General features: G+C 38.8%; 3 protein-coding genes across 7 annotated transcripts in view; 2 read left to right on the top strand and 1 right to left on the bottom strand.

The window, feature by feature from the left end:
- The first annotated feature begins 4946 nt into the window (after positions 1 to 4946).
- Positions 4947 to 36261, top strand: plekhh1 (pleckstrin homology domain containing, family H (with MyTH4 domain) member 1). Of its 2 annotated transcripts, none has more exons than XM_026934346.3 (30): positions 4947 to 5187; positions 12842 to 13000; positions 17134 to 17196; positions 17317 to 17466; positions 17581 to 17664; positions 17879 to 17960; positions 18060 to 18230; positions 18462 to 19225; positions 19331 to 19409; positions 20805 to 20896; positions 21051 to 21198; positions 21981 to 22117; positions 22332 to 22442; positions 23675 to 23761; positions 24064 to 24222; positions 25444 to 25524; positions 25626 to 25805; positions 26408 to 26519; positions 26759 to 26871; positions 28720 to 28896; positions 29029 to 29126; positions 29307 to 29484; positions 30084 to 30239; positions 30894 to 30991; positions 31119 to 31260; positions 31345 to 31484; positions 32969 to 33098; positions 33288 to 33371; positions 33859 to 34005; positions 34526 to 36261. In XM_026934346.3, the coding sequence occupies exons 2-30, from the start codon at positions 12857 to 12859 to the stop codon at positions 34700 to 34702; spliced, it is 4284 nt and encodes a 1427-aa protein (XP_026790147.1). In that variant the 5' UTR covers positions 4947 to 5187; positions 12842 to 12856; the 3' UTR covers positions 34703 to 36261. The 2 variants fall into 2 exon arrangements, with proteins under 2 accessions (XP_026790147.1, XP_026790146.1); XM_026934345.3 differs by having other exon boundaries at positions 22332 to 22454.
- Positions 36262 to 41576: 5315 nt separating this feature from the next.
- Positions 41577 to 118112, top strand: slc25a21 (solute carrier family 25 member 21). Of its 4 annotated transcripts, none has more exons than XM_026934101.3 (11): positions 41577 to 42237; positions 42442 to 42512; positions 90887 to 90935; positions 104239 to 104322; positions 111003 to 111069; positions 112544 to 112603; positions 114179 to 114286; positions 114389 to 114550; positions 116355 to 116536; positions 117867 to 117919; positions 118017 to 118112. In XM_026934101.3, exons 2-11 carry the CDS (start codon positions 42449 to 42451, stop codon positions 118076 to 118078), a joined length of 891 nt encoding a protein of 296 aa, XP_026789902.1. In that variant the 5' UTR covers positions 41577 to 42237; positions 42442 to 42448; the 3' UTR covers positions 118079 to 118112. The 4 variants fall into 4 exon arrangements, with proteins under 4 accessions (XP_026789902.1, XP_026789904.1, XP_026789899.1 ...); XM_026934098.3 differs by having other exon boundaries at positions 41774 to 42237; positions 114386 to 114550; XM_026934099.3 differs by having other exon boundaries at positions 41775 to 42237; positions 42322 to 42512; positions 114386 to 114550.
- A 4540-nt stretch (positions 118113 to 122652) lies between these two features.
- The window catches only part of pax9 (paired box 9), an 8478-nt gene continuing 4038 nt past the window's right edge, over positions 122653 to 127092 (bottom strand). The window contains exon 4 of the mRNA XM_026933675.3: positions 122653 to 123603. Within this exon, the coding sequence (XP_026789476.1) occupies positions 123349 to 123603 (255 nt within the window). The 3' untranslated portion in view covers positions 122653 to 123348. The remainder of the gene's footprint in view (positions 123604 to 127092) is intronic.

Below are 127092 nucleotides of genomic sequence, written 5' to 3'. Positions count from 1 at the left end.
ATCATATCCTGTATTTCCAAGATTATGTGTGAACAAATGAGTTCACTGGCAATAATGAGTTCACTGGCAATAATGGTAATTTTAACTTGGCAGTGTTCTGGGTTTTTATGTGTGAAAGAGGATTTAACAGGCACAATGATTGCCCCTGGACTTACACTTGTCACAGTAACACTCTTGGCTATTTCAAAGACAATGTCATCATTAACACCGAAGGCTGACCTTCACCCTTGAGTGTAGCCCTCACTTATCAGACCTCACAGAGAGACTGAGGTGACAAGGAAATGGGGATAAAAAAGACAAAAAAAAAATCAACCAACTGTGTTACCATTTCAGTCCATACTGAGTCTTGTGGTTCCATTAACTTGACACGCCACTGTGTGTTGTTGCTGTTACACTTGTTTTGCATTTTTCCTTTTGTTTAAAAAAAGGAGTTTCCAACACGCTCTGCCTCAGAAGTTCCAGAGAGGCTGGCCAAATGGCAATAAAATGCTCAGAGGATATCACAGAAAAAAAGGGCAGGGAAACACAGAAAGAGGACTTATTTGTAACAACTTTAACAAAATCTCTAGAGGTTAAGCAGAGCAGTAGCGCGTGAGTGAAGTCTCTGCTATGCCGTTGCTATGACCTCAACATGTGGCTGTGTTTTTCTGAGGCACTCGCCGAACCTTGACCTGCACCATGCCTCTACGAGCAGATTGGATCTGTGCAGGCGGCCTATCAGAAAACTGACTTACACCCACCCTCAGAGTTCCGCGCTACACATAGTGTAGTTTAATCTTCCCTTGCTTTCTGGCTGCACAGCAGTGGAGCAGGCATTGCACACCAAATGTGCAGGGCTGTCAAGAGTTGTTTTGACTGAGAGCAATGGAGCCCTCTCTCTCTTTCTTTCTCTTTCTTATGGAGCATTGATGCAGCACCCCGCTAGCAGTGGGAGGGCGGGGGGTGGGGCAGGAAGAACAACGTCACATCACTGCAGTGACCAAAGTAGTGCACAAAGTTTTTATTGCACATCCATCAAACCTACAGTGTTTGTACATTTTGCAAAAAAAAAAAAAGCATCAGCTTAATGGAATTACTGTTTTAATCTGTGCTCTTGACTGCAGTGCATGCGTTGTTCTGGGGAGGCATTCAATGAGATGACAGACCAGCCAACTTCCCCTGTACTGTATACAGGAGGGTGCGGCTTACAATGACTTCACCACTCCACACTTTATAAGTTATGAGACAAGCTTTTAAAAACCAGGACGAACAGCCATCTACTTAAGGGAGAGAGAAGCCCTACTTTCCATGGTAGGTTATCCAAACCTCTGTAGGCTTTACATGATTCAGATCTGTGAACTGCTTTATGTACTCGGTTGTTCCTCTGAGAAGCTACAGTGACTCATTAAGAAATACACAAAAGTGATTCTGGAAATGTAAAAGCTGATAACACTGTATGAGACAAAATAAGACAAAGTAGTGGCCTACTGTTGCTCAGAATACATGAAATGAACACCATGCAAGTGATCAGGTGGCACATGTACGTACATCCATTTCTATGATGCAATGGATTACAGTGTTTTGGAAACCTAAAACATAATAATCAGGGAATTCAATTTTGTAAGGTAATTCAAGGTAATAGCGCTTAACGGGAATGCACACTGCCCTCACAAAACTTGCTAATTACACCCACAAACATTTTTATGGCCTGGTAATGGTAACTTATAGTGATGAACTTTCACACCATCATTTAACTGGGTTGGCTAAGCATGTAAAAACCAATAAAGTAGCCCTGACCTGAAAAGTGTGATTTTTAAGTGGGTACTACTCTACCGCGCACATTATGATACTCTTGGGCGGAAAAATTATATTGCAATATTGCATTTTATTACTTAAAAATTAAAATGTTCTCTTTTTTTATATATATATAGTTTAGGGGGTATTTTGGGGGTACATTGCCATATGGAAACACTGTATAATAATGCAAATAGACCAGCTTGCATTTAACTATTTCACTGTCATTGTTAATTATTTTTTTGTCACTGTTGAAGGAGAGGTACATATTGTATTTGGAGTATTTAACTCCTTGTGTCCAGGGTTTTTGCACTTTTCTTTTGTTAAATAAAATTTTCTACTTTCAAAGTAGTCTGTGCTAACTTTCTTTCAAAATCAATCCTTCCCTCTTAATGAAATATGAGCCATATTATAATTAGGTGTAGGAATTCACACATCCTCTGAATATTTCTCAGAGCATATAGTACCTGTCTCCTGTGCCTGTATGTCAGCTAAAACTGACTCTTCCTTACTTGCTGCCTTATTGGTCCACGTCTACATATCCTCTCCTATTCTAAATTATCCTTACTATTATCTGGGAATAGCCAAAGCCACCATTTTTATACCATGGCCATAAAACATTTCCATATTCTTAACAAAAGATGTAAACCATTATTATTAAAGCTGCATAAAATAAAAATGGAACAATACATCAAATAAAAATGAATATTTACAAAAAAATTTACCATTCTTATTTACAAAAAAATGCTAGAAAATATAGTCAAATTACCTTCATGAAAAACAAATGAAAATTTTTCTGTTTCGAAAATGAAAAGAATTTCTAAATCTATGATTCATTCATTCATTCATTCATTCATTCATTCATTCATTCGCACCTATGGGCAATTTAGCATAGCCAATCCACCCACATGCATTTTTTTAAGTAGGAGGAAACTGGAGAACCCGGAGGAAACCCACACAGACATGGGAAGAACATGTAAACCAACTCATAAATCCTTTTTATTGCCGGGTAAGATAACTCATATAAAGACACCATCCTTTAACAGGGTTGGCTAAACACAAAAACCCTATAAAGTATCCCTGAACTCAAAAGTGTGATTTAATTAGTTAACTCTGCATGGATGGCTGATTGATTGTTATACAACAGTTAGTTCTGGTCCACTAATTTGATTGGTCAAGCAGAGTTCCAAGAGTGCTTATATTTACTATAACTGCACTGGGATGTCTTACTGCGTGTATCACTCCACTCACCTGTGTTTGCCACAGTGTTAGCAGCATCATCAGCAGACATACCAAATGATACTTTTCAGGAATATAACTTGTGACTTAAAATATGAAAGCTTGTCAGATGAAGGGAAGCCAATTTTACCGAAACCACCTTTAATGGGAATGTACAAATCAATGTGAGCTACCTAGCGAGCTAGCCAACATGCTATAAAGTGAGTGTGGCTTCTTCGGGATCTATTTCTGGTAGTGGAGCAAGAACAAACAAAACATTTGGCCATATTGTGTCCGACATGTCACTTACTCCTACCGATATTCATTTCTTGTTTATAGAACTGTTGTATAAAAGCAATATTGGGGGCAGTCGTGGCCTAATGGTTAGAGACTCAGACTTGTACCCCGAAGGTGAACCTGAAGGTGGGGGGAGTGAATGACCAGCGCTCTCTTCCACCCTCAATATCACGACTGAGGTGAGACCCTTGAGCAAGGCACCGAACCCCCAACTGCTCCCCGGGCGCTGCAGCAAAAAAGGCTGCCCACTGCTCCAGGTGTGTGTTCACTACTGTGTGTGTGCGCATTTGGATGGGTTGAATGCAGAGCACAAATTCCGAGTATGGGAATTTTTTGCTCCCATACTCCCATACTTGGCCACAAGTCACTTCACTTCATATTGCAATTGCAATCGCAATCGTGCTGTTGTACTGAATATCGGTAAGGCCGTGTGCAATATTGCTTAATTGATCTACCAAGCTGTTAAAACAGCTCGAAAGTATTTTCTTGCACAGTTTTGATTGTTATGGTATATTCTGACACTCTTGCCTACTGTTAAAATTCTATACTCTTGCCTACTGTTAAATAAATCAATAATAAAGGCAACAATTATAAATAGATTATTATAGATTATAACTGATTATAAATAGATTATAATTGAAAAACTGCAGACAACTGGTGTGTAAATAATAATTAATATTTTTAAACAGATGTATAAACAGGCAATCAAGGTGATTTGCCTGTAACTTCAATACTTGAAATAGTCCTTTTTTTTTTTTTTTTACATCATCATCATTCAACAATTAATGGTAGGCCTACCCAGGATTCTGAACAAAGCTGGTCACATATTGATTGGGGACTGCTAAATCGAATCATATTGTATCATATCATAACAGATTGAGTGGTATAATCAAATATCAAATCATTGCCTTATGAATAATAATCGTATCGTATTGTAACAGATTAAGTGGTACTGTCAAACATTGAATCGATGCTTTAAGAATCAAAATCATATCATATTGTATAGTGTGGAAGCCTGAGGTTTACACCCTTACAAATTATATTGGACACAATTAAGGGAGTATTTCCAAATGTATATCTTTAAATCTTGGTATTTTAAATAAGGAGAAAATGTGTACATATGATGATTTTGGGATTTAAAACCATTTCTACATAGAATAGTAATAATAGGATACTTAAACATACTCAAAAGCAGATTACATGTGCTCTTCCAGGGAAGACTTTCTCTCAAAATATGACAGGAATTGACATCACTACACCACTATTACACCATGACAATTTATTCCGATTATTTCTTCCAAGTGTATATCCAAAGATCTTGGTATATTTAAATAATGAGAAAATCTGTAGGTGATTTTCAGCAATTTGGGCTTTAAAACTATTTATTATTCTGCATAGAATAGTAATAATAAAATGGTCAGGGATACTTTAAGCACACTCAGAAGGAGATTATACTTGCTCTTCCACTGAAGACAGTGTGAAGCCTCTTTCTACTAAAAGTATGACACGAATTGACATCACTACACTACCCTACTACGAGACGTTTACAATTTCTTCAGATTATTTCTTGCTGTTGAAATGTGACGCAATTTCCTGTGAAAGCGGGGGGGGGTGGAGATGGTGGCCCAGGGGGCGTGGCTACGGAGTCATTTGAGCTTGCGTTCGGCTCTTTAAAGGAAAATGAAGTGAGCGAATGAGGTCTCGCGCTGAATGTGGAGGAGAGGAGAGTGAACCTGGTCTACAGAGCGAGAAAGACTGAAACCTATGGCGCAACGTGACTACAACGAATAAATGACTGCAGAGAACCTGCAGATGTGTGTGTGTGAGTGTGTGTGTGTGTGTGTGTGTGATGCTCCGGCTGTAGCGTTTGAACGTGGAAGCTTGGCGGTCTAGAGGAAGGTAAGCAGAAGCAGCTGTCTCTTTGCACATGCCTATAAGTTAGGAAAAGGTCGCTGGAGAAAGTGGAGAGTGTGTGTGCTCGTTTAGTGCGATGTGTTTAGTTAATAAGTTCTTTTGCATAATAAAAAGTCATGCATAATAGAATTTGCATTTGTTATGTATCAGACACCAGCTCTGTATCTTTGGTGAACTCTTAATGGATCGGAGTGTTTGCAGTAGTTTGGGCAGTGGGTGTGTGTGTGTGTGTGTGTGTGTGTGTGTATATGTGTGTGTGTGTGTGTGTGTGTGAGTGAGTGAGTGACTGACACACCTGTACGCGTGACCATTTTTGGAGAAAGTTTCACAGCAGCGCTCGAGACCCCGATGACGTTTTATTGTTTTATTGTGTTGTGTAAACACCTTCAGTGTTTGTAAAAGTCCAGAGACACACACTGTAGGTGTAAAGTCAGCACTGAGGATGCTGCTCCTACTCTACTGTTACACAGTGATAGACTCATCATGATGACAAGTGGGGAGCTTTGTGTGTGTGTATATGTGTGTGTGTGTTTCCTGATCATTGGTCTAGTATCTAGGTAATTAAGAGGTTATAAAATATTTATACATGGCTTATGCTGATATCTCATATACTGGAATGCTGGCTCAGTGGTTAAAGCGTTGGGCTACTGAGCAGAAACAACAAACCTGCACAAAGCTGCCATGGTTTGGTCTTCGAGCAAGGTCATTAAACCTCAACTGCTTAGTTGTTGCAGATCTCAACCTTAAATCACTTGGTCTAAAAGCGTCAATCAAAAGAGCAAGTGTAAATGTAGTTTCTGTTAGAGTGTTAGTGTTAAGCTTGTGTTTATGCTCTACCCAATACTTGATTCAAGTCAAGCAGAAGTCAAGCTATTATTGAATCCGTATACAAGTAAGTGTACAGTGAAATGTCATGTCAATTTGCTAGAATCATAATAATAAAGGAACCTGACAGTAAGTGATAGTAAGTGCATTGCCGTACCATAAATATGCAGGACATTACAGTACAAATAAATACCCTGCACAGTGCTTTTGATTATTCATCATGTGGATGAATTTGGAGCCTAAAATACCAAAAGCTGATGAAAACTACACAAACAGTATAGTTACTATAATGATTAGCAGGATGTTAACGTGCAAAAGGTAAGCATGTACAAAAATATCAATGTAAACAATGTAAACTGTCATCGTATAAACATCATATAAACACTGCTTCCATAAGGGCATGAGTAAAGTCAGGAAGATGATTTGTGTTGTAAAGTGTAGGTGTGAATCGGGTGTGTATGGGGATCGGTTTTTAATAGAATTGCGTTCAGTTTGATACTGATGTGTTTGGGTCTCTTACTTCTTACTCTTGATTCCTCAACTCAGTTGTAAGTTATCTGGTTATAAGAGTCTTCCAAATGAATAAATGTAAATGTTTAAGCAGGGAAACACCAAACTGTGCTGGACTTTGGCCCTCCAGGACGGTATGGGTAGGGCGCCCCTGCTTTCAACTTTACACACATGCAGATACGTTTTTTCATCAGACTTCCCAAAATGAGGCTCTCTAACCTTTCAGGAGTTGATTTCACATTAGCGAACAGACAGTATATTATTTAAAGCCAGAGTGGGGGTCCATGTCCCTAGCCGGAAACTAAGATGCGTGTGCGTGTTTGATAGCTCTGAAAATGTTTAGACCTCAGCTCCATGGTATGTCTTAGACCTGATTTATACTTATATGACCGCGTTTATGTAAGCCTGTCATGGTGTCGTGAGCAGACTCGCGCAAGTAACTTGCAAGTAACATATGCGTGTACACTAGGGGGCAGAGTTTACAGAATAGGGAAAGCGAAAAAAAAAAAAAAAAAAAGAACGGACTTAGTGCCAAAAACAAAGCAGAGATCTGTTTTTCACTGTAGTAATGATAAATAGAAGACAACACAAGCATAAATTTGTTTTGAAATATGCTGAGGGAAAAAATAAAACCTCGTGTGATCGATTGTAAGCCAAGTCAGTTCGCTTTCACTCATCTGTATCAAAGCAGTATGAAGCGGTTCATGTATTAACACACTTCAATTTAACTAGTGTGTAAATCTACAGTTTTAAAAATTGAATTGAGCAGTTTCCGTCACCACACTGTGTCTTTACTGAGAGTCTGTCGGAAGAAAATAGAAAATAAAGTGTGCGATTCTGCAGGCTGATTAAATTGGCCAATATAATGACATTTACAGCCAGTATAAAGCCTTGCACACTATATTTGTATATGCCACAATATCTTGACTGTAGTTTTCTGTAAATAAATGTGTGATATAATAATACGATCATATCAGTATTTGACACAAACATGAAATGCAGGAAAAACCTGATATGCATGATTGTGTTGTTAATTTATAGATGAGACCAAAGCTGGTATTTTAAGAAGCGTTTTTCATCCATTTCTGTGGCAAGCCGTTATGTTTAAGATATTTTTCAACAGACTACAATTTCAAAAAGTGTTTGTGGGTACATCCTCAGCGTTCTCAGCATATGGGACATGGAAAATACTGGATATTGTATTATTACTTTGAATAGTAATATTCAGGGCAGTATTACTCTGAAACCCTTGATAAAACTCATGGAAGAAGAATCACACCATCCCGTCACAACATTTCCAGTCATGCACCTCCAGAGGTAGCTGGTAGCTTTTGAGAAGACTGCACATATGTCAATCAGTGCGCCTCTTCACGCCACACTTACCCATAAACCCTTTCTTTGCATCGTGACGCAAATACGCTTTAACACAGAAGTATAAACCAGCCCTAAGTCTATATTTACTACATGGGCTGATAATGAGAGTGGCCAGTTTACAGCAGTCTGTTATTAGTCTTTGCATGGTGTTTCTTTGAGACCAGAGCAAAGGAAGAAAGAGAGAAACAGAATGAAGCAGACAAGATGCAGGGGAGACAAGCTGCATCTGCAGCTGTTCACTACATATATACACTATGATATACTGTATGGAGAATCTATTTATACCACCACTGACTCTCTACCCTGTAACAGATGTTCATACTTCAAAAATAAGAAGCTACCGAGGCTACTGCCATGCAGTAGTAGTCATTAAGGCTCTGTTCGTATAGCTGACCAAACAATTGAAATTAGAGACTATGGTAGAGTCTCGCGCCTTTGTTTTCAGGAACCGTTACACAGTTCCATGTGCTTTACAGTTAGACAACTCTCTAGTGCTAATGTCTGCAGTGACCATAAACTGTTACGCAGGCACTGAATGGAAACTTATCTTCTGACTGGAAAGCCAGGCTTAGTTTGTGCTGTGACTTCTTTCATGCTCTATCTGAAATATACATTATATACATATATATATATATATATATATATATATATATATATATATGTATATATATATATATATATGTATATATATATATAGAGCGAGAGAGAGAGAGAGAGATCATATATTACACGTTGCCTGTTATATTGTTGTTCATGTGGTAGAAAATGCACACATCCCATTCTCACATGCCTACACACACACCACAGGCTGACCCAGATCCACACACTTATTTCCTGCTGATTTTAGTAATTTGGACGAAAGGTCACATTCTTGAGGAATTGCTTGGATCTTGTCATGGATAATCAAAAAAAAAGCCTGTGGGGATTTCTAATGTCTGATAGGATGATATCACCTAACCACCTAACCACTTACATCACCACAGCTGCATGCTCAGCCATGGCTATTGGGTGATTTGTGTGTCTCTGTGTTTGCATACAAAGATGTGTGTGTGTGTGTTTCTGTATGAGTGAGAACATGAAATAATAGGAGAGGTTCTAGTTTAATAAATGATGCATCCAAAAATTCTGTGTTCCTTTTTTGACCCCCACACACCCACTCTCGATTTGCGTTGTCATATTCTCTGTGATTTATTTAGCAGCAAACTGTGAAGATATACCATAACACTCAAGATATTGTTCATCACTAACGTTAGCAAAGTTAGCTAGCTGGTATGCTAGTTAAGCACAGTTGTTTGGGGCTAATGGTTTTTGGGTTAATTTTATCCTCCGATCTTGAATGTGATTGGTTGCTCAGGCCTGTTTAGTGATGGCAGTCCAGAATCATTTCTTTACAGAAGTACTGAAAAAGATGTTGTAAAACAAATACTAATACGATACTATATACGATACTAACACAATCTTCAAGACTACTTTAAACTGAACTTTTAAATTGAAGCTCAGAATATTGCAGATTATTTCCTGAATCATTTATTCTGCATCAGTTATAAAGACTACATGTCTTTGATTAAATTATTATAATGCTTACAGTCATATAATTATAGCTAAGCAGTTTTGGTTTATTTCAAGTGATTATAGGACCTAAGCCTTGTGGATTTATGGACCTGCATCCTTATGTTTGAGGACTGACTGTCAGAGACAAGCGTGCTTTTTATAGTGCCTGTTTATAGTAGAGAGGTGAATGTCCAGATCTCTCTTTTCTTTTTGTTGTTTATAGAAGACGTTCCATGCGTTGAGTTGAGAAAGAGAGAGAGAGAGAGAGAGAGAGAGGATGAGTCACAGTCTTTGCCAGCTGTGCTCGTGGCTGTGTTGGAGGCCGAGTGGCCCCCATTGTGCAACTCTCAACGCAGCTCTGGCTGTTTTGATGGAAACTCTGTTTTGCAGCTTAGAGTCTGCCCCAGTATTGTCTTTCTGCCTATGGTTGCAAAAAAGCCATGCTGGAAAAAATATATGGAAATACCAACCTGGGGATAGAATGGGGAAATGATCTTTTTCATTGAGGGTGAAATTAAAATCAGTTGGATCAAGGATGATAGATTGTCACTGATTTGGAGAATCTTCCTTTCAAAACCACATTATCCCACATTCATAGAAAAGCTGTGTGTGCTCTGCAGTAAAATTTTGAAGCTTCTCTTCTCCCCATGTTAAACAATAGCTCAGGGTGCAAAAGCACTTGTCTTTAATCCATTAGTGAAGCTCTGTTGTACAAGCAAATGGCTTATTTGCACCCTGCTGTCATATTTGGCAACTAACACAAGCTTTGGCTTCATCTCACCCCTTTTCCTTATAACTCTACACGGCTGCAGATTCACAAACCTCAGGTCTCGGCATACGGGAGCCTGTATGAACTGAATGGAGAGTTTTGGTCATCGAATGGATCCTCCCGACGGAGGCCTTCTGTAATTTGCCGACAGGGCTATAGTTAGGAGGCTGCTAATTGCAGAGCGCCACATGGCACTGTTGTGGTGGTGTGCACTCGGAGCACTCTGGTGTCGTGCTCTGTCTGGGCCTGCTGCTCCATATCCAGCTTCTCTACAACAGCCTTCCTTTATTGTCTGGTAGGAGGAACCGTAATGAAACCATAAACGTTACTGCTTTGGAACTGGTAAAAAGCATTTATTACGGAGACATGAATACCACTGTGGACATTTTTGGTTGTTGCTGTTGTTGTTGTTGTTGTTTGTTAGTTTGGTCTTCATAGTTTCCCCTGTCAAGTATGAGTATTGTTATCTTTAATCATTTCAGGGAAAGAGCAATATTGTTGGTGCTGGACAGATTTTAGCTTCTGTAATGAGTTGATTCTTCCCTGCTGCTTTGATTGACTGCTCCCCGCCAGGCTCCCAGATGCCTTAGACAGACTATTTGTTAAAGTGCCAGACTTTTGAAATTTGGTTTACAGGCAGTTCCATACAGGTAAGAATAATTTTTAAGCTTTTCCCACCATTGGAAGTCGCATTCATTCAGAGAGAGAGAGAGAGAGAGAGAGAGAAAGACCCCCTCCTACATATCTGTAATGGGACTGTCATGCAGAAAGACGCCATTGTGTAGGCCTAGATCCTGTTTCTACCGGGGCCTGTAATTAAGAAGGGATTGCTTAGGCAGGGACATTTGGGTGCCTGCTTCAGGGGAAGGGATTGGCCTGGTCGGTAAACTGTCTACAAAAGTGCCTAGCTGCTCAACACCCACACACAACCACAGAGTGGACTCAGGGTCCAGCTGGGACTCAGCAGAACGTTGTACACACAGAGAGAAAAAGAGAGACAAGTCTCAGAAAAAGGAGGCCTTCATTTAAATGTGTTCCTTCATTTGAGTGCTGAGTGTGCTGTTTCGCTGTTACCAAGGTAACTTGAGAAGAGTTCTCTTTTTGATGGAGGGAAACAATAAAAGAAAGTGAGAAAGCTTGGAGCCTGGAGGGATTACTGCCAGATCTGTGATGTCAGCGGTGCACTCACCTTCTAGGAAATGTCAGTCTGAGAAAGATCAGAGCACAGCAGAGCACTGGCTTGGGTAATATGGCAAAAGATATAATCACAGTACTTTAAAAACATTTTGTGACAAATTATATACATCATGAGTTTTTTTTTTTTTTTAAGATTTGATAACATGTTGCAAAGGGTGCAAAACAGTTTTGGCACATTTTTAAAAACTCATGAGAAACCCGCAAGTTAAATTATGTTCCCAAAACTAGCCAGAAAAAAAGAAAACAGGAAAAATGAAAGCTGGTGCACCAAAGTTGGTGGTGGTAGATTTTAACTGTACAGTATGACACCATGGTTACAGGTCACCTATATTTTGGATTCAATGTGTCAGTGTTGAACTACTGTCAGTGCATATAATATGGTCAAAAATGTTTACCATGCAATTAATCCCAAAAAATTGTCATCATAACTAACTCTTAGATTCTTAGATATTTTGCCTATTGTTATACTACATTCTTTTTGCAATAATATCATACAAATTCATGCAATTTTTCTAATCAGCAAATCATGTGGCATCAGCGAAACGAATAAAATAGTGCAATACAGGTTAGGAGCTTCAGTTATTGCTCACATTAAACATCAAAATGTTTTTCCAGTCTTCAGCTAGGGTGAACCTGTGCCCACTGTAGACTCAGATTCCTGTTCTTGGCTAACAGGAGTGGAACTCAATGTGGTCTTGTGCTGTTACAGCTCATCTGCCTCAAGGTTTGATTTGATGTGAGTTCTGAGATGCTTTCCTGCTCAACACGATAGTAAAGAGTGGTTATTTGTATTACCATAGCCTTCCTCTCAGCTCAAACCAGTCTCTCCATTCTCCTCTGACCTTTCTTCCACAGAACTGCCACCTGCTGTTTTTTGTTTTCCACACTATTCTGTGTAAAGTCTAGAGACTGTTGTGTGTGAAAATCCCAGGAGATCAGCAGTCTTTGAAAAACTCAAACCAGCTGTGTGGCACCAACGACCATGCCACGTTCAAAGTCACCGAGATCACACTTTTCCCATGTTTCACATGTTTGATGTGAACATTGACTGAGGCTCTTGACCTGTATCTACATTATTTATGCCTGCTTGATTGATTGGATAATTGCACGAATGAGCAGGTGAACACGTGTTTCTATTAAAGATGCCAGTTAGTGTATAACAGTGTTGTGTAGTCTGCAGTTTCTCTGCATTTCTGTTGAGTGGCTTCTGAGAGATGTAGTAAAGAAGTATTAAAACCAGAGTCAAATTAGTGCAAGGCAGTTGCACTGGAAAGTTGTGGCAGGCAGTGATTCCCGATTAGTTTCACTTCACACTTTCAAAGTGCCATGTCCTGATAGTCTACCATTGTCATTTGGCTAATTTTGGCTGCTCTCTCTTACCCTTGTTCTTCTCTCTCTCTCTTTTTCTGGCAGGTTAGGGCAGTCTTGATGGCAGAGGTGATGGAGGGAAGTGCAGCAATGGCTGTCAGTAGTGCCAGCATGGACTGGCAGAAGAGATGCATTGCCCTCGAGATGCAGCTACTCCGCTTCCGACTGCAGGCAGGGAAAATCCGTCAGCTGCTGGCTGAAAAGGTATGGGGTGACAGCAATTAAGTCGCATTTAAAGTTGTTCAATTCATTCTTTGGCTCAAATCTCAAATCATAGCACTGCTATGATTTCAAACATGGAGGTCCTTAATACATAGTACATATCTAATGATATTTAAATCCAGATGCCAGTACATGACATTCACATAGGAGTTTTACAATGTTACATGTTGTTGTCCAGTTTGTCTTTATGTTACACATAAGGCTTGATTTAATACTTAACCTTAACTTACACATTCTGCTGCTTTTACCATGCTCTTCCTCCTCCTCGGGCAGTAGGTAAATCAATGCTTTCTCCTCTTTTTCCCTCTCTCCCCTGCACTCATTCATGCTCCGCTGACCTTGCTGTTGCAAGAAGCAGTTAATTGTCAGACTTGGCAGAAAGCCTTGCAAAAAGAGAGAGGAGGCACAACTGGCTAATGTGAACGTGTGCTTATTTGATTTTCAGGAGTGTGTGTGTGCGTGAGCAAGTGTGATTTTAAGTTTTTATTGGAAAGTGGAGCACGGTGCCGTAAATTTCCATCCTTCACCGTTTCATCGTGATTACAGCGGAATAGAATAAATTCTTTTTTTTAGAGACATGTGACTCAACAGCAAAAATGGGCACACGTTTGATCAAACACAAGCATCAGCTTGACTTTCTATTATCTGCCTAAATGGTAGAACAAAAGAAGGGCTTTATGTCTGCTTTTAAGTGAAGGAGCCTTTCTCTGAACAGTGTTGGACACATCTGGTCTTGAGAATGGTATAGATAAGCAAGACTAGTCTGTAAAGCATGAACACGTGCGTAATAATGGTCATGCTCGCACAAAAGAACAATGCAGAGAAGACATCAGACTTATGGTTTTTGCTTTTGTTTGTCTCATGTAGGAAGTGGGCCAGACTCTCTCATTAAGGGCCGTATTCAGAGTTATGTGCACATAGTGAGGGGTGAATGGAGAAATTGCGCACATTGGTATTCAGACCTTAAACGTAACTACATACTTACACACTACTCAGACAGTTAAATTGCTTCATTGCTTACCCTGCAATTTATATTTTGGGCTATAAATACATGCAAAAAACAATGGAAAGACATAAAAGGCCAATATTATTTACATAAATACGACAGTAATTAATTACTCATGTTGTCCCTGTAAAAATTCACAAAAGTTTTTTTTTTCTGCATGGAGGAGATCAGAGGAAACAGCATCTAATCTGAGACATTGCTTATCTAAAGGACCAAATTTCATATAAATAAAATTATTAACACTTCCTTAACGTGAGCTGTAAGTGTAGCAGGTGAGTGCTTGGTTAGATTATCCTTCAAAGTTTCCCTTACAGGAGAGCACACTGAATTACCCGTTATAAAATAATCTAAATCCTGTGCACACATTACAATCTCAATTTAGCATGTTATTGCCACATTAAACTGTGCACCTCAGTTGTCAATTCACTATCTATAAAAGAGCATTAGATACAACCTTCTAACCCCCTGTCAGAGCTTCAAGATTTCTGACAGTATGATAGCATATGTTGGATCAAGTGATACTTTATAAGCTGCCAAATAACAAGGATTCTTCCCCCTCGTAACTGTTATTGTTGAGTGAATACAGTCCTGTACTTAGGTGTTTAACTGTGTGTGTCCTTTCTTTTTCTCTGTCTATTTTTGCTTCTCTTTCTCTCTTCATACGCAGGATGTTTGCTGTCCAAACACAGTTAACAGACTGATGTCTTACATCAGACCTTGTCTCACCTCATGACATCTACCCTTCCACAACCCCTCCTAACCCCCCCATCTCTCTCTCTCCACTTAAGGATAGGATTAAATATCCTTCTTTTCTCTGTGTATGGTTGTTTTGTAAAAGGAGAGAGGGAGTGGAGAGAAGGGTGTTGACAGCTTGCAGCTCATGGTATTGCCGGAAGATTACTTCTGACACTACTCCACTGGCTCTCCAGGCTGTGTTAGGAGTGTTTCACACATTGACCCACTTTTGCTGGGGAATAGGACAATGTAGCATGTGATGAGGGTGTGATTGGAGTTTTGTAGAGTGAGACAGTTTTTTGTGTTATCTGCTCAAGTTGCAGCACATGCTTTTGTGCTCAAAAGAAAAAAAATCTCAGTACTAAAGAGAGAAGTCGGGGAAATCCGTGGCTGTACTGTATATAAAATACTGGAATAAGTATTGACAGTGAGTATATGCATATATTCTGCTCTCGTTGTGGAGATCAAATATCTCCACAATGATAGGAGTACATTATAAATTTGACCTTGCGGGGATATTGGGCTGGTACCTATGAAGAAAAAAGGCAACTTGTATTTGACAGTTGTAAAAAGCCAATATATTTCCTTTGGCTAGGAGGAGGCATGTCCTTATTTAGCCACACTAAAACACAAGTCAGTGTAAATACACACAAAGGCAGTATTACAGCAGTGTTTTTGCATGTGTGGATAATGTGAGAGCAGGGAGGGCTGGCGGAGGGGTAATCTCCATGGAGTTCTGCTTCATAACCAGGTATCAGACAGGAGGATTAGCCTGAAATAGCAAAATTCTGTCTCTTCCTCTGTTCTCTCTCTCTCACTCACACAGTCTGTATATCTCTACTGTCTTGTAGCCTTCACTTGAATGTTTTCTCTCTTAATAATTGAACTAGAGTTCATTGAAACCATGTCAGTAAGTGAGGTGGTTAATGATTGTGGTGCTCGGCTGCTGTTTCACTTTGGCGAGGACTGTGCTTTAATAGAGGACGGTAGTGGACAGTGAAATTCAGTAATATTCCTGGCACCACACCAGGTTCTCGTGTGCCTCATTTATTTCCCTAAGCAGTGCAGTGATTTCTCTCTGTTTAATGGCATGGCTGGATTTTGCTGAATTTGCACTAAGATTCAAATCAGACCAAAAGGAGACACCTGACCTCCTGTTCCAAAGAGCAACTGCATTTGCAATGAGACAGCTGGTAAATGTCTGACATGCTTATGCTTGTCCCTGTGCCCTCTGACCTTTCTGACTTGCAGTCTGGACACTCTGCTTTTTCTTTTTTCATCCATTTTATGTTTGCTGGGTCACAAAGAGAGGAACGAATGAATATAGGTTTATCTTTAGTCTTAGCTGTGGCTGGCGTTCAAAACATTGTTGGGTATGTTGTAGCCAGTCAGACATTCAGACATGTCATGCAAGATTCACTTAATGGGATCCATGTGCATAGGTTTGTTAGTACCAGTAGTGTGTGCTGTGTGCTGTGTGAGACGTATAGCAAGAAAAAAAGGAATGCGGTAGAGTTTTTTTTTTCTCTCTGAGCCTCTGCTATAAGCTCTACCTAAAGACACACTGGTTCCATGCATTTACTTTAGCATTCCTTGGACTGCACATTCCTCTTTAGATGTATGAAATAGCTGATCTCAGCACATTACATTCTTTAGAGTTCCTTTTCTCTCTTTTGTAGTCACTTTCTAATCTCTCTTCATGCTTCAGATTTTTTTTTCTTCCTACTCTAAAAAAGCTTTCAGAGACCTATCTACGAGTACATTTTGGTGTTACTAGGACAGCTCTTCATTCTCTTTTAAACCATGTCCTGCTTATCCGGGTTCTTTCCTTAAGACTAAAACTAGCAAATGCCAGTTCCTCTGTGGGGAGACTTACTTCTTAAACTACCACCAGTTGAACATCTGTGCTCTATATGTGTTCAAGTATGTGCACAACTGTTATGAGTAGTGGGTGGGAGGTAGGTTTACAAAGACGAGGTGCAGCAGACATGCCCTAACCACCTCTCTCCTGTCAGCTGGTCATGGTGGTCTGGCAGAGAACTGGAGCAGACTGTGGTAGGCACATACCCAGCCTTGCACTGATAAACCACAGGCTAAATGTAGCTTTTGGTGTCAGGAGCTGGTAAATTCCTCTCACTATTAAGCATTTTTGCATTATTTAGCATTCAGCCAGGTAAATCCCATCAGGCTAAATCCTTCTACTGTAAAGGTGCTGTGTGAAGATCCAGATTTCAGTTGTCAAGTGTAAAAGGCATGTATACTGTGTATACAATACACCATCAGGCATAGTGAACCATTTAGAAGATTCCATTTACAATTATTAATGCTTAATCAGTTCAAATGCATCTACTATTCTCTGCATGTCTTGCTGTAGATGCAAGAACTGGAGCAGAGAGTGACGGAGGCTGACCAGCGGGCTGAGAATGCAGAGAAACAAGTATGACCTCTTGTTCATTTCAGCCAGTGCTGACTGCTGCCTCTTACTGCTTTTTTAAGTTACTGATTCAGGAGCACTGATTAAAGATATTGGTATTTATTCTGGTATTCTGATTTCAAGGTACAGATAATGGAAGAGAAGCTTAAATCAGTGAATATGCATCCCAGTGAATCAGAAAGCTCCTTGTACAGGCGATATCAAGAACTGACCGGTCAGATACAGGAGAAAGATATGGTAGTAAAGAAACTCGAAGCACAGCTGGAAAAACAGGTATGTAGCGATACTAATCTGAGAGAGACACATAGCCATGTATGTCCATAAAACTCACAGACTGGGATGATCTGACCTTTTCACATGCCCATAACTGTTTTTCTTTATCTCCAGAATTTGGTTCGAGCACAAGAAGCCAAGATTATAGAGGAGAAAGCAGCCAAAATCAAAGACTGGGTTACATTTAAGTTACGGGAGGTGAGCTATGAGCTAGGAGAAAAAACATCCAGCCTAGGACATTTAAAGGTTCCTTATTTTGTCCCTTTTGTTATGTAATGCTTCAATAAGTGGAACCCCTTTAGAAAGCTTGAACTATTATCCATCCATAGAACCCATCAGGAGCTATTTATTAACCACAGTTACTATGCTACCATTTCTATTAAATATCTCCATTAATATATTTCCCTTTCAGATGGAGATGGAGAACCAGCAATTGAAGTTGACTAACTTGAAACAGGCAGAGCAGATCCTCCTGCTGCAGGACAAACTCCAAAGTAAACCTACTTCTTTTTTTATCATTCTCCTTCCATTTCTCTCATTTTTCCACTCATTTATTTTCATTGAACACTGAATTTCCAACCTGTTTAACACAGCTATACTGGAGAGGCCCACATCTCCATGTTCTCCAAAGCCTCTAGTGGTGGATGCCCAGCTGGTGTCCTCCAGCCCCCTGCACACTACCAGCTACTTTGGAGCATGCCTTACACAGGATGAGAGCTTGAGGCTGACAGGCTCATGCACGCTTGGGTCTAACACTATCAGAGGCACGACTTTACATCACCATCACAATTTACTGCATAGCACACAGGGAGTTGTGCAATGTTGGCTTTATCCTATGTTCTGTCTTTTTCACATGTGATAATTGATTTGTTGAGAAACTGGTTGATCCTTTGGGAATAAATAAAGTTTATTTAGTTCATCAAATTAAGTATCTTTATCGTAATGGTCAACCTGGTCTAGAGAGTTTGAGTGAATTCTTTTTGTGTCTGTTACAGACGGGAAAAGGAAGGCACCGGAGGCATCGGACTGTCAGAATGCATCTGAACAATTGACTCGACAGAAATTCAGCACAGATAGAGGAGTCACTGCAACTGGAACAAAGGTAACGGACAGGAGGGAAGGGATGGAGCCATCTGCTGTTATCACACGGGAGCGAGGAGGAGGAGGAGCTTCAGATAGAGACCACTCCTCTGACGAGCTCAACAGCAAGTTCCGCTTACAGCGCCTTCGCTCCTCTTCATCTTCATCTTCCTCTTCCTCATCAGCCTATGAGACTTCTGGCCCTCGTAGCTTTGACACACCCACCCCTACTCCTAGGAGTCCTCCTCCAGTGGGGGTTTCTCTATCTCAAATAAACCCTGCTCCCTTAGCTCTGCCTTCTGGTACCAGTATGACTCTACCCAAGGTCCGAACCCCTCTGACGCCTCGTGACAGCATCCAGCTTCTCAAGAAACACCACAGTCAACCCCAGCCAGGCCTGGAACGCCTCCATCATGTTAATGTCACTATAGACATTGGATCCTCCACATCCCCGTACCACTGTAGTCTGGCTCTGGGTTCTGCCTCGACACTCGGGGTGGAGGAGACAGACATTGACGAAGGACCTCTAGAAAGAATGGAAGGGGTGGTTGAAGGGTCCACAGAAGAAGTAGCACCCCACGATGGTGTCTCATTTGTGGGGTTGGCAGAGGAGCTGGACCTGCTGGATCCGGAAGCTCTGAAACCTCCTACTCCGCCTTTGCACCGCTTTCCTTCCTGGGTATGTTGGATGGAGGAATGTATGTCTATAATAGGCTTATTCAAGACTTACATTCAGTACTTGGTTGTTATTGACTGCTCTTTTATGCATGCATGTGTTCTGTAGGAGAGTCGTATCTATGCAGTTGCAAAGTCTGGTATGAGAGTTTCAGAAGCCAGCCCTGGAGCCAGAAATATGGGGAGAGGTAGGGGAACCAATCAGGAGTAATTTCTGTCTTAGCACCACAAACATTACAAACAACCACCACTCAATCACCAACCAGTTACCAACAAGTTCACTCCATCACCAGCCAATCACCACACCTCACTCACAAGACGCACAATCAACAGATGGATATGGTTTAAGAATGTTTCTGTGGTTTTGCTCCTCTTGAGCTGTCAGTGAGAGACCAGGTCTTGTTTGATGTCACTTCCTCTCACCTGGGGGAACACACACACCTGGACAGCTGAGACTACCATTCACTGAAGCTTTTCAAGGCTTTTCGAGGTGTGTCAGAACAGAGGCTGAGAATGGAATGGCTTCTTTCTCATTAACCCTGATGAAAGGACAAAGGCAGTGTGTAATTTACACTGTGCCTCCCCTTCTCCTTTTTCCTTGGCTTACAGCTAACAGATTCCCAGAGCAGCTTTAGATATCCTGTGTACTCATGAGTTGGAAAAATTAATCCAATACACTTAATGTAGAGCATTTGAATATGAGACTTGACTGTTAAATTAAGTTTATAAATAATATCAACTAGATAGCAGGTCTGCGGGACCGGGGGAGAATGATTGTGGAATACCATTACCATTTTTTGGATTTTTTTCAGTCAGATGGTTTTACATTGTTACATTGCATATAATCATAAAACACACTCATCTTTGGTAACTGCTTTCGATAACCGGTTGCGGTAAATGTGGGACCTATACTACGAACACTGGGCATGAGGCAGGAGCACACCCTGAATGGAACCATCACAGGGCACCATGCATATACACATTCACATGCGTAGGGGCAGTTTACGTAGCCGGTCCACCTACATGCATGTTTTTGGGAGGAAATTGGAGTACCTGGAGAAAGCCTATGCAGACACAGGGAGAACATGCAAAACTCCACACAGACAGTAACCCGAACTCAGGATTAAATCTGGGATCCTGGAGCTACCCACTAATACAAGGAACTTTCCCCACATAAATATTGACATATCTTTTGAACTTAAGGTCCAAATTATGAATATGCCCCTAAATTATTTATTTGAGTTCCTGTTGCCTTGTAAATTGGGTATATTGCAAACAATTTTTAAATACAGCATAGCAGAATGCACAGAAACTTTTGGCATTAGCGTTATGTATCAATTGTTAGGCTTTAGTTTAACACTGAAGGTATATGTCCACACAAACACTCTCACTGATGATCACTGTATTAGACATGAGTGCTTTCTGGAAAGCCTTCTGTTAATCAAAGATGTTGACCTTCACCATATATTCTTTGCTGACTGAGTGGAGCTGACCTTGCAAGACTTATGTGTGAACACTGAAATGTTCTGTTAATCATCAGTGTTTTCAGCACCATGTTTCTACATGTGATTATTATTCTGCAGTGTCCACCTTCCCCCAGTACCCTGCAGCTGGTCCTTTCACACATCTCATCTACAAGAATATCAGCATACCGGTCTACTCCACACTGAAAGGGGTGAGAGGACAGCAGTGCATTATTATTTTAATAATTTTCCTTACTGATGATACTGCTAATCTACTTTGTCACTGAAAATGCTAAAGATGTTCACTAGTAACATTTAAGCTTAACATTTTCACTGCTTTGCTGACTGCCTTGCCTGCATTTGTAGAAAGCCACACAGATCAGCAGTGCTCCTCTCCCTGATGAAGATTCGGGCTCAGAGGATGACAGCAGCTCGCTGGCCAGCCTGCGCACCTCAACAGTGGGGACAGATAAGAAGGGCAGTACCCCAGGCAGCCCTCGTGCTGTGAAGAGAGGTGAAGAATAATGACTACTAACCTATTTTTTCTAAATCCCTTTCTACCCATTTAATACACCTTAAAGAAGAAGATAAAACAATGCACTGGAATGTAGTGTTGTGTCTCCTCAGTGGTGGAATTATTTAGTATCCTGGCTCCTCAGGGAATGGCTTTACCCCTTCAGTCTGAATGAACCAGTGTCTCCATTCCTTAAGACCTAGCTCTTCCGACAATGTCTAGAATAACACTTCTTCAACTTTTTTGTTTACATGTTTGTATTCTTCTTTGTTTTTGTTCATTTTTTATACACATACTTAGGTCTTAACTTCTTTAGATTGTCCTTTTTAGTTTTTATTAGACAACTCTAGCACTTATATGTACCAGTATTAGTCTCTACTCCTTAATCCTTACAGATTTTACAAGTACTTTTTATTGTTGCACCTTCAGCTGTTTATAAATCACTCTCGATATGAGCGAGAGCCAAATGACTAAATATAACTGTAAAGCAGAAGAGAAATGAAACTGAACTGTCACCTGGTTACTAGATGTTCATAAATATTGGATAGATATGGTCAGTAATGGCCCAGTATGGCTGCAACCAAGCATGAGAGAACTAGCTGCCACTTGTTTAATCAGCTGGTTTAACCGCTTGTTCAGTCAGTCTTTAAATGACTAATGTGTATTAGATTTGATCATGCTAGGTTGAAAACCTGTAGTCATTGGTGACACCCTTTGAGGATAAGATCAGACATTCCTGTGGTAAATTGTTTCTAGTTCATGACCAGTCTCTTGGTTCCTAGGGGTGTCCATGTCCTCCATCAGCTCAGAAAGTGATTATGCCATCCCTCCAGATGCCTACTCACTGGACAGTGACTACTCTGAGCCAGAGCAGAAAGTACAGCGTACTTCATCCTACTCCTGCGAGAGTGTGGGACCTGTATGTATCTCACCAATAATTCCCTCAGTCTCACACTATCACATTACTTTCTACTTCTTGTTCTGCGTTTTATGGCCTTGATTTGCTAGCTTTTTTTAGATTCATTACTATATTTATCTCAGTCCAGAGATTTGTTCACATTTGTTTCTGTCAGTGTAAAGAGCTCATGTATAAGCCAGTGTTGTCTGAGACATTGATGTATGTGTTTCTGTAGGAGACTCTGGAGAAATCTGGCTACCTGCTGAAGATGGGAAGCCAGGTGAAGGCATGGAAAAGGCGCTGGTTCATCCTGAGGAATGGAGAGATCCTGTACTATAAATCACCAGTGAGTACATGGGTGAGACTAATTAACACTGTGCCAGCTTCTGGGAAATTGGTAGCTTTGTATGTGGGAGAGAGGATGATGATATGTTGGTAGAGACTGAAATAGCAAAGGCTAGTTATTGATCTCTTTTAGGGAGGCTTCTAAAGCTTCCGGAAGGTTGGATAAGCACTGTGGAAGGGAGGGGATTGAGACAGTTCATAAAAGTCAATCTTTGAAAACAGAAACATCTAAATGTGCTGCCCATCTCTGCAGCAATGGGCCAGCAGTGATGTATAAAAGGAATTGGCAGGAGCTACAACACTGCTTCTGTACTGAGTTGAGCTGTCTGAGACACAACGTTGAACAGTAGCAACAAAACAAATTGTAGATAGATGTAGTTCAGATTTACTGACATCCCTCATGAATGCCCTTCAGATTTACTGACTTCCCTCATGAAAATGAGCTAAAATTAATACATAAAAAAAACAACATGCAATAAATGGTATTTGCAGTTTTATATATTATTTTTAAATACAATGTTATATGAATGCTTACATTTTATTATTTATTATATGGTATTATTACTACTTTTCAAACACAAAAAAAGATGTAAGTAGTGCAATTTTTTGCACTACTTATAACACACACTTGGCAATACATTGATTCCTTAAAAAGTGGGGACACATACAAAGTGCTGTAATTACTATACTGTTTATCCAATTTGGATAAATACCCTCAAATTTAATAGTCTGAAAGTCTGAAACTTTGCGCTTATCTATTCATTAATTCATTTCAACTCTGATATACTTTGGTGGAGAGATAATATAGCAACAACTTTGTCAATGTCCAAATATATACGGACCTAACTGGATGGCAAGACACCTCCAAATCAAAAATCCTAGCCCGGAACACCAAAAAATATGACGCATAAATAAATGCCGCCACACGCCACACGTCCTTTTTCTTTTTTTCTCTTTTTCTCTTTAGTCTACTCTCAATACTCAAATGTAGAAATAAGTGGGAATATTTTGGCATATTTATTTGATTAAAATAAAATAATGTGTCTTATTTTTAATTACAGTATCCAGCCTAACTATGATACATATTTTCCTTTATATTATAATATTTATAATCTATATTAATCTGTATATTTGTCCATGTATCATTTGTAGTGTTATTTAGTTGAAGGGGTTGCGTAAGTACTGTATACTGCAGGAGTGACGATGTTTGCTTTGGTTGTGCTGCTCTTTCAGAGTGACGTGATCCGGAAGCCTCAAGGCCAGATTGAACTCAACTCTTCATGTCGGATAGCCCGTGGAGAGGGAGCACAGACGTTCCAGGTGAGACACACACACACATACACACACAGCCTGCTGTAGGTAGTCTGACTGCTTGATGTCTTAATCTCTCTTTGAACAGCACACTGTCACATAAATTAATGTTTAGCCTTTCTGTGTTTACATTATTGGATTACCAAAGTTGCAGTGGTAGCAGTTTTGTGTAATTCTCTTTAGTCACTTTGTTTTAAGAATTGTTCTATCTTTGGAAAAATCCCCTTTCTAATGTAAATCTCAGTAACAGTGTGGTTTTTGTTTAATTTTTGACCAAAAATCAAAGACAATTTAAATTTTGTGTATAATAGTTAATCACAGAGAAGAAGACATTCTACCTAACCGCAGACTCTCCCAACATCCTGGAGGAATGGATCCGAGTTCTCCAGAACATTCTTAAAGTCCAGGCCAGTGGACCATTCTCCACAGAGACACGAGCCAAGCCTACAGTGCGTGGCTGGTTGACTAAGGTGAGACACTACGACAGTGTTCTCACTACACCCTGTGATTGTATAGGTGAACCCTAGAGTTTCCGGAAAGGTCTGCAGTGCCAGTACTCAATAACAGGGCTCTCAGGATATGCACCATCAAACACTTGAAAGCCTTATTTTTATTCACCTGAAACAGCTGTTTGAAAGCATTCAGTCTTCTGTAAGACTACATCCTAATGTACATGGCTGTTTTAAATAGAATTTGTCAGTATGCCAGTGGCTGTGATTAGGCGTCTGTGTGTGTGTGTGTATGTGTGTGTGTGTGCGCGTGTGCGGACGAGGTAAGGTGAAGAGGCTCTGGGCTCGATTGCTGGGTGACTAGCACATGTTGAGACAGAACTGAGGTCAACATGCCTGGAATTATTCCCAGCCTCTAGATCTTGATGTGGGCCAAATGTCCCCACAAGAATAGGAATATCTGACCGTTTTGATTTCATGGGGACATTTGGGTGGTCCTTAAAATTACCACCCCCCACCAACCCCTCTTTTTTTCTTTTTCTTTTAATTTTTTTTAAAACCTGCAGCTTTTATTTTAAAAAGCAAAAAGAGCCAAAGTGTTTCCTTTTGGTTACTGTAGATAAGGCTAGGTTAAGGTGTGTGTGTGTAAAAGGTTGTGTGGATGAGGTAAGGTGAAGAGGCTCTGGGCTCGATTGCTGGGTGACTAGCACACGTTGAGACAGAACTGAGGTCAGCATGCCTGGAATTTTGCCCAGCCTCTCTATATCTTGATAGGGGACAAATGTCCCCACAAGAATAGGAATATATAACAGTTTTGACCTTGTGGGGACATTTGGATGGTCCCTACAAGAACAGCCCCCCTTTTCCCCCAAAACAACAGCTTTTATTTAAAAACTAAAAGATACAAAATGTTTCCTTTTGGTTACTGAGGATAAGACTAGGTTAAGATGTGGGTGTGCATGTGTGTGTGTGTGTTTGTGTGCATGCATGGCCTCATCCCCTCAGTGGAACGTGGTTGATGTATCTCCAACATCTGAGTGACAGCTCAGGCTGTAATATATGGGTTCTTCCTGTGTGAGTGCTTTGAACTTTTTCTTTTAACTGTCACTGCAGGATTCGCTGCTGCTGCATCTCTGGTTGTTGACACCTTTGTGAAATAACCACTGAACTTCCCTATATTTATGAATCATTTTGTCTCACTTATTTTGGCTTCTTTGCTTTTCTCTGTTATTTAATCTTTAGGTCAAGCATGGTCATTCAAAGCTTGTGTGGTGCACCCTAATAGGAAAGATTTTCTACTACTACCGTAACCAGGATGACAAGGTGATTATACAATACTATGAATTATATCCATTTTCTCCTGTTGTTGTCTATGCTGTCCGTGTTGAGGTGTGTGTGTGTGTGTGTGCGTGTGCGTGTGTCAGTTCCCATTAGGTCAGCTCCATGTGCGAGAGGCACGGGTTGAGGAGGTGGACAGGTCATGTGATTCTGATGAGGACTATGAAGCAGGAGGACGGGGCTTCCTCTCTTCTCACTGCACATTAGTGGTCCATCCCAAAGAGCAAAGCCCCACGTACCTGCTCATTGGCACCAAGCAAGAAAAGGTAATGCTCATAAATCTGAATCCAACTCAAATTATTTTAAAAACTACTGTTTACATGCTTACACACACGTTATAGAGGGCTCATTGTGTTTTTTTAAGAAATACTGAATGTGAGCCAGTTGCCTAAGTCAGGTTTAAAGGTGTCTTATTGTTTAGACTACAGACTAGGAAGACAGTTCTAAGAATAAAAAAATAAATTATTAGGTTTCTTTTTGTGACAGGGTTTTTCAAAAAACTTTTTCCTTGCTAGTTCTTGTTAGTTCTTGGCCCTAGTCATAGTGTGCACAATGTGTAAGTTCATCAGCATAAATCAGTGAAATGACAAAATCATGTTTTCCTATTAAGACAGTTAAATGACTTTTGCCTACCGTTTTGCCCACCCCTATTTTCTGTCTGTGTGACCATGCATATGTGTGTGAGGGAGAAATTACCCAAAATCATCTCATGTTTAACCTTATGAATGAGCAAAATAACTGAGCAAGCACTTTTTTACTATCCAGTCTAACAAAACCCAATGGAGTAAAGCATGTCCAACCTGAAGATCCTTTATCATACAGAAATATGCCCTGTAATAGAATAATAATGCATTTTGCTTTCTCCCAGGATACCTGGCTGTACCATCTGACTGTGGCAGCAGGAAACTGTGCTAGCCTGAAAGTGGCCACAGAGTATGAGCAGCTGATTGGAAAACTGCTGGATGTGGATGGAGATCCAGGTGAGATATTGTTTTCAAATAACTTCTGTCTGGTGTACAATGTAATCAAATGGATAGATTTGAAGTGTAATCTTGTTTTAAATCAAAGACGTAAGACAGCGTTAATGGCAATTACCGAAGGTTTGAAGTCTTCTGTAATGCTATTTAAATTTGTAACTGAATCTGCTAATGCTATCTGTGTGCGTGTGTGTGTGTGTGTGTGTGTGTGTGTGTGTGTGTGTGTGTGCGTGTGTGTGCAGACTCTCCTCTGTGGAAACATGAGGTGCTGTGCTTCAGTAAAGAGGGTTTGCGTTCCCCTCTGACCACATTGCCCTCTGAGGCACTTCAAACAGAGGCTCTCAAGCTCTTTAAGGTTTGCACTGCTTTTTTCCCTCTCTTAGGCACACACTCACTTTTTTTTTTACAGCGACCTTGTGTCCTGCTCTGGCTCTCCTCTTCTTTCTGTGCTTTTTTCTGTTCCTTCTCTTTCTGCCTCTTATGTTCTTGTGTCTTCTTGTTCTCCCTTCCTTTACTCTCTAATTTAGTTCAAACCGACCTTTTTTCTTCAACTCCTCTCTCCTTTCCCATTTTTCATCTCTCCCTTTCCTTTTTCACTCCTTTATTGACCTTCTTACACAAGGAGGGCTGATGGTGCAGTTCAGTGTGTTCTCATAGTATCTAAGAGGCCCTCTGTCTCTCCCACAGTCAGATCAAAGCGAGAGCAGCCAGGCCGCCACTCATTAGGGCGCTGTATGAAGATAATGGGCTGGATTAGGCTCTGATTGAGGCAAGCCTCTGCCACCCCTTCAACTTACTGTATAGAGCCCAGTGTGGTACAACAGGGAAAATCTTTCAGCTTGGGTTCAAAGAGAAGCCATGATTTTGTCTTGGAGAGGGTTTTTTTTTTTCACTCAGTCTCCTTGCTGCTACTTTTTTCCCATGTGAAATGCAACCACCTTCTACTGCATTTTCTACACAGTTGACATGGTTTATATACATATCTCTACACCCACTATGCTACGCTGTGCATGTGTCTGTATAAAGCAATCAAGCCTTTTTAGCTAGACATTTGATCCTAAAGCAGACAGCCTCTCTCTAGGTAATGGATGGCTTAGCTGACAGGTATGTCCTGAGATTAAGTAATTTAATGTAATTTCTCTGGAAGCACAAATGGATCATTAATGGGAAATGAGTCTGATCATGCACTTGCGTGCACTGTCTGCATGCGTTCAGCTTGCCATCTAGTGGCAGTGCAAAGGCATGATACTATCACCATATGAAGACAATTTGATGATATGGACCAGAGGTTATCAAAAGGCTTCCTGGGCAAACAGCCTCAAATGAACATGATGAATTTTCTGCTACCCCAAAGTTTGACCTCCCTGTGTTTTGATTTCAGATTTATAATTTAGTACTGTTGTAACATTTGAACATTTTATCATGACATATGTGGTACAGAAGTGACAACTAAAAAAAACAAAAACAAAGAGGAGATTATGAGTTTTTCTCTTGACCCCATTTGTAAATCAAGTGACCCCAAGTAGGGTCAGAAATATAGTTAATGAGATTTATAACTACTATCTGTGAAATATTTTTAAAGATAATGTGAAATAAAAGTCATAAAACAATTCCCTTTGACACTACATATTTACCAGTGAAATAGAATCCACTCGTTTGCTTGATGATAGCTGGAGTTGGAGACTGAGAGTAGTGAAACAAGATATTATTGGATGCTGAATGATGTACTCACAAATCAGAAGACATTCATGTTGGGCAAGATTCATTGCATTTTGATGGAAGGTTACAGAAAAATAAGAAGCCCTTCAAGTGACTAATGTTAATAAATAATGGACAATAAAGCCAGGGAATTAATGGTTTAGATTTCAGGCTGTTTTAAAGTCAGACCACTTAAAAACATATAGAGCTACTCCTCACAGCCAGCAGCTGTCAATAAAATATCTGCTCAAAGATAAAACTCCAGGTTTCATAAATGGAAAAATAAACGTATTATGTGAACCACCTATAAATTATTGCCTGGCAATTCAGTAAGTTCTGTTTTTTTCACTATCATTCAGGCTATTTCTCGGTAGCATGTCAATCTCGGTAGCATGTGTTTTTACATCCGTGGCTTTGCAAGGCATGCCTGATTCACTGAATATTCGTTTAATTAATAATTTAAAACAAAGTACTATAATGCGTTATGTATCACTTCCTTTTCTAGTCGTGTCAGCTGTTTATCAACGTGCTAGTGGAGGCGCCGTCCATAGACTATCACACTTCTCTGGCCCAGAGTGCATTGCAAGTTTGTCTGACACACCCTGAGCTGCAGAATGAGATGTACTGTCAGCTGATAAAACAGACCAACCGCCGAATGCCAAACAACTACCCTCTCACACAGGTCAGTCACATACACACACACACACGCACACATTCAGCAAATGCTGAGACTAAACTGACTTTGAAGTCCAAATTTAGATCTCACTGTTTTTCTTTTCTTCTCTCTCTCTTGCTCTCTCTCTCTCTCTGACAGTGTTGGCAGCTGTTGTCTGTCTGTGTTGCTCTTTTCCTGCCCCAGCATCACTTCCTGTGGTATCTGAGACAGTACCTGCAGAGACACGCTGATCCAAAGTCAGGCCTCTCTTTCTCTTTTTGAAATACAATAGTCAGTAACTAAATGAGAAGTTGACTGATCCGTGATTCTTACACTTACCTCTTTTATATTGTGCCAAAATAATTTTTCTGCCATTTTTGTGAATGAATGTGTGTGCATGTGTGTGTATGTGTGTGTGTGTGTGTGTGTGTGTAAAGGAGTGAGGTAGGAAAGTATGCAGTTTACTGTCAGCGGTCAGTAGAGAGAGTGTTGCAGAATGGAGAAAGGGAAGCCAAGCCTTCCCGCATGGAGATTGTGTCTATTCTGTTGAGAAACCCTTACCATCACTCGCTACCCTTCAGCATACCTGTCCACTTTATGAACAACACCTACCAGGTACACACATATACACTATACAGCCAAATGTATGTGGACACCTGACCAGCACAGCCATATGTGAGCCTTCCCCAAACTGGTGCTACAAAGTCGGAAGCACAGAATTTTCTAGAATGTCTTTGTACGTCTTAGCATTAAGATTTTTCTTCACTGGAACTATGGGGACTAGCCCAAACCTGTTCCAGCATGACAATGCCCCTGTGCATAATGATTTGCCAAGATAGATGGGGAAGAACTCATCTGCATAGAGCCATGACCTCAACCCCACTGAATAATTTTGGGATGAACTGGAACTTTGACTATGTGCCAGACCTCCTCGCCCAACTAATGCTCTTGTGGCTCAGTGGGCAAATCCCCACAGCCATGTTCCAAAATCTAGTGGAAAGCTTTCCTAGAAGAGTGGAGGTTATTATAACATCAAAGGGGACTAAGTCTTGAATGGGATATTCTAAAAGCACTTGTGATGGTCAGGTGTCCCTATCTATGTACAGTATATACATATTTACATTTAAATTTCTCTCTACCGGCACACGCCAAACACATAAAGATGTCACTAGCAAAGCAACTGTTAAAAAAAATTAATACTATGGATGCTTTAGGTGGTGGGATTCGACGGCTCCACCACAGTAGAGGAGTTTGTGAACACACTGAACCAGAGGGCAGGCATGAGGAAGCCCCAGCTTTCCGGTTTCGCCCTCTTCACAGACGACCCCTCAGGAAAAGACCTTGAGCACTGCCTCCAGCCTGCTACCAAGGTAATGCACACCAGAGCACATCTTATTGTTGGAATATTGTGTAACACATGTTTCACACCCTCTAGTGTTTCTGAATATTTTGAATATGCATTCATTTTAAATAGAACCTTCATCTGAAATGCAGTAAATTGAAAGTGATAATTTAGAAATAAAGAAATGGAAATACATTTTAAAAAAGATTATATAGGTGGCTGAGGTTGAAAATTTGGATGATGTGTATACATATGATGCAGGTAATGGATAAAATGTAATAGACATTCAAATAAATATTATAAAGAAAGTATGTGTACCATTCTCTCTATGGCTACATCAAAAACTACTAAATATTATACTAATAGGATGTTAAAATTTATTATTATAACCATTTATTATAACTTTGGTAATTCACTGGTTCACTGGTCTGACATACTCCTTATTATGGTAATTTTGGCAGCCACCAAAAAGGTTTTGTTGAAGTTTTGTTATGGCTGCTAAATGCTTAGTGGCTAAGCCAACACCAAACAAATTCTCTATGCCTGAAGAAGTAAAGTATTCTGCATAGTTTCAAATAAATAGATATTCTGTCCTGGGTAGGTAGAGATTGTGTTTAAAACCGTGAATACCATGAGCAAGAGAGATTGTATTTACTGATAAACCCATGTTCTTTCGTGGCAGATTTGCGATGTGATCTCAAAGTGGGAACAGGCCCTGAAAGAACTGCAACCAGGAAAGTGTGAAGGGACGCGCATTGTGCGCTTAACATACAAAAGCAGGTGCATCATTAATACTCATTTCTTCTTTTCAGCATATATAAATATTCAGCATATATAAATATTCAGCATTTGTTTATTGAAAGGTAGAGGTTACAGTAGCCTTGTATTTGTATCCTGTATTTTCTAGGCTGTGTTTCCGAGCACAGGCAAAAGGAGAGACTGAGAGAGAGCGCCTCCTGCTGGCGTATCAAGTGAATGAAGAAGTTCACCAAGGCCACTTTCCAGTCAGTAAAGAGCTGGCACTGGAGGTTGCTGCCCTCATGGCCCAGGTATGTAGAAATAGAAAGTGCTGGGATGTATGTTAATTTTTAGATATGAGGAGTTGATATTGCAATTACATGTATGTGATGCAGGTGGAACATGGAGACTTGGACCGTGCACCAGCGTCTCCTGGCGGCTCTCCACAGCCTAAGATCCAGCAGATTCTGCTGCAAGTTCTGGAGCGCTTCTACCCCAGACGGTACAAACAGGACTGCAACATAGAGCAACTCAGGTAATATCTCACGCACACACACACACACACACACACACACACACACATGCACACAAGCACACCAGGCTTAACTACTGTGTGTCTGCAGTTAGATACAACTTTATTGTCAGTTCACAGAAGACAATTACACAGGCGACGGAATTCAGTTTAGCATCTACAAGAAAGTGTGACGTATCACAGTGCATGATAAGCAGATAAAGTTTAGATGATTATAATTTTTTTATTTTATTAATATCTTGTAATTTGGGGTAAATATGTACAGTTGTACAGTATGTGAGGCGGCCCAAAAAAAGCCACTGGATCTCAGTGTGGCAGAACTGTGGAAAACAGTCATAAATGACAAAAAAAAAATTGAGTTTTGACCAATATTGAGTTTTTCTGCAAATAGTATATTTTGACATCTCTATTTTAAGAAAACCTGATGAGTAAGACTTGTTTTTATTTAGGTTATTTTGTAACCTTGCCTTATCTAACCTTGGGTAAGAAGCCAGTTTAACAAACAGCACTAAATGCAGTCAGTGTGCTTAAAGATGTCTAAAACTTTGCTAACCAAATGTGCTTTCTTCATGTTAAGTAAGTAGATATGGTTATAAATGTAGAGGTAGGTGGGGCGTGTTTCAGGGGAATTGATATGAAATCTTTAAATGTGACTTTCCTTCTTTTCACACTTGGGATAAGCAGACTTTAAAATGCTAGAACTTTACTTTTGGTTGAGATACATGTGAAAGAAAAACATAGCTCAGGAAGTCTGTAGTTTTCCAGAACTATGTATAGCTGAAAATGTCCACATATGAAGGGTTTTTGCAGGCCACCACCCATATACAGCGCATAGAGGTGACGTATGAGTAAGGAAGACTTCTAATGATATGAAGATAAATGAGTACATAGCATACAGAATAAATATACATAGTATACAGTAATTAATGAGCATATACAGTATTGTAGTGGATATATACATTCAGTATGAGTGGTTCTGCATTCACTATCATCACGCTGTATAGCGTATCATTTTAATCTGTCGGAAACTGGAAGCGTTTTGGTAATGACAAGTTTAATTTTGGAACAGGGGTCTTTGTGCATCTAGCAACCCCTGAATCCAACAATTCAAATTATAAGGCACATCATTTTAACATGTACAATGATATTTTGGCTACTTACTGGCATCAGAGAGCTTTTTTATTTCTGAACTTTCTACTCACAGAACATATTTTTACTAAAATTGTCACTAGATCAAGTGAACTATTTATAAGCCTACTTGTTTTTGAGTTGGTGTGGTATGGATTCAATTCATGTGACCAGTCAAACTAGAAGAACTCAATAATAAACATTGTTAATGTTAATGGTGGGTTGTGCTTTCCATCACTGTATCAATATTATAAGAAATCGCAGACTCCTGATCTTCTCGGACTCCAGTTTGCCTTAGAGGATGCAGACCTAAGCCATGAACACACATGACCTTGAATGACCAGCGTTTTGTTCCACAGGGAGCTGGCTGAGCGGCTAGCCACTAAGTGGTCTGTCCTGCAGGGGTGCACTGCTGCTGAATGTGTGAGGATCTATTTGACTGTGGCTCGCAAATGGCCTCTGTTTGGAGCCAAGCTATTTAGTGCTAAAGTAAGTGTACTTCTATAGCTCTGAATGTTCAGTATTAAATAAAAAGATGCTTTCATTGCTCACTTAAACTTATTTTAGAATTGCTCTCAAGGAACATGTTTATCATGGGTAAAGTGTTCAGGATGTGAATTTCTGGTAACGTAATAAACTGAAAGCAATTCTAATGTACCTTTCCATTTCTATTTCTAGCCACTGCCTCCCTCTGCACTAGAGCAGACACAGGTGTGGCTTGCTGTCAGTGAGGACGGATTAAGCGTATTAGATTACAGCATGGTGAGTGTGTGCGTGTGTGCACGTGTCTACATAGAGAGATGCACTGCTATTACCACTTCACATCTCAGCTCATTAGTGTCCTTTACTTGAGGCTGGCCAAATAATTTTTAGGGCAAACTTGACCTTCATTTTCAGGAAGTGTCTGGAGTATTTAAGGGTAAGCACTTATTCTTGACCCTGCGCGACACAAAGAAGCAGACATGTTGGTCTGGAAAGATTTTCAGATGCAGTGCTTCCAAAATCTCTGACCCAAATGGCCACTTACTGGCTTCCCTGTGACCTTTCGTCGGCTGAGCTCTGTAATTTGCTGTCTCTCAACATCTTCCCTTTTCAGTTTAACCCCATCTACTCACCATCCTCACCGACTCCTGGTTAAAACATTAAAAAAATCAATTTATGAATAATAATTTCAGTAGTCCTGCTTGTTTGCTATGTCCTCTTGGTTATTTCAGTGTAAGATTGACTTAATGTTTTCATTTTTACGTAGCACCTTCTGGTCACATATCCATTCCAGTCTGTGATCACCTTTGGGGGGTGCAAAGAGGACTTCATGGTGGTGGTCAGCCAGACTAAAGACCAGGCTTTGGGCAAGAAAACTGTGGACAAGCTCATTTTTGCAATGGCTAAACCAAAGGTAAGTGGGGTCACAACATATTAAATACATTTAACAGCTCCACCATCCATTCGTCCGAATTAAATCTCAGGATTCCAATACACTTGTTTCCGTTCCATCATTGTTTTATTGGATGGAAGCGAAATTTTATCTAGAACATGTGAACTAAGGTGGACATTGAAAATCACTTAGTAAGCAAGATCCACTCCTATACCTTCCCTCTTCTTTGCTATATCAGGATGACAGTTGATGTTAAAAGTAGGTTTCCATGCACTCAGTCAATGTTACTGCCTTTTAGCACAGATTCAGGTCAGTGCATTACAGCATTATGTAACACAGGAAGTGCTAATGAGCTCCAGTGTGTCAATCAAACCATTCACGTCTGAGGCTGAATTTCACACATTTATTATAGCTTTTGTGCTCCTTGGGTTCTAAGTCCCAAGGACCATATTACATATTTGAAATCAAATCATGTAGTTTTTACATGGAAAAAAAACTCTTTATGCCTTCTAACACAGTTCTCTCTCATCTGCTTGGGCAGATCCTGGAGCTGACTTTACTGATGGCCAGCTACATCAACTGGACATCAGGCTTTTCATCAGCTGGGAGCCAGGCACAGTCATCCACACTGGGATCTCGAGACAGGAAGTTGCGGGACATCGATAGCAGACATTTCCCTTCAATGACATACACAACCAAAGGTCCCACACTTTTATGAGCAGCCATCATTCCTGATCAGACACTTCATACATGTACACAGGAGAGAAAGCTGAAGGTGAAGTTATCCAGGTCATCATGGGCTAAATGCATTAGCCTCAGACACTCTCTCTCAGAGAGAGAGAAGAAAAACCAACAGAATATTTTTCTCATTCGGAACAATAATGAAGCACGGTCCTTTTTGGTATAAGCTACACATTCCTTGGATTTCTACTTACTGTGAGCCACTCAGAGAGAGGGATTTCAGGGTCACACAGACACTTATCCTCTGCCTTTTCTCTTCCATACCGCTCCTCTGCTCCCTGCTGCAGTTACAATGGAAAAGGCATTTATCCACTGCTTGAAAAGAGAGAAGTCAAACCACTAACTGAACAAAGACACAGACCATGACATATAAATTGTTAGTGCATTTCACAAGGTTTTCCAGTCAGAGTTCTGTCGCATTTATTTTATTCAGTTGACCTAACATTTTACTAGCTTGCATCTACTTTGTTTTTTGTTTTTTTTTGGTTGCTTATCTCTGTGTTAGATGAGATTTTGTTTTTATTCCTGATGCTGGTACGGACCATTTCATCTGCCACTTGTAGTTCTGTTTTCAGGTACATATCCTGTTTTTAATGACTACACTGTTGGGAAAGTGTAGCTTATGTAAGAGAATCTGTTTCCTGTCAGATATCATGCTTCTTGGAATAGTTAAAGCAGTACAGAGAACATTTATATTATAACTAGTGACAGCAAAGCTTTTATTGCTAGATGACCTCAGATGTTTCAATACCATTTCAGGGTATAAAAGGATATTCAGTCAATTAGCTTAATAAATACCAGTGCGGGTAAGTGTTTTTTTTTTTTTTTTTTTTTGGTAAAATCAGATTAACATGTATATTAGTTTTAAAGCCCTTTTCTAATTGTAACTGAAATGGAACAGACAAAAGCCCTGCATGCCACTTCAGTTGTTGTTGACTGTTTTATTATGGATTGAGTACCAGAGGCACAGTCCATGATGTCTGTTACATCAGAACCCTGTACTGGAATATATGGGAACTGCCACTCAGGAACAGTACACATCTAATTCACATGACAGAGCTACAAATCAAACATGATAATACCTGTTTAAACCTGCAATAGTAACTGTTGACATGAGCTGAATATTCAAGCATAAAACTAACAAATGTTTCGATGTTAGAAATGTAACAGGACACACTGCACCCCTAATATGCAGTAACTTTAGAATGGGATGTTGATCTTCCCTGTGTGCTAATGTAGAAATTAATCTGCAAAAGAGCTATAAAAATTAGTGACTTGAATCGTTCTATGGATCAAACCACTGTTTCTAAGTTTTTCTATTTATTTTGTTCTCATAATGTTGCTACTTTTAGTAAGAAAAACAGCTTGCTTTACTAAATCAGTTTGCAGGTCATTGAGTTGTTTTTTAGGCAAGAAGCTAAAGGATAATATTCTTTTAACTGTGTGCATGACCAGTAGTTGAAAATGCTGTGAAGGCGTCAAATCTTCAATGCATGGATGGAAGGTTTTGAAAATAAAAGGTACAATGTGTTCTCATCTTATTGCATGTATTTTTTTTTTTTTACCTTACTTCTGTAACTTTACTCCTGTAACGTCTAATGCTAAAATACCAGTGCACTATCGGCCCTGAGCAAGGTCATGGTTTCAGCCTTTACAACTATACAAGTACATTAATGCGTAGGTCAGTCTTCCCACATTCGTACATTCTTACATTCTCTTATTGAAGGAAAGAGAGCCGCTCAACCATTAGCCTTGAACATTTCTTTAATTTATATATTTATGCTCTTCTCCCTGGTAGATAAAAATGCTTGTATTTCTAAGTATAAGTCACTATTATATGTCAGTGCAACCCTTTTATCGGAGTCCTCATCATTTTATGACCATACCAATGAATTTAGGTCTTTTTAATTCATGTATTCAGTAAATATGGAAGGAGATGAATAAGTAAACGAATAACCAAATGAAAAAAAGGAGCAATACAAGTGTTGGCCAGCATGCCACTTTATGAACTTGGTGGAATTCCTCTGTATGCAGGCACATCAAATTGCTAATGGCATTTTCCTGCCAATAGCATGCTATAAATTTTTCATTTGGAAATTAAATAGGGAGGGAAGGCTCTCATTATGAAGAAAGACAGCAGTGTGCTTGTTTGTATACCTGCCTTTCTCCATATGTACATCCATTTTGTGTCAGGAAAAGGAAAATACTATACAGAGCAGAAATAGCTTGGCATGTTGTATAGTCTGGTACAACCTGTCTCTCTAAATATTTTGTTTTTGTTTTGCCTGCATTTTTTAATTTATGAGCCATGGAAATACATGGGCTGCAAGTACGTCATTGTTTTCGAATAGAAAGGGGGAAGCAAGACCCAGAATCTTGTGCCAGAAGATGGACTTTGAGAAGGATAATTTTGCAGTGGATCTTGTTTTTCATAAATAGGTTATTTATTTAGGTATAGCTTGAGTAATATATTACATTTTAGTCGGATTTATGATTTACTACAAGTAGATTATTACATAAAGGTCTTACCACATGAGTACGGTAACAAATCATATTTAAAAAAAAAATCACAAAAAATCCAGAAATTAAAGTTTTATGCTAATGAATGTTATAGTAGTTAACTAGAGGGATGTATGATTTACTACATATGCAATATTTCATAAAGCGCTTAGAGTATGAGTACAATAATAAATCATATTTTTTCACTTAAAAAATATGACAGCTATAGTAGATACCTAATGTTATCTATATATACATTAGAGTAATACAGTTTGAGATAATGATTGAGATAATCAGCATAGCAGTAGTTACCTAGACTTACTACTCTTTTATCTTTTCACACCTACTGTACCTATCATGTACCCAACTATGTTCAGTAAGTGAACTGAATAGATATTTTTAATGACCTGGTCACCATTATGTCTCACAGCTTCTACACATACAGACATTACCTGGTTTATTATTCATGTTCTCAAAAAGTCCATTGGTTTTAGTATTATTCAGTGGATAATTATTCACAGTCTGTAGGTTGTCCTGGCCATTACCCCTTGAAAACATGATCATCACTTTTATTAAAGTTCTTCCCCTGCCTGATTGTTAATTTCAGTTTCCCAAAATACACCTTTGCTGAAATTTAATGAAATAATTTATGATATGATTGCTACTGTGTCATGCCTGCGTGACATACCAATGGAATTACTTGCATCTTATCCTTTTCTACCAGTTAGGCATTAGTAAAGAAGCCTACTACAACTTTCATTTGCACAAAACGTGCAACAATGGAAAGTAAATGGATGTTTATTTAGACCTATTCTGTCAGGCCTGCTTTACATACAAACTTGACATTACTTTACCCCTTCCAAAACTACTACAACTTTCAGATGTGTAATCATAGAATTTTGCTGTATATTTATTGCTACTGCTTTATATTACAGTACCCTTATTCCAGTCTAAGAACCAGTGGAACTACCATGTAGGGTATTTACATTGTATTAAATATAGAAATAATGGAAATGCCAGTAGGTGGATTGAGTACTCTAAACTGCCAGTAGATATGAATGAGTGTGTGAATGTGCATGGTGTCATGCAACGGACAGGCATCTTATCCAGGGTGTATTCCCACTCACACCCAGTGTTCCTGGAATAGGCTCTGGATTCACTGAGGATAAATTGGCTGCTGAAGATGACTGAACGAGAGAAAAACTACATTTAGATTCCTTAGATCCAGAAAAGCACAGATTATTTGCAATCTGAAAATACTGTATAATCTTCCGGCAATACATGAGCTGCACAGGTGTACAGGTGTTCCTAATAAAGTGTTCGGTGAGTGAACCCAGACAAACCCAGACAGCTGATCTGGCCCAATCTCAACTGCATATCTGGAATCAGTATAGACAATTGGCTTGGCTCTCTTAATTCTTGGGGTGAACTCTTAACACTGTGTTTCGTGTGTGGTCGGTTGTGAATTTATAAAAGATACCCCATGACATCCCATCAACGCCCAGGGTTTCAGTTGCTAAGGGGAAAACCAGCCCATCATCAACCATAAATCTTTTTAAATGTGAATTCATGGTTGATGAAGTTTATGATATGGCGTATTCTTAACAACATTCGTCAGAGTGGGCTCATTACTCGAGTTCAGTGAATTAGAAGCAGTCATTGATGCTTCATCAGTCTGTCTATTTGTGAGGTAGCTGAACTAATTTCCTCCAATGTGCTCATTTTGTGCTCTTAATTACAGTTTTGCATTCTTGCTTACAGCTCCTGAATTAGGCTCATGTCTGCCATGAGTAGAGGTGTTTACTCTTCTCTTTCTGAGCAGCCAAGCCTGCAGCTGAGGTGTGAGCCTATTGACAGTGAGGTTTTAACAATACCAGAAACAGTCAGCCCACAATAGGTTATTACAGTAAGGCTCCACTAGTTCTGGAAGGGAGCTGCCCTCTTAGTCTGGAACAAGACAAACAAGACATCCACACTAAAGTCCACACTAAAGATCCAAACTTGGAGGAGACCATACTTACAACACTGGTTTATGTATATACAGTGAATGTGTTCATGTACTGAGATTTAAAAATAGTGGTCACAGTTAAAATAAAGGCATATCATGAAATTTACAGTTGTAGTAGAATAGGACACTATTCACTACAACTCATTTTAGATTTGTATGACATAGATGAGTCACAATATATCTTCGTAAAAAGAATGAATAAAAGAAGAAAGAAGAAAAAACAGAGCAAAATCAAAAAATAATCATCATCAGCCAATTTTCCAAGTTTTAATGTAAAAAGCTTTGACCATAAGATTAGACTCACTAGGCTAAGAGCTCTGATATTTTGAATAAACGTAAGCCAAAACAGGCTTTAACAGTTCAATAAAAACATTTAATTTACACAAACAAGACATGTAGTGGGTTAGGTCAGCTGTTCCTTCATCACAATAATACAACTGGTCAAATTGTGTAGTGTGGATTCAGGTAAAGCAGAACAGATGAGCTTTTGAACTATGTGAAAACCAACAACCAATCACTAATGCTGTACTATTTCTACAACACTAATTGTTGTAGTGGGGGTGTAGTTTATTCCTAAAGGCAGACTGTTCAATGCAAGAACATGGCAAGTCCAACAGATAACTCTCTGAACAGAAGTAACATTATTTCTGAATTTTTACTACAGGATCATACTGAAATGTTTTGACAACTGAATAAAACACAAAAATATAAAAACAGAATAAAACAGTAAAATAGTAAAATAATATTTGTCTTCTATGAAAAAGTGTTTTATGTTACTGTCCCACATTACCTGAACATTAGCTAAAGGCTTTGTTCAGACTTGGTATTAACAGTCACATCGGGTGATCAGATTGTGTTTTGTGATTCAATTATCAAATTTAAAGTGTTAAACTGGTATGATTTTTTTTTATAATCTTTTTATCCGATTAGTAATTTTTTTTTGTTATAGCTCACATTTTTTGTTGTAGCCCATAAAAGATAATTAACTTATCCCAAATGTATTTTCTTTCATTTCGTTTCATGAACATAAAATCCAATTCATCTTCCAGTATGTTTAAATAAAATAATAATGAGAATAAGTAACACATAAGGTCTGGTAATGCAGTGTAGTAATTTTATTATAGTTTTAAATAATGCCTAAATGCGGGTAGTAGTGCTGTCTCAGAGCTTCAGGGTCTCCTGTTTAACCCCGAGCTTGGGTTACTGTCTGTGTGGTGTTTTCACGTGGGTTTCCTCCAGGTTCTCCAGTTTCCTCCCATCTCCTAAAAAGATGCTAGTAGGTGGACTGGATATGATAAATTTGTAAAGGTGTGAGTTTTTAAATGAGTTTGTGTATGTGTGTCTTTCGATGCCTTTCATCGTGCCTTTCGATGGACTGATGACTCATCCAGGGTGTATTCCTGCATCACGCCCAGTGTTCCCAGGATAGTCTCTGGATCCACTGCAACTCTGACCAGGATAAAGTTATTACTGGGGATGAATGAATGAATGAATGAATGAGTGAATGAATACAGCTACATTAGGACATTTTATGAGTATTTTAAATAATTATACTTATTTTTTTTTAAAATTATGGTATCAGCTACATTAAATGAATTGAAATGTTAAATGACTGACATTTACATTAGTTGATATTTTGTTATAATTTTACTGATTTGACCTAATTGCCTAGGAATACTTTAATTTTATATTTAATCTAATATAAAAAGATATGCAAATAAGCTAAAGAATAGTTTGTTATATTCTTCTGTTCAATTGTTTTTTTCCTTGCAAATAAAATTAAATATTACTGGAGTATTTGAATAAATTTTTTGTATAGTTCTTGGGGCATCTACCAGTAAGTGCCACACATTACCTGTATACATTCTATGCGGAAAAATTAAAAAATTAAAAACCAAAAAAGTTGCATTTCTTTTTTTCCTGAATGCAATATAAGTATTCTCTAACAGCTTGTATGTCCACTTTTAGCCTTTACTAACTTCTTAGCATAACCTGAGTAGCTTTTGGATCCTCACATGCAGTCTTTTGTTCCTATTCAGACTATTTTTTTCTGTTGTTTTTGCCACATGTTTCAGATTGCTGTCTTGTTGCAGAGTACACCTTCACTGTCACTATGAGCAATCTCTCCCATCCACTCCGTCCAACAATCACTGCCCAGTGGAGCACACTGAGCCTGTGGTTACTCCTGCCTCAATGCAGAAAGGAGTGCTTTGAACACATCCTCCCTGCAGTCATCGGACTGCACAACTCCGCACATAACTTCTCCACCTGAGACGGCACGGTGATTTTTCTGCACTACTTCTTGGAGGACAAATATCATACATGGAAGAATTTTGCTCATTCTAATGCTGCACAATGACATTTTTTGCACACTGTTATAACCTGCATACGAGTGTATCTGGTTATAGTCTGTCTCATTTTGCACATAATCTATATTCTGTGTATATATTTGCCACAGTTTTTTTAATACATTTGTGTAGTTATTTATTTGTGTAGTTATTTATTAACTTTACTCTTTGTCTCTTGCCTTGCCTTACCTTACCTTACCTTCTTTGATTTTTTACTCCTAGGAATTCTGTTTGTGGTGATACATTATAGAACTGAGATGCCTCTTCCTTTTTTGTTTGTTTGTTTGTTTGTTTGTTTGTTACCCAGAAACCTTTTGGGGTGCAAACTTTTGCACTCAACTGTAGGCTTATGTCACAAATACAGTAACAGGGTCATTTTTATTAACTGTAGGTTAAAGTAAAACATGAAATTAGAATACAGTCAATTTATAGCACTTCTGTTTACCACTCTCTCAATGAAACATAATAGCTTAGATCTCTGGTTGCCAGCAGTGACGTAACAGGTAGTTAAAATGAAACCCTGGCCGCTAAGGGCACTAAGTCCAGCTCTGGCCATGCGGTCCAGCTGAATGAGACAAGCCCCAGCTCTGAACAGTGAGCTCTACTGCTGCAGGCCAATCAGCTGTGTTCATACAGTTTAATAGCGTATCAAAACAGGTAACTGCACTATCATAAACAGTAAAAACAAGTCGTGTTTTACATATAAGCTGTTAATATTAAACGTAAAAAGTTTCTATTCAGGTTCAAGTTCCACTAGTAGGGACGAGTCTGCTAGATAAGGCTAAGTAATAAAACTCGTATTTGCTGGGATTATCAGCAGCCCACTGTAACACTTCCTGAATCGCATTTTTCTAACCGCAGACTAGAAATGAGTACGAAAAGGAGTTTTGTGCGGGAGGCGTCTCATCAGATCATTGCAGGCGGATCCGCAGGTAGGTCCTGATCTAAACACCCTGATCTTTAGCCAAGCTAAGCTAAGCTAGCGCAGAATCCTGCACCGTTAGGATTCTGCACTGAAACACACGCACGCGCACACACACGCACGCGCTCCATTCCCGCACTTCTCACTCGTGTGTATATGGAACTAAACCAAGGCAAGATAGAGCTACACTTTTTAAACTGAGCATATTCCCTATCCGGATTGTGTGAGCGCAGTCTTCAGGGAACACGAGCCCACTACAGCTAGTTCCGCCTTTAATCAGATCCTCAGGGATAGACAGTGTGCAGCAGGAGGAGAGCACACCTCAGTCCTGAGCCCAGGATACCTCCTTCTGACTGTAGATCAGCTCCAGCCCTCTTATTCCACCCTGCACACTTGTTTGTTTTGTTTGTGTTTGTTTTGTTTTTGTTTGTTGTGTTTTTGTTTTTGTTTTGTTTTTGTTTGTTTGTTTGTTTTATTGTTTCCTTTTTATTTGTTTAGTTTTTTTGTTTTGTTTTGAAATCCTGATATAAGACATCTAATAGATTCTTTAATAATAACCTGCTAAATAAATTCCAGCTTGGTCTGACCAGCTGCCAAAACACAACCCGAGCTGGTCAAAGTGGTAGACCATCAATGCCAGCTGGTAAGTTATTTTCCAGCGTCCTTATAACTTGTCTAAACTGATCAATAAATGTTTAAGATTTTCTAATTGGTTTAGTGTTTATTGTGTATATTCTTAAAAATGTCTACAACATTGCAGTAGCAGTCATAATAATACAGAAACTGTTTCCTTCTAGCATGCACTTACCAGCTGGCATTGACGGTCTACCAGTTTTACTAGCTCGGTCTGGGCTTTGTAGCGGTGTAACACAATACCACTATCTGAATCTGTATCTGTTTAGTGCTCCAAATATCTACAGGGTGTCCCAAAAGTCTCCATACACAGGGGACTATGTACACCAGCACCACGTCGGTTGTGCCTTTGTCAGTGGATGTTCATGGATGTGCACTTCTCAGTTGGTCCACAGCACTTCCAGTCTTTTTGAATTTGTTAATAGGTTTGGCAACAATGCTGTGTGTGATGTGCTTGCCATGTTTCCTGCTAAAGTCCAGCACGACCTTGTGACAGCTTCACGATCCAGCCATTAGAATGATTATAATACATTCTTCTTTTGTCAAATGCATTCTTAAAGGCTATCTGAAAAAAAAAAAAATAATAATATAAAGTAAGTATGAAAAATTTTGGAAGACATTTTGCTAAAAAGTGTTAATTTCCCCTATGTATGGAGATTTTTGGGACACCGTGTATATCTGTATATGTATCTGAGTTAAAAACTGAAGTGTTTAATTTCTTTTAATTCAAATGAACCCTGTGCAAAAAAAAAAAAAAAAAAACCCTATGGCATTTCTACACAGAGGTAGTCATGCTCTGCCAGTTCCACAATCTCATCACTCAAGTTTATAAGTGGTGTCATCTAGAGATGTGTGCAGGACTGTTTTTAATCCCACTCACACAGTTGCTTTTGTTTGTACCTGCCAACAATATTTTCTAACGAATTTAGTTGATTCAATTTTCCAAAATACTATATAGATAAACTAATAGCCTAATTTGAACCACCATGACCCTGACCAGGCAGTTACTAAGGACTGCCACACCTTCATGTTAATGAGCGTGGTCTTCATTTGAGCTGTATATCTGACAGCTTTCTCGCACCCACATGAAAAATAAAAACCGCCTGCTCATGTGACTTTTTTAACTTCCCATGGGATCCCAGCACTGATGCACACCTCTAGTCTCAACCAGTCACCCTGTATTTGTATTCATCAAGAACACGTTATCTATTCAATCCGAATAATGTATTAATATTCAGTTACATCCTTAGTGGTTTGGCAGCTGGTAGTTGGTCAGACTGCTGAATTTTTCAGTAGCGAAGTCCATCATGAGCTGGGTCTGATGATTCAAGACCAGGGATAACATATTGATGTAAAGAGAATAGGTTAAACATTGTGCTTGAAAAACTCCTTTAATGTCCTAAATGCCATTGCACTCAGAGAATATTTTTATTCAGTGATAATAACATCATTTTTTTTTACACAGCACATATTACTTACATGTCTTTCCACATCTCGGCAAGCTTCTGTGTGGGTATATACCAGCTCATACACACAGGACATTTGATGGTAGTCTACTGCTGGTCCCTAAAACCTGATTGGCCTCCATGGAGGCAGATTTTTTTTAGTTGTAAGGCCCCTGGACTGCCCATGTCTGCATTCTTAAAATCAGTGTTTGTTCAATTTTAAATTGTAATATTTTTAAGAGCTATAAGTATATTTACACTACATTATACTGACTTTATGCATTCTTTAGCTTTTCTCCATGGGCAGTCTGGCAGAGTACCAATAATAGATATATCTAATTTTATGTTTCCAGATACACTATGGACAGGCAGTATATCAGCATATTCAATAATTTTAGCAAATTTTATTTCCACAATGAAGAATAAAATCCTAATCATCATACTGTATGTTTATTTTAATCAATGATCAGTTTATCTAATTATTGTGTGCCTTAATGTAGTAGTATATTGAATTGTATAGTATATGAGTAATGAGTAGCGATGAGTAGATGGATTACAGGATCTTATGGATCTCATGATTTTATCATTAAATTGTGATTAAATAGACTGAACTGGAGTGTGTATGTGAACCTTTGCAAATGTTCATGTAAATGTTAAATGTTGCCTTGCAAATGCTGCAATAGTGTCAGCATATTATATGTTTTATACACACACATTCATTAATAAGGCCTTAAACCATTACTCTATAAACTAATAGTCACTCTAAATTGTGATATTTATGTAGATTTCTGTAGTCTCCAATGCTCTCTATGATTAGGTGTTTGTAGACACTAACTAGAAATGACCACACAGGTGATATATTTATTTAAAGCTATAGCATCGTGTAAGTAGGGAATGCTGTCCTCTGTGAACTCTGCGACTGTAGTCATATTTAATGGTCATCTGGGACTGGACTTCTTTCTTTCTGCGGTCAGTTGGCAGGGTTTAATAGGCTGCCTAGTGTGGTCAGTTCTCATCCTGTAGAGTAACCTCTGTGTGTCCCTCAGCATCCTGCGTCCAACTCTCCATTAAAGGGACTGGAGAAAAAGCAGAGTTCAGTTGTGCCTCTCAAAGCAGGGCAGTTTGGATGTGTGTGTGTGTGTGTGTGTGTGTGTCTGTGCTTGGGGTTACTGGTTGGATAAGTTGCTGTCACATGGACCTTTCGAGAGATGTATGCATTTGTTACTGACATTTCATTTATTTGCTTAAAAATCAAACTGCTTAGCAGATTTATCTCATTATTTATGTTATTTAAAGGAAGGGAACTTACAATAGATTCCACCAAGATTTTTTTATTCCCTGTTCTAATAATACTTACATAATATAATATTAATGTAATAATTATAATAATGCTATGTTTGTGAATTTCAGTCATATACCACCAGGGGGAAGCATTTATCTTTTTACCTAAACCCATATTTTGAGCCAGCAAGCTTCACACTCATTTGGTGAATAATCATAGAGCCTGTAAAGGTTTTATATGGAAATAATACTGAGTACCTCTTCATTCTAGTGCTATTTCAGTATTTAACGTTAATCAGCATCTTTCTCTGTCAGCCTTTAGATCTGCATTCTGATCCGTTCATGGATTTAAATCAAAACTAAACTTTAAAACTAATATGTTCTTTATGCGTATGTTTATTTAATAGTTAGATAATACCTCTTTACCTAACCACAAGATAGGCTAATAAGACCAAACATGAAATATATACATTTTTATTTAATTTATTAATTTAGTTTTATTCACACATTAATAGATTTTTTACAAAAAAAATAAAATAAATCCTGAATCGTAGTTATAATACGTAATAATTCACATTGTTTAAAAAGTGCTAATCCATTTCAAGTAATATGTAAAATTTCTTGATTTTTTTCTTGTAGAAATTTTTTTGGTGTGGAGCTAGTCTTTTTTTTTTTTGTCTTAGTAAGAAGTTATTGAGTCATTTATCTCAGTTATTACCAAATTGTCAGGGAAAAAAAACCTGTCAGATTTTACCTTAAGTGTTTTGGTAGTCATTTCCTCTCTACTTCCATGTTGCTCTGTGTAATTTGGTAAGATTTGCACAGAAATGTTTAAGTTATGATTAGCTTCTTTGTAAACGTATCCGCCGACTGCAAATGGAGTGTGTCGGGAAAAGACAGACAGCCTAAGTATGATTGAACTCAGTCCACTTCTGTGCAAGCCAACTGTCAGGCCCTCACTTAAAATGCACTCAGAGCTTACTAATTTTAATGGTCTTAAACTGTGTAATGAGCTTTAGGGAACATGGATCAAATAAATCAGTTTATTCGGATTAAGGCAGAAGAAAAGAAACAACAGAACGAAGATCAAATAAATAGATGCAAAGTGAAATAGTGACTTGGGCAATGTTATTCCCTAACTTGAGATATCTGATACAAATGAGCGTTTCCTCTCAGAGGCACAATTGGCTGCAATAATCAGAGTTCAATTAGGCCTAATATTTATTTCCAGAAACACTTGTACATATTTCGGCAGGGCTTTGATTGAGCTCCCTGTGGACATGCTGTAGACAGATGTTTAGATGAGCTCATGTTTGAAGTAATGTTGATTTTGGAAGGTTACTTCACTGTATCTGCTCTAAATCTGCCCCTTCTGTGTCAGTTTGGGGTTGTCCTTTATGCATGTACTTTGGCTTACTAAGAAGCTTACATTAGTTTTATTTAAGGCTACTGTCTTATATAGTGTAAAAGATAAGCTGCCTAGATTTATGCTTTTAAGATTTTTAGTGAAAATGTTTCATTCCTACAACAGGCTCCTATTCTAATACGAATATTTCAATATGAGTGGTAGAGAGATATGCTTTTATATTTTGTATGCACTTTCTATTTTCTATTTTCTAATTCAACAGAATTGAAATATTTGCACTTTTCTTTCCTCTGTGCATTAAAAGCCCATACTCTGAGTTTGAGTAAGGTCTCCAGTAAACCACAGCAAACATTACAAAAACAAACAGAGGAGATTTATTGAGTACTAAGACTAATTATGCATGAGGAAATGTGCAGGATCATAATGTCACAAGAAATCAGTTGACTGCAGCCAGGCATGAATTACAATGAGAAAACATGAAGCAAGCACTCAGCCTCTACAAAAACACACACAGATTTCCTATAGGTACTATCGCAGAAGGAGGGAATGGATCTGATCAGATATGGGCCGTTTGAGTCATTGTAAGCACTATGTGAAGCGACTGTTGTGTTTTCTGGTAGATTTCCCTTTCATATTCCGCACAAAGGATTCGTGATAAATCCCAGAGTACACTGTAAGACTTCTAGGATCCCGCTCTTTGGTGGCCGATTAGGTGGAACTACTGTTTAAATACTTCAAGTGTGTGCTGCTTTTGGGGAATCAGCTCCGGGTCAGAGATGGGCCTCTGTTTTGAGCTGATGGAGCTTTTGTCTGCCTGTGTTATGTACGAGTTGAGCAGCAGCTACTGACGTTATCTTAATGACTTGATTTATAGCACTGACTTAGCTGGGGACCAGGACTGACGGCGTGTGGGAGACGTTTTTGCTGTAATTTTTGTACAAATTCTCGCACACACACACACACACACACACACACACACACATCAAGCATGTTACGTCGCTGTAAGCGATAAAGATAATTGCAGTGTTATTGTAAGAGCAGAATCAGCGGCTTAATTATGATTGTTCAACATGGGAGGCTATCTCTGGACCATTACACACTCTCATCTAAAGGCAGCAATTATTAAAATGACTCTATTTGTGATTTAGAGGGAAAAATGGATGAAAGCTTGCATCAGAAACATTCACTGTTTTATCACTAACTACCCAATCATTCTGAATGGCTTTTACTTTCCTGTATGCGCTTCTTTTATTACTATTATTATTATTATTTTTTTGTTATTATTATTTTATACTATGGCAGTACCATACTCTTGAAATAATTTTATACCGTGCACGGAACACAAATCCCATCCTGTTCTTCCCGAAAGATAAAATGACATAAAATTGCACTGTTCTCACAAAATTAACTTTAAGGAATCATGGATCATTGCAATAAAAAAAGTCATTTCAAACAGGATGCTATTCCATGGTAGCCCCAAGCTTAGGTATACACGCAGTAATGCAGCACATGGCAGCAATAACATAACTGGCTAGAAGATCAGCTGAACAAGCTATGCCTAATTGAGCACTTCGTCTAAGTAGTCAAGGGCCATCATCTGAATAACCCTGTAAGAAAATGAAACTATTGCTTGCAGTGTGTGTGTGTGTGTGTGTGTGTGTGTGTGTCTGTATGTGCGTGAGTCTGTGTGTTTGCGTGCAAGCGTTCACTTTTGTAAGGCTTGGGTGTCCTGTTGGCTGTTTCCAAATGTCATAATTAAGCACAGAAGGACCTTTTGGCTGGAGAACCTTTGATTGTACAGAATTATCGCAAGACTATACAGATGTAAAAAGGACCACATGAACTTGATTTTCCATCCTAGAGCCAGCTCTGAAAATAAAATCATATCCCATTTTACGAAGTATGTCCGCTTTTTGGATAAAAGTGGATTTTGGCATTTGTACTGCAAATAATTTTTTTCTTGATCTCAGCAGACTGTGCTGTGATGCCCTTTGACTCCAACATCAATTGAAAATCTTCTTTGCCTCTGAGTGAGAGAGATTTACTACTGTTTTATATTCTGCCATTCACTGTCCAGAAGCTGCGGGTGAATCTGCCCTTATAATACCGCATTGCCATTTTCGTAGGCTTCTATTTTCTTTTGAGAAACCAAAATGGAGCAGTTCTTAATGAGGGAGAGAAGAAGCATTGCTCTAATATAAACATTATGGACAGGACTGAGGGAAGGTTAACTGAATCTAATTTGAGAATCAGGACTGTAGAAAATTACAAACCTGATGACTTTTTAGAAGAAACGTTTGCATTATAAATAAACATAATAAGTACTGTCAAAAAAGGGCTTGTGAAGAAAGAACCGTTGATTTACAAGACTATGTGTGTGTTTCTGAGGACACACAAATGGGTTTGTACCTCAGGACGATCACCGCTCGTCCTTCTCTTCCTTAGCAGAGAGAAAGCATCTTACACTGATGTAGATCCATCTAGATGAAGGGCGCAAGTGCTAGTGGTGCGCTCGTATTTGATTTTTTTTTTCCTTTGTGCTTGAGAGTCTTTGAGAGTGAAATGTCCTCTTCATGGTTGTGCATGCTGTTGTGCTCTTAATTAGGGAGTCTCAAATTTACACACACTTTAGATCATTTCTGATTTTAATCTAGCAAAAGGGTGACTTTTCCTTAAGAGTGGGACATTAGCAGAGAATGCAGGCAAATTTGGTAATGAGAACCAAAGCTGAGAAGACAGAAGACAGGCTTGGTCTAAATTTGTTTACAGTTTTATTATCCTTTCAAAAGAAGAGAGTCATCCAATAAAATAGAGGCAGACACAAATGTCAAAATTGGGATCAAGTAAGAGAAGGACGGAGGGGGAATTGCAGCAATTCCCTTTATTATGTTTGAAATATGGGAAATTATACAGTGGAATAAAGCTATAAAAATTACATTGGGTCATGGAAAAGTGCACAGTCGTTACGTCTAGGATTCCTATTTGCTCATGCTAACCACTGGCACTGGGTGGGTCCTAACATGCTACAGGAAGGGAATAATAGACCGACTTTCATGCTTTCTTGTTCACAAATCTGAATTGGCTGCCTGACACATTACTCTTCCAGGAGAGAGCTCTGTGAGATAAAAATCTGTACAATGACTTCAGCATGAAAACAATGGGCTGAAGTTGTGCTGTAGGAAACAGTTTAAATAGATTTCATGGTTGGTCAAGTCTACGTAGCAATTTCAAACCATCTAAGATCATTTTGAGCTGGTAGGCTAATTAAGATTTAAGGAATGTTATAGATCTAAAGAATGTTAGGTGTAAATTTGGATTTGAGTCTATTTAAAATCTGTTATGAGGCAGAAAGTTCCTAATGTTCATTTTCTTTATATTTTAAAAAAAAGTTTTCTTACTGTGATATCTATAAATATAAAATATAACATTCTACATTTGAATATCTACGCAGAAGCTACAAGTGCACTGCTTAGGAAAGGATGCACAGTCAGGTTTAGAAATTCTGTTTAGATAATAAACTTTTAGACGGCTTGAAATTTGTCTGAAATTTTGATTTATGCATTTTTATCTTAACTTTATGACATATGTGTTGTTACTGTCTTTTTTTCGCCTTCTTTGCTGTAGTGTGTTGTCTCAATGTAGTAGATACTTTGTGCCTAGAGGGCAGTAGAGAGCTGTGGAGGTGTTTCTGTCTCTGCTCTTCCTTTCGAACTTTACAAATCTTTCACATGGGGATGACATTAAAAGTGAGGGGGGGGGGGGAGGAGGATGGCGGAGTGGGGATGGGGAGGTTTGCAGTGATTGCCCCAGAGCGGAAAAATTAGAAAAACTTCCTGTGGTGAATATTTATCTAGCAGTAAATGATAGGCCCACTCAAAATAATACGAGAGAATAGAGATGCTACAATCTATCAGGAAACTATTAAGTTAATTGCATTTGTATGAGCAAATTATGATGATAAAGCTCTGAAAATCCTAATGGTTCCTTGCTGTTGCCATTTGTCCCATGCAAATCAATGCCGGACAACTGATTCCTGCATACAGAATTTCTTTTCTGTGAATGCATATGATTAGTTTCATGATTTAATTGAAAGACTCCAGTTCAGATAGTTTTAAAAGTAAAAAACATAAACAGAACTCAGATTTTAAATAGCAGGGAAAACTGTCACAGCTGTTTGATTGGAACAGCAAGTAGTTTCATGGAAATGCCATGAAAAAACAGTGGACGTGGCAATGCCGTGTCTTGACTATACGCTGTGATATAGCACACTGATATTTTATGTCAGTATCAAGAGTAATCGGGGCGGCAAGACTGTGCTCTTAGAAAACAGAAACATTTCTGACAGACAAAAGAGAAAAATGGCAGGTGTCTGTGTCCATCACTGGATTTTGCAGAATGAAGCGTTCACTCCGAGAGTAGTGGAGCGCAGAGCAGACCACACATGGCGGGAGTCTTGGGACTCTGTTTCTGTTTTGAAGTGCAGATCAGGGAAAGGTTAAGTTATCAGTCCGCTGACACAGACTGCACTCGGCGGTGCAGGCCTGCGATGAGATATGACAGATGCTTTCTCGATAAACGCTCTCTGGCAGAAAAAGCTCTCCATAGAGCAGAACGAGAGGAATGGAGATTGAGACAAATGTCTACAAATGGAAAAACCAAACCAGTACTTCTTTTAAATGTTTCTCTGGCTCAACTGTATGAATTTATATAGGTCTCGATTCACATTTACTACATGGCCAAAGGGAGGAAAAGAGTTAGATTAACTGTAGTCAGGTTTTGTTCCTGGAATGGGTTGCACAGTATCACTTAGAAGGTGTGTGGGTGTGTTTGGAGGGTGGCGGGTGGCGTCTGACAGTTTTGGGATCATTTTGGCAGATCCCCATGAGAACAATCTTTTTTTTTTTGAATATAAACAACAGCTTTTTTGATAACCTAAAAGAGCCAAAAGGATTCTTTTTGGTTATTAAGGTTAAGGTTAGGGTTAGATATAGATATAGACGTAGCATTATATAGCTACATTAATAATTATGTCCTCACACAGATAGTAAGACAAGTGTGTGTGTGTGTGTGTGAATGTGCATGTGTGTGCTTTGAACATCTGGGTTAAAGCAGAGGAGATGAGATCAAAGATATATCTCTTTGTCTGTAACCACTTGTTCCTCTGTGCGAGCCCATCACCTGGTAGAAGGCTCGCTCTTGCGTGCCGGAGCTCTGGGGTGCTTTTGAAATTGGCCCTCTCCACTGCACTCGGCTGAATGGATGGTGCCCAAGGGGCAATTTGCAGCAGCCACCAATTTATCAGCTCACATCCAGACCAATGCAGGCTGACACTGCCCGTGCTTTCCTTGTTTGTCCCCCTTCATGTTTATAAATGGCCTTGGGTGGATGGTGAGGCTTGCTGTAGAGGAAATGTCTTACTGTGATTATATGCAGGTCGCTGCAGTTTTCTTGGGTCTGTTTGTGTTTTGATTGCTTGAGGAAATGTTTTGTTTGGTAATTTTTTTTCTCAGCCCACCCAGTCTCAGATTTAATTCCATTTATGATATTTATATATAAGCAGAAAATTGTAATAGATATTTCCCGACTGTTTATTATTAATAATAATAATAATAATTATAATAACAATAATAATAATAATAATAATTATAATAATAATTAGATGAAGAAGAAGTCAAAGAAGAAGAATACTGTGCAGTAAAATGATTAATCCTAAATGCCTTTAATAGCTAAATAGAGAGAAGGGAAATTAGCCAAAAAAGGCTGCAGGAGCGGCCAAGTCATTTTCTAAGCCAAACATCCTGGTGCTGGTCTAGCAGTGGCCAGGTTGCTTGCGGGAAACAGTTTGTGGGGAAGTGGACTAGGATTTGTTTTCTTTCGCTGGAAGTCAGTCACTGAGAACTCCACCAGATGAGCAGCACCTGAACCTCAAATTCATGTGTTTCCCTCCCCAAGAGTCTGTTCTGACCTGTACATCAATCACGATCATTATCAAAAGTTCTGCAGAAAGACATCTCCAAGATTTTCCAAGAAAATCATTCATTTATTTCACTCTGTAATATCAGTGTTTGTCAGTCGAATGAGTGCAGTAGCATTTTTTTATTTGGTTGATTTACAAAGAATAATATGTAAGGGAACGCAGTGGATCTGCAGGTTTACATGCTACATATTTAACATGTTTAAAGCTGTCAGAGGCTTTAGAGCTGTCTGTTGGGCAAGTTCCACAGAACATGGGTTGGTTATATTATGGCTTTTCATAGTTCCTCAGTTTGTGATCAGATAAGAGAAAGAAGCCACAGTTCTCACAGACTTTTGCCGTCCAGTGAGTGAGTGAGAGAGAATGAGTGCGATAGAGGGGATGAGGGTGACAGTGAGAGGAAATGGAGGATAAGATTAAGGCTGTCAGCGGAGATGTGTAAAATAAGGAGGAAAGGTGAGCAGTAGTAAAGCAGTGATCTCAGTGCAGTGATGGAGAAGTGAGTTTTCACTCAGGTCACAGTGACGACATGCGAATGGGTGACGCATCAATGCCAGAGGAGGTCTAAACTTTGTAAACCAGAAGCTCTCAAAAGTTAAATATCTCACAAGTGCTATCAATCATCATAGGAGCTCAGCTGAAAGACGTGGCTTTGAAAAGTGAAGAAAGCCCTCATGAAAAATGGAGCGGTGAGAGGAAAAGTGAGAGTGAAATGAGCAGTTTGCGTGTGGGTAAATCAAGCGTCATTCCGTCTGAAGCATGAGCTGCCTAAACGACAGACCCAATCCATTTATTAGTCATGCTAGAAGAACAGATTATTTTCCCCTTCCTCGTTATTTCACATCGTACTAATCCGCGTGTAATTTCTCTAAGTCAAAAACAGTCCGAAAATGAACAAGGCTTATATTTACCTTCACAACTGAATGAAAATTAGTGCTGGCCATAAACCAGGAGTAGCTAATGAGCAAACAGCAAATGACATCATGCTGCTGTTGTGAGAGAATTAACTTGATTAGAATAATTCTCCACTCTCACCTTGGCAAGGAAGCGTCACATTTCCATAAGATGGTCGTTAGCGGAGCAACCTGGATTTGTTTTGAGGCCCTCCCTCCGTCCACACTATGTATAGTGTTTTTAATGTAGAAGAAATCACTCTGGGTGGGAGAGAAAAAAAGAATAATTTGTCATTTTGTGTGGCTCCATTGCATTTTTTTTTAAGCTTTCTGAACATTTCTCACTCAAAGTTTGCATAGCCTGTTTTTGGCTGCGATGAGTGAGGTTTGCCATCAGCCCTCTAAAACAACAAGTGTTTCCGGCCAAACTTCCTAGTCAATTAGTCAAGCATTTCAAATGCTTTATAACATCAAAAAGGAAAAGGAAAATTGAAGCCTGCTCAATGATGTCGGACATTTGCAAAGTTTGCTGATTTAAATGCACAGTTACCCAAACACTCAACGTGTAGCTTGAATTGTGTTGTAATCATGATCATGATTTTTTTCTTCATAATCAGTTGTGATGTGGGTTAACTAAACTTAGGTAATTGGGTGATTTTAGAAAGTGGGTTTTTATTTGCTCTGGTGCAGTAACTCACTGTACATGGTTGGTACATTAAATCAACCATCTGAACATCACAAAGCGTTCTGAGCAAAGAGACAAGGAAGGTAAATGTACAGTAGCCATCATACACACACACACGCACACACACACACATTTGTTTGTCTGTTTATGGGAAAGGGTTATTTTATCTTAAAAATAAAGCTTTTTATTTATTATTTAAAAAATCTATTTCTTTTGTTTCAAAATGGTCTAAATTAACAATATAAATTTAATATAAAGTAATATTATTGTATGGCTTTCAGTAAACTTTTTACATGCTATCACGTACACGTGGACTGTGGGAAAAAGTATTAAGCCTTTAGCACCATGATGAGACACAAGACAATACATGGCTAGCTGCCACTTTTTTAACCACCGAGGCCCCCTAACAGAGTGACTTCTAGGATAAAGAACAAAGGGAATGTCGAATTGAAGTCTAATGAAACCACAAAGTAAAACTTGAGTTTGTATCAAGCAGGCATGTTTTAACATTTTGTTTCGGTTTTTCCAAAGAGTTTCTAAACTGTGTGTCAGATCTAGACTAAATGATTCAGAGTAAACTTGATAAAATATTGTCTGGCTGTGATTATTTTCCATGTCATTTAAATGATATAAACATCTGTCATTAATAGTGTACCATGGGCACTACGGTCTACCGCTAACAAACAAACAGTTTCATCATCCCTCTGGGGTCCATTTGGATTTTTTTTTCCCATGGATTTGGGGTGGAATATCACTGAAACCTGAAAATGACATTTCCACTTAACCAAACATGGAATCAAGGGAATTATGATATTTCCTTAACACAACACTCAGACCAGCCATTAGAATCTGAACAGCAATAGTTTCTCAATGTAAAGCATGTTAGGAGTGAACCCTGGTTGATTTATTCATCACCTTGCAGCTAGTAAATTATTGATGCAATATCATTATTGCAGCATCAGCACTATCATTTTTCTAGTAGGTGAATAATTTTATTGTCATTATTCCAAATAGGTTATATCTTTAAATATTTTTTGTAGTATGTTTTGTGGTGTAACACAGTAATATTTCGCAGTGTATGCTTTAGCTGCTTATAATAGACCTAGAGTGGATGCTGACTTATACACAGCTATTGTAACAAGACACACAAGCTCCAAAGCAGTGGCATCGATTTTATTTCCGTGTACTTACGTCTCAGATACATCTAAGGACTCACCACAGCACAGTTAATATTTATTTACATTTTTTCCTAATAGTTTTTATGTAATATTTTTCATTAACCCATGAATTCTAAATTTTTATGTCACAAAAGGCTAAAAATTTAAATCTGAATAACAAAAGACATCTGGGGAAAAATCAGAGAAAGTAAATTAAATAATTACATAAGGTTTTGTTTAAAAAAAAGGGGAATTGCAGAGCTTTAGCCCCACCACATTCTAATTAGTAGGTGAATTACTTGATTAAAAAAATATGTTTTATTCGAAATTTCCCAGAAGTTCATATCTGAAAGGGACTAAAAGTTTTGCCATCTCATCACATGACAACATAAAATGTATTTTTTGTTCCAGTGTGAGAGTTCAGAAGCTTGCAATCCAGTTCTAAATCAGTGCAAGTGCTGCAGCTCATCCTTCTAGATACGACATCAGTGTTAACATCAGCTGATCAGCCTGTCTCACCTGTCATTATATTATTACCAAAGCAGTGTGTGTCCATTACTTCCCCTTCTGCAGCGGCTAGTCTCCTCCACGCTCACTGTCTCTCAGCCTGCCTAAACTGTCACCGCGTCAGCCACAGCAGACTGGGGAGTTGAACTTGACTGGAACATATGTCTTCAATTTTAATAGCCATCCGTTCTCCCAAATGGCCTAGAGGTGGAAGCTTGCCTGAGAAGCAGCATTTCATGTAAGAATAATTTGTGTTAAGTAGCTGGGTGATCGGTTTGTTACGCTAGAGCTGACAGTTTGTTTATGTTTCTTGAGGAGTATGATGGATGGAGCAGAAGTTGATGCTAATTAGGCTAAATTGTCACTAAGAATGCAGAAGGCCCATGCCATACTGCGCTGGCCGGCTCCCATTGTTGCTGTCTCTTTGCACTCTCGGTGTAATTGAATGGAGCTTGAGCCCATTTATCATTATAGTAGGCAACAGGAACAGGAAGTGAGACTCTAAGGAAGTAGGTAGAGGGATGTTTGGAGACAGATCTGGATTTAAGTGACATTGATCTGATGACACAGTTCTTAATTTCTTTGTTCTTTTGGAGCACATAAGCCAGTCATAAGCTGAGACAAACAGCCGCTGAATGTTTACTTGGTAAGCATGCTGTTCTGGAGAATTAGAAAATTATTAAAACCCACACTCTCATGATCAGAGCAAACTACAAGCAGGAGGGGAGAGGTGTTACCTAAATGTCATGTTTACTGCTACACATACAACTGATTAACTGGAAATCAGGGCCATGTGTGTCTGTAGCCATACACTAGATCCTTTCAGCTGTCACAGCACATCTTCTAGTTGTGCTCTTGATTCACTTACATGCCGTTCTGCAATTTAAAAATTTGCCGCTCCTAAATTTTCATACATTTCATTCCATTTTTTTTTTTCGTCCCTTGATGCATAGCTGGTGGCGTCCATTCTATCAGTGTCGCTCACCTTAATTTGTTTTCGCTCATTTCCCCCTCGTTTATTTTCTCTGGTCTGCTGTTTTTCCTGCTGCAGGAAAGTGAGGAAATGACTTTTTCAAATGCTTCGACCTGTAGCCTGTAGGCCGCCAGACCTGGACCCTTACCCCAATCATCCACACCATGCACACACACACTCCTCGTGTCCACCTTAATGACCTCCATTCGGAAAGGAACTCCCCTTACTGTAAGAGCATGGAGCACTTGAGGCTCTGGCAATACTTCGACCTAAGACATGCTCCTAGCATCCCTGTGTAGTGTTCAAAAATACAGAGCCTCGCACATTGCACTGAACCCAACCAGCCCACACACTTGACCCTGACCTGCACACTCACAAAAAGACGCAGCACAACACTGTTTATAACGTGCCCTGCATGTTTGAGTAGAAACCCGGCACAAGCCAGCTGTTAGTTATTAGCCTTAAATACGTGCCCATCGCATATAACAATGGCATGTGCAAACAATGCAATGCACTGTGACAGCTCTGAACAGATGAATAGGCGATGACAGAGAGCAGATCAGAGCAGAGGGAGGTTGCTTCAGCTGGTATTTGGCGTCAGCTAGGTTCACTGACATTGTTCTAAATTTCTGTTGATTGCCCAGCTCTCTGACTGGTCGCCCAGTCTCGTGCAGAACTGCCTCATCTGCAATTGAGTACTGATGTTCCTCTTCGCTTAGTTTAGCCAGTATGATGGAAACCGAGGACAAAAATTCACTCCACGGGTTCTCAAAGCTCTTAAATTTCTGGGTTTTCTTCTCTCTCAGATTCTCTTTTATTTTAAAATGCGTAAACTATAGGTGTCATCTTTTTCGTCACCTGGAACCAGTAAAATACTTCTTTTATCTATTTCAAGCTCTACTCAGCGAAGGTCTTGATGTACGTAGCTGTTATATTTAGACAGCACTGAGGGTGTTGTGCATTGTGGAGGGAGTTGCTGCGGTTTAAGGCTGGGGGGTAGTTTGGAGGAGGAAGTGAGTTGTGCTCGGATGGGAGAGAGTGAAACCTGAGCATGATTGAGTTAGGGAAAGGAGAAGAAGCCCTTGGGCGCAGATTTATGTGTGTGTGTGTGTGTGCAGGAGAGTTGTCATGGTACCTTTTAAGCATAAAGAGACAGACCCAACAAATTGCACAGGGAATTTTGTGCACGCCAAAGGTAATTTTCTCTGTCATAAGGTGCATTTATGATGACTTTGTTTGGGTTTGGGCACTCACTTCACTTACAGCAAAGACAGTAACTTCAGAACCTCTATTTTTCTTATATATTTACTTGAATTATAATTAACAGTTTGACTGACCACTTAACCAGCTCACATTTGTCACGTTCTTACAAAGTTAGTTGGAGTAGATGTTAGCTTAATTGTCCCTTGCCATTAAACCATCTGTTTTCTTTTTTTCCTGATTGTACACTGAGGAGAGTATATTCCTGTTGTTCACTTTGCCATTCTGGATTCAGTGTGTGAGGTGATTTTTAAACTGTGGGGGGAAAAAAAGAACAGAGTAGAGGCGCCGCTCTGTGCTGCACCAACACTAAGCAAAAGCAGATGTTATAAAGTTTACAGAAATCAGAACATTATTTTCCTGTTTCCATCGCATTCTTCTAAACACTTAGTGAACAAGCTTTGAAGTCACCCAAGAAATCTAGTCTGCGGGAGGAACGATAGGATCTCCTAAAGCAACGGAGGCAGGGAAGGGAAGGGAGGATGTGGAGGGCCCACCTCTCCACTACCATCACTCTGTCAGAATCAGTTTTACTTTGACATAGATGTCGCTGTACAGGGCCATGTGATACGCCACCTCCCACACATCAGCACTCCTGTGGTCCTCTGTGCGTGTGTGTGCATGTGTGTGCATGTGTGTGTATGTGTGAGAGAGAGAGAGAGAGAGAGATCAGCAAGAATGATAGGCCTCAAATCTAAGATAAGCATACCTCTAGCAGGGGATGGAAAGCCAGTGCAGTTTATTCCTCTTTAGCAGAATCAGAGTGTATATATAATCCTGTCCCGCGCTGACTAAAATGAATCATAACAATAATGACAATAATGTGGTACACATTTGGTACATTAGTGAAACGCATGTTTTTATGACTAACAGAATCAGTCTCTGTGAGACCTGCTTTTGTGAGACGCAGGCAAATGGATTAAAGTGTCCTTTCATATCTTTAATGTGAAGCATGTTCAAGGGCCTTTATGTTGTTCTCACAAAGTCAGAATTCACTTCACGTACACTTGCTTTTGATTTAGCTGTGCAAATCACTCGTTACCTTGAATTTCAAGGGGAAGAGAGAATACACATGTGCATTTTTCCACTCTGCATCTTTGTGGGTGACTCTGGGTCCTATCAGCACTTGCAGAGCAGTGATTTACTGTGGCATGGGAACATTGCAGATGGCCCTGTTGTCTCAGGTTGCGAGGATGTCCTGAATTCCATATAGCTTGTGTAGTTCTGTTGTTGTTTCTGTTTTCTTTATCCAGACTTATAATATTGCATGTTATCCCTGTATTGCCTGTCCTTCTTGCATCAGTTTTTGCATCTGTTTACTGGATGGGCTCAGTGTGGTGCATAGGCTCATCTTTTTTTTTTTTTTTTTTTTTTGGTCTTTTTGTCTTATCGGTGTCTTTTCTGCTCTGTAATTACCAAAGGCAAATCTTTTTTTTTTTTTTTTTTTGGAGATGTACCCAGTAGATTCAAGTTTTAACTTCCTCATTTTGCTTGTTCCTTCCCCACTGACAACTGTCTAATCATCCAAAACTTCATCCACACAAGGAACTCACCAAATAATGAGGTGCTTTCATCCTGTGTCCTGAAAGGGAGGAGATGGAATCTTGCATGGTTCAATTAGTGCTGCAAGTCATTAGCAGTGAGACTAAATGGGGATCCCTGTATGTGTGTGTGCTCGGGCTTCAGAAGGCTGTGGAAAGAGAGATGATGTACAAAAGGTTGCCTGCAGGCATTTCCACCATGGAGAGCTTCTCCTGATGTGTTTGGATTACTTCTCCACGCGTGTCGGCCTGTTATCATTGGCTGGGTGGCTGGTGATGCTGCTTCACTGGAAAAAGCTCTGGTGTGAATTTTACTGGAAGATAGGGAGCACAGATCATAAACCATGTCCCAGTTTTCCATCCTGAGCCCAGACAGCCTGCCTCATCTCATGCCCATTCTTCCCAGCAGCAGCTCTCTGGCTTGTGAGCTGCAGGAAAGAGGGAGAGAGTGAGCATAGGTGTGAGCGAAGTGAGAGAGGGGGAATCTTACCTCACACATGTGGATGCTGGGTTGTGTTTTGACTGCAAGCACTATAAAACATGCTCATGACATCACGAACGAAATATGTTTTGAGCGCCGTCCGTTTATGGCCCGGCATTAATGGCCAGTGGGGGAATCACAGGGGAAGATAAAACAACAGACTGCCTATAGCTCCTCTGGCCTGCTCTCATCAATGCCTCAGCATTCGGCCTCCAGATGCATTGGCCACCCTGAGAGCTCATCCATCTCTCCAGCTCATTCTTTTCCCCACTGTCTCGGCCTGCAGTATTGGAGCCTCGGTCTGTTAGTAGGGGCAAACGCAGATGACTTACTTCCTCTCTGGGTGAGGCCTGTGCAAATGGCCCAGAGCCGATCAGCCCTGGTGGGAAGAGTCGGAAGGGTCAGGACCCCCGCCATGACTGAAGGCCAGAGGGCAGCATCACCACCAGGGTCAGCTGGAGGAAGTCACTTCCGCTGCCTGCTGCCTGTGGGTGCAAACTAGGCAAAAAGCAAAGGGTGAGAGATGGCCCCGGAGTAGCTGAGCCAAGCCGTGAAAGTTTAAACAAATACAAGGGGAGCGAGTAACCCTGGTGGTCTCCCAGCTGATGTTTGCTCTTTGGACTGGCCTTGTTTTGAGAGTGAGAGCAGAGCACAGGGAGAGCCAGATATGGAGTCCCTTCTGTGCCAATGTGAGCAGCAATGAGTGAGTCATCATCCACATGCACTAGAGCAGTACGGCTAATCTGAGGCTCACTCAGTACTAACGCATATTTGCATTTCCCACCAGCCTACGGTGTTTATTTTTTAAAGGGGAAATCCTTCTTTTATACATTCCCTAATTATACCTTTTGGCACATGCTTTTTATACATTTGACTCACATATACATTGGTTATGCAGCTGTATTTGTCTGCTGTCCATGCCTACAGTTTAAAGGGAAACCTCACCCTGAAACACATTAAATGTGTTTATATTGAAATATTGGTGATGTGCTTGTGATTCTGGTGCTCATAGGTCGATTGATGCTGCATTTTCATTATTCCTGTGAGAAGTTAGCTGTTGTCTGCCGAACTGATGTCACAGGGGGACATTGTTAATGCAGTTAAAATGGCGTTTAATAAGAGACCTCACAGAATGACTTCACATCATATCATTTTCCAAGTTCAATGTCATATTAATTAGAAATCCAGCATTAGTAATGGAGACAGCAAACATTCCAGACTGCAGTTCAGCTATATGATGCAGTTATGCTGACTTATGGCAGAGACTCGGCATGGCTAGATAGCAATCTATGAAATAACAAGCACAACTGCATTGATGGTGGTACTAGTATGAAAATTTGGAACCTGAGCTGTTTGAGTAGAGTGTACAAATAAGGAGGTGAGAAACGGGGCAGACTAAAAGTCTAAAGTGCTGCTGCATCACTCTCTGAAATAAATTAAAATTAAAATAGTCAACTCAGAACTAATTGAAGATCACATCATTCAGGGTGGATTTTTCTTTTAAGTCCAGGATAAAACTGATTCGAATATGTCATCTCAGAGGAGAGTGCAGTTTTTGTATGCTGTGTGTTTCTGTCTGTGTGTTTGTACTTACATGCATGTGCTCTTTGAGAGCCATGTGTAACTCATTATAAGTTGTTATAGAGCAAATGGGAGATACTGATAAAACATACTGGTGATGGACTCCTGGAGAGTGGGGTGCATGAACCATGATTGCTACATGGCTACTTCAAAAGTGACTTGATCCTTTATTTTTCACTGACAGAAATTTATTGGGAATGGCCTCCTAAATTTGGGCTGCCTTTTTAAAACTTACAAATATAATTCAAATCATGCCAGCCCCACACCAAATGAATGCACTTACTACAGTTACATATTTATGACCAAACTTATTATTGAAAGTAGCTTTATTTGTATTGCGATTCTGGCTATTAATTGTAAATAATCATCATTTTCTGACATAGTCATGACACACTGCTTGGAAATGCCTGTCATTTGCAAGACCACAAAATAAGAAAAAGCGTAGATCACTCAGCATGCTCACAGTGCATTCAACAGAAATTTCTGTAATTCATAAGAGCTGTCATTTTCTGGATAGCACTGCTTATATCTTGTATCGCTGTACACATACTGTCATGATATGTTTAATATAGGTTTCATTTTTCAGTGTTATGTTAAATACTTTTAGTCAAATATTGGATGCTATCCAGAAGAACAGGGACAGTTTTGTAGGGACATATTTGTATAATCAGATGTGAGTTTATGATTATGTATAAAATCATATATGTATGTTTTTAAGACTATATCTATCTATCTATATATATATATATATATATATAGAGAGAGATAGATAGATAGATAAATAGATATTATGTTTTATTTGATTATTTCTGCTTACTTCTTAAGTGATTTTGATATCATTTTCTATCGAATGCTTAATGTATTTGAAATCAGACAACATGTATTTTTTACTGCATATTTTAACCTAACCATCACATAAATTCATTTAATTCTTTTGACGCTTATATGCTAAATTAGGGCATTTCTTCTCTTATTCAACGTCCAAGGTTTTAAACATCAGTTCGTTCTTTATAGCATTCAGACTATCAAATCCTTGTGTTTATTTCATGCATGCTAACACCAAAGGTGGAAGCTTCTTCATCCAGCTTAGTGCATTTGTTGAAGGTACAGTTTTAAGGAATTACAGAATTACTTATTCACTGCTTGAGGTAATAAACAGTACTACTGGACACAAAAATGCTGACTCTGCGTATACACCCAGCATGAACAACATTGATCTTAGTGTCTTTTGGATTACATTATATTGGATTACATTATTTGCTGGTCCCATCTTTTCCTACCATATTTAAACAAATATTTTAAAATGTCCATTTATCCAATAATGAATCCTTGTATTTCTTGTTAAACAAAGAGACTCAATTGGAAGCAACTGTGCACTGGGACCAGAAGAAATGGAGTTGATTAAGATGGAGCAGTCCATCCTCAGTGCTAGTGAGTCAGTAGTGTCTAGACCTGAAGCAGTGCTAATGCAAGTCCCTGTGGAAGTGATGAAACTCTGCTCTAAATCTGCACAGTTTATGTAGGGAGAAGAGGATGGAAGAATAACAGAACATGCACTTTGTTCACCCCAGCCTGCAGTAAAAAATAAAGAATTACACAGTGAGAGACAGTTTAACTCAGGGTCGTAAATAAGTGTTTGCATCTCTCTCTCGTTCTCTCTCAGCCAAGCTGCGAGGCTGGATTTGGTGTCCAGCACATTAGTTAAAGGTTCTTCAATGTTAAAAAATTTGCTACATGGTCACGTGGTCTTTCACCCATGCATCTAAACACATAGCATGCATACACATGCACAATAGGGTCTTGTGTGTGGGAGAGTGTGTGTGCTGTCTTCTTTCCAGACTGCGTCTCTTCCCAAACCACAGTGGGGTAATAATCACTTAACCCAAATCAGAGGTACTCAGCCTGGTCTGCAGCTGGGAGACTCGGCAGGAGAGATGTGGGGGAAAGGAACAAGAGGTGACTTAGCCAAGTAGAGTGGAAGATGAGGAAAATGAAGTTAGCAAAAGCAGATTGCTGCAATTTTATACCACTTTACATAATACTATATTATGAATTTCACCTTGTATGTAGTACAAATTATGGAACAATTCCAATTTGATATGGAAAATATTCAGGTGTGTTGTTTCCAAGTTTGTCATGACTTTGACATAAGTATATATCCTCCTTTAAGTAATAAAATGCTTTTGTGAGGCGAAATGTGAACAGTTTTGAATGTAGAGTAGGGGGCAGTGTCTAGATTTTTCATTCTTATGTGTGCCTGACTAAAGCCCTTCAGCTCCGTGTCTCCTGTAAGAGCCTCTGGTTCACCATCTGATCTTTGTATGTAGTGAAGTGGTTGGCTGTTGTGTGCCGTGTGATGTACAGCCATGATAGTGGGCTCTCTATGGCCATAGTTAACATGGCCCCTGAGGTGCTGTTCCTGTACTGAGCTCCACCGCAGCCAAGACCTCCAGAATATCAGTGCAGTTGGATCCTGAGCCCTTCCGCCCGTCTATCTTATCTCTAAATACACTCTGCTTAGCAGCCTGGCCTGCTCTTAATCAACGGGAGATTGCAGCAATAAGATATCGGCAAAGAAATCTGGGTGATTTTGTGTATGTGTGCAAGTGTGTGTGGGGGGTTCCTCATCTTTCTTTCCTCCCCCCTTCTCATTCTGAGGCCATTTGAAATGGTCTCACTGCTGTTCATACTCTTCCTCACAGCATCTGCCATTCATTTGGAGTGGAAGACAAACACACTGATGAAAATGCTCTAAACCACTGCATTGCCTCGCTTTCTTGTGCTCTCTTGCTCTCTGGGGAGGGAGAGACATTTCAACTTGTTTGTATATATTTAGAACATTACATGTTAGACTGCAGATGGGCCGCATTTCAAAATTAAATATAGAGAATTTAATTTTACATTGTTTAAAGGGCAGCTGATGAGATTGCGGAGTTTAGTCTCAACTCAAGAACTCTGGAGTCTGTGATGCATGCGTGCGTGTGTGTGTGTGTGTGTGGGCGTGCGCATGTTTTTATATCTTGGAGGGGACCAAATCTTCACACAACAGGAATATCTGACAATTTTGTGTGAACATTTGGCTGGAAAAATGGCTTTTTTTTTTATTTATTTATTTTTTTTACAAAAACTGGAGCTTTTATTTAAAAAAATAAAAATAAAAAAGCCAAAAGGTTCCTCCTGTGCTAGGTATATGCAAAGCATTAATTAGCTACATTCATATTTATGTCAGTGGAAGGATAGTACAGCAGACATATTATGTTTATACATACCTATGCTATAGCCTGTCACTATAACTCTGATGATGTTGATGCTGTACACACTGATATAATACAACTTAGATTTTTATGATGGTTGTGTCATTCAAAAGGACCCACTTGAGAAATACATGGCTTTAAAGCCTAACCAAAAGCACAGTTGTTGGCTTCGAGGATATTTTGAGAAAAGATTCCAGTCTTTATTTTCACATCGATCGAGTTTATTAATGACCTCCCTGTACCGTAATTAACCTCAAGAACACCAGCTCTCACACACACATTCTCCCATAGTCACAAACACAGCTGTATAGTTTTTTCCCTGTTGAAGTAAAGACAATGAATATTTCTCATCTTACTTTCTCTGGCAAGCAAAGTTAATGCAGGTTTCACAGCCAGAGAATATCGAAATGGAGAGAGAGTTGTGTGTTTTAATGATTAAGCTGTTGAAGTAGAACAGCAGACAGATCAGCGAGGGACACCTGCTCCCCTTCCCAGTGACCCTGAACCCCCAAATCCTGTCACACACTCACTAATGGCTGACTAATAGATGAGGAAGCACCACCACCCAAACACTTCTGTAGTGCTCTCTCTCTCTCTCTCTCTTACTCTCTCTCACTCTCTCTCTCTATTCTCTCTTTTCCTCTCATCTGAAAACCATGTGTTGATATTAGCCCCTAGCCGCCTCCTGCGTGTGAGGTATTTTTGATAACATAATGGCGTGAGCTGAGCTGCGGGTGCACAAAGACTCCTGACCCTTAAATGGGTGCTGAGTGGAACGGCACTGCTCTTTCATTTGCTTGGGATGGCCTGGACGTGCTCATGCACTGTTGACTTAAGCGTTCCGCCTTGGCCATCAATCATCAGGCCAGTGACACTCAGCTCCTGAACCTTGTGCTACTTTATCTGCCAGCAAATCCACATCGCTATCCGCAGCCCCCTGCATGTAGCGACCAGCTCCCTCCAGCAGCAATGAAAACAGCCCTGTTTCTCACACGCACATGCAAACACACACACGCACACACACTGTATTTAACCTCATGGACACACAAACTTAACAGACAGAACCTTCCCCCTCCCTCCGTCTCTCTTTCAAAGACAAAGAATGACTTCTAAATCCTTCCTCTGCGTTTTTTTTTTTCCCAGACTGCCGAGGCATTTGGAAAAGGTTTTTTTGCAATTATATTTAATCATACGCTGCAGTTCCAATCAGTGGGAGCAGGAGTGATCACATTTGCATGGGTTTCAAGTTCTCCCCTCACGTCAGAGCTCTGCCCAGCGGCAGCAGGGGCGTAGGACCACCTGGGTGAATATTCTCAATCCCTCCTTCTTTCTCTCTCATTCTCTCTTGTCGCTCACTCTTTCCATTCCTTTCCTTCTCTCATGATTTTTTCTTCTACTTAGCTTTTAAGGACTGCATGATGTGACACACAGACACACACATGCGCATTGTGCTTTCAATGATGCGACTAATCAGAATGGAAAAGCAGGCCATGCACTTGCGTTTTGAAGTTCCTCTGTTTGAATTAGTGCTCTGAAACAGGTGGACTTTTATCTTTCAGTACAATATGGCGTGCACACTAGGTTATTTAGTGTGTGTCTGTTTGCGTTGGTGTTTGAATACTGGTATAGTTTTGTATGTAAGATTAATGTACCTGCAGTGGAAAAAAAACAGCCCACCCAGTGTGTTTGAGAGTTCATTTTTAATTTCTTCTGTGCAACATATGTGTCTTTGTGTGTGTATGTGTGTATTTATACTTGCATATTCTAATTGCTTTCTGCGTGCCTCTCTTCTACAGCCTGGCTCACAGCACTTGTTTAGACAGCAGTGGTCACGTTGCTGAAATTTGGCCGCTCAGCTCAGGTGAATTAAGCTGTGGCATGTGTGCTTGAGCCCAGACAGCTCAACGATTATTCCTGGATTCAAATGACTGATTTAAGAGCCCAGCAGCTCACACTTATTTTTGAAGTGATGACTAAGACCTGACCGATATATCTCTATCACTTTGTGAATGCTCGCTTTATGAACCATTATAAGAATGCAAACATCAGATGTGAGGAGGTTTGTAATAATGATTATTGCAGAAATGAGCCATTGTTGACATTGATGATTGCGATTCAAAGTGATTGTAATTCAACATTCAAAATATTGATCTGAAAAAGGACTGTAAATGTTGTATATGATACTGCTTCTCTTGCTACTTCTGCGGTTATCTGCTGAGAAGTTCACTGCAGTTAAAAGGATGTGAACATCCTATCACTTTATGCTTAACAGTTACTAACTGTTTTTGCCCATAAACCAAATGCAGCGGGTGTGAATGGAACAGGAATACATATAGCACACTATAGTACTCATCACTGCAAAATGTAAGGGAAATCTATTTAATTTATTTGATAATCTTTGAATTTTCAATTCATTTTGCAGTATTTAATTATTACTGGTTTTATACTATTTATTATACTGTTTATTTTCAGTTTGAATAATTATATCAGTAAATCCCTGCCCAACTAAATCTAATGTATTCTTTTTTTTCTAGCTTATAAAATTATATCACCTGATATTATGTTGGTGATAATATATATCTATTATCTATTATCTATTATATTTATATTTACATAAATATAAATATACACACACACACACACACATATATATATATATATAATATGTATATATTATATATATATGTGTGTGTGTGTGTGTGTGTGTGTATTTATATTTATGTAAATATAAATATAATAGATAATAGATATATATTATCATATTATTATATATATGTTCATATATATTATATATATATGTGTGTGTGTGTGTGTGTTCCTTTTGTTCATTTTACTTTTTGTACATTTATCTGAAATATTTGTTTCCAAAAGTGTGTGTTCTGTGTGTGGCTTTTCTTCCCACTCTTCAGTCCCGAGACGGATTTTACACATGATTTACTGATTGAGTTGTCACATTTTACAATTAATAGACCGATTGTGTTTATTATGGTCCAAAACAGTGTTGAGGCCAGAGAGAACTGTGAAAAAGTCTTTTTATCCTTGAGCCTGATATATTTGTATTTTATGAGCTGTCTAATTATTAAATGTGTTGGAAGCGGGTTCAGCTGGGACAAAACATTCCAGTACTGTTAATGTCTCCCTGTCGTCCCTGCTCTCTCGCTCTCTCTCCTTTTGATAATACTTTTCGTTACTAGCTCATAAAACCTTTGGCAAGCTCCCCTATCCCTTACCCTGTTTCATAACATCCTTCTACTGATGCATCTTGGTTTTCTACATAAGATTAGAATTCCTTTAATCTGTGGTTTTTAATCTCAGGCTTCACACTGTGGTTGAGACTAAATTAGATTCAGATTCAGAGTCAACCATGCATGTTAAAAAATTGTAGTCTGAACCAGTAGTTAGATTATTTCGTTTATATGCTGCCATATATATCTTGACAAAAATGATCCAATGACTCTGTCTCCCTCTTTCTTTCATGCTTGCTCTCTCTCATGTTTTCCACTTTGTATAGGTCTGAGTAAGGCATAAGCGAATAATTAGGTAATTGCATCCTTGATTGAGCCCAATAGGAAATGTTTCAATTAGGCTAAAACTGCATGAGGAGGAAGTGGACTCTTACAAAGGGAAACATTCCTTGTCATGCAACTGTCAGCCGTGAGCCCACACCACGAGTCAGGATTTACTGGAGACAAGAAGAGGAAATATTCTGGGGGAAAAAAAGAGAGAGAGAAAAATATGTGCAAGGAGGGAAGGGCCAGAGGGAGACAGCAAGAAATGATTGCAGTAATTATGGCTATATTTAAACAAGCCTTTTCTCTGATATGATTTGCTGGTGATCCTCTGTCCAGATAAGAAGAGGAGCTCAGCCCGCCCAGACGCCTGTTACAAATTACAACCTTCCAGCCATGGAGGAGATGCAGTTTCTATTAGGAGAAAAACAGGGAGGGACTGAGGCCACAGACAGAGTGAACATATAATAGCGGGGGGAATCGGGGCACGATAACAAATATATAATAGCCATGCCTAGTAGTTATAGTATGTACATAGTAATAGCTAATCAGCAGCCATTAGTAAAATTTACTATAAAATGTACAATACTGTAAAATATACAATACTGTAGGATAAAATGAACCGGCTGTAAACTTGCAACGTGGACAGATTTATCATTTTCTTTTATATTTAATTTTAATTATGTGCAATTACATTAATTGTTATGTCTTTGCCTATCTTTGTCAGCTTAGTTAAATATCTGAACAATTTTAGCACGTTTTGTGTTTACACCATAGCTGAAATGAGATGCTAATTAAGTATGTATTGGATATGGAAATATTTACGAAAGTAAATGTTTTTAAAACGTTTTTAAATTATGATTTACAGAAATCAAGGCATTATCGCTATTACAAATATAATACATATTAGGAACAAATTTTGGCATGAGAAAGCCTAACTTGTGCAAAGTCTGGGCTTGGCTATGGAAAAGCGATTAACACTGTCTCACATGACTTAAGCCTGACTATGGGAACGAGACGGTTAGAAACTTAAAGTTTAGTTTTCAGAGATGTGTGACTGTAGACAGCACATGGTACAACTGGTGCTTAAGCCAAAACCTGAACAGTAGGGAATTGCAAAGTTAAGCCATAGTTTTAAGTTCAAGGAGGTTCATTCAGAAAGGTGAGAGCCTTTTCAGTTCTAAAACATTTCACAGGGAGCGTATTGGGGACAATAATGATCGCTCTCTTGTGAATAAGAACAATATGAACAACGAGCAATTTGATCCTGCACTGGCACTCATAAACTCTGAGATGCTTTATGGGATACAAATGATTTGTGGATACTATAACATATTTGTTTTTGAAACTAATATAATTATATCATGAAATATATAATTTTATTGTTATAGCTGAAATTTTAAACAATCCATTGAATCTGTTAAATTTCCAGTCAGGAAGGGAAAACTATTATTTTACTAATTTTACTTCATGTGTTAGTACTTCTATTAACAGAGTGAGTAATGGAGAAATATACATCATTTTACACATGAAAAGCAATGAGTGTTTATGACTGACTTTGTACATGGTAATTTTATTTATGTGTTTATGGATTGTGTGTATGGAAATAATATTAGCAGTGAGAAATGTGTGAGAAACTATGTATCTGTGGTGTGTAAATGTGTGTAAACAGACCCTGCCCTGCAGTTCTGTCCCACAGGGCCACAGTGTGGTTAGCAGAGTAAACTGTGGTCAGTGTTAATATGTTTCCTGTGTCTGACTGACATACCTGAGCAGTTTCCTAATGAAAGAATGCCTCACTCTGTTCTGTTATACACTCATCTCTCTCTCTCTCTCTCTCTCTCTCTCTCTCGCACGCTCTCAGTCTCACTCTCGCTCTCAGTCAGGGCGTGTCCAATTGTGAGCTATCTGTCTTTGAGTCTGTATGCTGTCTGATTTGCCTGACTGATTCTGTATGGTACTCTCAGTGCTGTTCTGGACGAACTTGACAGCATTTTTGTTTAGGTTAAATGTCACAGTCATGACTAATGAGTCCCCTGCAGTCATATGCTAGTCTGGTTCTCCACTTCCTCTTTCTGACAAGCCACTGTGCTCAGGTGTGGTCAGCATAGTTTTGTGTGAGTGTGTATATGTGCGTGTGCATGTGTGTGTGTTGTAACCCATTTAAAAGCTGGTGATAGTTATTGCAGCTCAGGCCTATGATTCCCTTAACTGACCACACAAAGACAGTGCCGATATCATCACATACACACATATGCACAGAAGGAATAATAATGTCGTTATTTTCCAGCCCCTACATTTACATTTTTTTCAGGGCATTTTTCACTGTAAGTGTATTCTGTCATCAGTTCTTCAGGCCGGGGTGTGTTGTGGGATGGAGTGAGGGGCAGCGTCAGTGCGGGGCTTAGCGGAACACAGAACCCATTATAGGAGCAGAAGAGAGATGGGAGGAGCAGTGCTGGTAATGTTTTAGCCCCAAAATGAGTTCCATTTGCTGCAGAGTCATGGATGTAATACTCATATGGAGAAGTTTATGAGGATTAAGAGCTTGTATTTAGTCTACATGGCTAGGCCCACTCTCTCTCTCTCTCTCTCTCTCTCTCTCTCATTCTCTCTCTCTGTCTCTCTCACTGTGGAGTTGGGTTTGTGCATGGATAAAGATGACTAAGCTCAGTGGCACTGTTTGACTCCCTCCCACCTTTCCGGAACTTATGGTCTCGCACTACCCTTGGGACTTGGGATTTCAGGAGCAAATCACTTCTTCCTCTGACCAGAAAGCTCCAGAGCTCTTTCTCACTGCCAAATGTGAATGATTGCTGATGTCAATAAATTGACCCTCATATGTACTGATGTTTGATTCTTTCACTGCATTTTACAAACAGAAAGCTAAAAAAATATATATTTTAGAAAGTGAAATTAACTTATAATCAAATGTATGTATTATGTCTTATTATAAGATTTTTTTTTTTTTTTTTACAGATTTCAACCTTGAAATTTTCTTATTCTATTGGCAGAAAATTCTGCTTCTTTCTATTCCATAGAAATAAATGCTTAAAATTAGCAAAATTATCTGCCAGTAGAAGTTTCAAATTCAACTGAAAGGCAACATCACCATAATGAGTGTCTAAAACAACTGTTTTTTTTAATTGATTTATTAAAATTCACTATATTTACATTAATAATAGATGTAGAGTCCTCGACTACTCTGTTATCATCTTTGTATTATCTCAATATTATGCTGAGATTAAAGGCTATTTTAAGCAAACGCTCCACCTACCTCTACATCTGTAACCTAATTTCTTAATGGAAAAAAACACCACATTAGTGACACGTTATCAAAGGGAAATTTCTGATGGAAAATGAGTAATCACTTCAATCATCATCGTCCACATCAGTCTCTCTTATCTCCTGATGGAAATGTCAGTCGTGACATAACAGCAGCGTCATGGTTGCGCTTGGCTTGACTGATTACAGTCAGTGCTGAAATAATCGCTGATTAATAATTACATAATTTTAATTAGCATTCCAACATTACAGCTTTGCCCACTGCTATCTCTACAGTGTAAGTGACAGCACATGTGCATCAGGGATAATTTTTCAGCTGGTATTTAGATCATTTAAATCTATTAGGCATGTCAGTTTCACTAAGCAATTAAAACATCAGGTTTAGGCAGACTGCCCTTATTTACCTTACATGATCTCAGGAAAACACATAGCGTAAGCAGGTTTAGAACGTAAATACGTTTATTTCTACATTGGTTTGGCAAAGTCTATTTATGTTTTCTTAAAGTAGTGGTATCAGTGTATTATATACACATAAAAAATGACCAAAACCAGAATTTTTTCATTTTTGGCTAAATTTAGACTTAGTCACGTCCAAAGGGTTTTCCCAAACTGCCACACATATAGGACTGCCTTTTCTATGAGAGCCTTATAAGCCTTATAATTAAGTGCTTATTGGTCTTCTTACACACTATGGAAAATCTGATTTATTTGTTAAATATGCTTTTCTAAATGAGTGCCCACTTTGCAAATTATGAGTGACCAATTCTGATTTGTTTGTTCTGACTGTAGCCACTCACACGCATATTCACACTGATTGTTATGGTAAAGACAAAGCCACGTGTAAGCTGGGTAGTGTGAGGCAGGGGAAAGTTAGATAATTAGCCCAACTGTTGTGTAATGTAAACTTTCTTTTGACACAAAAATACCATAAAAGCAGATACAGAGACGGGCGTGAATAAAGCATTTCTTTTACTTTTTGCTGCACTCTTTTTTTTTCCACTTGTACAGAAGGTGTGTGTGACATCACCAAGGTCAACTCAGGAAGATAAGCACTGAAGATTAAACACCCAAAAATATAGTACACCACACCGGCATGCAGGTTATGTTATGGATTATGCTTTACATAAGGGTAATATCCAGTCAAGGTTTTGAAAATATTTGGCACATCTGAGACAACAACTGAAGAATGTGGCTTATGCTATATTTGTTGCTGCTCTCACCACAAGTGATACAGTTAAGCATGGTTGGCTTTCATGCTGGTTTTTGCCAATGTTGTTAAAATCACAAGTTTGACATCAAGATATGTTATGCATTCAATGACAAAAAAAAGCATGAAATCCAATTTAACTGGACAAAGTATTATATATCAATCCAATGTCTAATTTGAGGACACAAATATATATTTTGATGTCTTCATTAGACATATTGTTTTACATTATACAAGAGTTAGTTCCGGTCCATTAATTTGATTATGCAAGTGGGGTTCCAAGTGTGCTGATATTTAGTATATCAACACTGGTACATTTCACTGTTTGTGTCACTCCACTTGTCTGTGTTTACTACATAAAATTTAGCTATAGTTTGTTACACTGAAACTGTTACTTAACTTACTACGGGCAGTCAGGAAGTCTGCCCGTAGTAAGTTAAGTAACAGTTTCAGTGTAACAAACTATAGCTAAATTTTATGTAGTAAAATTTATGTGGCCGCATTAGGTCTGAAATATCAATTACTTCATATTAATTTCTTGTTTATCAAACTGTTGCATAAAAGCAATGTCACACTCTTAAACATGCTTAAGTGTTGTAAAGTATATATATATATATATATATATATATATATATATATATATATACTTGCTTCAAAATACTTTTGTTAAAATTATTCTTTATTTCAGAAATAGTCATTCTCTACACATTTGTATTTGTTATATAAAAAATAAATGTTCATTAGTGTCAGTGTATTGTACAATACATGTAGCAACCTGTATGCCCTCAAATGTAGTGTGTAATCTGTTCAATCCGTCTGTTTATTTTTATTCTTCTTTTTCAAGGGCATATGTTTGTCTTTTTGTCTCTGTTTGTACATGTAAGCATGCGTGCAAGCTTATCTGAGCTAGGTGTGTGTGTGTGTGTGTGTGTGTGTGTGTGTGTGTGGTATGTGTGTGTACGTTTTTTCCCTCTTTCTTTCTCCCAGAAGGAAAAGTTTCATGTTCACTCTCTAACTCGTCCCTGTAGAGGGTCAATTGCAACCAGTTGGCCACCAGTCTGATCCAAAATAAACATTTGGAGAGAAGGGACTGTATAGGCAGGTACCTGGGGCCTCTCTGTTCTCCCCTTCCTTTAACATTCACACACACACACATGTGCACACACACGCACACTCACCCACCCTGCTTCTTATTCTTTAATATTTTTTTTCTTTTTTATGTGTAAGGGATAGACATACTCCCCTAAGGCTGTGTGTGTGTGTGTGTGTGTGTGTATCCTTTGTCTTACGAGTGTGCACAGCCAAATGTGAAAGCTTCTGCTGTCCTCAAATCTTCTCCTGTCTCACCCAGGTCTAAATTCTGAATCACCACACCCACTGATGTGTCCCATATTTTGGAGCATACGTTGGAGCATTTCAGGTGTCTCTTTCATGTTCTACTTGTATGTACTCTTATATATAGGGTTATGTGTGTTAGCCCGTAAATACCGGTGTGTGACCAGCAAATTAAGGTTCTGCCGGACACAGTGTACGGAAAAAATATTCACTTAAAAGACATAAATTTCAAAGGAATAAAGTATATATAGTTTTTAAAGTAAGTAAAGTTCTTTTCTATGCCTCATTTAATTCAATAATCCATGTCTCTTTAAATGAATATAGATTATGCATTATGCTGAAGAAAAAATTTGCTGTTCAGATGTAGCTGTTTTAGTGTGCTGCCACTGGGGGTTGTCTCATTACCTGCTGCTTGCCAGTAATTCATATAACTACTGCTGTGGATTCATTGTTTTCTAGAAATCACAGCTACAGTGGTCGGGTTCAAAAATGGGATTCATGTAGTTCGCTAAATGGTTCCCAATTCTCTTTAATTTCCGTTTTTATTTGAGAAAATTAGACAGCTAGCAAAGTACACATCTTAGCAAAATAACTCTGGACTCTCTTATAGGTGGAACCCAAATACATTATTGATTTACAGAATTAAAATGTCACACAGTTATATACACTCTATTCAAGTCCGTAATTAAAATTTTCTCTTACCCACTGTGTAAAAGATACTACTTTACACAATTCCAAAATTCAAATTTCCTCTTCCTTGCAGAAGTCAAGGTGGCTGATACCAAGAGCTGGCGGCCAAATAGTCACTGTACAATTGCACATTTAAACAAACAATTGGAAAACAGTCGACCCTTTAAAGTTTGTTCCTAAAAGAAAGGGGGCAGGGACATTTGTTCCCCATGAGGAAAACTGCTTAAAAAACTGCAGCTTTTATTTTATTTCTTCCTCTTTGTAACCGAGGTTAGGTTTAGGTGTAGGCATAGAATCAATTTGCTGCATTAATAATTATCAATCCAAAGTCCACAAGCATTGTAATACAAACATCTCTCTTTGTGTGTGTGTGTGTGTGTGTGTGTGTGTGTGTGTGTGTGTGTGCGTGAGGGGGGTGTGGGGGGTTTGGATTGTACTGTGCAGACTCACAGTTTGAGGCTGATGATGGGCGACTGGTTTAACTGGGATAGGGGAATGGCCTGCACGTCTCAATTTAGCACCCATTAATCACAGCGGCATTTCCTCACATCAGGCCGTCCGTCCTTTAGCCAAGCTAGCGTGTTAGCATAATGAGCTCAGGTGACCGTGAAAAAAGGGCTGCTCTGTTCTCTTCCACTGCAGCTGCTGAGTGCTGCTTGAGCTCATTAGTAAGACCATGCAGTCAGATTGAGACACTTACTGAACCAATGCCACAGCTCTCACTATTTTAATCAACATTTTGATGTGTGACATATAAACAATACGGAGAAGTGCCACTGAAGTGACCCATATTACAAGGAACGTCAGTCAACTCTGTTATGACTAGGCAAGCAGTTTAAAATAATTGCTTTGTCTATACAGCCATGTAAAAAAGAACGTTTTGCTCATGTTAAGTGTGTGTATCTGATCTATTTTTTGACGTCTGACTTTGCTAATGCTAATCAAAACTTCGTTCTTTTTAAATATTGACAGCACTGAGTGTAAGCATGGGTGTGTGTGCACAAATATATGTTTGAGGGGCCCTGTCATCACAAGCAGGACAGACAGAAATTGAAGTGTGTGTATGTCGGTGTAAGCGAGAGTGAAAGCTGGTCAGAGGGGGATGGGGAAACCCGTCTGCTCATACAGGTGCTTATAATTTGCAGTGTGTGATTAATCATTGTTGTGTTTGTGGGTGACATCGTGTTTAATGGATCTGTCCATCTTCTCTCTCCCCATCCTGGACCAACAGGCCATGGCACGCTGAGTGTCACCAAGAGGTTACTGTGAACACACACGCGCACACACGCGCACACACGCACACACACACTCACACAGGCTTCACACACACACGGGCTTCACACATTGTCATAATCATATAGCTCATACATAAACTCGCACAGAACACTCATAGAGCTGTAGTATTAGTAGCTGAAGTATACTTATGGCTCTCAGTTATACATTGTGTGTGTGTGTGTGTGTGTGTGTGTGTGTGTGTGTGTGTTTGCTTTGTGTATGGGGCATGCAGGCTGGTCAGTGAAGGCTGTAAATCAGCTGCTCCCTGATGGCACTCTGACAGAAAGGAAGCTAATCTGTCCCTCGTGTGTCATTACAGCAAGCCTCCCAGATCGCCATATATCCTGCTGCTTCCCTCATCTTCTACACACACATATCCCCACTGCTAGAAATGGTAACACACACATGTTGAACATAAAGTGTCTAAGACTGTGTCAAGAGTTCATGGTCCACATCTGCGCCAGGGATGAGACGTAAGACGATTCTCTCTTCTTTTTAAAATCATCACTATTACATTATTGCAGTGAACAGCTACATCAAACAAGTACTGCAGCCTGTCCCAACAAATTATCTTATGCTTTTGTATATCCTAGTGTCTTCTTGTACATTAAGCAATATTTAGTGTTGTGTAACTTTCACGTCTCTAGAAATGCCTGTACATTCTTAAAATCTGTGGATATACTCATTCTCACTTAATTTTTGTTATAATTCTACTATTTCAAGGCTGCTGAGTCTATCCAAAATACTCCACAGGATAATTATCTGTGTGTTTGTGTGCGTGTGTGTGTGTGTGTGCGTGTGTGTGTGTGTGTGTGTGTGTCCTTATTTAATCAACCTTTTTTTTTTCCATGAATAGTCCAACATATTTTTTCAGTCCACTGTTTAAATTTCCACACTGCTAAAATACCACAGCCTTATGAACAATTTCACCCTGACAGTTTTGAATATGTCTTTGGATTTTTTGACAAATTGCTGGATGAAAAATCCCTGGACATAATCGTCTGGTCTGGAGTGTGTCTACCGCTAGGATCTAGACCCTACAATTTTGGAGTTATGGTGCTTGTTTTTGTGCGTGATGCTGAATTTCATTAGTGGTTCCTTGAAGCACCGACCGTGGCGAGAACCACAGCACAGCTGGCCTCCTCCATCTCTGAGATCTGCTGAGCTCGGCTTGTCATTGTCCTGCCGTGCATTTTCTTGTCCTCTGCGGTCTTCTTTTGCGGAAATACATGTCTAGGCCCTGTGCACTGAGCGGTTTTGGTTCGATAGAGTTTGTCTGAACCTGCTCAGTTACAGATCATAAGAATGATCTGATAAAGAATGTGCTCTCGTTGCCAGGATGAGTGTTTTAAAAACAAATCTTTAGAGTTTCACCTGAGCAATAAAGCTTTTGGATAGTGGCTTTAGTAGTAGAGATCTTTTTGTAGCTTGTAAGCACCCCTGTAAAGTCTTTGTGTGTGTGAGGGGGCATGTTTTTATATCTTCCTGGGGACCAAATGTACCGACAAGGATAGGAATATGTGACGGTTTTAAACTTGTGGGGATGTAAAAAATGCAGCTTTTATTTAAAACACTAAAAGAGCCAGAAAGTTTGCTTTTGATTTCCTGATGTTAAAGGTAGGGTTAGATTTAGGTGTAGCATAGCATTAATTAGCTGCATTCATAATTATGTCCATGGAAGGTCCTCACAAGGATACTAAGATAAATGTGTGTGCGAGTGTGTGTCTTTCTTTGTTTGCAGTTGTGTCTGTGCCGTCATGTATGCATACACGTATACACTCTCACACATACAAACACAGGGCAGGGCTACACTGCTGATTACATAATTATGGCAACAAACCACCACCGTGTGTAACATAATAACCCTCTCTCATCAGCCTCAAACCGCCACCATGCCCGCCCAACATTGCTTATGTAATGCTTGGAAGGAGAGTGCTGTGCGTATGTGTGTGTGTGTGTGTAAAGAGAGTTCTGTGGAACCCCACAGTTTTGAGGATGTGTGTTTGCCCATTTCTCTGTGAGCCAGGGTGGTGAAACATGTTTCTCTTGTGCTTGGCCAGTGCTAGCTGCATGCGTTTACACTTCAGTAATGGCTTCCTGCTTCAGTCTCTCACGCTAAATCCACAGATTTGCCAGCTCTTATGTTTTTGGCCTGAGAGTCATGATTTCGAATCCTGTATCATGCTCCCACACCACCAAAACACAACTCTTGCCAAATCATGAAAATGTTCTAATAAAACTGCTTCCTGATGAAGCTTTATTTTTGAGATTTCAAGGCATAATTGCATTGACTAAGGCCAAACATGCCAAACAGAGTGAAAATGCCAAACAAATTCTGCTCTCAATCAGCAGAGAAACATGTTACAGCCAGCCGGATGTGTCACTGTTGTTAGATGCAAGATATAACTAAAAACTTTCACTAAATCAAGATATGTGTATCACTGCAGTGAAATTTTAGATTTGGGATGTCAGACAGGCTACACTGGCATTTTTGTGTGTCCATAAACTAGAAAACTAATTCATTTATTTATTATTATAAGTCCATCTATCCTGTAGATTAACATGTAGCATAAATAATTTCACCTCCTAAAGCAGAATTTAAGATTTTGCTACAAAAAAAAAAAAAAAAAAAAAGAGTTTCAACTTTTTACATTTTTAGATGTTAAAATGTAATTATTTTAATTTACCAAATATATTCTTGGAAATATATAGTGTTTAAGAAAAATATTTATTTTATATTTTAGCATTGACACTATTACTACTACTTTATTACTTCTACTACTACTACTAATATTAATAATAATAATAACTGATTGAGCTGGAGATGCATTTCAGGATTTGGTGTCAATCATTAAAGTATGCTAATGGTATCCATTTTCCTCTGGGTTTTCTGGTTTCCACACAACTCCCAAAAACAATAGCTGGATTGGCAACTCTATATTTCCCCTAGGTGTGAATGAGTGTGTGAATGTGTGTGTGTGTGTGTATGGTCCCCTGATATGAACTGGTGTCCCATCCAGAGTGTCCAAGCTCAGCCACCCTGACCAGCATAAAGTGATTGCTGAAGAATGATGAATGCACTTTAGAGTTGCTGATGCTTTCCAAAGTCTATAGTCAGCATCCAACAGTAGTTAGATATGCTACATTGCCAAAAGTTAGTGGACAACTGACCATCACACCCATATGTGGGCCGTCACCAAACTGTTGCCACAAAGTTGGAAGCACACACTTTGTATGCTGTGGCATTACAATTTCCTTGCCCATAAAGACGTGGTGTGCCAAGGATGAAGTGGAAGAACTCGGGTGGCCCGCACAGACCCGTGACCTCAACCCCATTGAACACCCCAGGCCTCCTCACCCAACATCAGTGCCCAACCTCACTGCCCAACCTCACTAATGCTCTTGTGCTGAATGGGCAAAAGCCAATAGCCATGCTCCAAAATCTAGTGGAAAGCCTTCCCAGAAGAATAAGGTTATCAAGAAGCCTATACCTATTGATTAAGCCATTTCAACCTTGGGCTCCATAACTATAATTTTACAGATGTTCAAAATGGTGTGTTCTATGCCTGTATTTTACTTTCCAGGCCTCCACAGAAGGAAAGATTTTATCATTCTCTGTAGATGCCTGCTGCTCTTTTCTGTTGTTCTCATCTGCATATGCACCTGGAAGGCAGGCAGCTGAACTCAGCCCTGCTTTCTTTTCCTCTGCCATGACTGGCTCTCACATTATCCTCTCAGTCTACTGGCCCCATTTTGTAAGTATGTACTCAGTGTCTGACTATAAATTCTCAGTATATACGGATATGACTGTAGAAATGAGTCTCCTCTACCCTGTTTTCCTCCACGAGGGCCTCTGGCCAGTCCACGTCCAGGGGCCCTGCACCCGCACTTGTCCAAAGAGACATGGGGTGTTAACAAGTAATTAAAGAATTTACTGCCCCACTAAAGGTCTATTATTGCTGTTCCTGGCCCATAATTGGGTTCATTATCAGCTTTTATGGACTATAGGTGAACGTTTCAGAAACACTGGACACACTCTGTACTGGCCATGTGCTGCCTCTCTCCTGACCATATTGAAGTTTTGGCTTTGTGCGAGGTCAAACCTTTGTACGTATGTACCTATAGTTTAGTAGATGTACCTATAGTTTATGTACCTACTTTACATTTTTCTTTGTGCATGACAAAAGAAATCTGCATTATTGTAAAACACTTAAATAGCTTTTCCTGAACAACACAAAATGTGCAGGAGTAATTTTCTTGGGCTTCTTTTGCCGAGGGGGAAAAAGGTTCTAACTTGGTGGTCATTTTTCTCTGACATTCTCCCATTATAAACCCTCACCCCAAAAGCAAAGGGGTGAATGTCATGGTGTCCAGTTTGTCATTACTTTGTAAATGTTGGTTTAATTAATTTGTATTGTTGGTGTGTGTGTGTCTGTGTGTGTGTGGCTGTGTGAGAGAGTGAGAGAGCGAGAGAGTGATAGAGAGACAGAGACTGCCCTGCTGGCTCTCCTTTTTCCATCTCTCTCAGCACTGTCCACTAGGTGACAGTAATAACACAGCTCATCCTCCTGATCCTACATGATTTGTTGTGAGAAGACACACACACACACACACACACAGACACGCACGCAGCAACCCTGGAAAGCTGGAGGCATCATGTAATGGCATATAATACACAGTAGGAGTGTGCAGGTTATATTGCCTTTAAAATCTATCAGTAATAGTTAAAAATTGTGTCTGTGTAAAGATCTGTTCAATCCAGTACCAGCCCAAACAAAGCTGCTTTTACCTGCCACACACAAATGGGCCTCTCATACATATCACTTCTATCAATGCAACTTGACTCTGATGTGTCTGACACGTTAGATAAGCGTTAAGCTGATCACGTTTCAGAATAAAAACAAAAGTAGCTCAGTGGCATCTAACTGAGAGCATCGTGCCATCCTGGGCATTTTCTGTGAAAACAGAAATGTAAATTTGCTTGGTGATTCTGCGCATCCATGGCTGTAGCATCAGGAACAGCTACTTTTGGCTGCTTTTTGGCACCCTTATCTGGCCTCTGAGGTTCTCTCAGTGAGGGTGGAACAACAGAACCTGTTCAGCCATGAAGCCATGCAGAGATCCTAAAAAGAGAAATCACATTTCTATCTCTCTCATTATCTCTGTCCTAGCAACAACAGCAACAACAACAACAACAGCAAAAAATTCCATTCTGAAAATTCTGAAAGAGAGACAGAAAATGCAGGAGTTGGATTAATATAGTAATTTAGTTTGTTGCTGCAAGAGACTGTCCAAACTATACGTAAGGATATAACATAGTTTTACATCTTTAGTATCATGGACTAAAAAAATGCAATCGTGACATATTTTCCCTCCATATTCCCGTGCATTTTTTATTATTAATGTCTTATGAAATATGAGAGCATTTAAAGAACACATAGTTCACCCTGTTCACCTGTTCTTGAAAGACAATCCCCCACCCCACCCCCAACACACACAACTCTGAAGACCCTACCAATGTATTTATCCAAATCATTCATGAAGAGAGTGACAGTGCACACTGCAACAGGTGCTAAAACTTCATTTGGTTAGAAGATTTCCAGAGAATGAATGAGGATTCTGTAGACAAAGGGCAGATCTGTGTCAATATCAGTTACACCAGGATTTGCATTTTATAATCCTCACCCTTTCTGCTCTCTCACTCATCCGCTTCTGTGTGGTTGGCCCTGCCAATGCATTTGCATCCTGTGTCAAGAATCATCTGCTCGGGCCCAGACATTTAATCATGACCATGAACTATGCTGACCATAAGTTTTGCTTTCTGATATAGTTGCACTTAGAATGAAGTTTCCTATTCTTGGTTTATTCATCAGTATTATAAAAATTGATGAAAGGTTGCTTGGTAACGCAAATCAGTGCTTGCTGCTGAGATTCAGGTTTGAGTTCTAGCCATATAGCTCAGGTTGTTCTTTATCATTTCTTCTTCTTAATACATAGCATACATATCATACATAGTGATATTAGGAGTTATTTGTTATTTCTCTGCTCAACAAAAGCATAAATCACTAGTGCAGGCCTCTCCAGAAAACTGTAATCTGTTAAAGGTTCTGTATAGAATCCTACAATAGCGTGCTTCCCTATCAGAAAAAGGTCCAGGAAGAGCCCTATTTGAAACTAAGAATGCTTAATTATGGAATGAACCCTTAATGAACCGTTGATGAATGTTTTTCCTCATGTGTTTGATGAGTGTACTTTAATAATCAACAAGAATCTTTAATCGGCTACCGGACAGGAAATATGTTTTAAAATTCTCTCCAAATGTATATTGGCATGGCTTTTATTTACATTCTAATTGAAACAAAGTAGATCTAGTAGATGACATTTGATTAGTAAATATTTGATTTGATTGTGTGCTGTAAAAAGTAGTTTGGCATTGCTTCATTGTAGTGTTTTTTTTAAAGTAACATGTCTTGTATCTTGCCCTGTCCAGCCAAATATCCCCATATGCATACATGTTGAGTTTGCTCTCTGCTTTCACTTGGACTAGGCCTTAGTCAAATATGTATTTTAGGAATTACAGTAACCAGCCCTGTAATAATTGGCGTGACATTTTCAAGACTTCTCCACCCAGGCTTGGTAGCGCAAATTAAGATTTTGAGAGCTTGTATAACTTGTAGTGCCGAATACTATTAAATTCCAGATTTGATGTTCTATAGAGAGCCCTAATAGGCTCATAGCGGTCTCATGTAGTTCTGACATGTTTTGGGCGATTTTCAGTAACAGAGATCACTCTTCACCTAGTTATTTTATTATGTTTTGGGTTTTTTCTGCTTGGCAGTGGAGGAATCTAATGCCTATGTCATTCTCAACACTCCTCATGGCTAATCAGATTCGCATTGTTACACAAGATGACAAATGGGGCATTGCAGAGGCATTGCCTGTTTGTTTAGCATTCCTACATTGATGTGTTTTGAGAAGTAGTATTCAAAAAAGTGAGCATGGAGACGTTAGGGATGATGAGGGTTTGCACAACCAGCTACTGGTTCAGCCAGGAATTCAGCCAAATTTCTGGGTTGGAATGGCAGACACCCAAATCACACACTATATCTCTCACAGAAAGAATCCACAAGTCATGTTATAGCAAATATTACCTGAAAAGTTTTTTATACACCTGTAAGTGAAGTGTGTAGTTATATTGAAATTGTAAAATGAAAATTGTAAAAAGCTATCAAACATTTTACAGCTATCAACTGCGTATCTGTAAGGAGAACAGTGTAATGACCAGCTTACTAGGCTATTCGCTGTATGTCTCAGGCCAGCTATCCAGAAACAATTTACCACTGTCTTAATCACAAACATATAAATGTCAAGGCCATTTTTTTCTTTCTTAAAACATAAGGCCATAGGCATTCTCCGCCTGATTTGGAGGCGCTTCAATGAATAAGACCTAAGGAGCTGGATGACTCATTGTGGTTGTACTTTTCTAGTAACGCTGATAATAATTGTGGCAGTTACCCTAAATTAGAACCACAAAAGCATGTAGACTATGCACTTTCACGGTCATCAAAATAGTGAACAACTTATTCTTCCCTAGCCCTGCTTATGTCTTTAACCTTTTCTCCAAGGTCTTGGTGGAAATTTACATCAGTCTCTGTCCTATTATGATTGATGACACCTGTACACATTGTGCAATCTCTGACTGTCACTATGCTATTTTCCTTTTTCACTAAGGCGTGGGAGTGAGAGCTTGGTACTTGCCCAAGCCAAAACTAACTGCTGATAGCAATCTCATTGTGGTGATGTATGATCTTCTCTCAGAGAAGTTATCAAAAATTAGGAATGCAAACTGAGAAGAAGCTGTCTGTTTTTTTTTTTTTTTTTGCTGTCCTTTGTCCAGACACATATTGTGCTCCTAGATCTGTAAGCATACAGTAGTGGGCCTTGTAGCTACTATGTGATCACTGCTGTGACCATCCTCCTTCATTTATATGTCCACGTCCAGTGATTTAGCACTCTCTCGTAAGACTCTGTGGGAGAATGTTACTCTTCTGTCCCAAGTGAATTTCCATGTGTTCTTCATTGTGCTACGTTCAGGCGAAGCCCAGTCCGTGTGCAAGGTTTTGCTTCATGGTAGAGAACAGACATTAAAAAAATTGCACATTTAGTCAAGAGTCTTTTCAAATGAGGTGTTTGTTCTTCTCTTTATTTCTTCATTTGTTACAATATTTTAAACACCCTGTGCAATGAGCATTTGGTCTTCTTGAAGGCGGTTGGCCAAACAGAGCAAGTAAATGTTCGTTGACAGTACTAACTCTTCCTTTGAATTTGTGATAATGATTAATGTTTGTGTCATTGCTTGAACAGGGTGTGTGCATGTTGGTGTGTGTGTCTATGCAGGGTCAGCACATGCCATTATGCTGCTGTAAGTGAAACAAAATTGTGCTTCCTCCACTAGATTTGTGAAATTCTACCAACAAGCAACAACACCTCCATATTCACAAAATATTGTTGTGTTACAATTTGGTTAATTTTTCAATAGGCTATAAAATAGTCAGCATATTTCAACAAGTCCTCCAGTGAACAAAGAACACACTGAACACGCCTCGTTGTAATCTCTCCACTAGCCGGTTCCAAAAGGCTAGGTATAAGCCGTATAAAGCCTATTTCATCTCCCAAGGAAGCTTCTCAGAATGCATTTCCTTTTCTGACTTGCATCACCACATACACACTATGATACAGATGGGGAATTTTGTACACACCCAATATAGGCAGCTCACTTAAACATGAACTATATGTCTGCAGGTCACTGTGTCAATGCTTCTTTGACAAATTCTTTTACTGTTGATAATAATTGGCCCACATAAGTCACCACAGGGCTGGCCTACTTGACAACAGACACATTTCTTAGGCATTTGGTATGCTCATATAGTGTGTCCTCATAGAGAGCTTGGTAAATTGACATTTTATATATAATTATTTTATATGTTTGTCAATCCTTGCTCAAGTACTTCTCCATGCAACAGATATGGACTTGCTGGCTATGTGTTGGCTTCATATGACAGGAGCTGTCAGTGCTATTGTGGTTCAGAGAGAAAAGATAACACCAAATAATGGTATCCAATAATATTTCATCCAGTGGTGCAGAACTAAGCTTGAAACAGTAAACAGATGGCAGGCCAGGAACTGCAGTCTATGAATACTCAACATATTCTCCAGAGGAGTAGCTGCAGAGCATGGGAGAGGAGTATATGATCTCTTGTATTCCTCACTTAAATGGGACAGTGTAATTTTCTTTCTCTAGGCAGTAAATTTTAGTTAAGTGTTCTATGAAGTGTCTAGGGAATTGCTGCTAAACACAGTGTTGACAGCCCAAGAAATCTCTTGATGCAACAGTGAGCTTTGATATTGTGTTTAAAAAAGAAGTGTTGGGAGTAGCACTATACGCTCTGTTTATGATGGACATGGTATATGCATGGTTGGCTTCAAAATATACTGAAATTTTGGAGTATGTAAAACTGATGTAGGTTCTTCACCTTAAGTGTAGCACTAAATAATAGGTTAACTATTTTTTTTTCAATATTGTTTACTAGGCCAAAGGAAATTTAATGTTTTTTTTTTAATTTTTAAATTATGTTTTGCCTATTTTCCGTACTGTGGATCTGATTTTAGGATTTTGATCATTAAACCTTTCTTTTGCCAACTAGTTCTCAACTTTTACCTAACAATAGAGGGTTTAAGCTGTTGCCTCCTCTACCAAAACATGTCACTCTTACGCCTTATCCATGCTTATACAGGGTTATTGATGTCCCAGGCCTCAGTGAATTGCAACACAGCTTCAGCTCACTCCTAGCAATTTATTAGTTCTTGTAGTGATCATGTGGAGGAAATGTCTCAGTACCTCTTTTGGTCTATCTGTCTCCCCCACCTCTTTGCCCTTAAATCCATCCATATGGAGCACACTAAAAATGGCCATGGTTTATCCCTGGCTCTTTTCACCTTGTTTGTGCGTTTCCCCTTTTCTGTAGGAGACGATAATTCTTGTCTTGGTGCTTAAGTGGGGAGATTTTCCCCTAAGATGGAGTTCATTAGAGTCAAATGAGTGACAGGCTCTCGTGGCCTCGTGCTGGTTCTTACCTTTGATCTGCCGCCCGTGTTAGGCCCTCTCATACAGGGCTGAACGGCTCCTGCGGCACGTTTACATGCCCATGTGCTTGCTCACTGAGCTACTCACTATCCAAATTGGGATATATATTAAAGTATAGGTTATATTAAACTAGGCCATATATTTATAGTATGTGTTCACTGGATTGACATTAGTGACAACGGAAACAGCTTCTGGGTTCATGTGCGTCTGTTACCTGAATGATGTGTTACCTCTTAAGTATTTTTATTAGTGCCAGTAAGTGATTACTAAGTGATCTCTTGCATGGAACAATTGTAGTAATGGCATATTTTCTTTATTCTTTTTGCCTTTTTTGTTGTCCTACCTCTTTTACCTCATTTTTTTTATTGATTCAATAAGGGTCATGATTATCCAGCAATGCCGACAGTTTTCCCAGGCTTTAGCTCCTTTAATTCTCTTCACTCCTCCTCTGGACGAATGAGAGTCATTAATGGACCATAATTATTAATGGACCACTATAATTATTCCCCTGTTAGACCATGATTAATTAATGATAATCCTTTCTGTGTTGCTGTCCACTGAGACATAAAGTGGACCTGACTCAGCCACTGGCAAAGGTTTTTATATATCACTTTTCTCCCTTTACTATTTATGCCACTTTTGCTTGAGAACATTCTAAACATGTTGAAATCTTTTTATGTTACTTATTAGGGGGTTTACTCTGAACTGCATTTGACACTTCTGTATAATACTTATGACAATGTGCTAATATTAGCTGGAAATGCCCAGGATTAAGAATCAGCAGTGAACTGTTATTTCACTCTGGTATTTCTCCTGATAATTACCTTCCTGGAAAACCCCTAAGGAGACAGTGTCTTGTTTATGGACAATATATTTAATAGAGCAAATTAGAATGAGGGCCGTATTGCTGAACAGCTGTGTACACATGGTGAAATCTGTGAGAGAAGTCATTAAAGTCAAGAGCAGTGTGGCAATGAGAATCCGAGTTTAGAGGCTAAACTGAGAAAGAGTCCCTGTGTTCCATAATCTCTTTGAGACTCTTAACCTCTTAACTCTGGGGATCTCACTCATCTTCCTCCACTGTTTAAACAGTCATACCTTTGATTATGGTGCTGTTAGTTAGCCAAGCTGTGAGCAGCTTTCAAGCAAAAAAAACCTTTTACAATTCCTCACTGTCATGAAGTGTTTGGTGCAAAACAGGCATTGAAACTGGCCCTTACCTATTTACATAGCAAGAAGCCAACCCAGATAGAGTTTCAACCATTGTTGTGTTTTCATTCAGTGGAATTTGATCTGTCTGGTAGCTGCTGTAAACACAGAGCCAAGAGTAGCCTTTCACAGTGTGAAATCAGCATTATTTACCATGTTAAACTGCCCAACCTGAGTCCTGTCACCGTTACAGTCCTGATGCTCTGGAATGCTGATGTAGCATAGTTCATTCATAGATTCCTAGAGCTTCTCTACATGCTGATTTATACGGTGCTGAACAGAAATACAGTGAATTGGACTGTGACAATTTTGTTGGTTTACATCTGTACCTCAACTGTGTTTATAACAATATTTACATTATCATATAAGATTATACAAGATAATACAATATATAAGATCATAAAATATAAGATTAAAGCACAACAGGTCTGCTTTTTAAGAGTATTTTGTTTCGAATCTCAGCTCTTATTATACATTGCCCCTAACGCTAGGTCTTTGACATCTATACCTGAATCTTGTATATTGTTGTTCAGCAGTTTTTTAACCACCAGTATCTTTTATAAACAGACCTTTCATATTTGTATTACAGTGATGACAGTGAAGCCTCTAGAGGATAGTTTTATTTTATAAAATTCTATGTAATTTTTTTTTAAATAGTAAGAAAACGTCTTTGTGACACATTTGGAGGTGGAAGTAAATTTTGCAGAACTTCTGCTTTGGGGCAGCTTATTGCTAGCTGTCTCAATTTCTAATGCAGAAGGAAGCTAGATATAATTGGTTCAGAAGTAACTGCTAGGAGGCAGTTATCTTTCTTCAGATCAGCATTACATTGGAGACCATTTTGACTCTGCATCGAGAAAAGCAAGCAGAGAGCTGCAATCAGATGTCAAATTCAAATCTCACCAGGCTTCCAACCAACTACAAAACATGTCATATTAAACAGGCCTTGACAAAGTAACTAGAGTGCATAATTAACATTTGGATCGCAGTACATTTTTTAATGGTTAATGCCTAGAGCAAAAAGTCAACAAGTTAGCTTAACTTAGCTCAACTTAATTTCCCCAGAGGCCAATGCAACTTGCCACCTGCATCCGTTTTGTGTGGATAATTTTCTTTATAATATTTTCCTTTGGATATTTCAGTAATTCCATAGCCCTCCATTCTGAAGTGCTAATGGAACATTAAATATGTTTTTACTCCTCTTATATTTCCTTTTGTGAAGTTGTACCAATTTTTAGAGAAATGTTAAAAAATAACATCTTCAGCATTTACCTATTTGTATTTATCACACAGGCTATGCTGCACTCTGCAGGCATTCTTTAAATTAACTGTTGTTTTTTGCTAGAATAAAAAAATTTATTCCAGTATTCAGATAAATCTTGCCCCCTAAGCTACAATTTTCTACTAGTTCTTAGTCACACGTGTTGTAACACTAAGGAGTGCTCACCACTCAAGGATTCCAAATGATTGTATGTGTTACTTAAAGTATGCCGGGTATTGCAGCATTGATGTTTCCATTGATGTAATAGCAAAAATAACACAACAAATAAACAAGACAATATAAGTCTAACAAATGAGGCTAAAGTGTTGCAAAGCTGCACTATAGAATATTATTGACAAATAACATAATAGGCACAAATTTGATGCTAGAATATCCTTTTAACTTGATTATCTGTATGGAAGCAAAGGATTTCCCAATGTCCCCTATAAAAAGCATTGTAGAAGAAGTCTTTTGATTATTGATTGTGGAAGTGTATTTAAACTTGTTTAGCATTCAGCTTTCAAGTTTAAACCTGATGAAAAATACTCATCATTTTGGTTATATAGAAAAGTGGGATGACCTTCTCAGTCTAAGAAAATACCTTCACTGGTACCTCTTTATGGATATTTATTTGTATCTATGGATGTATGCATCAATAAAAAGCTGCTGTTCTCCACTTTAGGATAACTGGATTAACATTTTCAAGTCTAATGTGCTGGAGCACTGAGGTAACACCTCAAACATGTTACTGTCCAGTTCTTTGTGCACTGCACTGTGTTTGTATGAATTGCTGGTTAAAGGAGCAATTGACTTGATTGCATTGACTATAATCAACAAAGTCAGACTGGAGAAAAAAATGCATGATCCTAATGTTTTGTGAACTAAGCAAGCAACCATTCCAGACCATTTGCCACAGCTCAGTATGGGATTGATTTTTGCCAAGGGCCTCACCACATGGTTGCCCAGTGAAGCAGAGTGGTAATAGGACAAAAACACAATCTAAGTGATGAAGGCAGTGGCCTGACCAAGTGGTTCCTGTCAGATGTGTGGTTGAGGAACTAGTGCAGAGGCATTTTGAGGGAATCCCCTCTGTATAATCATGGCAGGCGAACAGAAGCATACTCAACACATGGTTTACAGAAATCTGACTCTTTGTATTTATAAATGTATGGATCTTGGTTTCTCCTAATTTTTATGTGGTTAAATATTTGCAGATTAAAGTTTTCCACATCAGAACATTTATTTTTCATGGCATGAAGTTTCTCCTGAGGTTCCGTTAGGATCTGCATGTTTTAGAAGTTTAGTTGTTTGAAGTAATCTGATGAACTAAAATGTATAAAAATTAAATTTATAAAAAAAAGTTATAATCAACAGAACAACTTGCACTTTTATGCCTGTATATTAAAGAGAGTAATCTATTTGTTTATTTTCTCTTTAGGTCTGGTGGAGATATGTCTGATGCATCCGCTGGACGTTGTGAAGACCAGGTAACAGAAAATACAGAGTGATTTCCCCAGAAATAACTCATACCCATTAATCCTTTGTTGGATTGCAGAAGCTAGACAGGCCTATATTTCTGAATGCTTTTAATACATATCTTTTTTTCCTCTGTGTTTTCCAAATATAGGCTGGATAGGCCTGCATATGGGCACTAGAGCCAAGAAGCTAAATCATTTTGTGGAAAATGAAATGCATCATTTACCCATGTCCAAAATGTTTAATACTTTTTAATGTTCGGAAATCACACACATTTTTACCTCATTATTCCTTTGAACTCTGTCCCTTGTTTTAGGCCTATGGTTGTAAAACCATAAGAGGCATAAAAAAAAATGGGTCTTGATTGGTGCATGGCAAATGCTGAAGCTCTTGAATTCATTTTCTTCCCTTGTGTTACATGAGCGAGATTGGAAGCCGAGGATGGAGGGTAATCGGGGCCCTCACACCAAAGCTACTCAGTGGGTAGTAAACAGGTCGTGGGCCACTCCTAAACCTTTATGGCCTCTATGTGCCCTGCCAAGACCCTGGCTCTCCTGCTAACATGCTTACATGCCCGCACACACATGCACACGTGTACGTGCACATACATTTATTCTTTGATACTGTCATTTTGCAGTACATAAATCTGGACATTTTGGATTGAAAAAAGTGAGATAGTTTTGCTCAAGAAGCCACAAGGAAAAGAAGGCAAAAGTAGACATAAGTACATGAGTTCATGCAAATTGATACATGATACTCCAGAATCCTGTAGGGTGATTTAAGGTCTCTAGTTGAAGGTTTTGCCATGGTTAGGCCCTTCTCTCTTCATGCGGGGTCAGGGTTAAAAGTGCACTCTCTATATTCTTTGTAGTGCTCCTCCTTAAAAGTGGGAAAAGCTCCACTAAACCATGTCTGCTTTATTTATTTGAGGTACGCATGAAAGAGAGAGAGACATGTAACAGTGTTTATCTCTGTGTATGTGATTTGTCTGACATTTTGTATCTTTGTACTGTCATATTTTTTCAATTTCAAGTCTAATCAAATGGCAAACTGTAATTCTACATAACTGAGTTGTTTTAGAATATGAAAATGTCATCATATTTTGTGAGGCCATGACCTCAGTTCTATGGGAGAGGTGGATGACTTACATTTTCATCTGTTAGTTGCTCTTTTCCCTTTTCCTTTTTTCTCCCCACCAACATTTTCTCCCTAAAGCATGCTAGCTGGCTAATTGGGGGGGTGAGTAGAGCTGAAATCTATTAGTGCAGGACATGGAACCACTGAGGGAGTTGTACCCAACACACCTCCTTTCTGACGCTAGTTGCAGGAATGTCTCTTATTAGTACCTGGCTGCTGCTTTAATGTTCACTGCTCCAAATTGGATGCCAACTGGAGTGAACATTTTTTTCTCTATTCAAAAAGCTGCTTTGGTGGAATCAAAGGGTTTTTTAGAGGGGAACCTGACAAAATGCATACTCTAGAATACATATTTACCCTGTGCAAATGAGGGCACTGGAGCCAGGGAGAGGAAAGAGTGGGGGTTGTTGCACACCCACACCCACCTAGAGCTGCTCAGTGATATGCTCAGTGATATATCAGAGTCGCTGTGTAAAAGAAGAGTCACATTCTCTGCCAGTTAGTTGTAGTAAATGTAATTTTCCACTATTCAAGAAGGCTTAATTTTATTTTATTTTATTTTTTTTCTTTGAAGTTGCATTATTTGCTACTGGGAGTGGAGTGCATTTGGTTAGGGGGTGTTTGTATATAGTTAGCCTTCCAGGGAGACAGTGGGACTGGAGTTACAGCTTTTCATTAACCTGGAAACCACCTAGTTACATGGTTCATGGGCTGGTCTCAGCTCACTTGGAGGTAACAGAGGGTGTCGGGCGGCACTTTCGGCGGGGGGCAGTGTGCTTGGGGCACCCCATCTGACTCTGATCAGCCTGCCGGCTTCACTGCCGCTCTCATTAGAGACCAGGAAGAAGTCCAGATTGTTCTTTATGTGGAGATCTGGTTACACAACTTTACTCCACCCCAAAGACACCCTTAGACCCTCCCGCAGGTTCAAACACCTCTGTGTATTTTTGCCCCATTGCCTTGCTAGCTTTCACTTTTGTAATGCTTGTCATGACCCTTTATAGCTTGAGACATTGTTTCCTCTGCGCTCTAGGTAGTTCCAACAAAAATGATTTTGTCTGTGTTGGCATCGTGTAATTTTCTGTTGCTGTTTTGTTTTTCAAGCTCTGTCAATTGTGGGTAGAGAGACCCCAACGATCTTCTCAACTGTCTTTACAATTCACTTTAGGGTCTTGTGGTCTGAAACTGTGTGGTGAGAAAGGCGATCAGGATGCTCTGCGATAATTTGCAATTGATCTCTGTTTTGCAGGGTCTCACTAGATGAAACACGCATCTGGACATAGCCCATGTGCTAAATGCAGAAATAATGATGACGTTCTAGTGAGTAATTACAATAATGCAGCACATGGGGCATTCATGAGAAATGCATTAGCAGTCTTACTGCTAGTATTCCTCCAATCTACAGAAGTCCCTCTGTAAGGGTGCTGATTGACACTTCACTCCTAGTGCTGAGACACTTAAGCCAGTATATGGGGCAACTCTCGACAGCCTGGTTTGCGTGCGGCATCAAGGGTAGTTAGCTCAATCTGCTCTGCCAGACGTGTACAGATCAATCCTGCAAAATCTGCCAGGGTTGCTCTTTGAGCCTGCCTCCAAAGAAGCCCTGGATAGTCAAATGGACCATCTGAACAGCACTTTTAATTCACCATACCCCAGTTCTGCTTTCTAACAAGGGTACTGCCTGCCTAGCACAAGTGTTCCCATCCATCTAGTAGCATGGGCCCTAAACAGTGCCCCACCACTAAACAGTCCACTAAATGGTATACTAACAGTGAACATGCCCATGATAGCCAGTGGCTGGCAACAAGACAGTATATGGCTGAATACATCACACACTGGGCAGCGACTACATCAGATAAGGGATATAAACTTCAGTTCTGCTGCTGGCCCTGAAACCTTTTGGTGCTCAGGGCCTTATCTATATCAGTTTTTAACAAAATTATTGCTCTGACACCAAAAGTTGTTTCTCTGTTGGATAGCAGCACAATCAAAAGATTGAAACAAGGGATTCTACTCTACTTACTTCCTTGTTCATAAGAATGATGGCAGTTTGGTCTAATTGTAGATTTAATTGGGTTCAACCTGTCCCCTTCTTGTATACTAAGGTTGATGTCGTTGAAGTTGTTCAGCTACAGGACTGGTTCATGTTGGTGGACCTGCCCACCCGATGCTTATTTTCATGTTCCTATCACACCCAGAATTCAGATGATTTCTAAGGTTTGCCTTTGAAAGACCGGCATTCAAATTCAAAGCCCTACCCTTCAGCCTCTCTCTAACACCACATGTGTATATATGCAAGTGGCCTTGTCTCCCCTGATGGCCAGTAGCTAGACAACAAAACCTAGGTTTGAACAATGTGTTATATCACAAGGTATCATTGATGGCATATTATGAATATTTTCTCTGGGGCACTCACACAGACACCGACTTACAGGCAGATAGGCAGCTATTAGTGATTTGTCATTTTTTTAGTTTCAAGCCCGTAATGCTCTACTTGGTTCATGCCACGTTTCCTCTGAATAACAAACACAGTAAACAGAACAGCTGTAACCCTTTTGTTCAAACTGAAAAACACGAAACTTCTGGTTCTGTTCTTCACTTAGACAACATTGTGGTTGTCAGCTACATCAACCTTCAGGGCAACATGAGATTTAACAGCTCTCTCCACCTTGCAGGAATTCTCCTCAGGTGGGTCTATCCACAGTTAGCCTCAGTGAGGGCAACTCCTCTGCTGAAGCAACAATGCAGTGGATGCACTATTGAGGTGGTGTGTATAGCCAGAGTAGTAGCATATGATAGGATTGATGAGATGCAGGATCTCTTCACCAAATCCAAGTCAACACATTGACAATTGTGGCCGGACAGTCCAGTGAGAAAGGATGCACTGGTCCACAACTCGCCCCCTCGTCTACCTTTGAGAAAATTTAATTCTCAGGTGATCTTGCAATCTTTGCCCTCTGCATAGAATTGATGTTTAAACAGCATCTTTAGCAAGGTTGAATGGACAGCCTTTGAGATTTTATTTTGAATAATTTTGACCATTTTGTTCAATCAATTTACATAGATTTCTTATTACTTAATTATACTTAAAAACTTCACAATTCTCACAGATGCATTCACAATTTTGCATAAGTCTCATGTTCTAAGACATATCAATAAAATATATAGACAGAGCCTGGTCTCTGTGGTGACCCAGGCCCTGTAAACAGGAACAGAAAAAATTATCTGGACCACCAGGATACTTGCCTTTCAACCATGTTGTATGCCAATTCAAAATACCTTCGAAACAGCTCACTTGTAAAGAAGGAAATATAGAACTATGACCTAATATATGATTTTGGGTATCATAGCTCTGTCCTTTGAGAAAAAGGCAATTTGAGTCCTGTCAGACGCATTCTTCTAGCTTACACTAAATAAATTACTTATTTCTGTGGGTATGGGGAGTGTCTATGTAAACCAGCATTGAACTTGTGATCCATAACTTAGTCAACCACAGCAGTTTGGTACACAAACACATCCAAGCACAACTGGCGAGTGCTGGGGAAAAACGTGGCTGTCCATCTTGCTGCTCTCACTGTGACTCTTTTTGCCTCTCTCTGATCAGGGCATGCTTGAAAGTGATGTTCCTGTGGGAAGGGGGGTCGTTTGACAAGGGCTGTAACAGACAGATTCCTTTTGAGGAGTAGGTGATGGCAAGAGTGGAGTCTCCATGCTTCTACCCCCAACTGCTGTCTGAACCTCAGTGCACTCCTGTTCGCATCCCTGAGCCAGCCTTTAAACAGCAGGGCTCAAAGCTCTTAGGTTTGGAAGCTGATCTGGCCCAGTAAAGCAGCATGGCGTTTAGCTGTGCTGTCCTGATCCTCTAATCCTTCCCTGCCATGGCCTTTGGTCTTCATGAACAACTCTCTCTCACTCTGTGTGTGTGTGTGTAATCCCTGTCAAAATGACCAGAAGTATGATGTTGGGTTTTAAGATTTAATTTTCTACATAAGGATATATTTTTGGCATCCACATCATCTTATTTGGTGTTAACAAATGGCTTAAAGTGGATTTTTTTTTTTTTACTTTTGTGTGACCAAGAGCAATATCATTACCAGTGCTCATAAGTAAAATACACAGAATGGTAGAGGCTGTGGCTGATTTCTTTGTAGCCTAGACTGTAGATTCACACAGCCTATCATTGTCAGTCATCAAGTTATTACACTTGGTGAAATGTGAAATACATAAGGGGGTTTAATAAACATGAACAAGGTGGATTACTTTCTCGATCACTGATTTTTCAAAATGTCTTTGGAAGATAAACTAGAAGTAAATAGACTAAGCTCTCTAGTGCCAAGTAGTGCAACAGAATCACCTTCTCATCTGGAGATCGTAAGTTTGAAACTCAGGATTCCATTGCAATCTGTGGCTGGGAGTCCAAGAGAGAAAAGTGGCAGTAATCATTTTTATTATTATTTTGGATAAACTTTAAGCGAAATAAAATCCAGTTCAAACTTGGGATTTGTACTTGTTTTCCTGTTGCACCACTTGGGAGTACTAGATTATAAATTTATAGAAGCTATCAAATAAAATCCAAAGCTAAAATAATGGTGGTGAACTTCTCTGTTTGTAAAATATCCCGCACAGCACCCCTAGCTGTCAATAGCACACAATCGCCCCCAACTGGAAATAATAAGCACCCCGCAGAATTGTGTAGATGTACATGTACGCAGTAGGAGGTTGTGTTGGATGTGCAGTGTTGGCCAAACATAACACTTTGTGCCAAGGCCAGAAAGTTATATTTTGGTCTCATTAGACCAGAGAACCCTCACCACTCTTCCATAAATTCCAGCTGTGTGGAATGTCCAGATTACAGTTGTCCTGTGAACTGCTTTTCCCACCTGATCTATGGATTTCTCCAGCTTTTTCAGAGTTACCCTTGGGCTCTTGGTTGCTTCTCTGACCAATGCCCTCCTACTTTTACAGAACCTTGTCCTGCACTTGTTTTGATGGTCTTCGTCATGTTGTTTGTTTGGAATTTTTTCTAACAAGTCCTTCCAGAAACAAATGTATTTATATTGAGATCACATTGTAGACTAATTATATGGCTTCTGATGGCAACTAGTTGCACTATAACTAATTCACAGTTTCACAGCAATGAGGTTGAATACTTATATAACCACAATCTTTATGTTTTTTATTTAAATAATTTTGCAAACTATATCCCCCCCCCCCCCCCCCCTTCCCCCCCCACACACACACACACACACAGTATTATGGGCTATTTTGTGTAGATTAATGACATATAACCCCAGTTAGATCCATAAATCCATTTAATTTTCAGGTTGTAACGCTACAAAATGTCGAAATGTTCAAGGGGTGAATACTTGTGCTAGGTACTATATATATTCAAAAGCTGCAAGGCAAGGTCTTGTCTCTTTGTATATCTTTTGAAACAGTATAACCCTGTTTATGTACATGCCATAGCACATTAGGATGTGGTATTAAACAGGTTTGCTAGAGGGTGTCACAAATACCAAATACATTATAGTAAAAACATAGAAATAAAGCAAAAGTGTCCTGGTGTGCTGAAATGATCCGTTTTAGAGAGGTAGTAAAGTGCCCGATGAAAACTCATTTGTCTCCAGCGCCTGTCGGTCGCCTCGCAGCATCTGCAGCCCACTACATGTGGTGTTTTGTGTGCTGTGCTCCTGTCAGGCCGGGTGAGGAGCATAAACACAGAGCTGTAATGTACAGTCTCAGATTTCTGTTTGAAGAAGCAGCCCTGTGAGTGCTGATAGTTGAGTCCTGTGCTGTCCTGATCATCTATGCAATACCCGCCGGTTGCCTGCTGACTGAGGAGTCTTCACTATCCCCGACCATTTCCTTACTTCAAAGAAGTTGTAACTATGCTGAGTGGAGCCAGGGCTATCCCTAGATCTGCCAAGGTAAAATGACCTCCTCACACGTATTTTGGGTTTATTCCCAAATTCTGTGTTTAGTTATTCAGATATGTTTGGGATAAATAGAGTTATCTGATATTTGTGATATTGAGTGTTTAATTTATTACAGAGTCCTTTATGTCAACAATTAATCTGAAATTGTGATATACAAGAGCTAAGAACATGGTACACAAAGTGCCACATCACAAAGGGATCATCTAGAGTTTGGCCATCTCAGGCCAATCCCATCTAGAGTTTGGCTATTCCAGGGCCAAACATGAAGACACAAATAAGGGAGTCAGATATTTAAGTCAAGGATTGAAGTTCTGTCTAAAAGAACATCCCAACATTGAAACTCCTTGCCCTTTCCACTCTCTCTGGTTGCCTTCATTACTTTGGTCACAGTGGGTCCAGTGGGCCTGTTGTGCCATTGAAACCCAAGCTCCTTTAACCCAGACCAACCCCAGGATCCTGCCGTGTCGCAAGCGCAACATCTTTATCACTTCCCCTAATGCCCTACCTCCCATCTTCTTTATTTATATCTTTCCCTCCATTGGCTCAGTTTACCTGACAACAAAAAGATCTGTATTATTTATCATTTAGAATTATCTTCTATATAAAATCAACTATGGATATGTCAATAAGACAAATTGAAGACAAACTGAAGACCAAGACCTATCTTGTCGAATTGCTTGTAGTCAGTGCTACTAAGTATACATGAAGAGCTGGATCAGGCAGACCTTATCTTGGTGTTTCCTATTCTGAATTTGATCGAATGCCTACATTTGCCATGTTGTGCTTTAACCTCAGGTACCACATACTTCTGCCATTTTTTATGATCCTGCTCATTAAAATTAACTGTTTGGTTGTAAAAAATAGATTTCCTTTTAATGCTACCTTCTGGATTTCCTAATGTACTGCAGATCTGATGTGAAGAGAAGACACTCTCTGATTCTTGTTACTGTTATTCACTCTAAGGCTTAGGCTTCATTTCATTCCTGGTCTTAATGTAGGTAAATTCAGCAAGAACAAATAGGAATTGACTCAGTTATAATGTGTCTTGTTTTTGACATATATCTAATTGCTCTCTCTTTCTCTCTCTCTCTCTCTCTCTCTCTCTCTCTCTATATATATATATATATATATATATATATATATATATAAAATCTATGCCATGAAGAATTGAGGCTGTTTTGAGAGCAAAGAGAGGCCAGTATTAGTATAATGTTCCTAATAAAGTGCTCAGTGAATGTGTGTGTGCATGTGTGTGTGTATATATATATATATATATATATATATACGCACACACACGCAAACACTGCGTACTTGTCTGTAAAAATACGAAGAAGGGTATATATATATATATATATATAGTTTGCACTCTGCCATATTACTCTTTATTCTCATTGGGGGGAGGGGTGGGAGCTTTTTTATTCCATCAGCAGCATACAACATCAGATTCCAAAGTACTACATTATTCTTTCATTCAGTTTTTATTTATTGTTGGATCAGTATTCTACTGAATTACATTTTTTAAATTTCTATGGGGAATACCCCAGTTTTTAAGAAGGCAAATTTAAGAGACCTTTTTAAAAGTTCAGCCTACCCCTTTAAAGGCAAAGCCATCAAACTCAAGCCTTTTGATCAACCCAGTAACCTTCTACCTTTCCCAAAGGGCTCTTTTTAACACCATCATTATTGGTCCTGAGCCCATCAGCTTGTCCTCTAGCCTAGCACAGCCCCCCCTGTTGGACTCAAAGTAGGCCCATTACCACAAGGGTCTCAGAGGGGACAAGGCCCTAGCACTCTGCCTGGCCCTAAACACTGCATACTTGTCTGTAAAAATACAAAGAAGGGGTTCTCCCATTCCCTAGCTGTTATTTATCCTCTTTTGTAGAGCCTAGAATATGCACTTTTTACAAGAACTTTGGGGTCAAGCAAAAGACTCCCTGGGTTATTTACCCCATAGCACTCATATTGCTCACAGAAACACCAACCTGCCCTTATCTTCACCCTCACGTGGCTGTCCATCATGCTGTGAGATAGTAAAATAACGCACAGTGGGTTAGGTGACTTATTGTCAGTGAACTTGCAGGCATCATCATTTCTGAATACATCTCTTTCTGGGGTTAGAAGAAGAAGAATTCTGATAGCTTCGTATGTTAATTAAGCTCCGGGGATTTACATGGTTTTTCTGTTCGCTGACTATAACAGAACAGGCTACAACTGTATCAGCCAGATTGTTGACAGTTCCGACTTATGTTGCTATCCTGTTATGTCGTATAGAGGACCCATATAAAAATCAGTGCTGACCAGAAGAAAAACTCCTGTCTTGTCTGCTGGTATTTCCTGCATGGCCAGTGTGATGTGGCAGTGTGGCAAGAGGCCTGGGACATGCTCTGTCGCCATGAACTCCTCATATGCCCCCATTATCTCTCACAGGCCGTGCTGTTTGGTCCAAGATCTTTATGAGAGGGTAGGTAAGGGACACAAGGAAATGAGGTGACCTCAGGGTCAGGTGTGGGGTCAGGGGGCTGGGAGTGGACCATAGCCCTGCCATCTCTCTCTCTTGACTAGTCTGGGTCGGACTGTCCCTGCAAACCAAACATGGACAAATAGAACTCCAGCTATCCTTGACCTTGCATTCATATGACTTTAATTAAGACTGATTAAAATTTGTTTACAAGCTCCTCTGGTCTTAAATCTTCCAGGTCTGTGCCCCCATCTCTTACTCATTCTCCCTTGCCAGTATTGCCCCCGATGCCACAGACTGCCTGCCCTTTAAGCATTCCTTTTTTCTTCCCTCTCTTAATATGGTGTTGGACGTTCATTTATGGTGCTATTTTAACTGTTTTTCAGGCATGCCTTACAAGCTATTAGGGAATCTACAAAATTGTATGCTGGGAGACACCCCTCTAAGATGTTAATCTGTTGGCTTTATGAAAGCCTAGTCACCTCAGTAAACCCCTTCCTTCGATGGAACCGACACGCTTTATGGCCCCATCAGGCACCCGACTGAACGACTAACTGCTGACCTCTTGACTTGGCAGTCAAAACCATATGAGGGGAATCTTTGCTCCTCTCCATACCACCCCCATCCCCTAAACTGCCTTTCTCATTCTTTTTTGTTCCTCTCACATAAGGAAGTTTGAATTTGGTTATTTTTATTTTGACCTCAAATGCTTTTAATTTTGCTCAGTGTTGCCTCATGACCCAACAATGTATGCATCATTCTCAGTACAGCAGTGGCACTGAAATGGTAGCGGCATGATGCGGCATGTTCCGCTGGTAAAATAAGTGCACCATGTATTGCTGGGGCTTTTAAAAATCGTACATTTACTGGATACCTTTTTAGATACATCTAGCTTGTTGGTCCACCTGTAGGTGTAGACTTTGAGAAAGTAGTTCAAATTTTTCCATGTATAATTTGTGTTAAACTGAATGAAACAAAGTCAGACTAAAGACTTGTTAGTAAAACTAATCAAAGTCAGTTACTGCTCATTAATTGGTTGATTATTGTCAACTCAAAAAGGACACTGAGGCCAGCAACAATTGCTCCACCTATACCTACATTTGGACCAATGCCATGCATGGCCTTTATCCTCTCTTGCAGGATGATAATTCCCATATCCACAGAGAATGAGGAAACACTGAATGGTTTCATGAATATGAAAACGGATATAAATCATATCCATGGCCTGCAAAGTTACCAGAATTACCCATAGTGCCCCATCCCTCCAGTACAGTTCCACAGACAATATGCCAAGGACATTTGCTAGTCAAAATTTTAGAACACCTGGAGTTTCTTGTGTTTTATTACCAATTAGTAATTATTTGCCACAGATTAAACAAAGTGGTACAGAATAACAATAAGTAAGGAAGCTTATGTCTTAATGTGCATTAACTGCTTGCTCACGGATTCCAATAAGACTCTAAACGAGTGCTGTATTACATGCAGGCACACTTGGATTGTAAACCCTTTAAGCCTATAGATAAAAGATTCATGGTGCTAATATTAACTGTAAAACGTAAATATTATGTGGTGTGCTACAAATTAATTAGGGTGATAAAATATATTGATCTTTTCTAATTAGATTAGATGTGGATAGTTTCAATAATATATATACTGTATATATGAACATATTATGATTTAAGTTCATACATATATATATAAAATATAATATATGTACATGTACAGTACTGTGCAAAAGTCTCAGGCACCCTATTTTTTCTAGTACAAACTTTGTTATAGGTTTTTATTTTATGACTTCTACATTATTGAATCAGTACAAAAACATTTTAGAATTCCAAACATTAGTTTTCCAGAACAAAATTAAATGTTCCAGAAAAATGTTTGTATGTCAGTAAAGAAAGCAGCATATTACTTAAGAGACCACTTTTCAGACGAAAAACATAATGAAGGCAGCTGGGTTTTGCAGCAAAAATAAGAAGCAAGTGTGAGAGTCGAAGTCTCCAGAAGACCTGTGGCTGCTTCTGCAAGATGCTCAGTAAAACCTACAGCTCATTTCCTTATAAAACTGCACAAATTGTACCCGAGACTACTATTTTTTTTTAAAGCGAAGGATCGTAACACCAAATATTGACTTAGTTTCATTTATTACTGTTTACTGCTCTTTATAGTATTTGTTTTTTAATGCAGAAACATTTAGTTTCATTATTTTTGAAGGCAGCTTTGCTCTACAGCATTTCTTTGCATGTGCCTAAGACTTTTGCACAGTACTGTATATATAAATCATAAGCAAGATTCACATTGCATCAATTCATTTCTACACCATTCAACAAATGACAAAATTCAACATGGCTCTGAGACAAATACTAAAAACAAACTCCACCGTTCACATGTAAACCTGCAATTTTTCATGTTGCCTTTTTCTTGTAAAGCATTTAATAGGAGAGAAAAAGTGCTTAAAGTTGCATTTTAGTTGATATATTTGAGAAAAGAATTTATTTTATTGGAACTATCCAGATCTAATCTAATTAGAAAAGTTCAGTACAGCATATATATATATATATATATATATATATATATATATATATATATATATATATATATATATATATATGTTTATTAAACAGGATGTGTAAAATCCAACCAGCAGGTCTCCTTTCATCAGTATCAGTACAATGAAATTGGATAATGCAGTAAAAACTATCTCCAAGTGCAACCTAAGGTTAACATTTACACAGAGTTAGATTATGTTTATTAGCAAGTTACTAGCAGGTTTGTAGCTCCAAAAAGGTCCATTAACTATTATATTATAAATATACATGTAACTGCAGAGTTGTAACTAAAAGGTTACTAGCAGTAAACAGTAGAGATTGCAGCCTGAAGGCCTGCTATGGAGAGACAGGGCTGAGTGGAAAATATGGGTTAAGTTACTGTTTGATTCCTCCATTGGGCTTGAGGTTCTAGAATAGGCTCTGTAGCCACTCAGAGGATGTTTGAGACTTGTACACAGATTAGTCTGTTCCTTTATTCCTTGGTTTTCTTTCAGCTGTCAGTGGATCAGCTTAGTACTTACGAGAACTTACTAAATAATTTGTGTTGACTTATTTTATACATGTCACAAAAAAATGTTTAACTGATAACCAATTGTAAAAAGCACCTGGTAGATTCACTCATTTCTATAGTATAGTACAATCAGACACAAACCTTACTAAAACAAACATGTATACAAACAGAATGATGGATGGATGGATAGATGGATGGATATTGAGCCCCAAGAAGAAATCTGGGCACCACTAATAAAATTAGCCCTTTAATATAAAAGAGTCAAAATACTCAAAATTCAAAATGAAGTATTAAGGTTCCTGTAACCCAGAGATTATAAAATGTTGTCATCCAGAACAAAATTTGCAGACTATATACACTATATTTTCTATCCAAAAATGGCTTAATGCATAGTCTACTGCATCAGTGTAGATATGGTGTGAGATCATAGATTTCATTTCCTTCCTGAATTTCGGGAGCAAGGTATTGGTGTACATCAATACCATCATCATATTTTAAAAGCAATTTTATCATGACGTGTTAAATAACAAAGCCTAGAATCACCTTTACCTTCATTTACAACATGTCAATCTCAGGGTTTTTTTTTTTTTTGTTGGGTTATATGAATTAGCAAGCATATATTGAGAAACACCTTTCCAATAGCCTGCATGATTTCTGGTAAATTGTTTTGCTATAATTAGTAATAAATGTGGTGATATTTAAAGAAAAAGCATGTTCCCTCAGGTTCCAAATTCAGCGAGGAGTGAGTGACCCAAACAGCTATAAAGGCCTGGGGGACTGTTTCAGAACCATATTTCACAAAGAGGGGTAAGCATGCAGCTTTTTTGTACATTATTGTATGCCTATGTTTCTTTACCTTGCTGATCCTACACCGTTTATTGGTGTGTACATAGAAATGTACCATGTTTGCTTTCTGTTGCTTGTGTGTGTTTGAGTGCTTTAATGAGGAATGATAAAATATACTGAATATATGTACCCATTGAGATGTTTGAGAATTTGAACATTTCATGCACTCATCCTACCTGGTAGTGGAACATATATGTACTGTAAGTTCATGGCTAGAAAGTGAAGCCATTAGTTTATATTTTTCATTTGGTGCCCATCTGGTTACTTTTAACAGTGGAAGTGAAATGATTAGATGAAATGAGTAATCACTATTCAAATGAGTTCAAATGTCATATTATCTGAATTAAGTTAGGAGAACTCAGCATTGTTTGAAGAACTCCGTCTGATTGAGTTACTTCATTTATATGTGAAATTTTTAAGTAAGCACAACTCATGTAACTCAAGTTTTAATTACCTCATACAAAAATTTGTTGTTGGTGTGTTTGGTCACTTAACGTCAATTCAGTTAGTTAACAAATAGTGAACTATGTAGGCCAAAGGTATTCAGTTAAAATTTATAAAGGTCCAGTTTCATAAAATCCTTTAAAATATCAAATATAAAGGTCTGGATAAGTGACTATCATGACTGAATGGTGAGAAACGTTACCTTTAAACCTTGAGTAAAATAAAATAAACATCTTATTTCATTGGTGCAGTCGGTAGCGTTGGCGCCTCACCGCTTCAGAGTCTTGGGTTAGATCCTGGCATCAGGTGTGGACTTTCGCATATTCTCACGTTATCATAACATGTTATCATTACATGTTCACATGTTATTTTTAACATAGCTTTATAACCAAAAGAGCATTTCAAAATTGAATTAATTAGTTCTTTAAACTTAACTTAGTGGATTTAGGTAAGTGTAGCAAAGAATAAGTTAAATAAACACCTAATTCTTTATAAGTTTGCTGTACTCAAAGCAATCAATTTTTAAAGTTAAATAGTTTTTCTTCTTCTTCTTCTTCTTATTATTATTATTATTGTTGTTGTTGTTGTTGGTCCCTGGACGACTAGTGTTTAAGCCTCTGCACTCTCACTGCTGTGCCCCAGGTTCGATTCCTGGCCATGGAACCAACCCCAGCACACAACAGTGCACTCCCAGTGCAGGTCCCAAGCCCGTATAAAATTGGGGAGGGTTGCATTGGGAAGGGCACCCTGTATAAAAACTGTGCCAAATCAAAATATGCAGCCCAATGATCTGCTGTGGTGGTGACCGCTAATGGGAGCAGCCAAAAGAAGAACAACATGATTGTTGTTACTAACATCATCATTATTTTTAATGTCATTATAATTGGTCTTTCTCATACTCATGTTACATTTTTATAAAAGGGATGGCTAGAGATTGTAGTGTTGTGAGAAAGTGTTTCAGCTGAGAGAAACAGGAATACACATACTGTGGAATGGAGAATTGGGGGTTATGACATTCACAGTGGTCTGTCTGGTTGTAGTAATCAGCAGTACAAAGCTAGCGTGTAGCGCTCACATTCTGAAGCAGACACAAACAAACAGCCTTAGTAGATCCTGCTTTATAAAGTGGAGATTTGGAAAATAGTGCCTGCCATTTTGTCTATGGTGCATTTTGTAGCGTTGACAGTTTTATACAACTAATCTGGTGTAAGGTGTGTGTGTGTGTGTGTGTGTGTGTGTGTGTGGCCACAGGTGACAGTGAAACAGCAGCAGCTCATGGGGAGAGACTGCTGTGAGATCCTTCACCAGCTCACAAATACTGCATGCCATTCTCACTCCGTATGGAGCTGTCAGCAGTGCAATCGGCACGCGCCTCCCCTGCAGACACCAGCTCTTCTTTCCTCCACCCCAATTATCATCCCCAATATATTTGTGTTGTAGAATTACAGCCCAGGAGAAAGTATTATCATATCCACAGGCCAAAATAATTTAGTTATAAGTTACACTCCACTATTGTGGAGTTATTTGAATAAATAACTTTCTCACATTTGCTCTGTCTTTGCTTAGGTTTGATTTCAGTAGAAATATTACACCTCTCTGTTTCAACATGGCAATTATCTAAAAGCAACAGATCCATCTGAGGATGATATCACAGCTTTAAAGACAGCATGATTCCATGTTTTGGCATGTACAGCATGTCAAGTAGGAACAGTACTAATGTAGAAATGTGTTGTGCACTTAACATTAGTAAACTGTTCACAATTATTTCACATTACATGTTGTATGCAGTTGATTGACAGGACAATTGTTCCTGAATGTGTTAAGATGTCAAGCTAGCTGCCAGTGCCAAAGGCACTGTTGTAATCTATTAATCTGGCTATAGTTTATGTGATTTAGTCTGGCTGAAGGCAGGTATAGGAGTTTATATGTAGGAGGAGCTTGATCATGATCTGTCTGCAGCTAAACAGAAAGTCTTTTTTTTTACATGAGCATTCTCAACCTCTAAATCATAAGGAAGCACTTTCATTTTGAATCACAAAATCAATATAAAAGGTTTTACATTAGATTTGCCTAATGTTCAAAATACATTTAGTGCATTAATATATAATTCTTTTAAAATTCTTGTTCTTGGCAACAAGCATATTAAAAACATTAATTACATATCTATACATTTCTGCAATGTTCAATTTTCAAGCATGTAGCTGATTTTTTCAGTTATTGAAAAACATACCTGAAATAATTAGCTACACGATTGAAAACTGAAGACTGTAAACAGTTGTTTATAACAGTTGTTTACAACTGAACATTGTAAATAGGTAGTTATATTTTCTACATAATTATTTGATGATCCTGAATAAATGGATTGACAGTCCAGTGAATCCATATTTTTATTGTATTTTTGCTATTTTGTGTCAGCTTCTTAGCATGTCAGCTTCTAGCAAATCTGCTTCTTTGAAGCCGGTCTCATTGTTAGCCTTGAGTGCAGTAAAAGCTACCAGCATTGAAGTCAATCAACATGACCAAAAATTTTTGGTCAGAAAGATTTTATAGCACTTCAAAGTTTACAAATACTATCATTGACATGAGTTTGAAAGACCCAGTGTAATTGGTGGTATTTAAATATTACAAGATTAGCATAATTTGTTCAAAATTTGAATGTTCTTAGCTTCAGATAAAAATTATTTAAATAAGAAATATATACTCTATGGCCATTTTTTAAGAAACCAATGGATTTTGGATGCAAAGCAAGCAATATTTTTTTGCTACCATGTACCCAAGTTAATTTTTAAAAGTTAGTTTGTGTTTTCTCATCCAGAACACAATCATGTATAAGGTAGTCTGTAACAACTAGTTTTCAAAAAAATGTGCAGGAGGTGATAAAGCTACAAGCTCTTACTTGCCACAATGAATTCACTCTTAGTTAGCTTCTATTTTTACTGTATTTTGCAAGTGTAACATTAGATGTTTCTATGTCTCTGCTTGCTGTTTTATGATTGATGATGGTGTGTTATTCTTGGCCAGGGACAAGGTTATAGCTTCCTTTAGTAAATAGTAATATTTGCAGATGAAGCATGCAGGCTGTTAGTCAAGTATAGGACACCTGATCTGTAGCATGCATAGAATCATGCATACTTGAGAGATATTAAAGAGAAATGTCTATTAGTCATTTGAAGTCAGTATCCAAACCTAGCCTGGAATCAAACATATGTCTCATTATCCAATTTGGTTAATGCGTTGTTTCCTTCCTCCCTTTTTGTTATGATGAGTTATGTGGCTCTGTGTTGAATGAGACAAAATGGGTTTATGGAAATCAAAGACAAATCACACCTATACAAACACAGGCAGCTGGACCCACACAGATCCTAAATGGGAATAGATTTGTTTACGAAGGCCTAGTGGAGACCTTGCGTGTGCTTTACATTTAGAGTCAAATCAGCATTCAAACCAGGCACAGTCAAATGGGGTCTTGAGTGTGTGTGTTACAAATCTGAGCTTTATCTCACCACCTGATGATTTCTCAGACTAACCACTCCCGGGAAGCGAGTTTGCATGCATCGGGAAGGGGCTTCCTTTTTGACTTTACACTCCCACACTCACGAAAGTTCGCTTGTGTCAGTGCAGCAGCCTTTCTGTTGCCAGAGTACCCATAAACTGGCAGAAAAGCGATACAGTACTTCCCAGTGAACAAGTGATTTGTTTGTCAGAGGGAGTAGTGGGCTTTTGAGATGGGTTGTGGTAGAACTTGAGGTAATCAACCCATCTTTGTTTGCAGAAACAACAATATTTACACCCTGGAGCAATCAGCCGAGAGCGTCTCTGTTGACCACTACTGGGTCATGTTTTCACAATACAGTTGTGTGGTGGGTTTCACACTCAGAAGTCACGCTACACTGTCCTCTCTGTCCACAAATGTGTGTTCAGTATCAACATGTGAATGATCTGCTACTCAAAAACCCTTCCCGCTCCTACTTCTCTCTTTCGTTTTTACACTTAAGACAACCTACCTGACTTGGAGAACCTTGGCAATTAACTTCTGGTGTACTTGAACATACTGTAAGGCTATTTTGGCTTCTCCTGGAAAGTGCACTATTAGTTCTGGCTTTAGGTTATCATTGACCCAATCTCTTTTGCACAGAATGGTGGCTTTGTTTGTTTAAACACAGAGGACAGATATTTGTACTACATATACTGTACAGTATTTATTAGTGTGAAAATATTATTACTTTTAAGTGTACATATAAAATCTTGTGATATACACTGCCAGTCAAAATCTTTTGAACAACCTATGTTTAAGCATTTTTGTTTAAATGAAAATGAAACTCTAACCTGTGAATTTGAGAAATGAATAGAGCAGTGTTAATTATTCTTTTTTTTTAAGTCAAGAGATGTTATATGTTAAATTACTTTCTTTTATTGGAACAATCTAGATCTAGTCTAATAGGAAAAGGTCAAAGTCTTCTACTCAACTCTTCTCTACTCAACTAATCTAATTAGGCACTTGTAGCACACCACTTACTTATGTTTTACAGTTGATATTAGCGCCATGAGTCTTTTATCTATAGGTTTAACAGGTTTACCTTCCAAGTGTGTCTGCCTTTAATAAAGCACTCATTTAGAGTCCCATTAGGATCTGAGAGCAAGCAGTTAATAAACTCCACTAAGATTTAAGCTTCCTTAATTAATTGCTATTCTGTATCATTTTGCTTAGTCTGTGGCGATAACTAATAATTAGTGATTAAATAAAACATGAGAAGCTCCAGGTGTTCAAAAACATTTGACTGGCAGTTTACAGTACTTGCCTTCTCTTACATTATATCCAAGAATCTTACTAAACTCAAACATTTCTCCGTGCCCACAGTGGTGTTGTTGCAGACAGTAAGAGAGGAGTTTCCCATGCTCAGGCTTGTCCTGACATTAAGATTAAGAAAACAGAGCCAGGTTTCAAGTGCAGAAATGTATATATGTGCTGTCTAAACAGGGACTGCCTATCAGTCTGCTTGAGAAGAGAAAGAGTGAGAGTATTTAGATTACTGGAGCACGTTGCTGTTTGCTCTGGTGTTGATTACAATCTGTTAACAGTCATGTGTTTACTGAGACTGTAAATAAATTCCTTATTATGAGTTTTCATATTAACTACCAGTAATAGCATTGGCAGTTGCAGTGTAAACAGTCAAAAATACATTTAATTTTCCCAAATGTATAAAGTATATTCAGATATTTCTAATAGTTATGATTATTTTAAAATATATTCCAAGCAGTGTAACCTCACCAGTGTAAGGTATTCTACCAGTTAGTGTTCGTTTATTAATTCGTTTTTCTACATTATACTGTCTCAGCTGTTAATAACTTTGCTGTACTGTTGAATACAGGTAAGGCCTGTTGCAGGTTTGTATTAGCCCCCATAATTAATGTACTTATCAAATGTCATTCTTTTCATGAAGTGTGTTGTTATTTCAGTTAATTATGTTTGTGAATGAAACCGAACTGAAATCTTTAGAGATGGGGCTGCAACTATTTTGCCTATTGTAGTGATGAGCTTTTTATGTCCACTGTTTCCACTTTGCAAAGCAGTTTTTGCTTGTTGAAGCATATAGACCAGTTGAACCTGTTTCTAGGCAGGAAACAATTGCTTTGAAACAAACACACAAGAACAGTTGAAGCTCTGTCAAGATAATCAGCAGTATGTGTCAGTGATGATAGAGGCGGTTTTCCATAGAAGTGGCGCAATGAAACTGGCTACCAAGCTACTGTTGGCAACAGGTGGAATGATTGCCAATTTATTTCTCACTCTTTTGTTTTGACTCAGCATTGTGTACTGACAATTCATGGTGTTTGTTGTACTGTGTACAGTTACTTTAATGTAATTGGATTCATTGTAGTGTTTGAGTTGAAATAGATTAATTGTACATGAACAGTGGCGTCCTCCATTCATTCTAAGAACATCTGGTCAACAGTGCACATTTCCATGGAAGTCCCTACCATTTTGACGGCTCGTGAATTATGTAAACATAGATTAGGATTGAATGGTTAACAGGTGTTCACAGATCTTTAAGTACTTTTTGTGAAATGTTTGGATAGTTGTGCACATTTCCTTGATCAACTTTCTCTCTTTCCTGAATTCAGTTAAACTAAAACTAACTCTGTGTGTATTCGTCATACCTGTGTTTGAGTGTTAATGAATTGTCCTCTGTTTACAGAATGTATGGTTTTTACAAGGGAATCCTGCCACCAATTCTAGCTGAGACGCCAAAGAGAGCAGTTAAGGTAACATCTGTCTGACAAAACAGACTAGTGATGTACACAACAAACACACAAACATAGACCTGGGTGTGTCCTTCTTGCAGCAGTTAGTAGTATTTTACCTGAAGCATACAGGATCAAACACAAGCTTTCTTGCTCTGTTTATCCTCACACTCTGTATATTTGCCATGGACCTTCAATATTGACCTACATGCCATCCAGTCCTTCTCGAACATCACAGATTATACTGCTGGTGGAGACTGAGCAGAAGGTTAGCTATAACTGATTATAGTATAGTATATTGCATATAATAATACATATATTATCATATACACTGAATGGCCACTTTAATAGAAACATTAATAGGAACTGTACCCCTGTTCATTCATGCAATTATCTAAACAACCAATCATGTGGCAGCACAATGCATGAAATTATACAGTCACAGGTCACCAGCTTCATTTAATGTTGATATCAAACATCAGAATGGAAATAAATGTGATCTCAGTGACTTTGACCATTCCATGGTTGTTGGTGTCAGATGGATTCTGAGATTTTCATGCACAACAGTCTCTAGAGGAATCTGTGGCTACAGCAGGCACAGGTTCACTTAAATGGGACAGTTTGGAAAAAACATTTCCTGGTCTTTCTCTAACCTTCAGCTATCCAGTGTCCACTGTAGTATCAGATACCTGTTCTTGGCTGACAGGAGTGCAACTGATGTTGTCTTCTGCTGTTGTAGCCCATCTGCCTCAAGGTTTGACAATGTTGTGCATTCTGACTTGCTTTTCTGCTCACCATGGTTGTAAAGAGCGGTTATTTGAGTTAGCATAGACTTCCTGTCAGCTTAACCAGTCTGGCCATTCTCTTCTGACCTCTCTCATCAACACGGCATTTCTGCCAGCAGAACTGCCACTCACTGGATGATTTTTGTTTTTTGCATTATTCTGTGTAAACTCTGGAGACTGTTGTGCATGAAAATAACATATTTGTAAAATACTTTCTTTCTTTCCATCCTCTGTTTGGGCGTTAGCCATCTGCCAGGTCCTATTTGGACAACTAATGTTTCTTGCAATGAGATTTACTTGTTTATTACCTTAACCAGGAAAAAAATATATAGATATTTTTTATATCCTTTGCCTTGGTTTGTTTTTAAAGAAGACATTTTTGACTGGTTCAAAGTAGATCTTCTCTGATATAATGTAATTTTTACAATTTAACAATGACTACTACTCGTAGATGCCTATCTCATTAGTGTATATGCTGTGTGGGCACGCGAGAGCATGTTGCTGTTATGATCTTCGTGGTCTGTGTGTGAGCTGTGTTTGCTCAGGGTGGTGGCATGACTTGCATCTCTCTTTCTGTGTGTGTGTGTGTGTGTGTACGTGCATGCATGCTTGTACATACATGTTAGTATTTGTGCATGTGCGTAAGTATATATTTATGCTAGTCTACTTCCTGATACTGATACTGCTCATTTGTCTTGTCTACGCTACAGTTTTTCACCTTTGAGCAATACAAGAACCTGCTAAGTTACACTGCCTTATCTCAGGGCCTGGTAAGTCATTTGATATGCACAATTTATGCACATACTATATGCATAAACACACAGACACACATACAGACACACACACAACCCAGTGATCATATTACATACAGTGTTTTTTTTCTCTTTCATACTTTAGAAATCTGTGCAGGGTTTTTAAAGTGGGTCTGGTTAGAAACACGTGCAGTTACAAACAATGTACAATTACCTGTTAATATAGTGCCTCAGTAAGTCCAGTGCTTAGAGTAATAAATGACTGCAAGCCCAGTATTGCCTCCAGCATTGCTAAGGCTGCTGGCAGAATGGAAGACTTGTACGTTAGCCAAGTAGAAGTGAGTGATAGATGATCCATTACTGTGACAGCACTCTGTTACCTGCAGCCCAATAGATGAGCTCCCTCTGTCAGCTTTGACACGTGCACATACTCACTCTCTATGTCTCTGCACATATCCCATCTACAAATTGTTAGTACAGCCATAATATGGGAAATATTTACCTGGCCCCTCCATTACAGCCCTAAGCCCAGCCTTCTCCCATCCTCCCTGAACATGTCATTCTGTGCCTACCTAGGCAGCTGGAGGATCTGGTATACAGTGTGAAATATATGACACAATGAGGATAGGTAAGATCATTAGCCAGAGACTGAATTTATTAAGGGGCATGTTTGAGTAGTGTGGCAGAGCCCCCTCTTCCTGTTCAGTGCAGCTGAGACAGCTCAGCTTGATGGATGAGGACGTATGCAGTAATAATACAAATAACAAATGAACGGCTAGCTGTGGACGGCTAGCTGTGTAAACATGGCTGAGGCCTGTTTGAGATGATGGTCCTACATGGTGTGATGGGGGATAGAAACTGAGGGAGAGTAATGAGACACATACACAGCCCTGACATTTTCCCATTACACCAGTACAGACACACACGCTTACACAAGTACACAAATATACATACACATACAGTATATACATATCCAGATCTGCTGATATTTGTAAAAACAGTGGCATCTAATATGCATATATGTATGTTGAAGTTAACTATATTATAAATTTCAATAGTTTCCTCTGCTACAATGCATAAGATCTAGATGCCAATTTAGAGTGTGTGAAATTGGGACTAGTTAAACACATAATCACGCTATCCATTCATTTTAAGAATAAAGGTCCTTTGGGATCTTTAATAAGAATATGAAAATGAAATTGTCTTCTGAGTCATTCAAGCCATTCACGTTAATCTTTTATTTCTGCATCTGGCCAAATTAATCTTTGTTCCAGTCAATTTGTCTGAGGCAATTCATTCATCTTTGTCTTCTGTCTGTGTCCCTTTTCTTCCCTGTGTGAATGAATGATGGAAGCAGTTTCTTTCAGCTAGTAGGTTAAAGTCAAGCCCTCCATCTGAACAAAAACATTCGTAGCAAGCTTAATATCACTGTTGCATTGTTCACAATGAATTACAGTGTTGGTCTGACATTCATACCTAGAGCATTGACTGATCATCCAAAATATACGGTGTATTTGTATATGACGCAAACACTGTCTTTATCATAGCTCTTTTGGCCTTTTGGCTACTTGCGTCTTTCTCTGTCTACATCAGGCTCTCTCCCTAGCTGGGCTTGGCTCAGGTTTAACAGAAGCTCTGGTGGTTAATCCATTTGAGGTAGTGAAAGTAAACCTTCAGGCCAACAGAGATTCCTTCAAAGTGGTAAGAGACAATAGTGACAATAATGTTTGAGAATATCAATGTCATAATGTACTTTTAATGGTAAGCTTCTTCTGTCTCTATTCCTGTTTTCCCATCCAGCAGCCATCCACATTTACCCAGGCTCGAATGATCATTAATTCAGATGGCATTGGTCTGCGTGGGCTAAATAAGGGCCTGACCTCCACACTGGGTCGCCATGGCGTCTTCAACATGATCTACTTTGGCTTCTACTTCAATGTTAAAAACACCCTTCCTGCCAGCCAGGTAAAAAAATGTAACCTTGGGGGTGGTGGATGTAATTCTGACACCCTTGTTTTTAATGACCCCTATAGAGCAAGAACTGTAATAACGGTGCAAACTGACTTTTACTCTGTAGTTTGTACTTAATTATAAATCTGTCTAATAAGCTGTGGGGGTTTGTAAGGCAAGACAGAGAGAGAGAGAGAGAGAGAGAGAGAGAGAGAGAGGGTGGTAGAGAGGTAGAGGATAGGAGCTGCTAAGATCAACCATACTAATCCTTTCTATGTTTGTTCTCTGTCACATCCTCAAAGGTTCACATTACACATCCGGCAGGGTTCTACTCCCAAACAAAAGTTAATTTTGTTAAATTGAAACGGAGCCATATGCTCCACATGTATATACTGGAGCATTAGATTAACTCCAATTAACTAATTGGAAGCAGGCAGTGGTATTGTTTCAGTATTGGAGAGTTACAGTGTAAGATCTGCAGAGCATTTTATATCCTCATGTAGATTTGGACTCAGAATGTGATTGTCTAAAAAGCTGCCTGTCTGATGGGGCCTGAACCCAATATTTACTATTCCCTCAAACCCAAACAGACAAGCAAAATTGTTAAGGAAAGCTGAACTTTGAGGGCTTTGAGGTTTCAGCTTGAGTCATTCTACAGACATTAAGATTCATGTAGCCAGATCTAGATTAATCAGTGATTCATCTCCTCCGGTGGTTTCTGGCCACAAGTGAGCATGGCCATCTGACTATGTGTACTGCGTGCTATTTTTACAGTAATGCTGCAGTGAAAGCTCCAATTAATACTGAATTTAGTTGTAGGGGCATCCCGCAAGAACCATGGTCCTGTGTGATTGAAATGAAGAATGCTAGAACGGCTGAGTGGTGTGTAGGCTGCATAGTAATAGGGTCCAGTGCTGGTAGTGCTTTTCAGAACAGTGCTCCTCCCCCTGCCGCAGACTTTTGGATTAGCTGTTGATTCAGCTCGTCACTCAGGGTGTCCGCTGCTTTGAGAAAGGCCGGACCCAGCAAGGCTGCTGTCATTTGTAAAAATATCCTGGCCAATTAGCTGTCAGAGCTGCGTGGGTCTGGCCTTTTTTTGGTACTGTAATACTCTGGTGCCGAGTCACAGCCCAATTACCCAAATTGTCCCCATATGCCTGCCCAGTCTGCCTGCATGAACCCTGTTTATAAATCCTATCGCCAAACCTCGCCCTGTGTCATGTGACATGCCTCAGCCAATAGGAGAGCCACACTGTTCTTAGGAAACTCTAATCTGCCTCCTGCTACCATAAAATGATCTGAGCTTTCATGCCAGCTTTGCAATCATATTCACGATCCCCCCCTCCCCTTTCTCTTTCCTTTGTTACTCATTCTGTCTCTTTACTGCTCTTCCACTCCTACAATTTAGTTTCTACAGCTGTCAAGGATGCCCCTCTGTGGCACTTTTTCCACTCTTCACTGACTCCACATTTGCTGGTCTGTATTTTCAAAGAAGATGATTAAGTCAAACTCAGAAATATAGAAGGACAACCACTGCATACTTTAGTGGGCAGCTGTTTTGTGTTCTATATGCCTGGTTTATGTTTTTGAAATTCAGCTCTGAAATCTCATTTTCTACACAAACATTAGAATCATGTTTAGCTTTCCAAAACAATATGTTAACAAACCTGCAATTGGTCCAGAATTCCCTGCCATGAATGTTCATAACCGCATACTGAATTGAAACTGATCTTTTGTGCTCTGGGTCATAAAATATCTTGCTCTTCTGCATTAAATTTAGATTCTTCCCAGTATCTCCTTTTTCATTTCTCTCTGAAAGGATCCTCGTCTGGAGTTTATGAGAAAGTTTACTATAGGTTTGCTGGCAGGAACCATCTCATCCTGTGTGAACATCCCCTTTGACGTGGCTAAGAGCCGTATCCAGGGTCCCCAGCCAGTCCAAGGGGAGATAAAGTACAGGAGCTGTTTCCAGACCATGGCTCTGGTATACCGTGAAGAAGGGTGAGCTCTACTTTGTGCTGTCAAAATGAGACATTCAAGCTGGACCAACACTGCAGATCAATTTACACATGAATGAAACAATAAATTGATAAATAAAAAATGTATCTGGGGTATCTTTGTTATTATTGTGTGCGTTTGGATTTCAATATTTATATTAAATTTATATTATTTTTCAACTTCTCACATCTGACCTTAATGTGAACCTCACTATAAGTCAGCGAAGCAGCAAAAAGCAACTTTTGTTTATACACTAAATATTAAAGTCATGTGAGATACGGGTATTTCTCTACTAACAACCCCTAGCTGTATCTGGCCAACGTTCACATTCACACTTTGCTAGATATTTGCTTATCTGTTTCGTGAATACTGAGGAAATTTATGCTGTTTTCATCTATTGAGTTTTCTGCATAATACTAACATACAGTTTATACATGTTGATATGCTGCTATGTTTGTCATACTGAAGACTGTGGTAATGAATTTGCAGTGATTTTGTTTGTCTGAGGTCCTGAGTGCCATTGCTGTAGTAGATGCAGAGTCTCTTTTGGTTGACAAGCTTGCAAGTGAATTCATTGCTTTTATGAGTCTTCAGGGTCATGATTTGCTCCTTTTACTTTGCTCATGGAGACTGGCAGACTGCTTCTTATTAGATCAGTTGGGGCCTGGGTTAAGGTAGGGTTGGGTGTGTGTGTGTCATTTTCTGTGTGTGTGACTGAGCCACTCAGTGTAGCCGTTTGAGCTTTGGGGTGCTGAGAGGGTACCCCCTCTACCCTATTTTGTCCAACCCTCTAACACAACACAGTCCTAGCTAATTAGTGGTCCCTATGGGAGACGTCGTTAAGCAGGTCCTAACGAGGCGCACGGCGCTCAACAGGTCAGTTTAATCAGACAGCAGGGCAGGGAGGAAGTGGCTCGAGCCTTATTAACGCCAGCAGAGGCAGGGGACAGAGGCTGGGACACGGAGAGTGGCGACCCCAAGCCAAAGATCAGCTTGAACACATTAGGGGCAGGTACATAACATGGCCAGATTTTAGGGCTCTATATCTGCTTAAGCACCATGGGGTGCACGCATAATCCTTTTTTCTAGTACTAGTGTTCAGACATACAACAATCCATTGATTATATGCATATTAAATTGGAAATACTGTACTCGTTAGTGACTCAGTACTTTTTTGTTAAATTAAATGCTAAGTGTTTAAAGTTTATTGAAAATTAGAACAGCCATTGTACTAGATCACATTATATATTTATATATATTATGGAAATTTATTTAAAAAAATTACTTTTTGTGTTGATTTGTAAAGCGAAAGTTTTACATTTTGTTTTTATAGGTATCTTGCATTATACAAAGGACTAATTCCCAAGATCTTGAGACTTGGACCAGGTAATGTAAAAAACAGTGTATAATCCAGAATTAATTTTGCAATAACATCACGTGTTATGTTGATTGATTCTCACGCCATGTGGTTTGCTGTTTGCAGGAGGTGCTGTCATGCTGCTAGTGTATGAGTATGTCTCCGGCTGGCTGCAAAGAAACTGGTGATAAGAGCTGTCAGGCAGCAGACAAATTTCACTCTGTGGGTCGCAAGTACATGCATGCATCGGCTATCAAAATCATGCCAGTGTGTTCTAAGATAAAAAGGAATAAAGCGGCTTAATAGCAATTGTTGACCAGGATTAGCCCTGAACTACAAAATGATATGTTATATCTTATTACGTATCCTATCTCATTCTGCTCTCACTGATTTTGAGAGAAATATAAACATTTTCTTATGAGGTATTCTTATGTGTGATGCTAGGATGTCAAGGGAAGTTAATATGCACTGGTACTGGTACTGGTCCTGTAACCACAGAAGCATTTCACACCCGAAACAAAGCCTGCAGTCTTTTACACTCACCACTAGCAGGAAATGGGATCAAATTCAGCTTACATTAAAGCAAGTTTAAGGCTCTTGTCTATTTCTAACTTCCTCTCTGATGGAACACCACCAAAGAATCCCTTTTAGCTCCAAAAAGTGTACTGATGAGGGTGGAGTTGAGCTCAGCAATATGTTGTTAAGATGTTGTATCAGATGATTAGTGATAATTCAGAATTTAACACAAGTCAATACTCATTTTTATGTATCAAGTCATTATTTGTGAATTGTGAATGAGGCAAAAAGTATGTCATATTTCTTTTCTTCATGATTGCTTATATGTAGCATTTTAATTTTACATTAATCTTAATGTGTGATGAACTTGATAGCAATTATGTGAGTATTGAATTTAAAAATATTTTATTGAATATTGCTTTTTTTTATTCATTATGTAAATGATATTTGAATAGTTTACAATGTTTCACAATGTTTGCTACTAAATATGCCTAAATATGCCTTGTAAACACAGGCGTTGAATAGCTCTTGATTTTTAATTATGTTTAAAATGTCATAGATCTATTGGAAACTGATTAAATGTGAGTCCTATTCCTTCTAACTCTGCTTAATGAAGGCACAGTAAAGAATGAAAATTAGAAGTAATAGGGAGACGAGGGAAAATTTTTTTAAACAGTTTGTGCACTAATGAAATTTACATATATTTACACATATTGTTACTGGTCATATTTCTGGAAATATCATTCAAAGAACATAAATAATAAAATAAGATGTTATGTGTATTTGATTTCGCAATGCACCTGGCAAAAAGTCTTTCACTGAAATGTTTGTTGGAGATCTTTGAAATAAAATTCTTGGATTTTCGTTCTGATATATTTTATTGTCATTCACATGGTCAACTCTAATAACAATGCCTTTTAGCTTCTCTGTTTGTATTTCCTTTTATAATTGATCTGTGTGTGGAAAATTATCTTGTGAATACTATTAATCATTTATTTAGGGTTTTTTTTTTTCTTGTGTCCTTTCCATCTCCTCACAGAAACCTTGCTGCTGAAACTTTGTGGATGCCTGTCAGCCATCGCAGCTGTTGGAGCTAACAACAAGATGTCAGTCAGCTCTTCTAGCCTGCAGGCTGATGCAGCATAACTCAGCTCAGGTTAAAATAACAAAACCATGAAATGCACATATGTTGACAAATGAATGGACAAACGCCCACTCACTTTCCCTGTCATATAGACTACAGGCACATATACACCTAAGACCAAAAAGGTGTTTATAGTGTCCCTGCAAATTTCATTTTGATGGTTGTTATATTTTCATTTTAATGTTAATACGTTATTGTCTATAACCCCAACATTAGTGCGTTTTTAATGCCGTTACTCAAGTCAATTACTTATTTAACATATTTGAGCTGTTTTTATCTGTTTAAAAAATGAACAGTCTTTTAAAGCATATTGAATAGTATATTCCTTATATAGTGGTATGCGATTGTTCTAAAGTAAGTTGTCTGAAATTACATTTTCCCTCTGGAGAAGCCTTGAAGCTAAAATAAATCTGTTAAGCAAGTAGTAAAAAGGCATGTACCCTTACTAATAATACCAAGCTCTCCCTGTTTCTGTCTCCTTCAGTCCTGTCCGTTTTACTTTCTCTTTCAAACAGCTTTGTGTTTATACATCTAAGATGGTCATGCTGGAAAACACAACAGCTGCGGCTCTTTGTTTCTGTAGCTGGCAGCTTACATGGGTAGTATCCTGCAGTTTGTATCTTTCTGTCTCACTAAATGCCTGTAATTTGTTTTAGTTCTATAATACAATAAGTCACTAGACTCATTAGCTATGACTTCAGATTTTTTGCTTGAGGGCATGTGATATCAGGTCTAAGCAGGGAAGTTGAAAGTCGTGGACTCTCAGCAGCTCTGCTATGTGTTGGAATGCTATGTTGTAGAGTCAGTTTGTCTTGTTGGCTTGTCTTCGACATTATGAGCTACCAAGGCTTTTCAGAAGTATACTGGAGTCTCTGTATTCCAGAACATTTCATCTCTCATCATAAGCCTCCATTCAGTTCTCAAGAATTCCCAACATGTACATAAGTTCTCACGGTTATCTTTAACCACTGAAGATAAATTAACGAATACATAACTTCTGTAGCTTCTGTATCTATTTACATGCTGGTTTGAAATAAGTTCATAAAATTAAAAAGTCTGTTTTGACTAAATTTCCTAGCATTTAAAAAAAATTCTTTACTCCACCCCACAGTTTAACTTGATTGCACTGTATATAGTTGCTGGGCTTTTTCCTAGCATTCTTAAACTGACCAGTGTGAAATGCAATCAGCCCAGACAGTGAGGCTGTGCTTTCCATAAGTGGATCCACACAGTCTAGGAGGCGCAAACTCACCTGTGTGTGTTTAGAACATGTTTTTCTAATACACCAGGGAAAACAGTCTGCTTATGGTCATTATTAAATCAAGGTAGCACTTTCACCATGTTCTGCAGTATTGTCTTAGACCCTGTTTAATGTTACCATGCCCACACTCGTGTCTAAAGCCTGATTGCACACGGTCAGTTAAAGATAACCATGTGACATTTGACATTGCTTTCTATATGAATTAATTCCAAACAGATGTGTGTGTGTGTGTGTGTGTAGGTGTTTTAAGGGTGGTATGGTAGTTAAATGAAAGTTTAAATGTTTCTTCTGTCATGTTCTCTCATGCACTTCCTGTGTGCTGTACAGGAAGATTTGCTTGTTTCACAATTTCCACAAAACATCAAGACATGTCCTAAGTAAATTAATGCTCATTTCTTTCTGTGCTCATCTAGACTCCCTCTCTTCATGAAGGAATGAAATTATAAAAGAATGAATTGACTTAATTAAACCAATGTGTAACACATAACTGTGTGGTTGTCTTCTCCAGTTTTGGCAATTAACATTCTGAATATAAATGTTATTCATCTCTGATCACATAAAGTTGCAGATATAGATTAAGTATGTGCTTAGTGTGTAGAATACATGGCTACCATCGGTATGTTAAATCCATGCAGGTGTTGTGTCAACGTCCGTGTCCCTGAACCCTGCAAACACGTAAATGGCATTCAAAGCTTCTCATTTGAATAGAATGACGTCACCAGAATGTGTGTGATGCACTGTATGTGTGGTGCTTTCTCGGTGGTTCATATACGGTCACTGCGATTCTGAAGCAACGGTCCGTGACCACCGTGCCAGGGTGTACGCGATTTCCAAGTCAAATCAGCAGCAGCACTGGGTCAGCTGTTTACACTGCAACATGTGGGGACTGTTGCAACATGTGGGTAAGTTGTAACTTCGCTATTGGCCTTCTACATTTTAATTTAGGAACACAGGAACATGGCACATGTGCAAGGCACAGACGAGCATTTAAAAATGCTGATCATTATACATCATAAGAAAAATGCCTTCAGCATTTGTGCTTGTCTTTCTTAAAATCGTGTGCTTAGTGCATACATTTTCACAGCCTTATGTTAAAATGACCTTTTAATGATGTGCTTCAGTTTATTTTTTAAGCAAAATAGATTAGTATGCACTATGATTATATCTGTGGTTATAATGTGGTATAGTCAAACCCCTTATATGACAGATTTATGTTTTAGTATACAACATGAATATACATGCAGGTGTGTGGGAGCTCTGGAGAACACGTGAAAAAAGATATATTGTTTAGTTTGTTTAAAGTTGTTGTAAAAAACAGAAATACTTTAATTCAAACTTTCACTGTCTGTAGTAATGATCTGTGATTGCTTAAAAGTCTAAACTCAGGGCCTAGTTTGAGGAAGCTGCCAATATCTGGAACAAATCAGAGAGAGCAACAATGACATTGAAATACTTGGCCGCTGAAACCAAAAGTGATGTCAGTACATTTGTCCTGTCAAATGAAATCAGCTTACCAGCATCAGACCAATATGAATGTTAACCGCATTGCAACTTAATTTGCTTATTGATAAACCGTGAACTTTAAAACCAGAAATAGACAATATAGCACATTGGCTCAGTTGATAATTTGATAGTATCACAAATATGGAATTTGATATGCATACATTATACTTAAAGTATACTGTTATATATTCTGTAATAATAGTATTACTACTACTATAATAATAATGATAATGATAATAATAATAATAATAATAATAATAATAATAATAATAATAATAATAATAATAATAATAATAATCTGTATGTGATAAGGAACACTTGGAAAAATAATCCATAAATTGAGGTCTGTCACTTGTCTCATTTAATAAGATACATTCAATTTCATTGTGCAATGTTTGGAAGTGTGCAGCTTCACTGGTCATTAATGTAGCATGAATGAATGCTGATGGTGTCAGAACGTGCATCACTGTCTCTCACTGGCTCTGCTTGCATTGATGTGTAATAATTGCACAGCATTCAACGTACCTTACAGACTAATAAATAAATGTAATAACTTCTCCCAAAAGCTCGGGTATACATTAGAAGAGAAGTAAAATTGGTATCCTAAAATGGTATGTTTATCAAATTGTGACAATAACAAAAGCAAAACATCTGAACTTTAGTTATTTATAACACCCTGAAACACTTAAATGCAGACTGACCGGTTCTGTTACATAATGCTTATTCAGTATATATATTCACAGAAAGAACATCACTGAAGTTGAGCTAGCAATAAATCCTGTTGATGAGGAAGGTTCATTGTGCTCTGATCTGCAACATGGTCTATGAGGACACTCTCCTCTACACCACGGGCAGAAGGAACTAGCACTGACTCTTTCTCACTAGCAAACACGGAGTTTATGGAGATTAAACCAAGGAAGAGCTGGAGTCCTCAGGCAAGTCATTCATAAATATATCAGAGGGCTGACATTAGTCCATCCAGCAATGGCTTTCTGGGAAGTCCTGTCCCACATATGCTGTCCTCCTGCTCTAAATCAGAGAGCAGAGGCAGTGACGGGGTGCATGGAGTCCCGGGCGGCTGCCGTACTCTTGAAAGCCAAAGGAGCAGTGATGTCACAGCTGTGGGGAGAGAGAGCACTGCCACTGGGTGGCTGCCATGTGGGGCCGGTCACATAGGCCGACGTGGTGCCGCTGTACCCCATGTAAGGCGACACTTGGGTGGGAGGATGGTAGGGATGGATGCTGGGAGCTGTGACATAGCTGTTCACTGTGGGCAATCCATTCGGCGTCTGTGAGTGTGAAGAGAGTCAGAGTGAGGCATAAGTGAGAGATATTCTATCATAAACAATAAAAATGAGAAAGAATGAGTAAACAGCAAAAGAATAGAGCCAGAGGCTTGGAATTGTACAATTTAGTCAGACGGAAGGATAAAGAATGATAAAATGCATAAGATGTTCTATGAAAAACAGAAAGCCAGTATAGAAAGAATACGAGGAATGTTTGGCAGAAAGGTTTTTCAAAACATATCTGAAACAGTTTTTTTTTTTCAAAACATATCTGAAACTACCACTTGTCCACTTATCCCACCCTTCACCTACACAAAGTACTCAAAGAGAGCTTACTTAGGTGAGCAATCTGGATTTATGTACAAATTTCAGAACTATAAAACACTGAGGCGACATTTCATATCTGGTTAAAAATTCACACATGCATTGCTTGATAAGTCCACATTAAAATGCAACTTTGCTGTATGTAAGCAAACCACACCAATTAAACAAACTAGAATGAAACAGAGTAGACTATTCTGATGTTTTTTTAATGTTAGACTAGCTGTACACTGATTTAGACTTAAATTTCTTGTCAACCATTTCCTCACTCGGGTTTCTCAGAGCACTTTCTGGGGATTTTCAATGCCTTACTGTAATCATGAAATTAATGTAAGCCATACGTATAGGCTTACTACAAATGACTACAGGCACTAGAACAAGCATATAGGCTTGCTTCATAAGGCCACAAGCATATAAAAAAATTAGGAGCAAAATTATCAGTGTGTTTTAAGTAACCTGCTTGATTTCTCTCAGGTAATAACCACAGCTACTGAAATAAAATACAAGGAGCCGACACACAAGTTCACAAGATTATTAATAATAATAATAATAATAATAATAATAATAATAATTTACTTTCTTTTCGAAAAATACAGTTTTTCGGACTCTCTTTGACGTCATATACTCTACGATTGACTTTATACAGGCGCAAATAATTGATGAAATTAGACAAGACCCTTTTATTTGTTCTTAGCTGAACAGATGCTTTCTGCTTATTCTTCTTCTTCTTCTTATTCATATATTAGTGCTATTGTTCAAGAGGCTGAAATCGTTGTTTTTTGTTAGGTTTTTTTGCTTGTTTTCTTTTCGTTTTTGCTTTTGTTTTATTTTTTTTATTTTTTTATTATTATTATTATTTTGCTGTTCTTGGTTTCCCAGTTGCATGGCAGCACACGCTCATCGTTCCATGGTAGAGCGAGCATCACACTGAACACTCTCTCTCTACCAGGTAAGATGATCTGAACTTTACGATGCTTTTGGGAAACTGAACGTGATGTAGGCCCTGAGTAATGTGTGAAAAACAAATGCATATAGTAGTAATAATAATACAACTGTATATGCTATATACATTAATAACATATATTGATATATTTAATAATAATAATAATCATCATCATCATTATCATCATAATTACTCGTAGACTTAATTAAGAACAATTTAGCAATTAGCCTGGTTTTTCCCTGAAAAAAAAAATGTTTTTATCCTTGTCACGCTAATCTTTGATAGATACGCGGAAGTGCATTACTCCGGAGCCTTTGGCCTCTTTTATGTAATCCCAGTTTATTCGTAATATCTGGCCATTTATCGTCAAAGACATCCCCAAACACGGGATTAGTGGCTTTTCAGTGTTGCATAGCATAACTCTATAGGCAGTAGACAACTATTAGACTTTGAAGTCACTTGTTCTGAAGAGTCATAATGGCCTGGGAGTCCAGGCAGCGCTCATGCGCCGGTAATAAAGATTTATTCCGTCGTATTCCACGAGACATAAACCTCTAATCTCCTGTAATAATCGATTAATCAATTGCCTCGCGGCGTTCCAGTGCCTCTCTCCTCCCATCGATGACAGACATAATCAATCCCGCTTCTCTACTCCAGCTCTATTATTATTATTATTATTATTATTATTATTCCCGCTTCCAAAGCCCAGAGCCTATGCAAGGCCGCATAGTACCATACCAAATAGTAGCCTTTATCAAAATAATACACCACCCGGGTTGGAGTACTAGGGTAGTGTTTTCCATACAGATTAGTACAGAAGTGTTTGGTGAGAGGTCGAAATGCGCAGCCGCTCAACAGAAACTGTCCTGACATACACACACACACACACACACTCACACACTCACACGACTTGCGGCAGTGACAATGCGCTGTGAATCGGAGCGAAAAAGGTTCACCCTATGCATTTGGCCTCATGATAATTATTCAAATATTACTAAATAAAATTGCACAAATTCACACAGAAACGTTCGTTTATATTAGGACGAAAACTACTACGGACATGAGCACAAAAAGCGACAGACGCTCCGACAACCAAAAAGCCAGAATCTGGTGACTTTCTGTTTTAAAACGTCATCATTTTGCCGTGTGTGTGCGCATGTGTGTGTGTGCATGTGTGTGTGTGTGTGTGTGTGTGCACCGCCTGGTTTTACTTGGTTGGAACAACTGACAAACAGAGCTCGAGAAGAAACACATCTCTTCATCCCCCAAAAGACGAAAAAGCTATGTAAACCACTTTACAAACAATAATAATAATAATAATAATAATAATAATAATAATAATAATTTTGAGTGGGTATTAAAGTGCTTGGCCTTCAGTGAGTTCATTTATAATAAAATGATAAATCAAGACATTTAAGCAATATTTAAAATGAAACAGAGGGCATGCTAGAACTATTATAAATATATATTTTAATAACTTGAATGCTTTTATCTGTATTCTATGTTAACATCAGTAATGACGAATAACTTTCTCTATTGGTAGAATCAAAGATTCTTCACTAAAAGTAAGAAATGTTTGGAAATGTTCATCAAAATTCATCAGAGAAATGACGCCCAGTGTAATTTCATGTACAGTTGCTGATTTATCGATCCTATTTAGATATGCATGCAATAAGATGCACAGTTTCTTTTTTAAACAGTTTAATAAAAACAGATAAATTGTTTTTTTTTCTTGAAATTAAGCAATCTATGAAATAATTTAAAAATGCATTAGTTATTAAATTATCCAGGGTTATTTAATATGTTGTGATGACGTGAAGTATGTTTTTGCACAGACACTGACAAGCAAGTCAATCACAAGTATATATTATATTAGACGCTATTAAAATACATTCAGGCCATTAAATACATAGACAGTATATGGATTATGATTAAACATAATCAGTCTATGTCGTCATATGCCCATTTCATTTAGCGGCACATGCCATATATCAATGCGTGTGACTGATTGGTTAGGTTAATTTAAGAATTGATAATAATAATTATTATTATTTCACTTTCTGGGGATTTTCAATGCCTTACTTTAATTAATCATTAATCATGAAATTAATGTAAGCCATACTTATAGGCTTACTACAAATGACTACAGGCACTAGAACAAGCATATAGGCTTGCTTCATAAGGCCACAAGCATATAAAAAATTAGGAGCAAAATTATCAATGTGTTT

The sequence above is a fragment of the Pangasianodon hypophthalmus genome, chromosome 10 (genome assembly GCF_027358585.1).
Source record: "Pangasianodon hypophthalmus isolate fPanHyp1 chromosome 10, fPanHyp1.pri, whole genome shotgun sequence".
Lineage (NCBI taxonomy): Eukaryota > Metazoa > Chordata > Actinopteri > Siluriformes > Pangasiidae > Pangasianodon > Pangasianodon hypophthalmus.
The sequence above is the reverse complement of the archived record's forward strand: the minus strand, read 5'-3'. Positions and strand labels throughout refer to the sequence as shown.

Excerpts from the sequence above, each read along its gene's own strand:
- plekhh1 (XM_026934345.3), top strand. The coding sequence starts at position 12,857 with ATGGCAGAGGTGATGGAGGGAAGTGCAGCAATGGCTGTCAGTAGTGCC. Across the intron at positions 26,520-26,758 it reads GGATGTGGATGGAGATCCAG|ACTCTCCTCTGTGGAAACAT; the intron begins GTGAGATATTGT and ends GTGTGTGTGCAG. Across the intron at positions 30,992-31,118 it reads CGCTTAACATACAAAAGCAG|GCTGTGTTTCCGAGCACAGG; the intron begins GTGCATCATTAA and ends TGTATTTTCTAG.
- slc25a21 (XM_026934098.3), top strand. The coding sequence starts at position 42,449 with ATGAGTACGAAAAGGAGTTTTGTGCGGGAGGCGTCTCATCAGATCATT. Across the intron at positions 42,513-90,886 it reads CATTGCAGGCGGATCCGCAG|GTCTGGTGGAGATATGTCTG; the intron begins GTAGGTCCTGAT and ends TTTTCTCTTTAG. Across the intron at positions 114,551-116,354 it reads ACACCCTTCCTGCCAGCCAG|GATCCTCGTCTGGAGTTTAT; the intron begins GTAAAAAAATGT and ends TCTCTCTGAAAG.